Source organism: Drosophila bipectinata, chromosome 2L (assembly GCF_030179905.1).
Source record: "Drosophila bipectinata strain 14024-0381.07 chromosome 2L, DbipHiC1v2, whole genome shotgun sequence".
NCBI lineage: Eukaryota > Metazoa > Arthropoda > Insecta > Diptera > Drosophilidae > Drosophila > Drosophila bipectinata.
Window position 1 is genome coordinate 24,561,020 of NC_091736.1, and position 144,179 is coordinate 24,705,198.

General features: G+C 40.6%; 1 protein-coding gene across 2 annotated transcripts; it reads right to left on the reverse strand.

Moving 5' to 3' along the window:
• Positions 1-27,859: 27,859 nt before the first annotated feature.
• On the reverse strand, positions 27,860-108,031 carry dpr21 (defective proboscis extension response 21). 2 transcript variants are annotated; one of them, XM_070277505.1, is made up of 7 exons: positions 107,994-108,031; positions 106,622-106,721; positions 106,435-106,551; positions 90,190-90,283; positions 37,490-37,617; positions 28,712-28,880; positions 27,860-28,049 (listed from the first exon to the last, which is right to left on the reverse strand). In XM_070277505.1, the coding sequence occupies exons 1-7, from the start codon at positions 108,014-108,016 to the stop codon at positions 27,958-27,960; spliced, it is 723 nt and encodes a 240-aa protein (XP_070133606.1). In that variant the 5' UTR covers positions 108,017-108,031; the 3' UTR covers positions 27,860-27,957. The 2 variants fall into 2 exon arrangements, with proteins under 2 accessions (XP_070133606.1, XP_043069657.1); XM_043213722.2 differs by lacking the exon at positions 107,994-108,031 and adding an exon at positions 106,871-106,971 and having other exon boundaries at positions 106,622-106,821.
• Between the last annotated feature and the right edge of the window lie 36,148 nt (positions 108,032-144,179).

The following is a 144,179-nucleotide window of genomic DNA, read 5'->3' on the forward strand; positions in this document are numbered from 1 at the left end:
TACTGGCAAGCAATTAACTCTAGCTGCCGTATACTGCCCCCACGCTTCACCATAGCCGAAGATGAGTCTATGCAGTTTTTACAACTCACTCGGAGACCACTTCATAGCAGAAGGAGACTGCAATGCCAAGCACACACATTGGGGATCTCGTCTCGTGACCCCAAAAGGAAAGCAGCTCTATAATGCAATCAAAGCTAAAAACAAGCTAGACTATGCTTCTTCTGGCACACCAACATACTGGCCGGCAGACCCAAAGAAACTTCCCGATTTAATTGACTTTGCGATTACCAAAAACATTCCTAAAAATCTGATACGCGCCAAATGCCTTTCGGATCTTTCATCTGATCACTCGCCTGTCCTTTTTTACTCTACTCCAACACCCAGGAACATGGGATCAATCATCAAATCTGACCTCACATAAAACCAATTGGGTTAAGTACAGGAAGTACAACAGCTCGCACATTGAGCTGAGTCCTCATCTCAGCGACGAAGCCAACGTAGACAGTTTTGTTAATTCGCTGAGTTTCAATACCTCAAACTATAAACACACAACGCATTCAAAAGAAGACAAATCTACAAATCGAACAGCTCGTCCTCAAAAAGCGACGTTTACGTCGAGAATGGCAATGTCACAGATCGCCATTTGACCTCACCGAAAGAAACCGTGATGCCTATTAGAAATTCCACAGGCGGGTGGGCGCGCAGCGACGCAGACAGAGCCAGCACGTTTGCCAAACACCTTAAAAATGTCTTCCAACCAAATCCTGCCACCAATGCGTTTACTTTGCCGACTCTATCAGATGAGCCCCAGCCTCAACATGAGCCGATTGAGTTTCGCCCAAACGAAATCGTTAACATCATCAAACGACAATTGAATCCGAAAAAATCCCCGGGCTGCGACCTCATAACTCCCAAAATGATCATTGAGCTCCCATACTGCGCCGATTGCACTCTCACCCAGCTATTTAATGCCATCGCAAAACTTGGCCACTTTCCAGTGAGATGGAAAAAGTCTATTATAATAATAATAGCAAAGCCGGGAAAAGACCACACTATCCCCACGTCGTATAGACCTATAAGCCTACTCTCTTGCCTATCTAACCTCTTTGAAAAATGCCTAATGACTCGGATAAACACATACCTGAGAATCCAGGAAGGAATCCCGTCACACCAATTTGGGTTTCGTAAAAGCATGGAACAATTGAGCAGGCCAAACGGATAACATCCGAAATTCGGAACGCGTTCGAAAAACGAGAGTACTGTACTGCCATATTTTTAGATGTCTCTCAAGCATTCGATAGAGACTGGCTGGAAGGTCTAATGTACAAGATCAAGACAATGCTCCCCTACAGCACCCACAAGATTTTGGAGTCTTACCTTCACGACAGAAAATTTGTCGTGAGGTGCAACACCGCTATATCCGATGATTACACTGTTGGAGCTGGAGTTCCTCAAGGCAGCGTGCTAGGGCCAATATTATATGTCCTCTACACAGCAGATATCCCGACAAGCACACGTCTAACAACATCCACGTTTGCCGATAACACAGCTATTCTTAGCCGCTCAAAATGCCCGATTCAAGCAACTGCGCAGCTAGCTCATCATATGGTCGATGTCGAAAAATGGCTGTCAGATTGGCGAATTAAAGTGAACGAACTAAAATGCAAGCATGTTACGTTCACTCTGAACAGGCAAAACTGCCCGCCGATAACATTAAACAACACTCTACTCCCACAAGCAAACGAAGTAACATACCTAAGAGTACATCTCGACAGAAGACTCACTTGGCACCGGCACATTGCATCCAAAAGAACACACCTAAAGCTAAAAGCCAGCGGCCTTCATTGGCTTATCAACGCTCGGTCACCTCTTAGCCTTGAACATAAAGTCCTGATGTACAACTCGGTACTAAAACCTATATGGATGTACGGCTCCCAGTTATGGGGGAACGCCAGAAATAGCAACATTGACATAATTCAAAGAGTTCAGTCGAAGATCTTGAGAACAATCACCGGGGCACCGTGGTACGTTCGCAACGAAAACAAACACCGCGACTTAAACATTCTACCAGTCAAAGAAGCGATCGCAGAACAGAAGGTAAAGTACTTAACCAAGCTATCGGTGCACCCTAACCACCTGGCGAGAGGTCTAACAAGGTTGAGCAACCAATCACGCCTTCGTCGCAATGACTTACCCACCCAGCGACCGACCTGAGGGTCGCGCAACAAGAATGTAGTCTTAGTATACTGTTAGTTAAATTTTAATGTTAAGATTCGTCAACTTATTGTTAGTCTCAAAATTAAAAGTAGATTCAATAAATAAAAGCAAAGCTATAATAAAAAAAAAAAAAACTAAAACTTTTTAAAAATCGCCCAACAACCGCCCACTAATAAAATCGAACACAGGATACCAAGGATAAGGAGCGCGAACTTTTCATCTAGGCCACTCTCCAAGTTGATTCAACGACACTTAAAATTGATTCTAAAGTAAGCGCGAAAATCCATAGTATAATCCGAGCTGAAGAGTAAAGATAGTAGAAGATCTCTTTGCTCCCACACTTGTTCGATTTGAACGTTTCAAACTTTCATCGTTCCAAAAATGTTACTTTCTAAAAATATAACGAATAATAGAAATAGAAAAAAATTCTTCCTTTACCTCTCTCATTTGCCAGCCGTTTGTCGTGGAACCCGCTCTCAAATGTTTTTCTTTTTTACAGCGGGTTCCACGACGCGGCCTGCCAAAATGCCGTAGAACCCTCACTAAGAGAGATTTTTACAGCGGCTTCCACAACAAACTAAGGCAATTTTAAGGTGATTTTAAAATTTTGTATTTTTTTATTGGATTATACATTTTGAAAAACACTTTAAAACAATTAAAATATAATATCAATAATTTTAAAATAAAAAAAATGGTTGTCCCTAGCCTGATTTGAACTCGTTTCATTACTCTGCACATCAGCCAAGCACTCTACCCCTCGGCTATCCCTCATTCGTTGTAGCGCGAAAAATTTATCAAACTTAACTTGTCGCACTGTTGAACGTGCTCGTTCCAGCGGGTTCCAACGCTGGATCCCGCCATGGAATATTTTTCTTTGTATGTAATGTCTCATCTATGTATTTTATAATCCTTGATTAAATATATGTTTTTATAATTTTATAATTATAATTTTTCTTTTATATATAATATTTTAAATTGTCGTTTTTTATTATTCGTATTTTTTTTTATTTTTATGTACTTCACACGTAATAATCCAAACTAACGGATTAAAGGGTTATATACCTTTTTTATTTTCAAGAAATCGAAAATTTTTTTATTGCTTTATCTTAAAAAACAACTCCTTGAGAACATTTTCCCAAATTTTGAGATTCGAGCAGTAGAAACAAAGTTACAGCGCTCCTAACCGCGCGCCCCGTCGCGGCCTTGAACCGAACTTGAAACTTTAAACGCGAATATATCGAAATAGTGTTTCTTAAGAACAAACGTTCAAGCACAAGAAATTACACTAAACTAATTAAATTTTTTTACTTATAAGGTTTAAGTTGACCTGTTTGACCTGGGGAATTATCACCGCAAGGCTCTATAAAAAAAAGGCCTCTAAGGGAAACAGCCACCCCTTAAGGGGTTATATACAGTTGTGATATATGAAAAAATCGATTTTTTTTTTATTGCATATTCTTAAAGTATATTCTATTGGGAATACTTTCACAAAAATGCATAATGATCGGAGCATTAGAAACGAAGCTGTAGCTATTTATAGCGCACTATCTGCATATAAAACTTGAACAAACTTGAAACTTTAAACGCGATTATCTCAGAATCTTTTTTTTGGGAAATTACCTTTGCGGTGGACACGATTACTAAAAAAATACTAATCCGATCAACACCAAATTTTGACCACTTATTTATTATGATATTAGCTAGTCCGTGAACGAGGGATTTTCCATTTTTTTGAAAACTCCTTTTTTAAAGAACAAAAAACGAAAATCTTATACCCTGAAAAAGTACATTTTTTGTTAAAAACGTCGCCATTTTTTTTTTAATCAAAATTTTTAAAAATCCCTCGTTCACGGACTAGAAAATACAATATACTAACTAAACTTTTTTGAATTTTTGATTTCGGATGAACCGTTTTCGAGAAATCATGTCCACCGCAAGACACCATCGAAAAAAGACGATTCGGGAATTCGGCTATAACATTTTTGTTATGTAATATTTTTTTATGAAAAAATTTAATTAGGTACCCAGAAACATGTACTAAACAACGTCGGTAAAACATTTTTCATAAATATTTTTTATGGTGTCAAAAAAAAATCGATAAAATTCCATATTCTTGCGCGGTACAACTGTATATAACCCCTTAAAATTATTTAAAATTTTTCCACGAAATTTTGCACAAACATTGTCAATAAAGTGTACTATCAAAAAATTAAAACATTCGTTTTATTAAATACTTGCTACATACCTAAAAAAAAAAACGAACTTTCCTCTTTTTCTTCGACAAAGAAGGTATATAACCCCTTAATATAATATTTGTGGCCGGATAAGAAACCACGTCTTCTTCCTCTTAAGATATTATTTAAATTTAATAATACTTTAATAAAAAAATTTTAAACTGATATTTTTTATGGTAGCTTTAGGATGCACATAGTCGGGCTATATGTCCAATTAATTTTGCTATAAAATGGGAAAAATTTCATAACGATATAAAAACTTCAAGTATTTTTGGGCGCAGCTCCCATACAGGCCCAACGCAAGTCCACGAGTCCATGTTTCAAATCAGATAGTTGATCTTATAGATCTACCTCTTATAGTCTTCGAGATCCACGCGTAAAAAATTTTAACATCTGTATTGGTATATAGAGAATTGGTATACGAGGGTAGGCTGATAAAAAAGTCGGCCTTAAAAAGAAAATTTTTTTTTTAATTCGTAAATATTTTATTCGATTAGTGTTTTCTATCAGATGATTACTGTGAAAGTTTCATGCGGTTTTATCAACACTGGTAATTTTGGCGGGACTTTTAGCGCATTAACTTTTGCATTGTTGTCAACATGAATAAAATCGAATATCTTGCTGTCATAAGATTTCTGTTTTTAAAAGAGAAATCCAACGACGATAATAAAAAGGAGTTAGACAAAGTTTATAAGGATTTAGCTCCATCGTTTTCAACAATAAAATATTGGACTGCTGAATTTAAATGCGGGCGGATAAGCATTTTTGACGATGATCGCCCGGGTCGTCCCAGAGAGGTGACAACACCAGAAATTGTGGATAAAGTCATGGAATGATAATGGATGATCGCCGAATCAAGCTGCGAGGTGTAATTCATGTGGATTATCTGGAAAAATGCAGAACAATTACGGGAGAATACTATTCCAATCTCTATGGACGATTTGATGCGGAGCTGAGGAAAAAAAAGCCGTACATGGCGAAGAAAAAAGTTTTTTTTTCACCAGGACAATGCTCTCTTTCACAAGGATGTTGTCGCCATGTCGAAATTATGTGAATTTCACTACGAAATTCTACCCCATCCACCCTATTCTCCATATTTAGCACCCTGTGACTATTATTTCCAAACTTAAAAAAATGGCTTGGGGGTAAAAAATTTCAGTCAAATTAACAGGTAATCTGTGAAACAAACGCCTATTTTGAGGACCTGGACAAATCATATTTTATGGAAAGTATTAAAAAACTGAAGGATCGGTGGTCCAAGTGCATACGTCTAAAAGGAGATTGGAAAAAAGAAGGAAGGAAAAAAAATTCTTTAATACTTAGTACACAGATTTTGTATTTAGACTAGCTTAAGATATAAGACTAAATTACTTATTGATAATAGAACTCAAAAAATGAAGATTCAAAATAAGTTTTTTGTTTTTAGATGAATAATTTTACTACTCAAGATTAGTTCGGTTATGAGTAAAAAAAATTTCGGACAGCCTCGATTATATATTGCAGGCAGGTTGGAAATTTCGGCTCGATATTGTCAGCATAGCTTTTTCCTAAATTCGGTCCCAACAGGATCAAGAAACGTTTATAGGATTATATGGAGGAAATAGCACCGACTTAAGGTTGAACAAGCAAACGTTGCGGGGTTTTAAATTATCAAAGCATCCGATTGTTAACACCTTTGTGAATCATCCGAAGTACAGGAAGATTTGGAGGTATCCATATTCAAGGATCCTATTCACTTCCATTTCCGCCACATTGTTTTAGTTGTAAAAAGTCATCTTTAAATGATACGATTCTGGTTAGAAATCGCTGGTTAGAGAATCACAATCTCCCTTTTCATGAAGCTTCATGGCATACATACTATGATCTGCCTATCACAAGATAATTAACCAAATTAGAGAAATTATCACTTTTATCGAAAAGTTGTCTGTAGAAAACTACAAGCTAAAATATGGAACGAAATTAAAAAAAACAAGAAAGGAGAGCTAACTTCGGGCGGAGCCGAAGTTTATATACCCTTGCAGTTAAAACCGGATATATATCGCAAACATCGGATATAGTTGGCCGATCCTTATGGGAATAGGAAAATATAATCCAATTTATTACAATACAAAATCTAAAAAATGTCCCAAACTTCTATCTTCAAAAATACGAAAGTTGATATTTCTACCAAATACCATTTCCGATCGTTCAGTTATATGGCAGCTATGGGATATAGTCGGCCGATCCTAATGAAATTTGGTAGGTTGGGTCAACTGACCAAAAATAGAATCTGTATTAAATTCCAGCTTTCTATCTTCAAAAACACGAAAGTTGGGTCATTTCCGATCGTTCAGTTATATGGCAGCTATGGGATATAGTCGGCCGATCCTAATGAAATTTGGTAGGTTGGGTCAACTGACCAAAAATAGAATCTGTATTAAATTCCAGCTTTCTATCTTCAAAAACACGAAAGTTGGGTCATTTCCGATCGTTCAGTTATATGGCAGCTATAGGATATAGTCGGCCGATCCTTATGAAATTTGGCATGTCGTAATGTTTTGCCAAAAATAGCTCGTGTCAAATTTGAACTCTCTAACTCTAAAAACACCAAAGTTATACCATTTCCGATCAATCAGTTATATGGCAGCTATAGGATATAGTCGGCCGATCCCGGTCGTTCCGACTTATATACTGCGTGCAAAGGAAAGAAGGGTGTGTGCAAAGTTTCAAGACGATAGCTTCAAAACGGAGAGACTAGTTCGCGTAGAAACGGACAGACAGACGGACAAACGGACAGACGGACAGACGGACATGCTCATATCAACTCAGGAGGTGATCCTGATCAAGAATATATATACTTTATAGGGTCGGAGATGTCTCCTTCACTGCGTTGCACACTTTTGGACAAAATTATAATACCCTCTGCAAGGGTATAAAAATACAAAATTGTAAAATCACCTTAACATCGTCTCAGTTTGTAGTGAAACCCGCTGTAAAAATGTCTATAAGTGCGGCTTCTACGGCATTTTGGCAGGCCGCGTCGTGGAACCCGCTCTCAAATGTTTTCATTTTTTCTGTCGTGGAACTGTAAAAACGAAAACATTTGAGAACGGGTTCCACGACAAACGGCTGGCAGGTGAGAGAGGGAATAAGAGATAATTTCTATTTTTAGATCGTAACATCTTTGGAACAATGAAAGTTTGAGTTTTTCAAATCAAACCAGCGTGAGAGCAAAGAGATCAGAAATATCTTCTACTGTCCTTCCTCCTCAGCTCTGTTTTTGGTATGGACTCTCGCGCTTCCTTTAACACCAATTTTAAGTATCATTAAAATAACTTCGAGGGTAGCATAGATGGATAGTGCGCGCTCCTTATTCTTGGGATCGTGGGTTCAATTTCATTAGCGGGCGGTTGTTTTAATTCTTAGAAAATTTTAGTTTTATGATTCGTTTTATATTTACTTTTATTATACCCTTGCAGAGGGTATTATAATTTTTGACGAAAGTGTGCAACGCAGTGATGGAGATATCACCGACCCTATAAAGTATATATACTCTTGATCAGGATCACCTCCTGAATTTATATGAGCATCATGTCCGTCTGTCCGTCTGTCTGTTTCTACGCAAACTAGTCTCTCAGTTTTAAAGTTATCGATTTGAAACTTTTCACACACCCTTGTTTCATTTGCACGCAGTATATAAGTCGGAACTTTCGTATTTTTGATGATAGAAGCTTGGGACTTATTTTTAGATTTTTTATTTTAATTAATTGGTTTTATTATGATGTAATCATAAGGATCGGCCAACTATATCCGATGTTTGCGATATATATCCGGTTTTAGCTGCAAGGATATATCGGCTCCGCCCGAAGTTAGATTTCCTATTAGCGCAATTTGAACTCTCTAACTCTAAAAACACCAAAGTTATACCATTTCCGATCAATCAGTTATATGGCAGCTATAGGATATAGTCGGCCGATCCCAGTCGTTCCGACTTATATACTGCGTGCAAAGAAAAGAAGGGTGTGTGCAAAGTTTCAAGTCGATAGCTTTAAAACTGAGAGACTAGTTTGCGTAGAAACAGACAGACGGACAGACAGACGGACAGACGGACATGCTCATATCAACTCAGGAAGTGATCCTGATCAAGAATATATATACTTTATAGGGTCGGAGATGTCTCCTTCACTGCGTTGCACACTTTTGACCAAAATTATAATACCCTCTGCAAGGGTATAAAAAGATTGATGAAACAATAAATAATTTTGGCTCACGAATCAGGTCTTCTTATAGTCCTTAAATAGCCTCGTTCTGCATTGCCGACTCAGTTAAGTATATTCGTAAATCGCTGCTTGATAAGACAATAGTCGAGCATCTTGTTCTACTATGTTGGATACCCCGCTTATTTCGGTGACCTGTGTGAGTTGCTCGGCGAGAGGGGCTTGCCTTTCTGCCTCTTGTTCTGCTGTCGTAGCCTATCTCCTTTGTTTTGTCGTAGTAAGGACAAATATTTACCCATCAGCCAAATAATTAAACACATCACATAAAGAAACGAATATTTATTTCACAACCGCACGCTCTCGTTGTCTGTTTGCAAGTAAGTAACGCATGTGCTTCAAAGAAAAGATGAAAACCACAAACTCGGTGGCAGAGAAAGAGAAACAAGCTTTCTTTCTTCTAAGGATCTCCTTGTCTCCGTTTCCTTCTCACACACACACCATATCGTATGTTGGTATCATTGTGACTTTTGCATTGTCAACATAAACATATATATACTTTGCGAAATCGATTGCAATGATTCCTTCTCTTTGTTACTAATAGAGAAAGGCACACCTGCAATTTCTGCATGGGAACAAGCTTCATGGTCGCCTGAAAAGTTATATAATAACAACGACTTCTATAACTCATTTTGGAAGTTCGATCAGCATCTTTGGCGTCAGTGACCTACTGACCTAAGCCTTCTGACCACCGAAAGTCTTTTTTGGTTTTAAACCTCTTATGACTTTTTCGATTTCGTTCGGCCAAATAATGATTATTTTATGATCGAAAAATAAAAATCAGAAATTAATCAATATTTTTGATTTTTTTTTTTTTTCGTTCAAAATATCACTCAGACCATGATTTCGCGCTATGTGATAGATTTTATTGAGATTTGACTGAATATCTCCTTATACAACATATGCAGGTACCATTTAGTACCTAAAAAATTGAATATAAGGCTTGTAAGGGTATTATTTATCTTTTCGATTTCTCGCTCCATCTTCGCAAGGCTTTAGTTGTTTTTTTTCTCTCCCAAGCTGAACCATTCAAAAATAATTGTAACCTAACCAACATAAACAACATTAATTAATTAGCAAGTAAATAAATAAATTAAGTTCAATGCATAGTCGGCTAGTCGGGGGTTAAGATTTAAAACCCCCGAGCAGAACTGTGCTCAACTATGACATTCCGCCTATGAAAGGCATTTGTCACAGCATTTTTGGTAGCCCATGAGGGAAACAATCCACACACGACTCCACAATCCATGGTCATCTCCAACAGCTCCATCGAAGTCGTTAATGAAAACGTTATCTCAACACGGAACCATTATTGTTATATAAAAATTACTATTTCTTATTATTTGAATTTAAAAAGATGACAACGGGAAGAGACAGTGTTCAAAATACCTAACAATTAAGTTCCAAAATATTAACTAAAAAAACAAGAAAGCAAAGCTAACTTCGGGCGGAGCCGAAGTTGATATACCCTTGCAGCTAAAACCGGATATATATCGCAAACATCGGATATAGTTGGCCGATCCTTATGATTACATCATAATAAAACCAATTAATTACAATAAAAAATCTAAAAAAAAGTCCCAAGCTTCTATCTTCAAAAATACGAAAGTTGATATTTCTACCAAATACCATTTCCGATCGTTCAGTTATATGGGAGCTATAGGATATAGTCGGCCGATCCTAATGAAATTTTGTAGGTCGGATTATCTGAACAAAAATATAATCTGTACCAAGTTCCAGCTTTCTATCTTCAAAAACACGAAAGTTGGGTCATTTCCGATCGTTCAGTTATATGGCAGCTATAAGATATAGTCGGCCGATCCTTATGAAATTTGGCATGTCGTATTAGTTTGCCAAAGATAGCGCTCTTGTCGATTTTGAACTCTCTAACTCTAAAAACACCAAAGTTATACCATTTCCGATCAATCAGTTATAGGGCAGCTATAGGATATAGTCGGCCGATCCCGGCCGTTCCGACTTATATACTGCGTGCAAAAGAAAGAAGGGTGTGTGCAAAGTTTCAAGTCGATAGCTTTAAAACTGAGAGACTAGTTTGCGTAGAAACAGACAGACGGACAGACGGACATGCTCATATCAACTCAGGAGGTGATCCTGATCAAGAATATATATACTTTATAAGGTCGGAGATGTCTCCTTCACTGCGTTGCACACTTTTGGACAAAATTATAATACCCTCTGCAAGGGTATAATAAGAATGGTAAAAAAAAAATAAAGCGAAGCGTCAATAGCGGTATAGACAAAAATCCAAGTCAAAAGCCTGCGTATTATTTTCGGTCATTCGATCCGAATACTAATATATAACTACAGGTAAACCCCCAACAATGGTCATTCGATGTCAACTGAACAGCAAATGGATTGTGAAATAGATTTCGCTATTGGCCCAGACTACCTACACACTCACAAAAAGACGACTTAAGTTCCGTGTGTTAGTAAATTCGCGGAATAACTGCGCAACAACTGCGACGCCAAAAAAATAATTTCACCACGATCTCTGGGATGGTAGAATAAGACGCGGACGCATTATGGCACCAACAGGATAAAAAAAGAAATTACAAGGAAAAAACTAACAAAAGGATAAAAGCACAAAACAAAAAACTGAAGACGACAGGTTGACACACCCAGACCCGAACCATCGGAGAATGAAGTAACCATGAAAGATAGCGCTCTTGTCGATTTTGAACTCTCTAACTCTAAAAACACCAAAGTTATACCATTTCCGATCAATCAGTTATAGGGCAGCTATAGGATATAGTCGGCCGATCCCGGCCGTTCCGACTTATATACTGCGTGCAAAAGAAAGAAGGGTGTGTGCAAAGTTTCAAGTCGATAGCTTTAAAACTGAGAGACTAGTTTGCGTAGAAACAGACAGACGGACAGACGGACATGCTCATATCAACTCAGGAGGTGATCCTGATCAAGAATATATATACTTTATAAGGTCGGAGATGTCTCCTTCACTGCGTTGCACACTTTTGGACAAAATTATAATACCCTCTGCAAGGGTATAATAAGAATGGTAAAAAAAAAAAATAAAGCGAAGCGTCAATAGCGGTATAGACAAAAATCCAAGTCAAAAGCCTGCGTATTATTTTCGGTCATTCGATCCGAATACTAATATATAACTACAGGTAAACCCCCAACAATGGTCATTCGATGTCAACTGAACAGCAAATGGATTATGAAATAGATTTCGCTATTGGCCCAGACTACCTACACACTCACAAAAAGACGACTTAAGTTCCGTGTGTTAGTAAATTCGCGGAATAACTGCGCAACAACTGCGACGCCAAAAAAATAATTTCACCACGATCTCTGGGATGGTAGAATAAGACGCGGACGCATTATGGCACCAACAGGATAAAAAAAGAAATTACAAGGAAAAAACTAACAAAAGGATAAAAGCACAAAACAAAAAACTGAAGACGACAGGTTGACACACCCAGACCCGAACCATCGGAGAATGAAGTAACCATCATGGAAAATCGCAACAAAAAAATGGTTGCGTCTACACCGGCGATTCTAGGCACACCCAATCCATCCAGACAGTTCTGTGAAGGCCCCGCAAGGTCCCATATCTCCGAAGGAAGCCAATCCTCTCGCAGCTCAACCAAGGTTCAACGACTTCAGGTACAGCTTGAGTACTTGAAAAAGCAGCAGAAACTTCGAGATCATCTGGCACGACAGGAACAGAAGCGAGCTCGTCTTGAGTTTAAACAGGAACAATTGGAGCTCCACCAAAAATCACAACTGGCACAATTGGGATCAGACGCCGGTAGCAGAATTGGAGACAACATGAACGAAATTGATGACGACCACAACAATGATATCCGTACGCGTGTGTGGGTTGATGGTGCTCAACGTAGACTTAAGTTTGATAACGAAAATATGTCTGAGAACGAAATTACTAACCATTACCAAATCGGAACGTTCATGGCCAGACAGACTATTGAGACCCATTAGGGTGCCCCATAATCTATACTGAATTTGAAAATAGTAAAAAAAACTTGTAATTTTACTAATTATGAAAACCTAAGTAGACTTAGAAAGGCTATAGTAAGTCGTGTTGGTTTTATTGGTTTTGGTCATTGGTCACTATTGGTTGTGGCAGATAATGTCGACTCAATTATCGATATCCTACAAGAGCGCTATGGGGATCCATCTTAAATAATAAGATTGCTTCTTGACAAGATTAAATAACTATTAGTAGTTAGGGACTACAAATTCGAAAAGCTTTTTGCATTCTACGACATAATCAACAATCTTATTCATACTTTGTTCAATGTAGGAGATGTGGATCAATTAAGAAACCCATTAATTTTTGCAGAAATTTTAGACAAACTACCCGTACCTCAACGTATCGCCTCCATCAAACATTATCAAAAGCTAAAACCTTCTGAGCCAAAAATAATTGTATTTCAATCATGACTGGGCGAGACAATCAAAGCTGCCACAGTTTTAGGATTTGGCCAGAACAGGCCACTGACAGTTTCAGGTACTCGGGATGGCACAGAAAAAAGCAAAAACAAAAGATTTTGTAATTATTGCAAGCTGAGTGATTATTATGTTAGAACTTGTTTCAAATTGAAAGATTTACATATCGACAAGCTCTGGGAGCATGTTTCTAAAAATGGCTTATGTATCTCTTGCCTCGGTAAAAATCATTTTCTAAAAGAATGCAAACGTAAAAGGCAATGCAATATTAACAATTGTAGATACAATCATAACAGCCTTTTGCACAAAGGCAATTTTGAAAACATAAAAACAAACAAGTCTGACGATGGTGATCAATCAGTTTCCAACAACATAGAAACATAGAAAACTGTAAAGTAAACTTGAGTGCAAGCAAAGTTTTGTTAAAAGTGGTACATGTAACCAAATAATAGAACCAAATAATACTATTGACATATATGCTCTCCTTGGTGAGGCTTCAACCATATCATTGATTGACGAGAACTTGGCTAACAATTTAGGTCTTGAAGGTCCAACCAAACCATTGAAAATGCAATGGACTCACAATGAAGTTTATGAACAAAATAACTCTAAAGTAGTAAGCGTACGCATTAAAGGTATTGGCATGAATACTAAGACACACATGATGAGAAGAGTAGGAACTGTTTCCAATCTTAATTTGCCACAACAAACTTTAAGCATAGACCACATGACAGACAACTTTAAGTTTTTAAAGAATTTTACAAATTGCTTTTACAATCAGGCACAGCCAAGAATTCTAATAGGACAAGATAACTGGTCTCTTATAGTGTCCCGCAAACTAAAGTACGAATCCTTTAGCGGCCCAGTAGCTAGCAACACATTGTTAGGTTGGGTCGTACATGGCTTAACACAACCTGAAAGACTTCTTCCCGAGACCAACCATACCTTTCACGTAAATGAATATTTTTTTCCGAAAAGGACGATCTAGATGAACTACATAACCTGGTTAAGTCTTAGTGGTCAATTGAAAACAAATTTGCAACTCAAAAAGATTTTCCTATGTCTGTAGACGACAAAAGATGCATGAATATTGTTAACAACACCTTAAAACGAGTTGGCAATAGATTCGAATGCGGACTTATTTGGAAAAATGATAGCATTCAGCTTCCGGAAAGCTATAAGAACGCTTTCTCTAGGCTACTGTCATGTGAGAAGAAAATTGACAAAATTCCTGAGTATGGTCAAAAATATAATGAAGTCAGGCAGTCTTATATTTCGAAAGGGTATTTAAAAAAGTTAAATCCCACAGAAGCTAAATACGAAACAAAACTAACCTATTACCTGCCCCATTTCGGTGTGCAAAATATCAATAAACCCGAAAAATTGAGAATAGTATTCGATGCCGCTTCTAAAAGCCATAACTACTGCTTGAACGATTTCTTATTACCCGGACCCGATCTTTATACTCAACTATCTTCAGTTCTCATGAACTTTAGAAAAAATAAAATAGCCTTTGTAGGAGATATAAAAGAAATGTTTTTACAAATTCAAGTACCAGAAAAAGACAGACAAGCTCAAAGAATTTTATGGAGAGGGAATAAAAGACATGACCCTCCGGACGTTTATGAAATTCAAGGTTTATTTTTTGGAGCAAAATGCAGTCCGAGTATTGCACAACAAGTTAGAAATCACAACGCAAATGAGTTTAAGGAAAAGTATCCGAAAGCCTGCAAAGACATATTATTAAATCATATGGACGACTACTTAGGCGGAGCTGATGACATAGACACGGCCGTTCAACTGATTATCATTTGTTCACAAACGAGGCGGATTCCAGATGTGTAACTGGATATCAAATTCAGTAGAGGTTCTCAACCAAATAGATCCACTCAATTGTCACAACAAAGCTCAGACTTCGCCCAAAATGAAAACACTAAACACTAACAAAAGAACGTGTCTTGGGGTTAATTTGGAATTATGAAAACGACACATTTACCTATAATTCACAATTTACTAAATCACATAATGAAATAGTAAACACATCCCGACGACCAACTAAGCGTGAGGTCCTGAAGATTACAATGTCTATCTTCAACCCATTAGGTTATTTGTCAAACATTCTTATAACAAATAAGATACTTTTACAAGCCATATGGGATAGTGGTATTGGCTGGGACGACGAAATAATAGACGATTTTTGTGACGATCAAAAACTTTGCAATACCAACCTTATGACAAAATTACCTTTAAATGATTGTGACATTCAGCTACATATATTCTCTGAAGCCTCCAAATATGCATACGCGGCATATGCATACATTCGTTTTAAAAAGCGATCGGTCCATCGATTGTATGTTAATAACAGGCAAGTCAAGAGTTGCTTCCCTTAAGTCTATGTCAATCCCAAGGCTGGAATTACAGGGTGCCTTGCTAGGAGCTAGAATGAGCAAATCACTATTGGAATCGTTACAATTACCCATAAGTAAAGTTTATTTATGGACGGACTCTTAAATTGTTCTGTACTCGTTAAAGTCTAGCCGCAAACGATTTAAAACCTTTGTAGCTCAGCGTTTAGGGGAAATACAAGAAACAACTAATGTCGGCAACTGGAGATACGTTCCTTCTAAAACAAATCCTCCGGATGAAGCAACGAAGTTCACAAAGGTAGACTTTAATGCAAACAATTTATGGATAAAAGGGCCGGAATTCCTGTACAAAGATATTGTCGAGTGTCCAAAAAGTAAAATAACCTCAGAAGACGACTCCAACGAATAGTAAATGCTATACCTGAAGCAAAACATGAACCGATTCTACCTGATGTGAATAGATTTTCTAGTTGGACGAGGTATTTACGAACAACAGCTTGGTTACTACGATTTGTGAACAATGTCAAAGGTAATAAAGAACATCGAGCTTGAGGCGAAGTTACAGCAAAGAAATTGAATAATGTCGAAGTCGTAATTTATAAAAAGATACAATCTGATTCCTTTCAAGCTGAAATTCAAAGCGTACAAAAAGAAAATCCACAGGGAATTTTAGTCGTCTAAAATCATTGCCCCTGCAGTTATCCACTGATGGATTGTTTAGATTGAAAGGTAGATTGAATAATTTAAATGATGATGAGTATGACATGAACGCCAATAATCCGATTCTACTGAGATTATTTTAGATTATTTTGGTCCCATGTAAAAACGTTATGGGGTAATTTTTACTTGTATGGCCACCCGGGCCGTTCATCTAAAAATAGCAGAGGACTTGTCTTGCAACGCATTTATGCATGTCTTTAGTCAGTTCGGTTGCCGTCGTGGTTTTCCAATAGAATTATATTCAGATAATGGAACCAATTTTAAACGAGCAAGTAAGGATTTTAAATTGATTATAGATAATTGCTCAAAAAACGAAATGACTCAATTCTTGTCACAAAAAAATTGCACATGGACATTCAACCCCCCTTTGTCGCCTCATATGGGAGGAGCATGGGAAAGATTAATTCAATCAGTTAAAAAACGATTTCCAAAGTAACATACCCTTAAAACATTATTTTGCGAAATTGAATTCATGATGAATAGTCGTCTTATTTTGTTTGTGTCTTCTGATTTCCCGGATTCTGAATTATTTACGCCAAATGACTTGTTCATCGGACCGAACTATAGAGAATCTTTCCACTGTAATGTATCGGATGGAGACATGAAATTGTTAAACATGTGGAGGGCCTCTCAAAGACTGGCTGATATTTTTTGGGTTAAGTGGAGAAAAGAATATAGAAAATTTCTATTGTGCAGCCACAAGTGGGTTAAGAAATTTGATAATTTGAAAGAAGGTGATATTGTGCTGGTCATGGATCCAGATTTACCAAGAAATGTTTGGCCTAAAGGCATTATTGTTAAAACTTATCCATCAAAAGATAATTTTGTTCGAATCGTAGATGTTAAGATAAAAGACAACATTTATAAAAGACCTATCGTTAACTTAATTAAATTAGACGTTAAAAAAACTTTGTAAAGATAAGTAAGTATTATACCATTGGGTGATATATAACTACAGGTAAACCCCCAACAATTATTCTCTTTTCATCTCCTTCATTCTCTTCGACAAAGAGAATGCGAAAGTAACGGAATTAATCTTTGCATCAAACGCGCTCTCTCACTTTGGAAGACCATACATACAGTAGCGGACAATGAAATCCGGACACCTAAGTACTTGGACAAAATGTGAACTTTGCATTAGTGTGGTAGGAGCGCGTGTTATTAAATCGAGTTAAAATTTTTTCGTTATATCCGGAAGGTATTTAGCTTTCATGATCTTAAAGCTTTTTTAAATTATTCAATTTCTTGTCCGGTGTTGTTGTACTAAAGCTGATTCCAGCTGTTAAGAGGAGCCCCAAAATAAAGGTCGTACTCCAATGAGTTCCGTTTCAAAACTGATTTTATTCTGTACAGTTCTCTTTTAAGTAGGATACATGAGAATCTTAAATCTATTTAAAACTACGAAACTTGTGCTATGTGACCCTTTCTCAAGTGCGATAAGCGCACAACCTAAGTACATATTTGTGTAGGATGCAGGGGATCGGTTTTAGACCATGCTGTTTATCTCATATTTCCATGGGTCCGATCCCTTGAAACTCTATCTTTGGAATTTGTATATAAAATAGTGTTCAATGCTTGAACATTCTGGAAAGGGCCACAAAAGGTGTGTGTTGTTTTAGATTAACATTTTATTTATGTATGTATATGTGTATTTTTGTTTTCGTATTACATTCATTTATTCTATTTCTTTAGTATTAGAAAATTATTATAATTGTTCGATAACAAAGAGTAGTGGACTGTATATTATATTTTTTACAGATATATTTTCTTTTTGAATTTCAATATCTTAAATATTTTAAAATTGTTTAAGTTTTTATTTGTTATGTTCGACCTAATGTCTGAACATCCTGCAAGGGGCCACAGAAGAGCCTTAGTATATATTTTTCTTATCATTTCAGATGTACAAAAAACATTTTTTTTTTATAAAATTAATTCTAAACAAATTTTTATTATTATTTAAACATTTGACATTGGAGTTGGCAGTGCTATAGCCACCAATTGTCTTCTCGATTTTAATTTTTTATAATATGATATAATTAGTACAGCAATGATTATTATTACTAAAATTAAGGAGCTATGACCTGACACATGATGAAAATCGAGATTTTTTAACTCTACATTTTGTTTTTTCAAATCTTCAATTTGTTTGGCCAGGTGAGCTATTTCTGCTGTATGATTTATAACAGGAGGCTTTAGAGGGTCCCAAGCAATTCTAGGAATTTCTCCTATTTCCCCTATATAAGCCGAAGCTAATCCCTCTTGACTTTCCGTTTCAATAATGTGCTGAGCAATTAAAATTTTATCATCGGTCCGGGCTGTACATTCTGAACTGATAGTTAATATGCCTTGCTCTGGCAAATCAATAATTTGGATTTTGGATTGTCCACATTGGAGCCTCAACTTAGTGTTTTCCTCAACTTTAAACAACCAACTACTTCTTTTTTCTAGCTCTACCCAAAAAGAATTTGATGAAAGGACAGATTTGTAAAAGCAATTGGAAGGTCTATTAGGTTTAAGGGGTCCTAGCTGGCAACTATTATCGTTGCCATTGCTCCATGGCCAGCTGCCGTCACAAACTCTTTTGTTTGTTTGCCACTTTTGACATTTACTAATTGTAGACTCCGTCATTAAGTGGTATGAATCTATTTCAAAGTTGTATACTAAATATTCCGACTCAATTTGAGCTAGAATAGTGTGATTTTCCGCTCTGACTGGAACAGGAATAACCCTATACAGTTTAGATGCATGCCGCCCAAACAGAGGAATTTTCGCATTGATGATTAGTTTTTTATCAACGAACAACCCTCTTGCGGTAAATAAGGTGTATACATCCTTTAACTCCGTACCTGATCTTTTCCCTGGAAGAATTAAATTTTCGGATAGGACGTCCTTAATTTAAGCGATTTCAGTTTTAAGCTGACTTGGACGCAAAATGTTGGTGTTAAGCCTTCCATGGTTAATGTCAATAAACAGGCTTATGCCTGCTTGTATTTTTTCACATTCATCGATCAGACTACTTAATTCCTTCGTGACCATAAAGAATTTGATAGATTCTTTGTATACGTAATATGACTCTTGCAATATTAAAGTCATATTTTCTATCCTTTTGTTCATACTTAGGAAGTTTGCATTGACTTCTTCCGTTGTTTTCTTTAGAATATTAGTAGTGGATTCGACTAATGAAGTTTGTTTTTTGCTTAATTCTTTTAAATTTTGTTGGTTGCTCAATAAATTTTTCATGTTTTCTTCCATTTGAACCCGATCATCTTCATCCATTACTCCAAACAGAATATGGTATAAAGATCCTATAAATTCAAACGGTGCCCGCCTTTGCCTCGATTTATTATGAGTCATGAAGAGTTTATTATCCTCCTCCAACTCTAAAATCTGTTTAAGTGTATTGCCCAAAATAAGGTAGCACTGATCCTCAAACCCATGAAGTTTTTCACAAACTACTCTCATTTTGGTGATTATGCTCTTTCCTTTATGGATCATCTCAAAATATGCTTCCATATCGTAGAATATCACCAAATTCCATGATGATGAGACAACTTCTATGTCTCCCATCGGATCTAAATATATGGACGAGGCTTTAGAAATTTGTTCAATACGGTATTTTGGATCTTTTATTTCCGGTGCTGCGTTTGTCAACTGACAGCATAATGAGAGCATCATTAAGGCCATCATCATTCCTAACTTAGACAATCTAGCACTGCTTCTTGTTCTGGGCGAGTTTGATCTATTTTGATGTGCTTCTGCATCATCTTGATCATTTACACCAGCTAGGGGGCAAATTTTATTTAATGGTCTGGTTACCAAATTCTCTTGCACTTTGAGCTTAACGACTCTAACTTTTTCGTCTTTTCCTTTGTGGACTTCTTCAACCCTTCCTAGAGGCCACCTTGCCGGATGGCAACTATCATCTTTTAATATGACAATTTGACCTTCTTTTATATTTGAAGAATTTCTTTTCCATTTGTATCTTTGTTGCAAAGTATTTAAATAATCATCCTTCCATTTATTCCAAAAATCTCGTTTTATTTTCTGAATAAGTCTCCATCTATCTAAATTATTAATTTTCCCAGTTTCATCATTAGGTTCGATTATATCTAATGGGGGTCTTCCAGGAGGACCAGGAGTCAGCACTTCATTATCATCCATATCCTCGCTGGAAGTGTACAAAGGTCTTGAATTTAAAACGGCTTCTATTTGGCAAAGCAATGTAGACATTTCTTCGTATGTTAGTACATTATCTCCGATTACTCGTTTTAAATGGTATTTCATGGATTTTACTCCTGCTTCCCATAGTCCTCCAAAATGGGGGCTTGCCGGGGGAATAAAATGCCACTCTATCCTTTCCCTTTGTAACTCCGCTGCTATCTTACTATTTTCCATACCCAGCTCTTCATCCCAATTGATTCCTGTTGTCCACAATTTTTGCATAAAGATTTTTCCCACAATTGTTACCGGTGCCAACCAACCTAATGGATCGAATATTTTTGCTAATGTGGACAAGATGAATCTTTTAGTTTTTTAGGTTCAGTACAACATACTGTAAATTTAAACTCGTCTTTGCTAGGGTCCCATTGTAGCCCTAAGGTTTTTATAAACTCATCTTCCTTGATGCTAACTATTTTATTATCTCCTGAGTTTTCTACCATTTCTAATATTTTTGGGTCATTCGAAACCCACTTTCTCAAATTAAACCCAGAGCTCGATAGTTCCTTAGAAATTAATTGAACTATGGTTCTGGCATCCTCTATTAAATTTGCACCTGTCATAAGGTCGTCCATATAAAAATTATTTTTTATTATTTCCCCAATCATTTTGTTTTGGCAATTTTCACCTACATCTGCCAATACTCTGGTTGCTAAATATGGGGCGGAAACGGTACCATAAGTTACAGTCGTTAATTTGTAGGTTTTTATTTTTGATTTTGGGTCATCCCTCCACAAAATATATTGAAATTTTTGATCCCCATGTTTTATTTTGATTTGTCGGTACATTTTCTCAATGTCCGATGACACTACATATTCCCATTTACGTCAATTTATCATTATATCGAAAATATCTTTTTGAACTTTTGGTCCAACCCACATAATGTCGTTTAGGCTTTTGCTATTGCTGGGTTTGGCTGAAGCATCAAAAACTACACTTAATTTTGTTGTAAGACTCGATTCCCTTATAACAGCTTGGTGAGGAAGGTAGTATTTGCCTTCATCATTTACTTCTACCATATGTCCTAAGTCTAAATATTCTTTCATAAATTTTGAATATTCAATTCGAAGTTTTTCATTTTTTAGTAATTTTTTTTCTAAATTCATGAAACGAGCCATTGCTTGATTCTTTGAGTCTCCTAATGTTATATTTTCTTTAAAGGGAATAGCTACAATATATTTTCCATTGGAATCTTTTTTAGTATATTTTTTAAAATTATTTTCACAAATTTCTGTCTCTAAGTCATTGCTATCCTCTTCTTCTACCTCCCAATATCGATCCATATGTTTTAGTTCTATACTGGTTGCTACAATCGATTTACTTCCTCTGGATTTTGTGCACCCTGACACTGTCCATCTAAAGACCGTTTTTTGCCCAAGAAGCCTACCTTTTTTGGTTATCTCCGGCAGTAAGATTAGTGGATATAAATCCGCACCAATTACAAGGTCAATTCGACCAGGTTGGTCGAAATTGGGATCCGCTAAATAGAATTCTCCCCAATCCGACTTGTTTATAGAAATTTCATTAGTGGGTAGACATTTCTTTAATTTGGGTAAAATAATAGCATTTGTGTAAAATTCTTTAGAAAATTTACTGTTATTTTTAATGATTAATTTTAGCTTGTGGTTTGACACACGCACCTGTTGGTGATACTCCACTTATTTCAGTGTGCGCTTTTATTTTAGGCAACTTAAGTTTTTGTGCCGCTTCTTCAGAAATCAAAGTGCTTTGTGAGCCATTGTCAATCAATGCTCTGAACTTTCCGAATTCACCATCATGACCTTTAATCTGAACATACGCTGTGGCCAACAACGCTGGTTCAGAGGTCATGCATGTATTTACATTCTCCCTTTTACAATGCAACATGCTATGATGTGGTTTTTGACAATATGAGCATACTAGCTCGCTTGTGCATCTGATGTTTGGACTGTGCTTTAAACATCGGTAGCACAAATTCACTTTTTTAGCCACGTCCATTCTGGCCTGAGGACTTAAAGCTTTAAATTTGAAACAATAAACAATTGGATTGCCCGGGCAATTGGCACATCGGGCATCTTTGGTCATTTGTATTATTTTTTATAATTTTCTTTGTGGGTAACTCATTTCCCACTGATGTCAACGAACTAAGCCGTTGATCTAAAAAGTCTGTGACATCCTTTAAATTTTGGATTTCACTCGATTTTTTTACTTGGCCCTCATACTGCTGTAGAGCCTCAATACTTAATTTTTTTAAAATAATATGCGCAAAAATGCAATCTGATTCTTCGGTCAGATTTGCTTTTAGGCGCATCATATAAATTGATTAATTGATTGAATCAATTATATTTTTAAGGTGCCTATATGAGTCCAAATTTATTTTTGGAAGCTCAATGAGGCGATTAAGCTGTTCTGAGAATATTTTCCTATTATTCTCATATCGCTTAATCAGTAATTCCCAGGCAGCATCGTAATTGTTGCCTGAGCCAAGCAATAAATGGGAAACCACATTTCGTGCTTCCCCTTTTAGAGCACTTTTAAGGTAGCTTAGCTTCAAGGATGGACTTAAATCCATCCTTGAATGAACCAGCTCCTTAAACAACTCATAAAAATGGTCCCAATCTTTGGAATTTCCAGAAAAATTGGGAACCTCAATTTTTGGTAGGCTAGGTAGTTCGTCCATTCTAGGGCTACCACCTTCTACCTTGTTAGGAGTTTTTTCTTGGATTTTATTATCCATTAGCTCGATGTGTATTTCCACATCCTCTTTGAGCTCTATAATTTTGCTCATATATTTATTATTGAGCCCTTCAATATTTATTAAATCGGACACTGTATCGATTTTACTAAGAAACATTCTTAATTTTTTAATTCTTATAGGAAAGGTTTCATTTTTCCTTTCCTGAATCTCCACATAAGTTATCTCGAGGTAATCCTCGAGGTTCTTTATAGCCCCCTCAAGCCTCAAAAAAAGCTCATCCTGGCCAATATATTTTTTAATTTTGTTGCTGGCGGGCTTAATATTTGATAGCATGCTTTCGAAGTGATTTTTTCGGAAATAGTCATGCTCTACAGGACCGAGTTGAACCAAATGATTATGGTTGGTAAAGACTTTTTGCTCCAAATTTTTTAATGCCTCCCTATCCTCTTCTGTATATGAATTTTTTGCGAGAGGCGCACCTGGTCTTCGATAATTGGAATTTTATCCTTAGTCGACATTATATGTTATTTTAAATTAAATTAAGTTCAAAAACTAAATTCAAGTGTTTAATATAAAATATAAAAATAAAAACGAAACTTGCCGAGGACTACTTTCTAATTATTGTTGCTGATGTTGTTGCTATTGCCGCTGCTGCTTGTGATGTTGTTGCTGTTGCCGCTGCTGCTCGTGATGTTGTTGCTGTTGCCGCTGCTGCTCGTGATGTTGTTGCTGTTGCCGCTGTTGCTCCTGATGTTGGGTTGCCTTTCTCGATGTCGCCGTTACTATTGTTGTGTTACTATTGTTTTTGTATGTTTTTTGTGGACGTTTTTTAGTTTAATTTTTGTGGATGTTTTTTTTTTTTTTTTTTTTAACTTTTTAACTTTAACGGTTGTTGGTGTTGGTTTGTTTATTTTTGGTGTATGTTTGTTTTTATTATTTTGGCGGATGTTGCTTGGGGGTTTGTTTTTTGGGGTTTTATTTTATTTAATTATTTTTTGTCGCTGACAATCACTTTTTTTTTTTTATTTTTTAACTTTTAACTTTTCCGATGTAGGGCCTCGGATACGCCAACACATATATATATTTTTTAACTTTTCCGATGTAGAGCCTCGGTTACGCTAATACACAAATACTTATTCGGTTATTTGCATATGATTTTTTATTCCGGATTGGTTCCGGGATAAACACAGATTTTTTAAAAAAAATTTTTCTTTATGCTAATTGGCATTTATATTATTTTATACCCTGTGTTCCTTACCTCTTGGGGGGAAACAACAGGGGACTACGGCTTTTAAACTGGGTTCTTTTTTACCCAGGTCGCAGCCTTATTTTTTAGCTACCTTGGGCTGAGAATTTTTATTTTTCTTCAGCCACTTATAGGTGCCAGTCTTAAACCTGAGTCTCTTACCACAGGGGGGAAAACTACAGGCTGTCTCAAAGGACCAAATGTTAAGAGGAGCCCCAAAATAAAGGTCGTACTCCAATGAGTTCCGTTTCAAAACTGATTTTATTCTGTACAGTTCTCTTTTAAGTAGGATACATGAGAATCTTAAATCTATTTAAAACTACGAAACTGCACGTACTGCGCGCTTAACTGCTATGCGACCCTTTCTCAAGTCTTATCGCACAACCTAAGTACATATTTGTGTAGGCTGCAGGGGATCGGTTTTAGACCATGCTGCTTATCTCATATTTCCATGGGACCGATCCCTTGAAACTCTATCTTTGGAATTTGTATATAAAATAGTGTTCAATGCTTGAACACCAGCAAAATGGATCGAGTTGACTGCGCGGCAGTGGCCATCAGCACTGTTGTGGAATCGGAAGGTTGAGCAGGATCGGAGCGTTCCAATGCTGCGTTCTGAGAAATTGGTGATGAGCTGGTATACGTCGTGGGGAAGTGAAGCCGGGTATGGTAACGATGTCCGCATTGTAAACAGTTCTTGTTGCTGCCACACTGCTAAAAGGGATGATTGATAGGCAATAATTCGTTTGCGGGCAAAGCAATCTTTGGACAAAAAATCAGGACATCGCCGCAGAATGTGCTATAGTTTATGCAAGAGATGGGACTGCTGGATCCAGTCGTGGTGTGGAACGTGCTGTACAAGGGCAAGGAAGCCGGAACCCTTTTGCTTGGGATTCTGGCGTGTATAATTTGTCGAATGGTTGATCGTAGAGTTTTGCGTGGGTTAGGTTTCCGGTTCTCAATGATGTTCATGCTGATTGTGGAGGAAGGTGCTGAAGTCGAGGAAACTCGGAATGTCACTGGAGTTTCCCAAGCAATGTTCCCAGGCTTATACAGTTGTCGTAGGTAGTCTAGAGATCAAATGATGGACGATTGAACTCGTTGATGCATACGTTGGTTAGGTTCAGCATATGTTTGATCTTTGATGAGCTTTCCCTTGAGATAAAGGGTAAGTGCGTTCATGTGGTGAATGAATTGTAAACGTGAGTTGTCTTAGAGTTTGATGATTAGATCCCATGCGATGGTGTAGGCACCATCCAGTAGTTCCATTTGGTGTACTGTTAAGTGCCAGCAGCTTTTTGCTACATATGGCCAAACGAGGATGGCATATACGTGCCCCGGCTTTTTACCATAATTTTATTGTCTTACAGTTTAATATCTTGCGTTTGGAAACTCTTGCGGTTCGATCCAGTTGCATCGTCTTTTATCCCGCTCTTTTTTAATGCTTTTTGTTATTCAATGCTTTTTGTTGTTCAATGCTTTTTGTTGTTCCAAAGCGGTAATATTAATTCTTCCAATCCAACTCCTTCCATTTGGGCATAAGCATCGTAACAATACTGCTTTCGTATTCGGCAAAATAAAAGAAAACATTGTTCGATGGAAGTGATCCCGATTCCAGTTATTTTATTCAACACATCCTTCAATACAATAACTGCTTTCGCATGACTTCCTTTGGAGCTAATATTGTTCGAGAAGGCGGCTTCATGCCGACTTGCAAGGTAAAAGATATAGCACACAAAACCACCCTTCAGTACCAAAATTCCTTACCCCGACGTTTCCTGGCGACATGTTCGAAAAACAAAAACAAATTGCATGGGCTTCGTTTACTCAAGTCCGAAACGAAAGGGGAAACGAAAATTCTACCTGCTTTCGGTTTTCGACGATGATTCTCGAAGCTTCGACGTCATATATTCGATGATTCTCGAAGCTTCTACGTCATATTTTCGGAGCAGCGGCACGCGACAGAGAGACAATTAGAGAGATGTAGATGGAGGGAAGGGAGAGAAAAAAAACCTGCGTCGAAAACCAAATGAATGGAAGCGACGTCAGAATACCCTTTTTAAAATATGTTGAAATATTTTTATATATTTAAGATTATATTTAATAAATTTTTCTTATCTAATCATATGGTATATTGAAATGTATTAATAATTTGCTTTAGGCAAAGCCAATATGTTCATGTTTGATTATTAGCCTTGTACGATTCTAATTACAAGGCATTGCGTTGGTCGACTATACCCTGGCACGCGCCAGAATTATCGGTTGTCAATTTTCGGTTTCGTCTTGCCTCTCCCCTTCTCTTTGCATTTGATGTTAAATTTGCACCAAAAGCACACGCGTTTGTGAAATAAAGTTTAAGTGACCAATAAAATAATTCTGGTGAGTAAAATTAAGAATTAGCCGGGGTTGCTAATTCTGTATAAAGACACTTTTAGTTTTTAATGGTTGCTTTATTTTACTCACTAGTTCCAAGTTCCCAAGTTCCAAGTTCCAAACGCTCAGAAAATTAGGGGAATTCCTAAAAAATCTTTTTAAAATTGCAATGCATAGAAATGCTAGCATTTTCATAGCATAGCAAAGGATGCTGTAGAATAGTATTGCTTATCCCATTGCTCTCGCTGCTCATTTTTTTTTTGCAAATGCTCATGCATACGGAGTTGTGTGTGACTGCTCACGCCATAAGGTTCCGTTGCTCACGCCATAAGTTTCGTTGATCCCAGCAAAGGCAAAGGGAAATTACAATAACAATTTTTCGTGTTTTCCCTATTCTCCTTAATCGTGCTAATCCGAATGCGTTTTGTTGTTGGAGTGCCGAAAACTTTTCACTGCAAGAAATTCATTCTAGGTTTTGTTTCTACCAAAATGGTCAACCTAAAGCGATGAGCTTCTTAGCAGAACATTTTTTTGCTCACGCCATAAGGTTCCGTTGCTCACGCCATAAGTTTTGTTGATCCCAGCAAAGGCAAAGGGAAATTACAATAACAATTTTTCGTGTTTTCCCTATTCTCCTTAATCGTGCTAATCCGAATGCGTTTTGTTGTTGGAGTGCCGAAAACTTTTCACTGCAAGAAATTCATTCTAGTTTTTGTTTCTACCAAAATGGTCGACCTAAAGCGATGAGCTTCTTAGCAGAACATTTTTTTCGGTTCGGCAGAGTTTTCGGTTTTGGTACTTACATATACACTAACAGCAACGGAAAATGAATATGTGCAAGTCTGAAGTCAATAGATTTATAATGGAGTTTGCTTAGGAACAGACAGACATACATGGACGGATATGCTTGTATCGATTTAGATAGTGATTCTGATCAAGAATATATATACTTTATAGGGTCGGAGATGTATTCTTCACTGCTTCGCCACTTTTGACCAAAAATACCCATTGAAAAGGTAACTTAAATATATGTTTGTTCTGGCCACGCTAACTCGTCTTTCAACGACCCCGAAAATGTAACTAACATTCAGCAAAAAAATTAGTTTTTGTTCCTTAATTATTTTTGTTTATTTAGCAAATTGATTTTATACAAAACGATACACATATAAGATAAATAAATGTTTTTTGATTTACTCGTTATTTAAGAAATTGCTAAAAGGACAGCCAGATTTAGCAAAATGATTAATCCAGCCACTTTTTTGTCTGCTTTTTGCACAGCTGCTGGCTGATAACCTTTAGTAAAAGATGTACATAGTTATTAATAAAGTTAAAATAAGAAAGGAAAGTTATCTTCGGAGCCGCGCCGAGCCGAAGTTTATATACCCTTGCAGCTTAGATCGGATATACACCGCAACTAACGGATATAGTTATCCGATCGTTAGAAGATTTATTTTTTTAATGTAAATATTTATTTAATTTCTAGAAAAGTCAAAAGAGTACAGAATTCCAAAGTTTGTTAATTTTTGATCTTTCAGATTAAAACTTGGTTAAATTTTTATCTTTCATTTTTGAAAGGAAGTTCGATGGCCCTTATGAAATTTGACAGGTCATATCCGTTGACCCATCCCTCTGTTTTTAGAAACATAATAATTTTGGCATTTCCAACTAATTAGTTGGCTGTTAATCGGACGATCCGACTTATTTAAGGCGTACAAAGGAAAGAGTTATGTATGCCTCTTTCCCTTTCTCATGAGTGACTGTAAAATGAGTGACTAGTTCGGGTAGAAAAAGACAGACGGACCGACAGACAGACGGTTAAATGATGGTTACATGACATGGTTACATCGACTCAGGGGTGGTCCTGATCGAGAATATACATACTTTATAGGTTCGGAAAAGTCTTCACTGGGTTGCGCACTTTATACCTCTGCAAGGGTATGAAAGAAAGGTATTACCTTGCAATATATGCACATTAACCAATATTGGATTTGCATTTGACGGCAAACAAGAATATTTTCCTGAATCAGATGTTTTGGCTCTTTGTATCAAAAGATGCGATGTAGTTATGTCTCCTTTTTCAGTAATTACAGATACTCCTCCACGTGGCGAATCATAATTTATCTCCTGAAAAAGTAAGAAAAAGGATCAAAAATGTAAAAATGATAGTTGTTTTTAAAATTGCATCAAATGCTAGAAAAAAAAATGTAACTTTGGATTATCAGTTACAAACCGTTTTGTAAAAATCATAAAATTTCGATGATTGGAATATATAATTAGTTAATTATATAATTAGTCTCCCCACACGGCAAGGGCAAAGGCAAGAAAGGCGAGACAAGGGGGTGTGAAAGCAGTCAAAGGTGTCAAGAAGGTGTTTAGAAAGTATGTCGGGGTAAGCATCAGCAGAGGAGGTAGGAGGTGGCGACTCAAAGTGCAGTGGGCCCTGGAAGTCCGCCAGTGCACCGCATAGCAACAGCAGAGGTCCGTGGCAAGAGGCGAAAAGGCACGGACGGCAATCCGCCATCGGGAATGTGACGTATTTCTGGAAGCAGGATTAATGGCATGAGCAGAATCCAGGAGGATTAACTAATTAATTAGGAACTTTAAGCAGTATATAAGGAGACGAATTGGAGCGAATTGAGACGTCTTTTTACAAAGCTTGTAACGTTGAGTTGAAGGACCGCCTTTGGAGAGTCCGACATTCAAGTGTTAGAGCGTTTCAAAAAAACATTTGGTAGTTTGAGCTGAAGGACCGCCTTTGGGGAGTCCAACAGCCCAAAAAGAGGTAAGTGTAAAGGGCGTGCTGAGAAAGGATCCGTTGCAGGACGGTTCTTCTGAAGCCCAGGGTATCAGAGTCGAGTTGGGCCATTCCCGACCTCGGCAGGTAGCCTTGCCACGAAACGAGTAAGGGACAAGTCTGGCGTTCGACTGAGTCGCGACGAACAGGCGTGATCCTGCGAGCAAGGATAGGCCGGCTCGTGAATTCAAGCCCAATGAAGAAACCGATTCACACAGTTCTTTTCTTTGCACGCAGCGTACTAGAAAGTTTAAAATATTTCTTACCAGCAAAAAAGCGGAGGGGGATATCGCGATCAAGTTAAAATATATTAAAAACTAGCGACCCCGGCAAACGTTGTTTTGGCCTTTTTTGTTTTCTATAAGGGCTAGCTGTTTTTTCTTCATTTATTTTGGTTAATAAATGTTTTTCAGTATTTCAAGTACATCCAGTATTTTCACGTACAACAAAATTCCTCTCGCCAATATTTAACAGTTGTTTAGAGAAAGGATGGATCCTGAAGCATTTGATCGCGCATATTCTTGGTCAGTTCTTTTTCAACATTACGCCACAGTTGCGATGATTTTAAGCAAGCATTGAATTCATCAGCGTACGTTAACCGTGAACACCTGAAAGGAGTAACAAAGGGCCGTAAAATAGTTTATCATTGTTCATTATATCCCTAAATGACCAATCCAATTCCCCAAGCGAATTTTTACGTCCTATAGTGCATTCATCCAAAATATGGGCACTATGCCCATAGACGATTGTTTTTATGTTGCACACTGCATCTGGATTATTTTGAATGTTCAATGACAGCTTAAGTACTGAATGAGCTGCTATGTCTCCATCTAATAAGGTTGCTGCAACGCCAGAAGATGCAATGGCCAATGCGTTGCCATTTTTTTTCAATCGTAACTTGGCAGGAAGAAGCGAAATAAGGAATGTTCACTTTGGAACTTTCACTTTGAATGTTCACAATAATCACTTTGGAATAAGCAGAATTTTCAACATCAGGCTCTTACTGGAATGCTAGTCGAAGAAATTGCCCAGATGTGAATCCTCGATAAACTTGTTGCCGTTGTTAGTTAATTCTTCTTCTAACTATTAATCTGTGCGCTTCTCTTCTTTGAAAAGTGGTCTTTGTTGATTATGTTCATCTCGTGCATCTTTCGATTGTGATTCACGTAACTGCGCCATGCTTATGCTTTTCATTACCTTTATAAATTTGTTCTCCTGATCTCGTATTCTTCTATCTCGCGCAGCTCTAGAATTGACTGTTTGATGACTAACGCCCGATTGCGTTTTCTTGGCATTGGTGACTGTAGATAAGTAATCGGCGGACCCCTATTTCAGGGGCATATGACACACACATAAATGTACAATACGTTACGCTCACAGTCTACTTATTGTTATTCATTACTATCAAAGCAGCCATTTCGGAGGAGTATAATTCCCGTTGTCGAACGGGATAAAAAGTATCCTATGTCCGTCTGCTGGCTCTAAGCTACCTCCCTACCAATTTTCAGCCAAATCTGTTCTGCCGTTCTTGAGTTATAAGTGGTGTAACTAACACGACTTTCTTTTATATATATAAGAAGATGATAAAAAAAAACACCATTAGAAAAAAATTAAAAAATATTTAACAAAAAACTGCAACGACGCAATAAAATTTTTATAAAATAAAACTTACTCAATTTCTTTGTGAATAGCCTTGGTGCCACATGGAATGCAATGGACATTCCTAAACCTTTTTTTTATTACTATGACGACCCTTTTTTTATGAAAGGAAAGTTAACTTCTGGCGGAGACGAAGTTGATATACCTTTGCTGTTAAGATCGGATACATATCAGAAATATAGAAGGACATGCGGTGCGTCACCCGTGTAGTGCCACAGTGATATAGTTGTCCGATCGTTAGAGAATTCAGCCGTAGCAGTCTTGCAAGCTGTAACATGTCGGGTCTTGCCGCCGTCTATAATTTGTATAAGCTTGGAAAACCTAAACGAAGTACCATTTATGATGTCAAAATTTCATTGCTGCAATCTCGACTGTATCTCTCATTTCGTTCTTGGTTGCTTAGCTTATCTATGTAAAGCGTTGAGCGGCGCTCGCATTATTCTCACTGTCCCCATTGATTTTCGATTTTTTGAGACTAATTGTTTAAATAAGCTTAGATATAAAATCAAAAAATAACTAAAATATCGGGATTATTCTTGGTAGGTAATTTCGGAACATTATTTTGGAGTTTCTGAAAACGGTAAAAGTATAACAGTATGAACAGTAATTACATTGCAGCATCAATATCTAAGTTGTCGCTGAAGACATTCACTTAATGGGGTCAGGCACAGTGAAGCTGAATGGATATCAGATGCACAGTGGTACGCTGCCAATTAAGACTGAAAACAAAATTAAGTATGTAAAGTTTTGGTGTCGCTACTCCTGCGCAGGAAGTAATCCTGCGCTCCAATTTTCTGCCCGGCCACTCGAAGGTAGTTAATGGTAGCCCCGCTGTTTCCAGAAGTTGCCGCCGTTGGCGTTTCCCACATTCAACGGAGGCTTTTCCGAATGGCTTGAGTTCCGGTGATGTTCTCAGCTATTGTAGATTGCTATTGTCCTGCTTGCGTGATTCAGGGTTGAAAACAGTTCGCTCACTGGAATTGACAGAGTTTCCGTTCGCTCACGGAAACTATAATATGGCTTTGGAGCTTTTAAACAAGAGGTTTAGCAACCGCTGTCTTATTTTTTAAGCGCATGTGAAGGATATTTTGAATTTAAGATCAATAAAAGGGACATCGTTGAGAGGATATTTCGTAAGCTGTTCGTTAAAAACAACGCGTATATGGGAGCCCTATCTAGCATGGGCATTACTCAGCAAATTTCGGGAGGCGTCAATGCCCAGATGCTGCTACAGAAGCTGTACCCATCGACTTAAGATAAATGGAACGAGATGCAGGCGCAACAGGAGACGATGGACAGCATTCAGAGGAACAAAGGTGCCGCATTTTAGAAAACGTAAATTTCTCGATGGTCCCACGTGGACCATTCCAGTTGAAAAGTCGAAGGCCACAATTGATCGTCTGTTTTTTGTTACTAGAGCGCCCTCTTCCGTATGACTGTTAAGTGGCAAAGCCTTCAACCTGATCCAATCTTGCCCTGGCTTCATTAGAATACTCTTCGAGGGCAGCATAGACGAGATAGAACGTTTTGGTTTATGTCGCACATGTCTAAAGAGTTGTCATTTAACTTGAGTCTGCAACGTATCGAAGCATCCGAGGTTCCATTCTACGTCTCCTTCTTTAAAGTCCCTTGTTGGGAAGGATTGTATTAGAGATGTTTCTCATCTTCTATCCAGCGCCAACATTCTGGTGATTAACCGCTATGTGCTTTCAGCAAAACCTAATTACCCCGAGATAAGCAACTAAACTGCAGCTTCGCCAATTTAAATAACTATCTGGCATAGGCGATGCTGGAATAACATCAAATCGACTCTCAATAAGCTTTGGTAACAGATCTTCAGTTAGGCTGCTCATGCAGTAGCGAATGTGACCCCAATGCTCACCGGCCTTCAGCCCAGAGTGGATGTAGCCGGTTGGAACGTTCCAAGCTTACGGATCATAGTTTCTATCTACCTCAAAGGAAGGATCTATTGATCTCAGATGGATTGTTTGCGGCGGCAGTGATCATTTCAGGTGTCCCTCCGAACTTCTGTCATCGGAGGTGGAGAATTCGTCGTTAAGCTTGTCAGCTAATGAGCCGGGCCTGTTTCCCCTTTGAGAAGACGTTGAAAATTCGGTGTGTATTTCTAAGGAGGGGAGGATCTAGAATCCTGCAGCCGTCAATCACTCGGGAAACTCATTTGCATTTCTGTGCGATCGTTTGCGTCTGATAGTTTACTTTCAAACTTAAAATATTAAACTTTAAGACTCTCAAAACAATTACAAAACAAACTTTTTGGTTCAAAAATTTAAGGAAGCAGAATAAAAAGCGTTTTTATCCTCTAAAAATTATTCAATGTGTCTGAATTGCATTTTTAGTTATATATTAGCCATTGGAACAGTTTGGCATCAAATAAAGGATCCAAAAACTTTTTGAAAACTCAAAACTGTCCCATAGTGGTTTCTGTGGTTATTCTACCGCTGCGTTTCCCGGTCATTGTCTATGCATACAGTGACAGACAAAAGTCGTTCACAAGCGGGAAATTGAACGCGTAATGGACAAGAGCGCTGCACCGCTTTGGGACTTTCAACCTTAACTAAAATATAATACAAATTTTCAAGCTGCATTATTGTAACTGTTGTAGAAGCTTGACCTCCCTATCTAGGCCAAGTGGAAAGAGATTCAGGCGGACGTCATTGGTCAGCGTTCCAACGTGGGAGTGAATAGGTAGCTTTTTTAAGCAACGATGCAGGACAGTGGAGAGACTTGTGTTTTAGGATAAGGATGCAAAGCGCCGGAAAGCGCAGGTACTTCAACAATAAAAATCCGTTGTTGTCGAAAATTTTGAAATTTTTCTCGGGCGGAGCTGAAGTTGATATACCCTTGCAGTTAAAACCGGATATATATCGCAAAAAGCGGATATAGTTGGCCGATCCTTATAAACACATCATAATAGAACCAATTAACTAAAATAAAAAATCTAAAAAAAGTCCCAAACTTCTATCTTCAAAACTAAGAAAGTTGATATTTCTACCAAATACCATTTCCGATCGTTCAGTTATATGGCAGCTATAGGATATAGTCGGCCGATCCTAATAAAATTTGGTAGGTTCAACTGGCCAAAAATACAACATGTACTAAGTTTCAGCTTTCTATCTTCAAAAACACGACTCAGGAGGTGATCCTGATCAAGAATATATATACTTTATAGGGTCGGAGATGTCTCCTTCACTGCGTTGCACACTTTTGGACAAAATTCCTCTTCAAGGGTATAACAAGGATACTTAGGAATCCGATATGAGAAATTATAGCTTCTGAGGATCGTTTTGGAGGAAAAGTAACGGAGTTTCATGAAACCCCCCTGTTATATTAGTATTACTATTTGTTATTATTTGAATTTAAAACAAGAAAGGAAAGCTAACTTCGGGCGGAGCCGAAGTTCATATACCCTTGCAGTTAAAACCGGATATATATAGCAAACATCGGATATAGTTGGCCGATCCTTATGATTACATCATAATAAAACAAATTACAATAAAAAAATCTAAAAAAAAGTCCCAAGCTTCTATCTTCAAAAATACGAAAGTTGATATTTCTACCAAATACCATTTCCGATCGTTTAGTTATGTGGCAGCTATAGGATATAGTCGGCCGATCCTAATGAAATTTGGTAGGTTGGATCAACTGACCAAAAATAGAATCTGTACTAAGTTTCAGCTTTCTATCTTTAAAAACACGAAAGTTGGGTCATTTCCGATCGTTCAGTTATATGGCAGCTATAGGATATAGTCGGCCGATCCTAATAAAATTTGGTAGGTTCAACTGGCCAAAAATACAACATGTACTAAGTTTCAGCTTTCTATCTTCAAAAACACGACTCAGGAGGTGATCCTGATCAAGAATATATATACTTTATAGGGTCGGAGATGACTCCTTCACTGCGTTGCACACTTTTGGACAAAATTCCTCTTCAAGGGTATAACAAGGAAACGTAGGAATCCGATATGAGAAATTATAGCTTCTGAGGATCGTTTTGGAGGAAAAGTAACGGAGTTTCATGAAACCCCCCTGTTATATTAGTATTACTATTTGTTATTATTTGAATTTAAAACAAGAAAGAAAAGCTAACTTCGGGCGGAAACAAGGAAACGTAGGAATCCGATATGAGAAATTATAGCTTCTGAGGATCGTTTTGGAGGAAAAGTAACGGAGTTTCATGAAACCCCCCTGTTATATTAGTATTACTATTTGTTATTATTTGAATTTAAAACAAGAAAGGAAAGCTAACTTCGGGCGGAGCCGAAGTTCATATACCCTTGCAGTTAAAACCGGATATATATAGCAAACATCGGATATAGTTGGCCGATCCTTATGATTACATCATAATAAAACAAATTAATTACAATAAAAAATCTAAAAAAAAGTCCCAAGCTTCTATCTTCAAAAATACGAAAGTTGATATTTCTACCAAATACCATTTCCGATCGTTTAGTTATGTGGCAGCTATAGGATATAGTCGGCCGATCCTAATGAAATTTGGTAGGTTGGATCAACTGACCAAAAATAGAATCTGTACCAAGTTTCAGCTTTCTATCTTTAAAAACACGAAAGTTGGGTCATTTCCGATCGTTCAGTTATATGGCAGCTATAAGATATAGTCGGCCGATCCTTATGAAATTTGGCATGTCGTAATGTGTTGCCAAAAATAGCTCTCATGCAAATTTGAACTCTCTAACTCTAAAAACACCAAAGTTATACCATTTCCGATCAATCAGTTATATGGCAGCTATAGGATATAGTCGACCGATCCCGGTTTCTACGCAAACTAGTCTCTCAGTTTTAAAGCTATCGTCTTGAAACTTTGCACACACCCTTCTTTCCTTTGCACGCAGTATATAAGTCGGAACGGCCGGGATCGGCCGACTATATCCTATAGCTGCCATATAACTGATTGATCGGAAATGGTATAACTTTGGTGTTTTTAGAGTTAGAGAGTTCAAATTTGACATGAGAGCTATTTTTGGCAAAACATTACGTCATGCCAAATTTCATAAGGATCGGCCGACTATATTCTATAGCTGCTATATAACTGAACGATCGGAAATGACCCAACTTTCGTGTTTTTGAGTATAGAAAGCTGGAATTTAATACAGATTCTATTTTTGGTCAGTTGATCCAACCTACCAAATTTCATAAGGATCGGCCGACTATATCCTATAGCTGCCATATAACTGAACGATCGGAAATGACCCAACTTTCGTGTTTTTTAAGATAGAAAGCTGGAATTTAATACAGATTCTATTTTTGGTCAGTTAATCCAACCTACCAAATTTCATTAGGATCGGCCGACTATATCTCATAGCTGCCATATAACTGAACGATCGGAAATGGTATTTGGTAGAAATATCAACTTTCGTATTTTGGAAGATAGAAGTTTGGGACTTTTTTTTTAGATTTTGTTTTGTAATAAATTGGATTATATATTCCTATTCCCATAAGGATCGGCCAACTATATCCGATGTTTGCGATATATATCCGGTTTTAACTGCAAGGGTATATAAACTTCGGTTCCGCCCGAAGTTAGCTTTCCTTTCTTGTTTTTTTTTGAGACTGCGATTTGAAACAACTAATAAAAGTTATAAGTTATTTATAATAAAACAAAATGTATCTCCTGGATATCGAACGCATGACCTTCTTAATAGTTAGAAAACTGAACCATTAACACATGCGGTAAAAGTTTTTGCACTAAAAAAATTAAGTATGCCTAGAAAACTGTGTAGAGTGTAGGCCGGCCTGAATAGGTTCGCCTATTTTTTTAGGTATTGTTTTATGATTTGTTTTTTTTTCACAACCAAAATATGACGAAACGGCCCTGAGGAGGTGTTGAGTACTCCAGGAGTACTGCTGTGTGCTGCTGTACTGTTCTAAGTACTGCAGACATAATTTGAGTACTGCAGGAACCCATACCCATAATATCCGTATACATAATACTAAATGTATTTGATGGATGCTATCTGTTTGTCCAGCTCTGGTTTAATCTTTTAAGATTTGTTTGATTTGATATTTGCACTTTTGGAGCTTTTCGGATGAGTTTTTTTTTATCAGAAGTTAGCTTGGGTGTGGTGAAAAGTTTCAGCCTGAAACTTTCGAGGGACTCAGTGTTTCACATTTTTCAAAATTTACGAATGTTTCTCATGGACTGATGGACTCCATAGGAACTTGCCGATAGAACTGATCATGGGAAGAAAAAGCTCTACCGATAATAGTTTTTTTTTATATGTAGTGTTTATTTTAAAATTACCTGATTATTGTGAGTCCAATGCACTGTGGTAGGTGGATCAGGAAGGTGCTTAATTACGCAAGTCAAATTAACTGTTGATCCCAAATCAATGTATATGTCAGGCCCTCCTGGAATACTTGTGATAGGCTCTAAAAGAATTTTAAAGATATAACGAGAAATTTATAAAAACGCTTGTCGGGCAAGCATGTGCAAGCATAATAATATTCTAATTATCCATAATTAGTTCTCCAAGTTTAGCTAGCACAACGGTCCACTATTTGCTCGTTATTATTATAAAATATTTTTTTTAATAAGTTTTTAAATTTGGAGTTTAATTGAACCCCGCAATAAACATTTCAATGGAACTACACCTTTAATTAAATGAAGCTATCAAAAAAGTGGTAACGTTACAACGCTTTTTGACAAAGGCATGAGCTAGAAACCGAATTCGCAATATCATCAGCAAAATAACATTGGGAAATATTGCTTCATAAATGCTAAAAAAACTCTATAGACTAAAGACTACCTTACACAATAAAGAAAAATAGCTTAATGCTGGGTGGCGCCCAAATTTGAAAATTTTATTTTTTAGTATTTACGTTTTAATTTTTTTATAGTTATCTTCAAGTCGAAAACGCTCACAATTATTCGATCCTCTTCTTGGTGCCTCAATAAATATATTTTAATAAACCTCGCAAATTAATGGTGCTAAAAACTCAGCACAGAAACAACGCAGAAATACGTTGTGGTTAATATAACATAAGTCACGTTGAAAACAAAGTAAGATATATATAGGACAGGAAAAATATGTTATAAAGTAGAGACCATTGTAATTCGAACATAAGACCCTAAATGGGTCTTGCTGTGCATATGTCGAACTACAATGGCTAAGTAATAGAGGACTAAAGTTTCTAGTCCTTCTATTAGGAAAGTTAAAATTTAAGCGTGTTAGTAAATTCTGGCTATCTACATCCCCATTAATTAGGTTATGCAAAAAAACTACACCGAGTATTGTCCTCCGATTTGTTAAGCTAGGTACGTTTATTGGTAAGAGTCTAATATTATATGATGGAAGGTGAAGATTTGGATCCCAGTTAAGACATCTAAGTATTAAATCATTAGCTACAAACCATTTTTGAAAGTTTTCAAGATCAGACCGAAGACTGCATTGGGCAGAGATGGATTTTTACTGAAGACAAAGCTTTACATCATCTGCCTACTGCAGTCCTTTATAAAAAGTTTAAATAATAAGGGGACAAGATGACTTCTTCCATCTATGACATAGGATGTCAACTCCAGTAAATTTGTGGTGGTGGTGCAACGCTTAATAAAGCCATGCTGACATGGAGATATAATCGATGAGCAAAAGTGTTGCAAGTGAGGAGTAATTAATTTTTCAAATAACTTTGGAATTGCCGACAATTTAAAGATAACTCTGTAGTTGGCAGCATCGGATTTTTTCCCTTTTTTTATGTAGGGGAATTATGAAAGTTTTCTTCTACATAAGGGAAAAATCGAGGTTTCCAAAGATAAGTTGAAAATTCTAAGAAGAGGTTTGCACAGCGCCCTGGCACATTATTTTAGCACACAGCCTGGTATTCCAACGGGGCCTGGCGGTTAAGTGGGTTTGACCTTTAGAAGATCAGATAACAATCTATTCTCGGAGGAAAACGGACAGAAAATAAGATTAGCTGATTAAATGTTGTATGCGTAAGGCTGATCTGTCAATTTAGGCGGAGAAAAGTTGTTTGCATGTTTTTTATATTTAAGTAAGAGCCTTTTTTGTATTTTTTAGGTTAGTGATGCACCTTGTAAACCAAGAAGGATTTGTTGAAGCCGACGGATATTTCTATGGCACACAGAATTCTATGGCACATATTTCTATGGCACATAGCGGACGGATATTTCTATGAGTCAAAAAACAAAGTATGGTAAAATTTTTCTAGGGTGACATTAAGATCATCAATCATATGTATCGATAAGGCTCGATACATATTGTCCGAATTTGTTCGGAGCTTGTGAAAATCAGTTTTACGGAAACGGACATCTGCTCGAACAAGAAATTAAAAGGGGAAAAAGCCTTGAAAGGGGGAAAACACGGGAGAGAGTGGTGTCATCAGGATCAGATACAAAACATAAGTCTAAAAACCGACCGAACGAATTTCTAACATGGTTAATTTGACCTGGGGTCATGTCATACATCCCCGCGGTGAAGTCATGGTGCGTGATAAGTGATAAAGTTGAGTTATCGACATTGGATCACTTTAATTCTAGGATATTTCTAGGATCCATCTCTCTATACAAGATGGTTACGATCAGTCACAAGATTAAAAAAAGGAATGAAAAGCGGAAAAATGATCACAATATGTGGCCAAAATGATTTTAATGCAAATAAATTCTAAGTCACCAAACTCTTGTGATTTCACCTCTTCAGAAGCAAAAACTTTTTCCTTTACTGTACTAGGCTGATATTCTTGGACAAAAACTGGGTGAACAAATCGTCTTAAATATTAGAGCGGGCACACGAATCTTGAAAGAAAATGTGCGCCTTGTATAATTATTATGTATATATTTAGCTATGTCCTCCACCTTTATATCAGCTTTTGTTTTGGCTTTGATATAAGATATTATAAGATATTATATATAAGATATTAATCTCTGAAGTATCAGGGGTAAGCCGAGAAACAAATATATGTTTCGATGAAGGAATCACCTGCAAGGGTTTTGGTGGCACAGGTACGAGAACTGCAGAATCAGTCGGTGCCGGTGGTCCGGACTGTGGAATTCCCTTTTGGGTGACTCTAACGGGGGTTTCATTCACTAGGACCTGTGGTATCACTTGAAGGGATGTCACGGAGGACATCTCCGACAATTGCTCATTTGTACAGCGAAAGACGTCGAATTTTTCTCAGTTCTAGCCCTTGGGGTGGCCAGAGATATGAGCGTTAATGTCGGCTGAGCAGGCTGAAGCAGTTCACACACAAATGATTTCTTACGCTTAGGGGACTCATTTAGCAGCTGAAAGCCGCTAAACTGAGTGTCAAGCGCAAAGAGGTGGTAATTTATTTTACGAAAACCAATGATCAACTATTTTTTTTTTTTTTTTTATTTTAACGTTGCTTTTATTTCTTGAATCTTCTCTTTGCGAGACTAACAAGAGGTGTATCAAATCTTATATTTTTAACTTAACTAACAGTCATATTGACTGATACGGAGTTAGACGGCCCTAAAAATCGATTGCTGGGTTGGGAGGTCGTTGCGTCTAAGGCGGGATACGCTAGAAACCCGAGTCAATCCCCGAGCGAGAAAATTTGGGTGCGAAGACAGTTTTTCTTTGTATGACTCTTTTTGCTTCTGGATTTCGTCTTTCACTGCGAGGATGCCCAGATCCCGGTGGATGTTTTCGTTGCGAACATACCAAGGTGCCCCTGTGATAGTTCTCAGGATTTTTGATTGTGCGCGCTGTATGATGTCTATGTTGCTGCTGCTCGCGTTCCCCCACAGCTGGGAGCCATACGTCCAGATTGGCTTTAGGACTGAATTGTACAGTAGTAACTTGTAGTCTAGGCACAGTGGCGATCGTGAGTTTATGATCCAGTGGAGGCTGCTGGCTTTCAGTTTTAGATGCATCTTTTTGCATTCGATGTGCTTACGCCAGGTAAGTCGTCTATCAAGGTGAACGCCAAGGTACGTTACGTCGTTAGCTTGAGGGATCTGCATACCGTTTAGTAAAAGCGGAGGGCATGTTTGTCTATTAAGAGTAAACGTTATATGTTTACACTTTTGTTCGTTTATTTTAATGCGCCAGTCGGACAGCCACCTTTCCACTATTGTGAGATGATTAGCCAGTTGGGTTGTTGCCTGCGTTGGGCATCTGGAGCGACTAAGAATAGCGGTATCATCGGCGAACGTTGACGTTGTTAGTTGTGCGCTCGTAGGAATATCCGCAGTATACAAAACATATAGACACGGCCCGAGTGCGCTTCCCTGTGGAACTCCAGCTTCGATGGTGTAGTCGCCCGAAGTAGCTGCGTTGCATCTTACTGAGAATACCCTATTGAAGAGGTATGATTCCAGTAGCTTGTGGGTGTTTGTTGGCAAATACGTTTTAATTTTGTGCATGAGTCCGATGAGCCAAACTCGGTCGAAAGCTTGAGATACGTCGAGGAAAATAGCGCTGCAGTATTCTCGTTGTTCGAAGGCTGAGCGTATTTCGGATGTTAATCTGTTCACTTGTTCGATGGTTCCATGGTTTCTTCGAAAGCCAAATTGGTGTGCCGGGATGATATTGCAAGCTTCCAGATGTGGTGTTATGCGAGTTAACAAGCATTTTTCAAACAGTTTAGACAAACAAGATAGAAGGCTTATTGGTCTGTATGATGACGGAATTGTGTGGTCTTTTCCAGGCTTCGGTATCATTATAATAATGGATTTCTTCCACTTTTTTGGGAAATAGCCAAGATTAATGATTCCATTAAATAGTTTGCAGACGACCTCTATAGCGCATTTTGGAAGTTCGATCAGCATCTTTGGGGTCAATAGGTCACCACCGGGAGCCTTTTTTGGTTTTAGCCCTCTTATGACTTTTTCGATTTCGTTCGGCCGGAATGGAGGTGCGGCTGGCTGAGGGGAGGACTCTGGCTGAATTACTGGCAGGAGGAATGAATTTGAGGCTGGGTTTGGCTGGAAGACACTTTGGAGATGTGTGGCGAATGTTTCAGCTCGGTCTTCGTTGCTGCGAGCCCAGCATCCCGAAGAGTTTCTTATCGGGGTGGTCGTTTCAATTGGGGCACTAAGATTTGGGTGGGCCCTCCACAGGGGGTACTTTGTGCTTGTTGGCGAGAGATTCTGGATGTACCTCAGCTGTGCATTTTCTTCCTGTTGGTGAAGAGCCTGGTCGAGTGATCGGGTTGCTTCCTTAAGGCGTTGTTTTGAAGCTGGTGATCTGCTGTTTTGCCAATCACGACGCGTGCGCCTCTTTTCTCGCACGAGCTGTTCGATTTGCTGATTAGATTTGAAGTGTTTGTTTCGGTCTACTTCTTTCCTATGAGGAGTAGAGATTTTAGCTGCCGCAACGAGTACTTCTTCCAGGGCGCTCGTAGTGTAGTCGATGTCCGATTCCATGTTAAAATCCGGGGCGAGTTCTATGTGGGCACTCACGTACTTTTTGTATTTTAGCCAGTTTGTTTTTGTCGTCGTCAGACTGAAGGGGTGTTCGGTTATTTCTGGGCTTTGAAGAAGCGTTAGAAGCACAGGCGAGTGGTCTGATGATAAGTCCGAGACTGCTTTGGCACTTATTAGATTGCGAGGTATGTTTTTTGTCACTGCAAAATCAATAAGGTCTGGGAGCTTTCGTGAGTCTGTTGGCCAGTATGTGGGACTTCCAGGGGAAACGTAGTCCAGTTTATTTTTCACATTTATAATTGCATTGTACAATTGTCTTCCTTTGGGAGTCACTAGACGTGATCCCCAGTGCGTATGTTTGGCGTTGTAGTCTCCTGCGGCTATAAATCGATCCCCAAGTGAATTGTAGAAGTCCATAAATTGTCCTTCCGAGATTGAGAAGCGAGGAGGGCAGTAAACGGCAGCAATTGAAAGGATTCCGTTGCTTGACTGAATTTGTATCGATGTGGCCTGCAAGAAGTTTGTTGCAAACCTTTTGTGAAAATGGTGTTTAATTCGTTCTCTGATTAGAACTCCAGTTCCGCCGTGGGCTTTCCCATCTGGATGATCTGTGCGGTAGATTGTGTAGCCTCTTATATGAAAGTTGTATTTGCTTGTAAGATGCGTTTCCACCAGTAGCATAACGTCAATATGGTTTTCGGTCAAGAATTGTGACAATTCTAGTTTATGCCGTGAGACACCATTGGCGTTCCACATTGATATTCGTAGCGCCTGCATAGATTATTTGGACTGTTGTGCTACGAGCAGCTGTATCACCATGTTCTGGTTTTGAACAAGCGTTTGCATGGTCGTTTTCATGAATGACATAAGCTCCATCATACTTTGTTGGAGGGTAAGCATCATAGTTTCCGTTTTGCTGTGTGGCTGTTCTGGGGCCTGTTGAGAGCTTTGAGAGATAGGCTGAATTGGAATTTCCCTTCCAGATCGTAGAGCATCGGCATAGGAGAAGCCGTTGGTGGTGTTTAGTGGACCGAATGAGGATCTCGCAGCTTTGGCGAAGAAGACGTCTGGCGTGGTTTTTGACGAAACGTACGCATTCTGTGGATTTTGGTTGCGCAATACATCCTCTATAGTTTGCCGTATGGCTGCCTCCGCAGTTTCCGCATTTCTTCACGGTACTGTCCTTGTTTGTAGTGCAGCAAGCGGACTTGTGGGCGTCCCCGTAGACTACACAGACAGCCCGAAGTGTGCAGTAAGACCTTGTGTGTCCATACTCTTGACAATTAGTGCATTGCACTGGACCGTTACGTTTATGTGGCTCTTCAACAGTGATTTTCCGATGCAAAAGATATTGCAGGTTGTAGATTGGGTGGACTTCGTTCTTCTTCAGCGACCTGCTTTCAGGCTCGAGCTCGACCTTGAAGAGGGGTTGTGGCTTTTTATCTTTATTTAGAATGTTAATAACATTCTTGGCGGCGAAGCCCTTTTCTTTAAGGGCGGTTTTTATTTCCTCGGCGGTAACATCAGGTTCTATTCCCTTTACTACCACTTGTAGGCCCTTACTGCTTTTCAGCTGGTACGTGTAATAGTTTTTCTGTACAGTGTCCAGATATTTTGACACTATTCGGAAGTGCTCTTCAGTCTTGGTTTGCACCTTTGTTTCATGGATGTTCCCTTTGATAAGCGGAACAACATGAAAGTTTTCACCGTTCCCGATCAACGACGCAATTTTGTTGACCAGGGCACTCGAGCTTTTTTCCCTAATATAGATTGGAGGGGGCTTGGGTTTTTTTGCGGTGTCTTGGGCTGGTTGGTTTTCCTCAGCCTCCGCCAGTAGGGCAAATCTGTTAGTAGTGGATCTGTCTGGTTCATTATCGTTATTCAGGACACGGTTAATTTTTGTTTTGTTGCCTGCCGGATTACTCTGCGGGCTAAGCTTGCGCTTAATTTGGATGTAGCGATCCATTCCAGTCTGTGTGGCCGTGGCCGCTTTGGCACTTTCCCTCGCGGTACTTTGAGTTGCAGTGGTTATTGCTGTGATTGCAGAAATTGTAGCACTACTAGTTGTTGTTGCGAAATTTGTTTCCGATATTGGAGGGGGGGTTTTACACTGCGAACTCCATGACGCGGGAGTCGTAGTGAGCAGAGCGGGTGAGCAAGACCGTGCCCTTTGGGTTTCAGCGGACAGTAAAGCCGGGTTGCTTTTAAGCGCCGATTTTTCCACTTCGGTATCGCGGGTTGAAAAGTAAGAGTAGAAGCCGTTTCTTTGGTTCACTGAACTTCTACGCTCGTTCTTTTGGTCGTTGCTCAATGAGCTCATTGCGTGGTACGTATTTTTTTTTTCAACAATGCACTAGTTTTGGTTTAGCACATTACAACTGTTATAAAAAAAAAAAAAGCTTGTCTGTCGCTTTTAATAAATTGTATTTCAGTGTCTTTTCGCTTATATTGGCGAAAATATAAGCGAAGTGAAGTTTTCCCGGAGCTCGGACAAAGCACGTCCGCTCAGTTCGGTAGTTCGATTAGTATTTGATCAACTATTTAAATCCATTTTTAGTGTGTCTAAAAAAAAAGGGCACGACATATATAAAAACAATAATGTAAGCCAGAACTACGGGAAATGGCATCTTAAACTGAGGCAGTGAACCTGGCACACTTGGCGCGTACGACGTTTTCACATAGCCAGCAATGGATGGTAAGCTGGGATGAGGAGATTGTTTTGTTGCAAGACTTCGTTGAGCAGAGTTAAATTCCAGTTTAAATTCCATATTAATAATTAACAATAAAAAAAATAATGTATAAAAAGATATAAAACACTATACATTAAACAAATGTGACAAATAGGAAGCCGAAGCGGGAGCTTTGGAGAGGGCGAAGAGAAATTGAAGAAGTAAAGATAAGACCTTTATCGCACACAAAAGAAAAAAACAAAAGAAGAGGAAGAAGCAGAGCTGAGCTATGCTTGGAATTGAAATTAAAAAAATTCTTGATTGGCCTCTAAATATACCACAGCACACGCGAAGCGATACGGTTTAGGATAAACTGAAATTTCTCAAAGTTCTATTCTCAAGTAAGTAAACACCGGGTTCCGGCAATGTTTATGATAAACGCAGTGTGCACAAAAAAAAACACGACCGTTCGCTTAAGAGGAAGAGAGAAATGAACATATATACTGGAAAGAAAATAAGTGTTTGTGCAACGTTTAGAGTAGATACCTTGAGACAAAATTGAGAGCCTAGTTCGCGTAAAAACAGGAAAACAGACAGACGAAAGACGAACCTCTTTCACGACTATATTATACCCGGTAATCATTTCTTCCATGCACACTTTAACTAAACTTTAAAAGGGTTAAACACAATGTTAAAAGGTTAAATAACAACGGAAGCAATCTAGCACAAAAAAATTCGATTTGGCTGAGTTAAGATTTGTAGGTACAGATTAGAGGTCTTCAGGAATACATTCTTATTGTCTCACCCATAGAATACATCCGAATGGAATAGAATGAATGAGTGCAAGAGACACAACGAATTGAGTGAGAGGGAGTGGGGGAGTAAGAGAGTATTCTAACTCATGGGCGTTTCTTGCTTTAAAACCAAGTGAGTTGGGGTGGGAAGTAAAAAGAGTGCTTTTGGAATAAGGAATGCAGCCGAATGTCTCGAATGGTTTTTAACACACTCTATGCATTCATTTATTTTCTTTTGTTGAGCAAAACGCTTCTTTAATACTTCTTTAATAATGAGGGAATTGACCAAAAGGTAAATTATAATGAACGTTTTTTTTTACTTATGGTTTTTAACTGTTATTATTATTTTCTTAGTGTTTTTTGTTTAGTTTTCTTAAGTTTCACCAAATACCATTGAAAAAAAAAACAATGACTTTTTTCCACTTTTGAGTTATTTTATTGTCAGCGTCTAAAAATACAGGCAAATATGCATAGTTGTATCGTAAATTCTACAATGCATTCGAAACAATTCAAATGCGAACTGTAACTCTAACTCATTCAATTCGGTTTTCATCCCCCGAATGTTGTGCGACTGAGACCTACACAGTCGCACTCACTCATTCATTAATTTTCCTCTAAGCATTCTATCTCACTCAATTCATTTTCAAGGCTGTGCATTTGAATGTCGTTTTTTAGATATTTATGCAGACCTCTAGTACAGATCAGTGGTGCCCAAAGCCTTATCACGCCAGGTTGGAAATTTCTTTGCCCGACCTTTGCCTTCACACCAACTGTAAATTTTAGTGTTTTTACGGGAGTATTCTACGTTTTCGAATAAAAAGGCAAGTCTAACATGTTAATGCAACACTGCACTATGGGGAATTTGACCATTTTTTTGGTATAAGTAATATTATCAGAACTATTGATATAAGTGATTTTTATGCAAACATGTTAAAAACATATGGCTTCGTAAAACCCGATACAAACAATTATTATTATCAGCCCACAGTAAGTACTATCTATTGAAAAAGTGAGCTGTTGCAAGCAAACAGCACGTACAAGAGAATATCAAACATTAATTGGGTAACTTTAAAAGTGCGAAAATCATATCAATTTTTTTTTTTTTTTTTTGATACAACTTGCGATGGACACTAATACTACTCCAGTACTCGTAGAGTACAAGGGCATGAAAGTCTGGTGTGCTTAACGTGAGAACCTGTCGAGATAGCTTAATCTCACGGCTCCCTTGAATATGGGATCTGAAACCATGTGTCAATCAGCGCCCCTTTGGTACCATATTCCGAAGAATACTGGCACTCAAGCCAATCTGTTCTAGCCATGGCTTATATGCGCAGTTAAGGATAGAGGTCTATCTTAACCTCTTCCGGTCTGTAAGATCCCTGCAAAAAAAGTTAGCTGTTGAAATTAAGTATAATTTTAATATTATGATACGCGGTAGTCGGTAGTGGTATACATACATTCGTAACGTAGAGAAGGAATCGTCTTCGACCCCATAAAGTATATATGTTCTTGATTTGGCTATAGGCTATATTTATTCTTGAGCTATAAGATTTGGCATGGGAACTTCTAAAACACCCACGCCGTTCAAGCTTGTTTCAAAATTTACCCACGCTCCCACAAATCGCGAATTTCCGTAGCACCATTACATAAGGTTTGTTGAAAAACTATTCCTATAATTAACATATATCTGAAAAACAAAATTCTTCGAAATCGGCTGATTTTTGGAGAAGACATACCTATATACTTTTTTACATACAAAGGGGCTGAATTTTCAACGCGTGGATCCCGAAGACGATAAGATATAGAACTATACGATTTGGAACTTGGGCTCGTATGATATCCGCGTAGATCAAGTTTGTGTCAACCTTTTTTCACGCCCACTCCCTCCTCAAAAACAGAAATATATGGTGCTACCACCAATGTTTTTGGAAAATGTGTTGATGCCAAACTGGTCAAATGGCTAATTTACATCTATGAATCAAGAAGCAGCCGAATCGGATAACTTTTAGAGGAGGTATAAACTTTTTAGTCTCCTTCCCTACTGAACCGGTAGTACTTATCTCCGTAGGTTTGATATTGTTTTTTGACCAAGTGCAAAAGTATGCCACATAAATTTGTTTCTGAGAATCTGCATCTGTTTCTGAGACAAATGCATTTTTCCTATGGAACAAGGAGGTTCTCAGAGTAGAAAAATGTCTGCTACAGTCGCCTCTATTAGCGCCCAGAAAAACTCTTTCTGGTATAACTTTAAAGATTTTCCATCCAATCGGGACAAAACTAACAAGACAGATATAAAATATAGTAAAAATTATGTAAAAAAAAATCTTTTCATTAAGATCTTTTCAAAAAAATCTTTTCAAAGAAATGAAAAATCTTTTCATTTCATTGTTAATATTATAAAGTCTTTTTATTTAATTTTTTTTAAGGAGCGTGGAAAAAAGCAAACGTTAAATTTATTTGAAACAAGAAAGGAAACAGGAAAGCTAACTTCGGGCGGAGCCGAAGTTAATATACTCTTGCAGTTAAAACCGGATATATATCGCAAACATTGGATATAGTTGGCCGATGCTTATAAGAATATTATAATAAAACTAATTAATTACAATAAAAAATCTAAAACAAAGTCCCAAACTTCTATCTTAAAAAATACACAAGTTGGTATTTCTACCAAAAACCATTTTCGATCGTTCAGTTATATGACAGATATAAGATATAGTCGGCCGATCAGTACGTAATTGGGTAGGGCGGATTAACTGACAAAAAGAATCACAGAATCTGTACTAAAATCCAGCTTTCTATCTTAAAAATTACGAAAGTGGGTCATTTCCGATCGTTCAATTATGTGGTAGCTATAGGATATAGTCGGCAGATCCTAATGAAATTTAGTGATTCGGATTATTTTGCCAAAAATAGCATTTGTACAAAATCTGAACTCTCAGTCGCACACTTTTGAACAAAATTATAATACCCTCTGCAAGGGTATAAAAACGTGTACTTATTATCTTGGGAGGTCTAGTATAAAAAATGGCTTAAATATTTAAATTTTCCCATTTTTTGGGGGCGGTGAAGGAGTTGGCATGCCCAATTATGATTATACAATTATACAATGTAAAAAAACCCAATTAAATATTTCCATTGGTTTTTTTTAAATATTAACTAATAAAAAAAATTTTTTTCCCCATAGTGCTCTGGTATAGACTAACAAGTGGTATAGTTTAGCATCCAAATATTTGAATAGCAGAAAGTAGGCTACGAGCAAGACGTTTTATACATTTATACTGTGTGTGTGCGGCCATGATACAATTTTAATTCCCCTGAAATAGCACCCTGCCGACCCCTGCTGTATAATAACAACATACAGCTGATGCTGAATTTTATAAAGCATAATATTGTATTATTTTAAATACAAAATTTTATTGTTTTTTTTTTTCAAATTTTGAATATTATATAATATTAAGTAAACTTTACTTGAATTGCATTATATCCTAAAATGGGTTGGTTTGGCTCTGATGATAGTCAAACTAAGTACAATAAGGCCAATAGCGTAAAGATTGTAGGCCACAAAGATGGAATACAATCTTTAAGAATTATATTCCTTTTATGAACATTCCCAACATGAACATCGTAGCAGTCCTCCGTTTCGTCTTTATATTACAGCTATGATTTTTTCTCTCTCTTCCTCTTAAGCGAACGCTCGTCTTTTTTTTATGCGTTTTATAATAAATATATCCGTAAACCGGTATTTACTAACTTGAGAATAGAACTTTGAGAAACTTCAGTTTATCCTAAACCGTATCGCTTCGCGTGTGCTGTGGTATAGTTGGAGGCGAATTAAAAATGTATTTAATTTCACTTCTAAGCATAACTCAGCTTCCTCCTCTTCTTTTGTTTTTTTCTTTCGTGTGCTTATCTCTATTTCTGCAATTTTTCTTCGTACTCTCCAGAGCTCTCGCTTCCGCTTCATATTTGGCTCAGTGCCCAGTGATCCGGCTTGTATGGGGAGAGCAGCCAAAAATACTTCTAGTTGAGGTAGGGACTTGAAACTTGGCACAAAATATATTATATAATTTATATTATATTTATCCTAAAATAATATGTTAAAATAAGCCAGATTGGACAACTATATCATATAGCTGCTGATTCATCGAAAATGCTATAATTTTGGTGTTTTTTACATTTCGAGAGTTCGGATTTAAATGCTAACTGCTAATGCTATAAATAACTGAACGATCGGAAATGGTATTTGGTGTTTAGTAAAAATTCCAACTTTGGTGTTCTTGAAGATAGAAGTTTGGGCCTTTTTTTTAAATTTTGTATTGTAATAAATTGGTTATATTATGATTTTGTCAAAATGATATCTGATTCTTGCGATATATGTATATTCGGTTTCGACGGACGTATACGACGAAACATAAAATTTACTCGAATGCAAAAAAAGGACTAAGTCGGAAAGGTGCTAAAAGTTGCAGCTTAAATTTAAAACATAGTCTTTAAAAACATTCACTAGTGTAAATAAAAAAATTCGTTCAGTTATATGGCAGCTATAGGATATAGTTAGCCGATCCTTACGAAATTCGGCATGTCGTATTAGTTTGCCAAAGATAGCGCTCTTGTCGATTTTGACTCTCTAACTCTAAAAACACCAAAGTTATACCATTTCCGATCAATCAGTTATATGGCAGCTATAGGATATAGTCGGCCGATCCCGGCCGTTCCGACTTATATACTGCGTGCAAAAGAAAGAAGGGTGTGTGCAAAGTTTCAAGTCGATAGCTTTAAAACTGAGAGACTAGTTTGCGTAGAAACAGACAGACGGACAGACGGACATGCTCATATCAACTCAGGAGGTGATCCTGATCAAGAATATATATACTTTATAAGGTCGGAGATGTCTCCTTGACTGCGTTGCACACTTTTGGACAAATTTATAATACCCTCTGCAAGGGTATAATAAGAATGGTAAAAAAAAAATAAAGCGAAGCGTCAATAGCGGTATAGACAAAAATCCAAGTCAAACGCCTGCGTATTATTTTCGGTCATTCGATCCGAATACTAATATATAACTACAGGTAAACCCCCAACAATGGTCATTCGATGTCAACTGAACAGCAAATGGATTGTGAAATAGATTTCGCTATTGGCCCAGACTACCTACACACTCACAAAAAGACGACTTAAGTTCCGTGTGTTAGTAAATTCGCGGAATAACTGCGCAACAACTGCGACGCCAAAAAAATAATTTCACCACGATCTCTGGGATGGTAGAATAAGACGCGGACGCATTATGGCACCAACAGGATAAAAAAATAAATTACAAGGAAAAAACTAACAAAAGGATAAAAGCACAAAACAAAAAACTGAAGACGACAGGGTTATTGACACACCCAGACCCGAACCATCGGAGAATGAAAAATCATGGAAAATCGCAACAAAAAAATGGTTGCGTCTACACCGACGATTCTAGGCACACCCAATCCATCCAGACAGTTCTGTGAAGGCCCCGCAAGGTCCCATATCTCCGAAGGAAGCCAATCCTCTCGCAGCTCAACCAAGGTTCAACGACTTCAGGTACAGCTTGAGTACTTGAAAAAGCAGCAGAAACTTCGAGATCATCTGGCACGACAGGAACAGAAGCGAGCTCGTCTTGAGTTTAAACAGGAACAATTGGAGCTCCACCAAAAATCACAACTGGCACAATTGGGATCAGACGCCGGTAGCAGAATTGGAGACAACATAAACGAAATTGATGACGACCACAACAATAATATCCGTACGCGTGTGTGGGTTGATGGTGCTCAACGTAGACTTAAGTTTGATAACGAAAATATGTCTGAGAACGAAATTACTAACCATTACCAAATCGGAACGTTCATGGCCAGACAGACTATTGAGACCCATTAGGGTGCCCCATATTCTATACTGAATTTGAAAATAGTAAAAAAAACTTGTAATTTTACTAATTATGAAAACCTAAGTAGACTTAGAAAGGCTATAGTAAGTCGTGTTGGTTTTATTGGTTTTGGTCATTGGTCACTATTGGTTGTGGCAGATAATGTCGACTCAATTATCGATATCCTACAAGAGCGCTATGGGGATCCATCTTAAATAATAAGATTGCTTCTTGACAAGATTAAATAACTATTAGTAGTTAGGGACTACAAATTCGAAAAGCTTTTTGCATTCTACGACATAATCAACAATCTTATTCATACTTTGTTCAATGTAGGAGATGTGGATCAATTAAGAAACCCATTAATTTTTGCAGAAATTTTAGACAAACTACCCGTACCTCAACGTATCGCCTCCATCAAACATTATCAAAAGCTAAAACCTTCTGAGCCAAAAATAATTGTATTTCAATCATGACTGGGCGAGACAATCAAAGCTGCCACAGTTTTAGGATTTGGCCAGAATCTCAACAAGTCGAAAGACTGCACACAAAGACTGCACACTACACACAAAAAGCAAAAAAAAAAGATTTTGTAATTATTGCAAGCTGAGTGATTATTATGTTAGAACTTGTTTCAAATTGAAAGATTTACATATCGACAAGCTCTGGGAGCATGTTTCTAAAAATGGCTTATGTATCTCTTGCCTCGGTAAAAATCATTTTCTAAAAGAATGCAAACGTAAAAGGCAATGCAATATTAACAATTGTAGATACAATCATAACAGCCTTTTGCACAAAGGCAATTTTGAAAACATAAAAACAAACAAGTCTGACGATGGTGATCAATCAGTTTCCAACAACATAGAAACATAGAAAACTGTAAAGTAAACTTGAGTGCAAGCAAAGTTTTGTTAAAAGTGGTACATGTAACCAAATAATAGAACCAAATAATACTATTGACATATATGCTCTCCTTGATGAGGCTTCAACCATATCATTGATTGACGAGAACTTGGCTAACAATTTAGGTCTTGAAGGTCCAACCAAACCATTGAAAATGCAATGGACTCACAATGAAGTTTATGAACAAAATAACTCTAAAGTAGTAAGCGTACGCATTAAAGGTATTGGCATGAATACTAAGACACACATGATGAGAAGAGTAGGAACTGTTTCCAATCTTAATTTGCCACAACAAACTTTAAGCATAGACCACATGACAGACAACTTTAAGTTTTTAAAGAATTTTACAAATTGCTTTTACAATCAGGCACAGCCAAGAATTCTAATAGGACAAGATAACTGGTCTCTTATAGTGTCCCGCAAACTAAAGTACGAATCCTTTAGCGGCCCAGTAGCTAGCAACACATTGTTAGGTTGGGTCGTACATGGCTTAACACAACCTGAAAGACTTCTTCCCGAGACCAACCATACCTTTCACGTAAATGAATATTTTTTTCCGAAAAGGACGATCTAGATGAACTACATAACCTGGTTAAGTCTTAGTGGTCAATTGAAAACAAATTTGCAACTCAAAAAGATTTTCCTATGTCTGTAGACGACAAAAGATGCATGAATATTGTTAACAACACCTTAAAACGAGTTGGCAATAGATTCGAATGCGGACTTATTTGGAAAAATGATAGCATTCAGCTTCCGGAAAGCTATAAGAACGCTTTCTCTAGGCTACTGTCATGTGAGAAGAAAATTGACAAAATTCCTGAGTATGGTCAAAAATATAATGAAGTCAGGCAGTCTTATATTTCGAAAGGGTATTTAAAAAAGTTAAATCCCACAGAAGCTAAATACGAAACAAAACTAACCTATTACCTGCCCCATTTCGGTGTGCAAAATATCAATAAACCCGAAAAATTGAGAATAGTATTCGATGCCGCTTCTAAAAGCCATAACTACTGCTTGAACGATTTCTTATTACCCGGACCCGATCTTTATACTCAACTATCTTCAGTTCTCATGAACTTTAGAAAAAATAAAATAGCCTTTGTAGGAGATATAAAAGAAATGTTTTTACAAATTCAAGTACCAGAAAAAGACAGACAAGCTCAAAGAATTTTATGGAGAGGGAATAAAAGACATGACCCTCCGGACGTTTATGAAATTCAAGGTTTATTTTTTGGAGCAAAATGCAGTCCGAGTATTGCATAACAAGTTAGAAATTACAACGCAAATGATTTTAAGGAAAAGTATCCGAAAGCCTGCAAAGACATATTATTAAATCATATGGACGACTACTTAGGCGGAGCTGATGACATAGACACGGCCGTTCAACTGATTATCATTTGTTCACAAACGAGGCGGATTCCAGATGTGTAACTGGATATCAAATTCAGTAGAGGTTCTCAACCAAATAGATCCACTCAATTGTCACAACAAAGCTCAGACTTCGCCCAAAATGAAAACACTAACAAAAGAACGTGTCTTGGGGTTAATTTGGAATTATGAAAACGACACATTTACCTATAATTCACAATTTACTAAATCACATAATGAAATAGTAAACACATCCCGACGACCAACTAAGCGTGAGGTCCTGAAGATTACAATGTCTATCTTCAACCCATTAGGTTATTTGTCAAACATTCTTATAACAAATAAGATACTTTTACAAGCCATATGGGATAGTGGTATTGGCTGGGACGACGAAATAATAGACGATTTTTGTGACGATCAAAAACTTTGCAATACCAACCTTATGACAAAATTACCTTTAAATGATTGTGACATTCAGCTACATATATTCTCTGAAGCCTCCAAATATGCATACGCGGCATATGCATACATTTGTTTTAAAAAGAGATCGGTCAATCGATTGTATGTTAATAACAGGCAAGTCAAGAGTTGCTTCCCTTAAGTCTATGTCAATCCCAAGGCTGGAATTACAGGGTGCCTTGCTAGGAGCTAGAATGAGCAAATCACTATTGGAATCGTTACAATTACCCATAAGTAAAGTTTATTTATGGACGGACTCTTAAATTGTTCTGTACTCGTTAAAGTCTAGCCGCAAACGATTTAAAACCTTTGTAGCTCAGCGTTTAGGGGAAATACAAGAAACAACTAATGTCGGCAACTGGAGATACGTTCCTTCTAAAACAAATCCTGCGGATGAAGCAACGAAGTTCACAAAGGTAGACTTTAATGCAAACAATTAATGGATAAAAGGGCCGGAATTCCTGTACAAAGATATTGTCGAGTGTCCAAAAAGTAAAATAACCTCAGAAGACGACTCCAACGAATAGTAAATGCTATACCTGAAGCAAAACATGAACCGATTCTACCTGATGTGAATAGATTTTCTAGTTGGACGAGGTATTTACGAACAACAGCTTGGTTACTACGATTTGTGAACAATGTCAAAGGTAATAAAGAACATCGAGCTTGAGGCGAAGTTACAGCAAAGAAATTGAATAATGTCGAAGTCGTAATTTATAAAAAGATACAATCTGATTCCTTTCAAGCTGAAATTCAAAGCGTACAAAAAGAAAATCCACAGGGAATTTTAGTCGTCTAAAATCATTGCCCCTGCAGTTATCCACTGATGGATTGTTTAGATTGAAAGGTAGATTGAATAATTTAAATGATGATGAGTATGACATGAACGCCAATAATCCGATTCTACTGAGATTATTTTAGATTATTTTGGTCCCATGTAAAAACGATATGGGGTAATTTTTACTTGTATGGCCACCCGGGCCGTTCATCTAAAAATAGCAGAGGACTTGTCTTGCAACGCATTTATGCATGTCTTTCGTCAGTTCGGTTGCCGTCGTTGTTTTCCAATAGAATTATATTCAGATAATGGAACCAATTTTAAACGAGCAAGTAAGGATTTTAAATTGATTATAGATAATTGCTCAAAAAACGAAATGACTCAATTCTTGTCACAAAAAAATTGCACATGGACATTCAACCCCCCTTTGTCGCCTCATATGGGAGGAGCATGGGAAAGATTAATTCAATCAGTTAAAAAACGATTTCCAAAGTAACATACCCTTAAAACATTATTTTGCGAAATTGAATTCATGATGAATAGTCGTCTTATTTTGTTTGTGTCTTCTGATTTACCGGATTCTGAATTATTTACGTCAAATGACTTGTTCATCGGACCGAACTATAGAGAATCTTTCCACTGTAATGTATCGGATGGAGACATGAAATTGTTAAACATGTGGAGGGCCTCTCAAAGACTGGCTGATATTTTTTGGGTTAAGTGGAGAAAAGAATATAGAACATTTCTATTGTGCAGCCACAAGTGGGTTAAGAAATTTGATAATTTTAAAGAAGGTGATATTGTGCTAAGGTAATATTTGTGTGTTAAGATAAAAGACAACATTTATAAAAGACCTATCGTTAAGTCGATAAATTAGACGTTAAGAAAACTTTGTAAAACTAAGTAAATATTGCCAATTTGAATTATCTCACCAAGCAATACTTGGGAGGAGAATGTTATATTCATACAACTATTTCTTATTATTTGAATTTAAAAAGATGACAACGGGAAAAGACAGTGCTTAAAAAATACCTAACAATTAAGTTCCAAAAGATTAATTATAAAATAAAAATGCTAATACTAAAAATAAGTTATACATAAGTACATGTAAAAATAAAGAGAAGCATAAACAGCGTAATGGATAAAAATCCAAAGTAAGAAACCTGCGTGGTATGGATCCGGATTTTAATATATAACTAGGTAAACCCCCAACACCCCCCTTCCCCGCCACAACTTTGGCCACTCTCTTTTCTTTAGCACGGTCAATGATTTCTTTTATTAGGCAACCCTGATTTGGGGTTGCACATATTGACATAAAAGTTATTCAGTTTTATGGTATATGCCTTTATTTTTCAAAATTCATTTTATTTAAAAATAATTGGACTCGATTAAATATTTTTACATTAATTATTTACATTAAATTATTTTGTTTCTTTTGTCTTGTCTCGCTGTTCGTACAGCGAGGGAAAGAGAGAGAACTAAAATGAAAATACTGTTCGTTTTATTAATCTGTCAGGAAATATTTTTAGGACAAAAAATTAACCGTTTCGGAATTAGTTTTTTTATTTTTAGCCTATGGAATTAACGACCTCAAAGGCTAGAATTGAGAAAACTTCGACGTCTTTCGCTGTACAAATGAGGAATTGTCGGAGATGTCCTCCGTGGCATCCCTTCAAGTGATACCACAGGTCCCAGTGAATGAAACCCCCGTTAGAGTCACCCAAAAGGGTATTCCACAGTCCGAACCACCGGCACCGACTGATGCTGCAGTTCTTGTACCTGTGCCACCAAAACCCTTACAGGTGGTTCCTTCATCGAAACATATATTTGTTTCTCGGCTTGCCCCTTGTGAGGAGATTTAGTCTCCCCACACGCTAAGCCAGATAGCCGGGGGCAAAGGGGGGGCCGAGGAGACGGAAAAAGGGGGTCAACCACCGGTCATCAACCCGGGCAGCCCAAGGGAACGTCGCCAGGATCAGTACGGGGGGTTGGGGGGAAAGGTGAAAGCCAGTTACCGTGGGGTCCGGCGAAGGGCTACCCGTGGGAGGACGGAATCTACGTGGAACGTAACGGTGGCAGGTGAAAGAGTAAACGGCGCCACCCGGGGGAAGAAGGAATCGAGGTGGAACGTAACGGGTCCCGGGGCAACGTTGGGAAAGTCCAGTGGGGGAGTCAGCACGATGCGCAGGCGTGTCTTAGAAAGTGTGGCGGGGTGAGCGGCAAGGAGCAGAGGGGGGGGGGGGTTTCGACGAAGAGTGGAACGGGCCCTCGAAGCCCACCGGTGCACCACGCACCAGCAGCAGAGATCCGTGGCCGGGGGAGACGAGGGGCCACGGACAGCGACCCGCCAACGGGAAAGTGGCGGGATTCTGGAAGCAGGATTAACGGCAGGAGCAGAATCCAGGAGGATTAACGGGCGCTCCAGTCAGTATAAAAGGAGGCCCATTGGAGCGGCTCGGGACGAGTCTTTTTAGGAAGCTTGTAGCGTTGAGTTGGAGGACCGCCTGTGGAGAGTCCGCCATTCAAGTGTTAGAGCGTTTCTAAAAAGGATTCGGGTTTTGTTTGAGTTGAAGGACCGCCTTTGGAGAGTCCGACAGCCAAGCGCAAGGAGAGCGAATAAGAAAGTAAAGAAAGGATCCATTGCTGGACCTTCCTCCGGAAACCCAGGGTCTGGCGTATGCCTTACCGACTCCTGAAATCATAACCAACAGGCGTGGTCCTGCGAGACAAGGATAGACCGACTCGAGATCGCACGCCCGGTGTACACGAGACGTAAAGGACGAGACACAAGACAGAACCAGGGTGGGGAGACCGAGTTGAGCCACTCCCGAACACGGCAGATAGCCTTGCAAGGAAGTGAGGAAAGGATAAAGTCTGGCGTATGCCTTACCGACTCCTGAAATCATAACCAACAGGCGTGGTCCTGCGAAACAAGGAGGCCTACTTGGGATCACACGCCCGGTAACCACGAGACGTACAGAACTAGGGAGACAAGGATCCGTTGCTGGACGGTTTCCTCTACAAGCCCGAGGCGTCAGAGTCGAGTTGAGCCATTCCCGAACACGGCAGGTAGCCTTGCAAGGAAGTGAAGAAAGGATAAGTCTGGCGTACGCCTTACCGACTCCTGGAATCGCAACCAACAGGCGTGGTCCTGCGAAACACGGATCGGCCGACTCAAGAACTCGCGTCCAAGTCACAGACCAAGTGAGAACACCCTGGTCACCAGCCCCGCCACTACCAACTCGGGTCCGCCGGAGCGTATGCACGGTGTCCCGGTGTAGCGGGAGCGCGACAATACGATCAGGCACACGGCGGCGTCCAAACCTGGCACCGGAGCGTATGCACGGTGTCCCGGTGTAGCGGAGACGTCACACGGCAACTTCCAAACCTGGCGCCGGAGCGTATGCACGGTGTCCCGGTGTAGCGAAGGCGGCAGTCAGCAAACAAACTCCCAAACCTGGCACCGGAGCGTATGCACGGTGTCCCGGTGTAGCGGAGGCGACCGACCGCAGCCAACCGTCAGATCAGTCGTAGTCGACCCAAGGGGGTGTTTTCTCAAGGCCAAAGGGCAGAAGGTAGCGGAATCGCTGGCAGCGCGGCGACAGGAGTACCATCGGCGACGGAGTAACGGCGGCGACGGAACAGCGGCGGCGTATCCCGGACCACCCGCATAGGACGCCGACGACGGAGCCAACAGGAACGGAAGGAGCAACGAGTAAAAGAGAAAGAAAGCCTTTTGTAGTATAAAGAGGTCTCAAAATAAAGAGTGTGGAAACTTCAAGCTATTTGTATTACTTTCTGAGCTTGGGCAATCACGTCGAATCTATAGATTCGGTGGAACGGATCCGCGAAACTCTGTGAGCTAGCCGCGGCAAATTGTGGCGATCGGCAGCAGAAAGACAGTTCGTTACACCTGGCGCCCAAACTTCGTGATTGCATTTAGCCTAGAAACTAACGTAGCAGAAAGATGGGAAGAAAGAATTGGATCTACACATTGAGAAAGGAGGAGCTGAGCGAAGTGTGTAGAGAGCTCGGTCTACCAGCAGACGAACTGTGGAAGCAATGAGATCCTCAGTGGCGAAGTGGGTCGACGAATCCAAGGAAGAGGAGGTACTGGCGCTAACGCACGGCCTAGAGGAAAGGTTTGGACAAAGATCAACCCCCAGGCAGAGAGTAGCCAGCGAAACTGAGAAGTTTATAGTAGCCAGACAGGTGCGAGACTGGTCGTTTCGTTTCGACGGCACAAGGGACCCGTTAGAGTTCTTGGACCGAGTAACGTGGTCCGCAAAGACATACGGATTAGACATAAACACGATCCCCAGAGCCATGCCAGAACTACTGCAGGGCAGGGCCCAAAGATGGTTCATCATGAACGACGAAGAATGGCCAACATGGGCGAGGTTCAAGGCAAGCTTCGAAAATTTTTTCCTGCCGAAAGGATACTTCGAGAAGTTGGCGGACCAAGTTCGCCAACGAAAGCAGCGTCGCGGAGAGCCTTTCAAAGAGTACATGGTGGACCTTCAGTCACTAATGAAACCTTTAGGAAAAACAACGAAAGAAGTAATCGAGAGGCTCGTCGAAAACTGCATGCCAAGGATGAAGATGTTCATAAGGCCATACGCCTGCGCGTCTTTAGAGGAGGTGATGGGCCTAGCAGAGGAGTTTGAGGAATTAGCGCAGGAGGAAGAGGCCTTTAACAGGCAAGTGGCCACAGAACAAAGGTGGAGCCACAGTCAGCCGGCCGTAAACGAGAGGTGGCAGAGAGAAGAACCGCAGCATAGTGAAGCGGCAAGGTACCAGAGGGACCAATGGACCCAGAAAGGGCAACGGGACGAGTTCCACCACCAGGCCGTTCAAAACACACAATGGACACCAAGGTGGCAAAGAGAGGAACCGCGCCAAGGCCCATCGGAGCGACAGAACCGCACGAACCAAAGTTGGATGCCGAGATGGCAGCCTGAGACCCAGCATAGGTCGGCTCCGCAACAGCCTAATCAGCAGTGGGCAGCAGGGCCAAGGCAGGGTCCGGTCGAGAACCCAGCCCAGGCATGCAACAGATGCGGTGGCATGGGCCATTGGGCCAGCGGGTGCAGGAACCCAAGGCTGCTTTTCTGCAAGATGTGCGGCGCGACAGAAGTTAGAAGCACAGAATGCTGCCAGAGGGCGGGAAATGCGCAGCGGTCCCAGCAACAGGAAGGAGAGCAGGGATCGCACGGTGCTGCCTCTCAAAACTAATAGGAGGACTAGCCGGAGAAGAGCAACAGTTGATGGCAACCATCGAGGTCGAGGGCACGGAGGTGAAAGCCATGCTGGATACAGGAGCGACGGCGAGTTTTATATCAGAGGACCTAGCAGAGAGCCAGGAAATAGCCGGGAAACGAGTCGCGATAAAGAGGCGGGTAAAGTTAGCCAATGGAAGCCATACAGAAACACGCGCCGCATTACAGGCTCGGATAAGCTTCGGCAACAGGACAAAGACCCTGAACCTGCTGGTGATGCCAGGCATGGAGGACAGTCTGGTGCTGGGATGGGATTTCCTCAGCGAGTTTGGCGCAACGGTGACATGCGCAGGCCACCGCGTTACCATACCCAAAAGGGAGAGATGGGGCGGATGTCTGGAGGATAGACTGTCCGTAGCAGTGTCCGGATGTCCAGAGGTATGGGAAGACGAACAGGATGCTCGAACATAACTCAGCACAGGATCACCATGAAGGACGACATTCCCATAAAGCAGCGATATTACCCCAAAAACCCGAAAATACAGGAGGAAATAAACGCAAAAGTGGAGGAGCTGTTGGAAAAGGGATGCATTGAGCCCTCGAATAGCGCATACAGCTCACCCATTGTAATCGTGAAGAAAAAGACGGGTCAGTGGAGAATATGCGTGGACTTCCGGCAAATCAACGCAAAATCAGTAAAAGATGCGTACCCAATGCCACGAATAAATTTCATATTGGAGCAACTAAGGGAGGCCAGATTCTTCAGCAGCCTCGACTTGAAGGACGGGTATTGGCAGATCCCTCTGGAGGAAGGAAGCAGAAAGTACACCGCCTTTACCGTTCCAGGGAAGGGTCTGTACCAATGGAAGGTGATGCCGTTCGGGTTGCACTCAGCATCGGCAACATTTCAAAGGGCCCTTGACCAGGTCATAGGGCCGGACATGGCCCCACATGCCTTTGCGCATCAGGACGATATCATCGTGATCGGACGCACCAAGGAAGAACACATGGTGAACCTAAGAGAAGTGTTCAGAAGGTTGAAAACAGCAAACCTGCGGATAAACACGGAGAAATGTCATTTTTTCAAGGGAGCCAAGGGATCGGCATGGATCCGGGGAAGGTCGCTGCCATTACAGATCTGCAACCTCCGACAAACGTCAAGGGAGTACGACAGTTCATAGGGATGGCGTCATGGTATCGGCGGTTCGTCCCAGATTTCGCAGGAATCGCGAAGCCCTTGAACGATCTGCTACGAAAGGGGACGAAATGGGAATGGACCCCCAAGCACCAGGAGGCGTTCGAGACCCTAAAAGCACGGCTGGCGGAAGACCCAGTACTGGCGTGTCCAGACTTTGAGAAAAGGTTCGTGCTACAAACGGACGCAAGCGACTATGGCGTCGGAGCGGTCCTGACCCAGGACACCGAGGAGGGCGAACGAGTGATCGCATACGCCAGTCGAACGCTGATTGGAGCTGAAAAAAATTACTCGGCAACGGAGAAGGAGTGCCTAGCCATAGTATGGGCGATCAGGCAAATGAGGCCCTACCTGGAAGGATATCAGTTCGACGTAATCACGGACCATATGGCACTGAAGTGGCTCAACAACCTCGAGAGCCCGCTTGGAAGAATAGCGAGGTGGGTGTTCGAGTTGCAGCAGTATGACTACGTCATCAGCTACAGGGAGGGTAAGCTGAACGTGGTCGCCGACGCGCTATCTCTCCAGCCGGTGTTGAAGCAGTTAAGAAGAACCGTGGATCTGGAAGTCCAAAAGTGCGTGTGGATAAACGCGTTAAAGGAGAAAATGAAGGCAAGCCCGCAAAAATTTCCGGACTACGTCGAAGAGGGCGGCTTGATGTACCGCCACGTTCCGCATAGAGCACGAAGTTGTGCGTGCCCACGGAGTCGAGGCAGCAGGTCCTCAAAGAGAACCATGACGCACCGGCGGCAGGACACCTAGGCGTGAGGAAGACGATAGCCAGAGTGGCCGCCAGGTACTTCTGGCCAGGGATGCAAAGAGACATCCGGAAATATGTCAGGAGATGCGAAACTTGCCTAAAATACAAATCATGCCAGATGCAAGCAGCAGGACAAATGCTGACACAGGTCCCGGAAGAGCCATGGGCAACGGTGTGTGCGGACTTCGTGGGTCCATTGCCAAGATCCAAACACGGGAATACAATGGTTTTGGTAATGATGGACCGGTTTTCGAAGTGGACGGAGATAGTGCCACTGCGGAAAGCAACTACCGAGGCACTGCAAAGGCAATCAGAGAAAGGATTGTCGCTCGGTATGGAGTTCCGAAGGTGATGGTAACGGATAACGGCGTACAATTCACCAGCCGCAGCTTTAAGAAGTTCCTCGGGGAGCTTGGCGTGCGCCACCAGTTCACTGCACCATATACGCCCCAAGAAAACCCAACAGAAAGGGCGAATAAAACGATCAAAACGATGATCGCCCAGTTCGCTGGGGAGGACCAGAGGACTTGGGACGAGCACTGGCCAGAGCTCATGCTGGCAGTGAACTCGGCAGTGTCAGAGTCGACAGGATATTCGCCTTGCTTTGTAACGCAGGGCAGGGAGCCCAGGATGCCAAGAGCGTTGTTCGACGAAAACGCGTTGGGCACCGGAGTTGGGCAAGGAACGCCCACGGAGAACGCGACGAAGTTGAAGGAAGTCTTCGAAATATTGCGGAGGAACATAGAGCGGGCGGCCCAGAACCAGGCGAGGCATTACAATTTACGGAGACGGAAGTGGAGCCCAAAGGTCGGCGAAACAGTGTGGGCAAAAGAGCACCATTTGTCGAAGGCGGCAGAGGGATTCGCAGCAAAACTAGCGCCGCGGTACGATGGGCCCTACACGGTCGTCAACTTCGTTTCGCCGGTAATTGTCATCATACGGCACGGAAGAACCAACAAAGAGAAGAGGGCACACGTGAGTGAGCTGAAGTGCCAAGACATGGGATCACCGGCGAAGGAGGAATAGAACGGCAACACTAAACCTGCACAAGTGCACAAGAGGACTGCACAGTGGAAAACGGGACATGTCCAGTAACGGGAGCTTTAACAGGTCCAGTCACGGAACAGTAACGGGGCATATCCAGTAGCGGGAGTTGGATGTGCTATAAAAGGCGGCGGCTGGGAGGAGCACGGTCTATTCAAAAAAATCTAATCAACGAAGCAACATGAGCAACAGGTCAGAAGCAACGATGATCGTCTCGTCTGACGAGAGCGATTTGGAAATAGTCGGCGATCCCACATGGAGCGGAAGAAGGATGAGGACGGAGTGGGCGATCCAACGGGCAGCAGGAGGACGGAAACACATACCGGTCGGTCGCGCCACTGTGGAGGAGCGGCGCCGGAGCGAGGCGCTGGAGCACAGGAGGAGATCGGAGAGGTGCCGCCAGCGGAAGGAGGCGATAGTCACCATCTCGGACATGGCGAGGAAGAGGGCCCAAAGAGCCCAGGAGATGTGCGAGGAGATCGACAGTCGACAGATCGAGTGGAGAGACGTCAGGAGAGATGGACGGGAGAGAGCAATGAGGAGGGCGATGTCAAGTAGGATGCGGCTGCGACGGGCGAGGCGGCTGGTGGAGGCCGCGAAAAGGAGGGAAGCCACGAAGAGGACCCGGCCAGCAACGCGGTGGCCCGCGGTGCCACCAACACCACGCCCACGAGCGGAACGACCGGAGGAAAGGGAGGTGGCAACGGCCGCCAGAAGGAGGCAGCAGGAGTCAACGTGGCCTGCGGCACCACCTACGCCACGCCCAAGGAAGGAGGACAAGGAGGAGGAGCCGTGGACGAAGGGACCGTGGGTGTGGCCAACCCCACGGAAGACGGAGCTGGGCCGGCAGCACTCGTGCCCGGAGCAACGGCCAACGAGGCCGGTGCTGATGAGGTCAGCGTCGGATGGAGGCGACAAGGAGGTCCCAGAAGCAGACTGGCCGCCGGAGCTCTGTGTGAGGGTGGCGGCGGAGGTGGAGAGGAGGCGCGGACGCACCGGAAGGTGGTGTGTCATGGCGCAAGTTGGAGCCATATGCTTCCGAGTGCGAGGAGGAGCCAACGGCGTGAAGGTACTGAGGAAAGTTTAAAAAGTAAAAGTCAAAGAAAGGTTTAAAAAAAAAAAAAAAAAAAAAAAAAAAAAAATAACCCAATTAATTTACAAAAAAAGAGAAAAGAAAGCTTAGGGTAGAAATGAAAGGGGTATATATAAAAAACAAAAATATTAAAAAAAAAAAAATAATAATAATAAACAAAACAAAATTTTAAAATAGATAAGAATAAAGATAGTGACATATATGTACACAAAAAAAAAAAAATAAATATAGGAAAAAAAAGGAAAAAAAAGCATATCAAAAAAAAAAAATTTAATAATAAAATAAAATAAAATAAAAATCTAACTGGAAACAAAGATAAAGAAAAAATAATTATAAGGAAAGAAAAAAAAAAAAAAAAAAAAAAAAAAAAAAAAAATTAAAAATTAAAGATTATTAAAGAAAAAGAATATAAAATTAAGAATTAAAATTAAGAAAATAAATTAATTTAAAATAAAACAAGAAAGGAAAGCTAACTTCGGGCGGAGCCGAAGTTGATATACCCTTGCAGTTAAAACCAATTAACTAAAATAAAAAATCTAAAAATATGTCCCAAGCTTCTATCTTCAAAAATATGAATTGATATTTCTACCAAATACCATTTCCGATCGTTCAGGTATATGGCTGCTATAGGATATAGTCGGCCGATCCTAATGAAATTTGGTAGGTTTGATCAACTAACCAAAAATAGAATTTGTATCAAGTTCCAGCTTTCTATCTTCAAAAACACGAAAGTTGGGTCATTTCCGATCGTTCAGTTATATGGCAGCTATAGGATATAGTCAGCCGATCCTTACGAAATTTGGCATGTCGTATTAGTTTGCCAAAAATAGCGCTCGTGTAAAATTTGAACTCTCTAACTTTAAAAACACCAAAGTTATACCATTTCCGATCAATCAGTTATATGGCAGCTATAGGATATAGTCGGCCGATCCGGGCCGTTCCGACTTATATACTGCGTGCAAAGGAAAGAAGGGTGTGTGCAAAGTTTCAAGACGATAGCTTCAAAACTGAGAGACTAGTTCGCGTAGAAACAGACAGACAGACGGACAGACAGACGGACAGACAGACGGACAGACGGACATGCTCATATCAACTCAGGAGGTGATCCTGATCAAGAATATATATACTTTATAGGGTCGATGATGTCTCCTTCACTGCGTTGCACACTTTTGGACAAAATTATAATACCCTCTGCAAGGGTATAAAAAAAAGAGAGAAAAAAAACATGGAATAGGGTACATAGGCTAGGTGCTCTAAAAGGGTCCCAGGGGAACGCACAGTCGTTTTCCGAAGGAGGGGGGAAGTGGATGGGTATCCACACCAAAATAGGGTAACCGAGAATGTCATTTTTTTTGGGCCTATGTTCAGCACAGTACATCAACACCGATGTCTAAACGGCTCTGTCGTTTCCCGAAGAAGGGGGGAAGTGTGAGGAGATTTAGTCTCCCCACACGCTAAGACAGATAGCCAGGGGCAAAGGGGGGGCCGAGGAGACGGAAAAAGGGGGTCAACCACCGGTCATCAACCCGGGCAGCCCAAGGGAACGTCGCCAGGATCAGTACGGGGGGTTGGGGGGAAAGGTGAAAGCCAGTTACCGTGGGGTCCGGCGAAGGGCTACCCGTGGGAGGACGGAATCTACGTGGAACGTAACGGTGGCAGGTGAAAGAGTAAACGGCGCCACCCGGGGGAAGAAGGAATCGAGGTGGAACGTAACGGGTCCCGGGGCAACGTTGGGAAAGTCCAGTGGGGGAATCAGCACGATGCGCAGGCGTGTCTTAGAAAGTGTGGCGGGGTGAGCGGCAAGGAGCAGAGGGGGGGGGGGGGTTTCGACGAAGAGTGGAACGGGCCCTCGAAGCCCACCGGTGCACCACGCACCAGCAGCAGAGATCCGTGGCCGGGGGAGACGAGGGGCCACGGACAGCGACCCGCCAACGGGAAAGTGGCGGGATTCTGGAAGCAGGATTAACGGCAGGAGCAGAATCCAGGAGGATTAACGGGCGCTCCAGTCAGTATAAAAGGAGGCCCATTGGAGCGGCTCGGGACGAGTCTTTTTAGGAAGCTTGTAGCGTTGAGTTGGAGGACCGCCTGTGGAGAGTCCGCCATTCAAGTGTTAGAGCGTTTCTAAAAAGGATTCGGGTTTTGTTTGAGTTGAAGGACCGCCTTTGGAGAGTCCGACAGCCAAGCGCAAGGAGAGCGAATAAGAAAGTAAGGAAAGGATCCATTGCTGGACCTTCCTCCGGAAACCCAGGGTCGTGTAGTCGAGTTGGTTCATTCCCGAACACGGCAGGTAGCCTTGCAAGGAAGTGAGGAAAGGATAAAGTCTGGCGTATGCCTTACCGACTCCTGAAATCATAACCAACAGGCGTGGTCCAGCGAGACAAGGAGAGACCGACTCGAGATCGCACGCCCGGTGTACACGAGACGTAAAGGACGAGACACAAGACAGAACCAGGGTGGGGAGACCGAGTTGAGCCACTCCCGAACACGGCAGATAGCCTTGCAAGGAAGTGAGGAAAGGATAAAGTCTGGCGTATGCCTTACCGACTCCTGAAATCATAACCAACAGGCGTGGTCCTGCGAAACAAGGAGGCCTACTTGGGATCACACGCCCGGTAACCACGAGACGTACAGAACTAGGGAGACAAGGATCCGTTGCTGGACGGTTTCCTCTACAAGCCCGAGGCGTCAGAGTCGAGTTGAGCCATTCCCGAACACGGCAGGTAGCCTTGCAAGGAAGTGAAGAAAGGATAAGTCTGGCGTACGCCTTACCGACTCCTGGAATCGCAACCAACAGGCGTGGTGCTGCGAAACACGGATCGGCCGACTCAAGAACCAAGTCACGTCCAAGTCACAGACCAAGTGAGAACACCCTGGTCACCAGCCCCACCACTACCAACTCGGGTCCGCCGAAGCGTATGCACGGTGTCCCGGTGTAGCGGGAGCGCGACAATACGATCAGGCACACGGCGGCGTCCAAACCTGGCACCGGAGCGTATGCACGGTGTCCCGGTGTAGCGGAGACGTCACACGGCAACTTCCAAACCTGGCGCCGGAGCGTATGCACGGTGTCCCGGTGTAGCGAAGGCGGCAGTCAGCAAACAAACTCCCAAACCTGGCACCGGAGCGTATGCACGGTGTCCCGGTGTAGCGGAGGCGACCGACCGCAGCCAACCGTCAGATCAGTCGTAGTCGACCCAAGGGGGTGTTTTCTCAAGGCCAAAGGGCAGAAGGTAGCGGAATAGCTGGCAGCGCGGCGACAGGAGTACCATCGGCGACGGAGTAACGGCGGCGACGGAACAGCGGCGGCGTATCCCGGACCACCCGCATAGGACGCCGACGATGGAGCCAACAGGAACGGAAGGAGCAACGAGTAAAAGTGGAACGGTGGAACGGAATAAATTCGGTGGAACGGATCCGCGAAACTCTGTGAGCTAGCCGCGGCAAATTGTGGCGATCGGCAGCAGAAAGACAGTTCGTTACACCCTGATACTTCAGAGATTGATATCTCGGCTTATATCAAAGCTAAAACAAAAGCCGATATAAAGGTGGAGGGCATAGCTAAATATATACATAATAATTATACAAGGCGCACATTTTCTTTCAAGATTCGTGTGCCCGCTCTAATATTTAAGACGATTTGTTCACCCAATTTTTGTCCAAGAATATCAGCCTAGTACAGTAAAGGAAAAAGTTTTTGCTTCTGAAGAGGTGAAATCACAAGAGTTTGGTGACTTAGAATTTATTTGCATTAAAATCATTTTGGCCACATATTGTGATCATTTTTCCGCTTTTCATTCCTTTTTTTAATCTTGTGACTGATCGTGACCATCTTGTATAGAGAGATGGATCCTAGAAATATCCTAGAATTAAAGTGATCCAATGGCGATAACTCAACTTTATCACTTATCACGCACCATGACTTCACCGCGGGGATGTATGACATGACCCCAGGTCAAATTAACCATGTTAGAAATTCGTTCGGTCGGTTTTTAGACTTATGTTTTGTATCTGATCCTGATGACACCACTCTCTCCAGTGTTTTCCCCCTTTCAAGGCTTTTCCCCTTTTCATTTCTTGTTCGAGCAGATGTCCGTTTCCGTAAAACTGATTTTCACAAGCTCCGAACAAATTCGGACAGTATGTATCGAGCCTTATCGATACATATGATTGATGATCTTAATGTCACCCTAGAAAAATTTTACCATACTTTGTTTTTTGACTCATAGAAATATCCGTCCGCTATGTGCCATAGAAATATGTGCCATAGAATTCTGTGTGCCATAGAAATATCCGTCGGCTTCAACAAATCCTTCTTGGTTTACAAGGTGCATCACTAACCTAAAAAATACAAAAAAGGCTCTTACTTAAATATAAAAAACATGCAAACAACTTTTCTCCGCCTAAATTGACAGATCAGCCTTACGCATACAACATTTAATCAGCTAATCTTATTTTCTGTCCGTTTTCCTCCGAGAATAGATTGGTATCTCGAGGTCGTCGAGGTATGTAAAATTAGTTATTAGCACTAAATGGTTATTTCAAAATTTTGACTTTAAATGTACCAATTCTTAATTAAAATTGGGGTAGCTATTTGAATCTGTTCATCTTTATACCCTTTCCGGAGTATAATAATTTTGGTCAAAAGTGTGCAACGCAGTGAATAAGACATCTCCGACCCTATATTTATTCCTATAAATATATATATTCTCAGTCTTAAAGCTATCCTTCTTTCCTTTGCACGCTGTATATAAGTCGGAACGGCCGCGATCGTCCGACTATATCCTATAGCTTCCATATAACTGATTGATCGGAAATGCTCTAACTTTGTTGTTTTTTTAGTTAGAGAGTTCTGATTTTGCATGAGAGCTATTTATGTTGTAAAATAATACTACATGCCAAATTTCATAAGGTTTGGCCGACTATATCCTATAGCTGCCATATAACTGAACGATTGATAATGGTTTTTGGTAGAAATACCAACTTTGGTATTTTTGAAGATAGCAGCTTGGGATTTTTTTTTTAGTTTTTTTATTGTAATTAATTGATTATATTATAATATTCTCATGAGGATCGACCAACTATATCTGATGTTTCCGGTTTTAACTGCAAGGGTATGTCAACTTCGGCTCCGCCGAAGTTACCTTTCCTTTCTTGTTATTTTATAATCTTGTGTAAAAGAAATGAATCTTTCGGTCCACTTTTTATAATTTATTTCCGGGTATTTAAATGGATTATTACATTAATTGATTTCCATTTAAATTTTGGGATCACTTTTACAATGTATCGTCGATTGGTGATGGATTTTTTAAAATTTTTCCACCAAACATTTTTTGGGTTTTTGGCGGCGCGAGTTTTTTTATGTTTTAATTAACTTGTTTTTATTAATTTTGTAAAGAACTTTTTATGACACAGCCCCACGTTGGGCACCAGTTAATAATCTTCGGAAAACTTTTTTGAAAAACAAATTTTTTTATTTTTAATATCTCCTGGTATACCTTTATACCGTTTAATTCCGTTACTGATTTCTGCTCGGGTCAAAATAGATGAAAATAAAAAAGAAATAGAAAATAGAAATAGAAGAAGTTTCTATTTGATTAAAATGAAATAAAGTTCAATTATACTGACCAATGCAGTTTATTTGTGGCTTAAAATGGGGCAGGCGCAATTGCTGAGGAACGCGCAATTGATTGGGATTCCAACGGAAGCTGATGTTTACTTTAAGTTTAATTTTTTTATTTCGGTTGGGGATCCAAGAGCTCAAAGACAAAGGAATAGGCAATGGCAAAGGCGAATGCGAAGATGCGCTGAGATTGAATTTGAAAAATTGTTTATAAATTCCATAAGAGGCCTGGTTTCATGGGTTGGATAACTTGCACGCTAATGAAGTTAAGATTTTCTATCACAAAGTCCCAATTTCCGGCATTTTTACCATTTTTATACCCTTGCAGAGGGTATTATAATTTTGGTCAAAAGTGTGCAACGCAGTGAAGGAGACATCTCCGACCCTATAAAGTATATACATTCTTGATCAGGATCACCTCCTGAGTTGATATGAGCATGTTCGTCTGTCCGTCTGTCCGTCTGTCTGTCTGTTTATACGCGAACTAGTCTCTCAGTTTTAAAGCTATCGACATGAAACTTTGCACACACTCTTCTTTCCTTTGCACGCAGTATATAAGTCGGAACGGCCCGGATCGGCCGACTATATCCTATAGCTGCCATATAACTGATTGATCGGAAATGGTATAACTTCGGTGTTTTTAGAGTTAGAGAGTGTTTTTAGAGATTTTACACTAGCGCTATTTTTGGCAAAATAATACGACATGCCAAATTTCATAAGGATCGGCCGACTATATCCTATAGCTGCCATATAACTGAACGATCGGAAATGACCCAACTTTTGTGTTTTTGAAGATAGAAAGCTGGAACTTGGTACAGATTATATTTTTGGTCAGTTGATCCAACCTACCAAATTTCAGGGGGAATTAAGGATCGGCCAACTATATCCGATGTTTGCGATATATATCCGGTTTGAGCTGCAAGGGTATATAAACTTCGGCTCCGCCCGAAGTTAGCTTTCCTTTCTTGTTGAATATAAAAACACGAAACTTTGTACATATATCTAAAAAACAAAAAAAGAGTTTCGTATTATTTTTTTTTTTAATTGGACCCCGCCTTTCTTCCCGCCCATCTTACCATCAAGTTAAAATTTTCGTTTTTTTTTTAAGTTTGTTTTAAATTATTCTGACGTAATATATTCAAAAAATGTGCACTAAATTTATTTAATTAATATATTTTTTGAAAATTTGCATTATAAAGTTGATTTGGTTACCTGAAAAATTAAATTAAAAATTAGTTACAGTCCAATAATACATTTTGTGACTCCATACCTTGATGCCTAGTTATTAACACAGCCACACAAAAAAAAAATATTTTTTCGGGTCTGGAGGTCAGACCATATTTATGTCAGACCTATATGTTTTCGGGGTCGCTGAATCCAAATCCGAGGTCCAAAAAACCCTAGCACGTCAGAGTTCTGACATAACCTGACATAACGTGTAATTTATTCTTCCCAAAGCTCTTCCTCCAACTCCGGAAATCCAGCCAGAGTATTTCGAATTCAATAAAATGTGAGGAATCATATGAAATAAAAAAATTCGTAGCAGTGGGACCGCAGAAGAACATCAACAGAGAAGCCGTCTATCGCAAAACCGGTATCGCCATACCAGACACCGCCATTAATGATTTGCACCTCCGAAGCTGCAGCTGACTAGCCAGCCGATAAGTGATCACGTGCACCTTCGATACAGAATCCAACAGAGCTCAGCATGGAACAAGGGCTCCAGCGCCACTAAGAACAAAAAAATCGCTGCTCTAAAAATTCGACCATCGACTCCCAAGTAGGGATGGGGTCTGAACTTGAGGAGTTTTGATTCTTCTCCCACTTAGCCTGGCTAGCTGGGTCCAAACTTGAAAAAAGAACCTGGACGATGATGAAGCTGACGATCTTATTTGACGTACCCAAATTGTTCCAGGCTCGCATTAAATTTGTCCGAAAGACCTCGAAGAGCTGCTATTGAGCAATTTCCCAACACTGCACTGAGGCCCAAAATCTCGATCAAATGCGCCTGAAATATTGAGAGAGGGCAGCAATTCGAAAAGAGCGTCTTGGGCTCGATCTAGGCATGCATCGTCGCTACGACCTCCGTAACAGTCCATCGGAGTTCACTTGTGATCTGCGAAATGTCCATATCCTCAAGCTACCCGTGGATGGCCTTGAAGTCGCCTTGACCCGATGTAAATAATTCCGACGCCAAAATTGTATCACTCAAAATTTATTTCCATGCGGCGAACACGATCTGTCCCACTGTGCATAGCGGAATTGTTAGGAAAAAAAATGGAAACAATGATGGAAAAAAAAAACAAATAGAAAAACAAATAGAAACAATACTCTCTTCTGCCCACTTAACCCGACGGTTAGGTATTAAAATAGGAAAGGGACTAAAACCACAATTACACAGATAACTGATACCAGAACTTCATTCTGCTTTCCTTTTTGAGTTGTTTTTTCCTTTATATATGCGTTTTTTAGCTGGAAAAAAAATTCATGAACAAAATCGTCTTTTATATCCACAATGGGTTGCGGATTGCAATGCACTGCTGAAGAAAAAGATATTATAAAAAAACTGGAGAATGAGGGGAAAATATTAAGGGACATTTATCAGACAATGCAGTGCTCACTAAAAACAAAATGGTTTTCGGCCCTTTATTTTACCGATAGAAAGGAGAACGGCGTTAGAAAGCGATCCACAACTAAAAGATTTAATTTACTGTTATATACTTTATAGAGTCGGAGATGTCTCCTTCACTGCGTTGCACACTTTTGACCAAAACTATAATACCCTCTGCAAGGGTATCAAAAGGCGATTTTTTGTTTATCGTCAAAAGGACCGCCAAAATTGGAAAAATGTCCTGTGGTCTGATGCAAACAAAATTAATTTGTTTCGATCTGATGGTAGATCATATGTGAGACGCCTAAAAAATACAGAATTCAAATCGAACCATACGAAAAAAAAAAAAGAAAAATCATGGTGGAGGAAATATCATGCTATGGGGATGCTTCTCCTCTGGAGTTGGTCCGATATTCCGTATTAATGATAGAATGTGTGCTCGACAATACCTTAATATACTCAAGAATGTTATGCTGCCATTTGCCGAAGAAGAAATGTCGTTAAAGTGGGAGTTCATGCAGTATAACAAACCAAAACACTCCTCCAAATTAGACAAAAAATGGGTCCAGGACACAAAAATAAATTTAATGGAGTGGCCACCGAAATCACCGGACTTGAATCCGATTCAGACCTTGTGGGATGTACTAAAAAACCGAATTGGAGGCTTTAAGACCAAAAGTACGGAAGAATTGTTACAGAAAGTGCAATCCGAGTGGTATGCTCGATTTGCGCCAATCTGGGAAATTCTATGCATATTCGGTGCATTGCAGTTATAAAATCTAATCTAAATCCAAAATATTAACAAAAACCATTTTTCGATTGCAAAATTTAGGAAAATACCTTTGATTGATGTTATCCATTTTTATACCCTTGCAGAGGGTATTATAATTTTGTCCAAAAATAAGCATCGCAGTGAAGGAGACATCTCCGACCCTATAAAGTATATGTATATATTCTTGATCAGGTTCACCTCCTGAGTTGATATGAGCATGTCTGTCTGTTTCTACGCAAACTAGTCTCTCAGTTTTAAAGCTATCGACTTGAAACTTTGCACAGGTATAGTATAGTTACATGAGCTTCCACGTTAAAAAATTTCAATCGATTGAAATGAAGTTTACAAACGCAGAAATACACACTCGAGTTTGTGCACTTGTATCGTACGGTCGTGTTAAGCTCCTAATTAGCAACCACAGAGTGATCCTCAACTTCTTCTGTTGTGCTTATCTGCGCGTAATCTATTTTTAGACTTCGTACCGCCGGGGTCTTTACCGAGTCCGACCTATTTACCACTCGAGCATAGTGCAAGCGCTGTGTACGAATTTGCCCATTGGGCTCGGTCTTGTCTCTCGCTTGCGCTTCCACTGCCCAGCGAGAGATAAGAAGCAAAGACTTTTGAAGATTTTGAATTTGATTTCTATAATTTTCGTAATCGAAAACTATAGTAAATTAATAAATGGATGACAACACACCTTCTTATCCGCCTCTTCAGAAAGAACTGCCCGGATTTGAGAAGATGAAGAAAATCGCTGGCCAATCTCCAGCGGAACTTAGAGCCAGTCTTGCAAGAGACTTGGCTCAACGGCAATTGGACTCCCTCGGTCAACGAATCTCAGACGCAGTTAAAACTAGCTCTGCAACACCTGTAACCAACACCGTTACAGCTACGAGTGCCAGTTCTGGTACCACCACGCCCAGTCTCTTCAGCAGTTTCTTCAGGAGGGCCTCTGCCTATAGAAACCAACAATGTCCCGATATTACCCGCTATGGGGTGCTCGTTTCAAGCAACAAGTACCTCTCGCAGCAGGAAACGAAACCCTCCAAGCTGCGGTAAAGAAAGAGATGACGTAAAGAAGCCTAAGGGAAATGTAAATAATGCCAAAATGGGCAATTTAAATCTTCCTTCGACGTCCAATGGACTGCGCAACAATCGATTCGCATCTCTGGCTGAAGAAACGAACCCAATTGAGGAGATGGAGACAAATGAGGAGACGAATGATCCTATTGGCCAAGCGCAAATTTCAAGCCAAAAACCTCCACCCATATGTGTTCCAAAGGTCACTGACATCCTCACTCTGGAACGAACTCTTAATGAAATCATTACAGAAAGTAGTTATGAGATTCGTACATCGAAATTCGGAATTACTCGCATATACACTGACGGTGCAGAGTCCTTCCGCAAGGTGGTTCGTAACCTGACTGCTTTAAATTGCGAGTTTTGGCATCATCAACTCCGTGAGGACAAGCCATTTAAGCTGGTGTTAAGGAACATACATTCCACGGTTCCAAAGGAGGAAATCGAGCGTTGCTTCACGGACAAAGGTTTCGAGGTTGTAAATATCAACTGTCCAAGAAAGCCTGGCAGTCGCGGCCCTACGGCCGACGTTAATGTTGATGATAGACAAAATCTATTTTTTGTCAATCTCAAGAAAACTACGAATGTCGCCGAGTCGCTTAAAATTAAGCAAATCGGGAGGCATAGAGTAACAGTGGAAAAGGCTACCCGAAACAAGGACCTTGTCCAATGTTTTAAATGCCAAAATTTTGGGCACACTCAAAATTGCTGCTTCATAAAGCCTGTGTGCGGGAATTGTGCCGGAGATCATCATACTAACTCCAAATCGTGTGAGGCAATCACGAACAATCAATGTTTGTGTGCAAACTGCGGTGAAAATCACCCTGCAGGTTTTAAAGGCTGCAAAGTTAGGATGGAACTAAGCAGGAAACTTAAATCTGGAGTAAGACCAAGCAACCCAACAAACACCAGGACCAACGAAACCCGACACGGACAACTATTCTCCATGTCAGCTACTAGAGACGGAGTTTCTTATGCAGACATGGCAAGGAATAACTTCCCGAGCAGTACCAGCGCCGCAGCTCCGCAGTCTGCCGCACATATACCAGGAGGCGACCGCAACCCCAACAGGAGCTTGTCTACTCTGGAAAAGGCAATCGTCGACATAAACACTAGGCTGGAGCAACTCTTCAAATTGGTCATGGAAACGATAGAGTCGAACAAGGCTTTTCGCGACCTAGTTCAGGTTTTAATTTCTAGGAAATGACATTGGCAAAAATAAAAATCGGATTATGGAATGCAAGAGGTATAGTACAGAAAATTGAAGAACTTCGTCTTTTCCTTATTGATACCTCAATAGATATAATGCTCATTACCGAGACGCACATGCGTCCCGGTCTTAACTTTTACATTCCTGGTTATGACCAATATTTTGCCAATCACCCTAGCAACACTGCTAAAGGCGGCTCTGCTATCCTTATCAAGACCGGCATTATCCATACGCAGAGTGAGCCCACGACGAGAACAGACTTACAGCTAGCTTGCATTGAAATTCAAACAAATGGAGGTCTACTTAAAATAGCTTCCTTGTATCTTCCGCCCAGCGAGCCATGGACAAAACAAGATTTTGACCAGCTACTAGCCTCTCTAGGTCCAAAATTTTTAGCTGGAGGTGACTTTAATGCCAAGCATCAATGGTGGGGAAATTTAAGGTCCTGTTGCCGGGGAAAGCGTCTCCAAGAGGCCATAGTTTCAAGCTCAAGCCAAGTTCTAGCTACTGGGGAACCTACTTTCTATTCTTCAAATACCAGGCTCACACCAACCGCCCTGGACTTCTTCATCGTAAATGGGGTACCACTCCACAAACTTGCAATCGAAACCAAATACGAGCTGTCCTCGGATCATTTGGCCATCGTCGCAACGCTAAGCCAAAGACCGCAATGCAAGCCAAAAAAGAAATCAATACTCCCGCCCGGCTCCTCTGTTGAAAAGTTTAAGGAGTCCCTGGACAGAAGCATTAACCTCAACACGGTCATCAACCATCCAGACGATCTTGAAGCTGCGGTGGCAGCTTTCATGGAAAATATACACACTGCTGCGACAGCTGCTACCCCGAACCAAAGTCACCGTTCGAATCACAATAGCAACAATCTGCTCCCACAAAATGCTCTACTTCTCATACGGCTTAGAAGAAAAGTCCGTCGACAATACACAAGCACAGGAGATATTCGCTTCCACAGGATTTATAAAAGACTGTCAAACCGGCTAAGCAAAGTCCTGACCAAGAACAAGCAGGACCATATAGACCAGATGTTGGGAAATGCGAGTCCAGATGCATCTACCAATTACTCCTTATGGAAACTCACAAGTCGGTTTAAGAGACAGGTCATCCCAAAGGCTCCACTCAGAAATCCCGCTGGCGGTTGGTGTAGGTCAAGTCAGCAGAAGGCGGATATCTTTGCTGATAATCTGGAAAATAGATTTAAGCCGCTAGATCTAGCTCCACTGGAAAACCGAATGTTTGTAGAAACACAACTGGACAGACCATTTCAAATGGCTCTTCCCTGTAAGCCTGTAACCTTGGAAGAAGTCAAGGCACAGATCGGAAACCTCAAAAACAAAAAAGCACCAGGAGAGGACCTTCTGGACAATAAAACGCTGAAGATTCTTCCCATCAAGGCACTACTATTTATAGTCCTATTGTTTAACAGCGTCCTAAGGCTGAGTCATTACCCGAGAGCATGGAAGAATGCTATCATCACGATGATACCCAAGCCTGGAAAGCAACCCACTGAGGTAGATGCATACAGGCCAATTAGTCTCTTACCTGCATTGGGTAAAATGATGGAAAGAGTCATTCTGAATCGCATCCTTGCACTAGAAAGGGTAAGCAGAGCTATTCCAAAGTGGCAATTTGGCTTTCGAAAGAGTCATGGCACACCTGAACAGCTACATCGCGTGGTCAATTTCGCTCTTGAAGCCATGGAAAACAAAATGTATGCAGTTGCTGTGTTCATGGACATTCAACAAGCCTTTGACAGGGTATGGCACGATGGTCTTCTAAGCAAGCTGAAAAACCTCCTAACGCCTCAGCTTTTTCTCCTAGTTCAGAGCTTCTTATCGGAGAGAAAATTCAGTGTGGTTTTCGATGGAGAAAAGTCGTCAAAACGCCCAATCTCAGCCGGTGTACCACAAGGTAGTGTACTAGGTCCGACGCTTTACTCTCTGTACACATCAGATATGCCAGACTCCTGGGCCTGTACCCAAGTCGACGATGGTAACATGCTGATCGCAACGTACGCTGACGACACTGCTGTTATGGTCAGAAGTCCAAGCATAGAAATCGCAACCTTGGGTCTGCAAAAGTACGTGACACGTTTTGAAAAGTGGACTACAGATTGGAGCATAGGCATCAACTGCAGCAAATGTGCTTGTGTCACATTCTCCACAAGGCCAAAAATCTGCCCAGGCATCTCCATGCTTGGCTCTGTGCTTCGTCACGAAGCCTACTACAAGTACCTTGGTGTGATTTTGGATAGAGGACTTAACTTCCAGAGGCACACAACGATGATAGAGCAGGCGGTACTTTCAAAGGCAGCAAGTATGTCCTGGTTATTATCACCAAGAAATAAGCTTTCACTTTCCAACAAAGTTAGGATCTACAAATCTATTCTCAGCCCAATCTGGAAGTATGCATTACAAGTCTACGGCATAGCGTCTAAGTCAAACCTGAAAAAAATACGAGTAGCGCAAAGTAAGATAGTCAGAGCGATTTGTAATGCCCCCTGGTTCATGAGAACTAGGGATATAGAAAGAGATCCTAAAATCCCAAAGATAGGCGATGTAATACGTATACATTCAGAAAAATATCATGAACGCCTTGGCTTTCATCCTAACTCCCTAGCGAAGAGGCTAACATGGAGACCTAGAAAAAGAAGATTAAAAAGATACCATCCACATGACCTTCCTTTAAGATTCATATAGCCGTTGTAGTTAAAAATGTAAAATTAAAATAATTTAGAATTATATATAGAAAATAGAATTAATTAGATATAGAATTAATGTATAATCATTGATACGAACTTATTGATATTCCCCTGTAAATTACAACCTGTTCAAGCTGCCACAAAGGTAGCAGTATACCCGTTAATGTTAAATAAATATACACATTTAAAAAAAAAAAAAAAAAAAAACAAACGCAGAAATTCGGAAATTTTGAAATTTTGTTTCGCACAGGAAAAAACTGTTGCGGAATCTCGCAGACATATTATTGCTGTCTTAGGAGATAACAAACTTTCGATTCAAACCGCCGAACAGTGGTTTAGGCGGTTCCGAAGTGGCAATTTTGATACCGAAACACCCAAGCCTTCCGGACGACCGTTGATACGGATAAAATCATGGAAATAGTGAATCGAGACCGTCATGTGACTATTAGAACTATCGCAGAGGAGCTGCAACTAAGCACGGAAACCGTTCATAGGCATTTAAAGTCGAAAAATTTCACAAAAAGCTCGATGTATGGGTGCCTGATGAGTTATCCAAAATAAACCTTTTCGACCGCGTATCAATCTGCGAATCTTTGTTGCACCGTAATAAACTCGACTCATTTGTGAATCGGTTAGTCACCGGTGATGAAAAAAGGATCACATATGACAACATAAAGCGTAAAAGATCCTGGTCGAAGCACGGTGAGTCGTCTCAAATGGTGGCAAAGCCAGGACTGACGGCTCAGAAGGTGTTTCTGAGTGTATGGTGGGATATCAGAGGAATTATCCATTAAGAAGTATTGCACTATGGGCAAAGCATCAATTCTGACCTCTAATGTGAACAACTGGAGCGATTGAAGATTGCATTTGAACAGAAGCGGCCAGCCATGGTAAATCGTAAGAGCGTTGTATTACATCATGACAACGCCAGGCCCCATACATCTTTGGTGACGCGTCATAAGCTACGGGATCTTGGTTGGGAGTTAAATCATCCACCTTATAGTCCGGACATTGCACCAAGCGATTACCATCTGTTTTTAGCCATGCCCATTGAGTTCAAGGGAGGATTGTGAAAATCTAATGGTTGAGTTCTTTGCCAGTAGGGACAAGGACTTCTTTAGGAGAGGACTTCTTTTAATTGTTCACAAAAAATTGTTTATGAAAAGTTTGTTTAACACTACATATGGTTTCGCGGGTTTAACTTTACTTTAGTTATTTGTTAAATATATTAACTATCACGTCGGGGGTCCCCAAAGTTTGGTCATTGATATTTTTCATTGACTATAAATAAAAAGTCAGAATGTATATAAATTTGTAACGTTATAAAAATCTTTATATGGCCGTATATAAAATTGGGAATATAAAAAAGAACGCCAATGACCCAACTTTCGTTTTTTTGAAGATAGAAAGCTGGAACTTGGTTCCTGGATAGCTGGGTATTTTTGGTCAGATAATCCAACCTACCAAATTTCATAACGATTGGCCAATTATATCTTATAGCTGCCATACAACTGAACGATCGGAAATAGTTTTTGGTAAAAATACCAACTTTGGTATTTTTAAAGATAGAAGTTTGGGACTTTTTTTAGATTTTGTATTATAATAAATTGGGTTATATTATTATATTCTCATAAGGATCGGCCATCTATATCCGATGTTTGAGATGTATATCCGGTTTTAACTGCAAGGGTATGTCAACTTCGGCTCCGCCCGATGTTAGCTTTCCTTTTTTGTTTTTTTATACCCTTGCAGAGGGAAGAAGGAGACATCTCCGACCCTATAAAGTATATATATTCTTGATCAGGATCACCTCCTGAGTTGATATGAGCATGTCCGTCTGTCCGTCTGTCCGTCTGTCTGTTTCTACGCAAACTAGTCTCTCAGTTTTGAAGCTATCGACTTGAAACTTTGCACACACCCTTCTTTCCTTTGCACGCAGTATATAAGTCGGAACGGCCCGGATCGGCCGACTATATCCTATAGCTGCCATATAACTGATTGATCGGAAATGGTATAACTTTGGTGTTTTTAGAGTTAGAGAGTTCAAATTTGATATGAAAGCTATTTTTGGCAAAATAATATGACATGCCAAATTTCATAAGGATTGGCCGACTATATTCTATAGCTGCCATATAACTGAACGATCGGAAATGACCCAACTTTCGTGTTTTTGAATATAGAAAGCTGGCACTTGGTACACATTCTATTTTTGGTCAGTTAATCCGATCTACCAAATTTCATAACGATCGGTTGACTATATCTTATAGCTGACATATTACTGAACGATCGGAAATGGTATTTGGTAGAAATATTAAATTTCGTATTTTTGAAGATAGAAGCTTGGGACTTTTTTTTTAGATTTTTTATTGTAATTAATTGGTTTTAGTATGATGTAATCATAAGGATCGGCCAACTAAATCCGATGTTTGCGATATATATCCGGTTTTAGCTGCAAGGGTATATCAACTTCGGCTCCGCCCGAAGTTAGCTTTGCTTTCTTGTTTTTTTTTATTTTTTGTCGAATTTCTCTTGAAAGGAATAAATGGTTTGGTTGATGATGACTAGGAGCATGATTCGTATTTCTGTAGCTCGCTTTATGAATTGTATTCGCGAAAAACTCCACAGCATAGTAAATTTCCTTTCCTGTTTTTAAAGAAATGTCCAGGCTTATAACTGAGTCGAAATACTTTTTAAATGCGTTAATATCTGTAGAGGCCGTAATGACTTTGAAAGTCTTTTCTAACATATGGGCTACAGTGCTGTAAGTTACTATTATTGGAGAATGATCTGAGTTAAAGTCAAAGCTTTCCATTTTTCGCTTGTGGGATTCCAGAGAATACTACGAAATCAATCAAGTCTGGAATTATCCGACAATCGGATGGCCAGTAGGTAGGCTTACCAATTGACAAAGTTGTTATGTTATTGTTTCGTATACATTTGTAAAACGCTGACCCCTTCGGATTAGTCAATCTGGATCCCCACCATGGATGTTTGGCGTAGAAGTCGCATCCCACAATTTACTTTGTTGCTAGTTCTTGGAAAAAGTGTTTAAAATCGAGTTCATTTAGTGAGAATCTTGGTGGGAGAAATGTAAATGCGTAATGCGTGCATACATTTTATCTCAATTTTGGAAGCATAAATAGCGTTTTCTCTATGGTTGGAAAACCCATTGGCATTTCATATTGATAAGATTTATCTATTTTAGTTCACAGACTTGTTTTGCACAGACTTGTTTTGCACAGACTTGTTTTTGGGAAAAGCGTTATAACTTTTTGAGGGTGTTAGAAATAATTTAAAGGTTTTTTACTAAATTTTACCTAATAAATAATTCCTACTAGGTCTCTTCAAAAGTTCCTCCATTTTTTTTTGTCGCTTTGCTCATAGAATAATGATTATTTTGTGATTTTATTCTCGATTAATAATGATTATAATAATAATAATTCGCTCAGAGAAAAATTATTTTTTTTTGACGAATTTGTCGGATTAGAGATCGCAGATGAATTTTTAAACGTAATGAGAGGAGATAAAGATACAGGCATACGCTTGGTGTTTACAGAGTTATAAAACTGCTTTGGATCCTTATTACTTATAATCCTATATCATTTAACGTTATGCACGATGAAATTTGACGGAGCTACTAAATATACGAAAAATCTATATTGCGGCAAGTTTTTTTATATATATGTAAAATCCTGTTATAAATATTTTTTACTTTGTGGAACACCTTGTAAATTAAAGAGAATTAGTTAAAGCGGACGGATATTTCCACGGCACATATGGGGGCACAAAAGTGTATCACAAGTTGGTTCAAATGGACATAATTACATAGGTGTATGTCAGAATAACGGTCCAATACGGGCGAATACACATGCAACATTTTCACTAGTCTGTCATAAGTAATGCACCGGAAAACAACTGTTGCAGTTTATGTATATATATTTATTTATGTATAACAAAAAACGAGCTATAATTAAGAAATCAGTCTTCGATAAGCTCTTGTCGTTTGGGGTCGCCTTTAACGAGCTCGGAAATTGTTTACTATCTATCCATACGCATAGAAATTTCGCCGCGAACTTCTTTTCAGCTATTATAGTTACCTCATTCATTATTTAGCGCCGTAAATTTTTGACTGGCAATTCTTTAGCAAAAAAAAAATATCAAAACCCCGAAATAATCAACATACGAATTATTATCGCCCTCTTCAAACAATAGAAGATGAAAACTTTAATGCTATTGAAACTGATACAACAGATCAAGTGAATATTAAACCTCCACCTATTATCGTAATTAAACAAAAACAAAATCAGAAGGTTAGAACAACGAAAATCACGCGTCAGGAAAAGTGCAAATACCAGAAATTTAAACACCACCATTGAACGGCTTACTTATCGGCACGGACCCAGATTCAAACGTGTTCCTAAAGTCGATTCGAACCTTCAATTCATGCTTTCAAATGACATCGTTCGGAGCAACAGAAATATTTTGAAATACTAATGCAAAAAGTCAACATTACAATTTTACATTCAAAATAAGAGGCCAAGTTTATCATAAAATGGGCTCACTGCTGCCAATGCCAAACGAACCACATAAATTCTTACAAATCTATTTTAAGGGCGGCGAGGATTCCGGAAGCGCACTTGCCAATCGCGTGAATGCACGTTGTGATTATTATAACCTTTATTCATTTTATGCCAGTCGTAACGTCAGCGAGCGCTCCAGATGACTTTATGTTGAGTATAAGTCTAGAACTGACTAAATTTTGTAGAAAAATTATAAAGTCATCTGGTGCAAAACAACGTTTGCCGGGTCAGCTAGTATTACATAAAAATATATCTATTGGTTATTGTCTATTGGATCATTTCGAGCTGACCATAGCAAAACATGGAACATACTGGGAGTTATATACTTACGACACTAAAACAACTAAACCATATAAAGATTTTCTGTCTGAAATGGATAGATTCCCAGCAAAAACCGTTATGTCCATGCTTATTGAACTAGGCTTGAACCAACATAGAAGCTTACAATCCAATACGAGTTATCGTAATTTTCTCTTAAATACAGAACATTAAAGCCACCTCTCTTCAACAAAAAAAAAATATTGAAGTCTCTCAACACACTAAGAATGCACAAACGTTAAAATTGTTGAAAAAAAAGACTAAATCCGACTATGATCTTCTACTTGACGATGCTTATTTTTTAAAACATAAGCATCCCGGTAAAAAAACGAATTATTTGGTCACGGTTCAAACAAATGTTGAATTAACAAGAAAGCAAAGCTAACTTCGGGCGGAGCCGAAGTTGATATACCCTTGCAGTTAAAACCGGATAAATATCGCAAACATCGGATATAGTTTGCCGATCCTTATGATTACATCATAATAAAACCAATTTATTACAATAAAAAATCTAAAAAAAAGTTCCAAGCTTCTATCTTCAAAAATACGAAAGTTGATATTTCTACCAAGTACCATTTATGATCGTTCAATTATATGGCAGCTTTAGGATATAGTTGGCCGATCCTAATGAAATTTGGTAGGTTGGATCAACTGGCCAAAAATAGAATCTGTATTAAGTTTCAGCTTTCTATCTTCAAAAACACGAAAGTTGGGTCTTTTCCGATCGTTCAGTTATATGGCAGCTATAAGATATAGTCGGCCGATCCTTTTGAAATTTGGCATGTCGTAATGTTTTGCCAAAAATAGCTAGTGTCAAATTTAAACTCTCTAACTCTAAAAACACCAAAGTTATACCTTTTCCGATCAATCAGTTATATGGCAGCTATAGGATATAGTCGACCGATCCGGACCGTTCCGACTTATATACTGCGTGCAAAGGGAAGAAGGGTGTGTGCAAAGTTTCAAGTCGATAGCTTCAAAACTGAGAGACTAGTTTGCGTAGAAACAGACAAACGGACAGACGGACAGACGGTCAGACGGACAGACGGACATGCTCATATCAACTCAGGAGGTGATCCTGATCAAGAATATATATACTTTATAGGGTCGGAGATGTCTCCTTCACTGCGTTGCACACTTTTGGACAAAATTATAATACCCTCTGCAAGGGTATAAAAACTTGTTCCCACTGTGCCGGACCTCACCCTACATTTGCTTGTGAGGACCCAATCAACAATAAATGTGCCAACTGTAAAGGCAATCATTCATCCACTGATAAGACCTCCCCATGCCGACACTCTTATCTCAATTCGATCTCAAAGCGTGTGGCGCAGCGCATAAAAAAACCAACATAAAAGCTTACAATCCAATACAGAGTTATCGTAATTTTCTCTTAAATACAGAACATTAAAGCCACCTCTCTTCAAAAAAAAAAAAAAAAATTGAAGTCTCTCAACACACCTTTGGCAGTTATAGAGACGCGCTCAAAGGCAAGGAAACCTTCCCAAACACTCCATCAACTGAAACTGGCCTCTTTACTCCAGAAGAAGTAAACTCTTTATTAATAGACTTAATAAATATCTCTAACACATGCTCCAATAAAGGAGAACAATTCCAAGTTTTGTTCAACTTAGCAATCAAATATGTAGGTGAACCTAACGTATTGTTTTTATTGTGTTAAAAAATCAAAAATGTTATCAAAAACAAACAAATATAAAAACCACGTTTATAAACACGTTATTAAACACACATAAACGCGGCCAATCGCGGACAAAATCAACAATATGGACTGAAAGATGCCCGAAAGTCGATAGAGCCGACGGCAGTTGGTGCAGGTCAGAGACAGAGCGAGCCAATGAGTTCTCCGAACACCTGAAAAGCGTATTCACCCCTTTCTACCGCTGCTCGCCAGAAGAGGCAATAGAAACTGTACGACTCTTGGCAGAGCCCACACGATGCGACGACAGAATACCATCTGTGACGGAAGAGGAGACAGCCGCTCAGATTTCAGTCTTGTCGCTCAGAGCAACAACAAGGCCCCGGGCGTTGACGGCATCCATGCAACCGCATTAAAACTGCTGCCATCTCCAAGCATTAACATACTGACGAAAATTTACAATATATGCCCGAAAAGCTACAATAATTGAAACATGGCTTACTCAATCTGACAGATTTAACATACCAAGCTATACTGTTTATAGACGAGACAAAAGAAAATAAAGGTGGCGACGTTGCCATTGTCGTTGGCAATAAAATAGAACACGATTAAAAACGCGATTAAAGAACAAATTAAAAACGCACCTAATTGAAAATGTGGGAATTAAAATCATAACAAGCCCAAATAATAACAACCTAAAACTTTTTGCCATAAAAAACTTTTTTACCGGGTTACACAGCAAAATGTCTGACTGCTTCATGTAATGTAACTAAAGATCGAAAATATTTAAAGACACAATAAGACTAACTAAAAATTTCCAGATTGCAGAAGAATTTTATCGCCTGTGGCGATTACAACTCACGTCATACGGACATGCAACATATATTTCCATCCAACATATATTTCTAGATATCATAGAGCTAAGGCTTCCACAATTACCAAATCATCAAATCAAGTTTCAAATACAACAGTCTACAGAATCCCCTGATCACTTGCCTATAAATATATAATATATATTTAATAAATTTCTTACAAACTGAAAAACAGCAATCGATTATTAGTAATGACATTACTAGATATAGGAATCTTTAATTCCTATATAAAATATAAATCTTTTTGTTCGATCTTAGACACTCCAGGTCAACTCGTTCACAAAAATAGTCAACGATGGCTTTTCCCTTTACTTGAAGCAGTTCCGCATTAAAGACAAAAAATTCACAAGTTACAACATACCTCAACATATATGCGAGTTATTGAAAATTAGAAACACAATTCAAAGGTAATGGATTAGGTCAAGACATAAAGATAAATTTTTTTTTTTGTACACCTGCCTAAATGAGCCTATAATCTGACCTTGCGTCTCCACATCTAACCCTAAATGACCTTTCATTCAGGTATGAATTGAGGAAGGTGTAATGCTCATGGGGTACGCTCCTTTTTATTTTCATTAGTAGTCCTGGATGCCAGGATGCCTGATGCCTGGATGCCTGAAACCAAATTAATGGTCTGGAATCAAGCCAGCCTCGTCTAATACGGTCTGAAATCTGCGCAGAAATACTCTCTCAAGTAACTTGGATAGTACTGATAATAAGCTTATCGGCCTGTATGAGGCAAGATCAGCTTCAGGCTTTCCTGGCTTCGGAATGAGTATGACCTCCGCCTTTTTCCAGTCAGAGCGAAAGTGGCCGATCTCCAAGCACGCGTTGAATATGCTCATAAGCCTTTGGATACCTAATGGGGGGAGAAGTTTAATGGCAAGTGCTTCAAGGCCATCCGCACCCGGGGATTTCCGTGCAGGGTAGAGACAGAAACCTCTCAGTCTCAGCTTGGTCCACCTCCGAGTATCTATTGAATGGAGTGAAGGCGTCTTCCAAATGAGCAGCAAGTGCGTCCGCCCTCTCCTGATCGGAGCGGCACCACTCACCGTTTCCACTCACAGGGTTTCCTAACCTGAGCAACCCTTGTCTTTGAACGCTTGATGTGACTTGTCAGTTGCCACAAGTTGTGCTCGGGGTCGCCGGGCTCAACCTGACGTAGGTATTCTTCAAAAGCACAAGTCCGCAACCTCTGGAGCAGCTTCGTAAGTCTTTTGGTCGCACGATTGAGAGCTGTTTTGTCGCTGGGATACCTAGTTCGGAACCAGATCCTTCTAAGCCGTCGCTTTTCATTGAGCAGTAGAGCTACTTCTGGAGACCACAAATTTAGGTGCCTTTGAAGGATTTTGTTATTGCATGGAGCCCTTGGTGTTGCGACTAAGGCAGCATTGTGCATCTCCTGAGTGAGGTTGACCACCATTGTCAATATCAAATCCTGTGTTGAGGTCCGGCTGAGTATTGCCTAGGGCGTTATTTAGCCACCCTGTGTAGGTTTCGATGTTGGTACGTGATTTTATCATCCGGGAACTGATGACCTTCTTTTCAACAGGGGTATTAATGTGGAGTTCCACCGTGCTGTGATCCGAAAGGAGATCTGCATTTGACGAGCAGGCAATGAAGTCCGGATGAATTCCGTGGGATATAGCAAAGTCCAGTAGGTCCGGCCGTTTTTGGGGGTCAGTGGGCCAGTACGTAGGATCTCCGGTTGAATGACAATTGAAGGCTCTACGCTGAATACACCTGAATAGCGTAGATCCTTTAGGGTTAGTCACCCTCGAGCCCCACCATGGGTGCTTGGCATTGAAATCACCTGCAAGTATGAATTTGTCGCCCATGTCATTCAGCAGTAAATCAAATTGGTTATCGGACACTCTCTGTCCAGGAGGAATATAAGCGGAACCGATCATAATTTTCCCCCCAAGGGTGGAGACACTGATTTTGGCGTACTGGATCCATTCTTCTTTGATTCTTGCGATCTCGCTGTAGTCAATGCTAGATTTGATTATAATTGCCGCTCCTCCGTGCACTCTGCCACTGGGATGATTAGCATGAATGATATCGTAGCCGTGTAAAGTCAGGAATGATTTGTGTGTAAAGTGGGTTTCTGAAATTAGCAAAGTGTCAATGCAGCGGGTGTGGATGAAATGCTCCACTTCTAGCCTTTTATTAACTAGGCCGTTAGCGTTCCTGAAGGCTACGTGCAGTCCTACTTGTTGCATATCTGAGTAAGGATGGCGCTCATCATTGTTGTCATACGTTCTAACATCTTATCCAAAACTCTCTCCAGGAGGCTTTCCACTCTCGACGTAAAGGCTGCCAACTGGTCGGTTTGTGGCATCTCGGGTGCTGCCGCTTGTTGCTGTTGTGAACGGGCTCCTCCCCTGGCTATATCAGCATAGCTCCTTGATAAGGTGTCCACTGTTGGATAGTGTTGAACGGGTTGGAAAGCTAAACGACGTGGTTGAGCTGGACGTGGATCTTTAGGGGCCATGCTGGCCTTGGCTTTCTTATATGCTGGGCAGCCTTGTAGGAGGCAGGATGGGGTCCATGGCAGTGCACGCATTTTGCCGCCTCTTTTCGATTTTTCCTGCACTCGCTTGTGCTGTGTTGTTCACCACATTTGACACAACGATGCTGCAATTTACAGTATCGCTGACTATGACCAAATCCTTGGCAGCGATAGCACTGCGGCACGTCATGGAATTTGCGTGGGGGTTCCACTTTAACCACAGAGTGGCAAATTCTATTCACGTTAAAGACCTCTTTGTTGTTGCTAGACGGCTCTAGATTAAGAAAAAATATAGCTAATGGATTCTTGGTGATTTGCCCTATGGCATTGTGCACATCACGGACTGCATGTCCTTGACGCCAAAAGTCTTCCTTAATCTCGTCTATATCGGTGGTGTGGTGGAGTCCCTTTACTACAATTCTGTAGGCTCTGTCTTCCCTGGGCCGGCGCTATCAAGCTGGGATTTGAGGGCACAGTACGACTCCTTATCCGGCATCATAATCCTCACCTGATTGTCTCTGGCGGCTTTGTAGGAGAAGTCCTTCTTTTTGCCAACGATGTCCTCGATGCAGGAAATTAGAGCAGCAATGTTAGAGACTTCTGGGATAAAAATCGGTGGTGGCTTGATTTCCTTCTTCTTGGGGGACTTAGAAGACATAAGTACCTCTTCATCATCTTCAAGATCAGATAGAATAGCATAATAATAATTTCTTTCAATATAAGCCTTCAATGCCGCTCTTGCTGCTTTGCTGGTGGTTGGTTCGTCTTCCCTAACGGGATTTTTAGCCGACTTCCGTTTCATTTCTCCAAGCTCGGAACCGCTGGAGTCGACATCTTGAAAGTTAGAATACGGCTTCTTTTTAGAAGGCGGCTTGATTTTGATGAAGTGGGGGCGTCTTGCCAGTCCATCGTGTTGATTTTGTCCACGATTGGCCGCGAGATTGTGTATATAAACGTGGTTTTTAATTTTTTGTTTTTGATGAAATTTTTGATTTTTTAACACACACTAAAAACTATACGTTAGGTTCAAGGCAATCTTCCTAAACACGTATAAAGCTAGATGTGACCATCTTATGTATGTTATTCGAGAATAAATATTTACATTCTTATTTTTTCACCTCTTACTTAATTTACACATAAGCCAAGTTTTCTGTCACAATATTTAATGGTTGTCCCTGTTGGACAGTTTTAAATAACACCTGTCATAATAAAAAAAATAAAATAAAAAAACCATTGGCACCTAATAATGTGAATGTTTTGGGCTAAATTCTAACTAATGGATATCGGCTATCAGAAATCGGATTTCGTAAAATCACTTGTCGCTATGTAGATCCTGAACTCTCCAGTCCCAGCGCTGAACCCGAAAAAGACACTCTATTCTAAAATTTCTAAAATCTACTCTAAAATTTACCACCTATTTTTTGTATAATCTTTTATATAAAGTAAAGTATATAAAGGTAAGTAACGAAATACTTACCTACAACAGAAAATATCATTGTGTAGCCAACTGGGGGAGTTGTAGATACTTGACATTCATAAACTCCAGAATCACGCAGTTGAGGAAATTTAATCTTAAAATAAAATAAGTTTTGTTTTATTTTTATTTAGTAAATTTTACCTTACCTTACATTTTTAGTTATAAAGAATAAAAAGAAAGGAAAGCTCTCTTCGGGCGGAGCCGAAGTTTATATACCCTTGCCTTTTAATAGAATCTCTACAAAGTTCCAAGTTTATATCTTAAAAAAATACGAAAGTTGCGTCATTTTCTATTGTTCATATGGCAGCTATAGGATATAGTCGGCCGATCCTTAAAAAATTCGGCATGTATTATTTTGCTAAAAGTAGCATTCATACAAAATTTTAACTCTCTAACTTTAAAAACACCAAAGTTATACCATTTTCGATCAATCAGTTATATGGCAGCTATAGGGTATAGTTGGCCCATCCCGGCCGTTCCGACTTATATACTGCGTGCAAAGTTCAAGTCGATAGCATTAAAACTGAGAGACTACCGAGAGCATGACAGAAGTCATGCTCATATCAACTCAGGAGGTGATCCTGATCAAGAATATATAATATGTATATACTTATAGGATCGGAGATCCTTCACTTTGTTGCACACTCTTGGACAAAATTATAATACTCTCTGTAAGGGTATAAAAAACAATTTATTAGAATACATCATTTAAAAACAAGAATGGAAAGCTAACTTCGGGCGGAGCTAAGGTTGATATACCCTTGCAGCTAAGACCAAATATATATCGCAAACATCGGATGTAGTTGCCCGATCCATATGAGAATATCATAATATAACCAATTTATTAAAATAAAATATCTAAAAAAAGTCCCAAGCTTTTATCTTCAAAAATACCAAAGTTGATATTTCTACCAAATACCATTTCCGATCGTTGAGTTATATGGCAGCTATAAGATATAGTCGGCTGATCGTAATGAAATTTGGTAGGATCAACTGACTAAAATAGAATCTCTACTATGTTCCAGCTTTCTATCTTCAAAAACACGAAAGTTGGGTCATTTCCGATAGTACAGTTATATGGCATCTTTAGCCGATCCGTGTGAAATTTGATGGAAATTATAATTATTTTGCCAAATGAATATCGCGAACTCTCCTCTAACTCTAAAGCAGTGGGGGGCAAAACGCACACATGTTTAAAATTTGAGTGTATGCGTAGCAGAGAAAAAAATTGAGAGCGAAGCATTCACTGAGCGAAAAAAACCTAGTTTTTATACCCTTGCAGAGGGTATTATAATTTTGGTCAAAAGTGTGCAACGCAGTGAAGGAGACATCTCCGACCCTATAAAGTATATATATTCTTGATCAGGATCACCTCCTGAGTTGATATGAGCATGTCCGTCTGTCCGTCTGTCCGTCTGTCTGTCTGTCTGTTTCTACGCGAACTAGTCTCTCAGTTTTAAAGCTATCGTCTTGAAACTTTGCACACACCCTTCTTTCCTTTGCACGCAGTATATAAGTCGGAACGGCCGGGATCGGCCGACTATATCCTATAGCTGCCATATAACTGATTGATCGGAAATGGTATAACTTTGGTGTTTTTAAAGTTAAAGAGTTCAAATTTTAGGTGAGAGCTATTTTTGGCAAAATAATACGACATGCTAAATTTCGTAAGGATCGGCCGACTATATCCTATATCTGCCATATAACTGAACGATCGGAAATGACCCAACTTTCGTGTTTTTGAAGATAGAAAGCTGGAATTTAGTACAGATTCTATTTTTGGTTAGTTGATCCAACCTACCAAATTTCATTAGGATCGGCCGACTATATCCTATAGCTGCCATATAACTGAACGATCGGAAATGACCCAACTTTTGTGTTTTTGAAGATAGAAGTTTGGGACATTTTTAGGTTTTGTATTATAATAAATTGGGTTATATTATCATATTCTTATAAGGATCGGCCAACTATATCCGATGTTTGCGATATATATCCGGTTTTAACTGCAAGGGTATATAAACTTCGGCTCCGCCCGAAGTTAGCTTTCCTTTCTTGTTTATTTTATTTTTAGTTAAATCAAAAGTTGGAATGGGCACTAAAATAGTGTATTTTGTTTTAAAAAAGATTTGCTAGCAAGAGTTCTTAAAAAAATTAAAAGCAACGCTTTTCTATCTATATTTTCTATGGAGAAAACTTTTTCCAACCCAATTTCTGAGAAAGTTTTTCTCAGTGGAAACATTTTAATTTTTAGTTTGGGCTGTCAAATGAATCAAAGTGAGAGCAAATGAGAGAGCTTCTAAAAAAAATTGGAGAGTGCTCACACTGTCGCAGAGTGTTCGCACTGCCGCAGCGATGCAGTGTGCCGGCAGCGCTGCGGCAGAATTTCCTACCCTATACACGCGTGCTATATAAAATGAGTGTTTGCCCACCACTGCTCTAAAGAAACCATATAACAGCTCCGATCAATCAGTTATATGGCAGCAATAAGATATAGAAAAGCCGTTTATAATCGGCCGAGTTTATAAGAGTGTGTGGAAAGAAAACAAACAGACAGACGGACAATCTTATATCATGGTATCTTATATCATATCAATGGTATAAATATTATGAGCGGTGTTGCGATTGGGGCGAGGATGATACACAATTTTTAAGCATACATAGATTTGGTTTATCTCTCCTTTATTTGAGCTCAAATCAATGCTGCGTGGCGCGCTAAAAAGTTTCGTCCGTTTCCCTCGCCTTGCTAGCTTCGCCAAGCGATGGCAGACGCCTCGTTCTTGGGCCCTTTTTCAAATATCTTATAAGCTTATTGCAAAACTAATTATAAACATTTTCGAATACTAATTCTAACGTTTTCATAATTGAAATATAACGTTAAATCTGTGATGGCGGTAACATTGCCTCCCCCGTACGTGGTCAGTTACCATTCTCCAAGCTGACGTCCAGAACTGCTACCTTTGTTGCTAGTCTTTCGATAACGCCATGCTACGTCTTTATAATCACTCGTCGAACTTGTCTATTTTTGGCCATCATTGCGTCAGTCACGCTTCCTTTTAGCTACATTTTCCAAGGATGAAGCTTATCTACGACTACGACGATGCTTCCTATGGTTATTGGTGGTACCTTTTCAAGCCATTTGGAGCGCCTGGTTATTACGGGCGCATTCTCCTTAACCCATCGTCACCAAAAGCGGTCTCCGAAGCGCTGAGTCTCGGCTTTTAACCGTTTGCTGATGCTAGCAGCAGATGGTTTGGAGTCAGAGCGGCGTCATCCTTGGAATCCAGACTTACAAACGTGAGAGGTCGCGAGTTGATTATAAATTGTGCCTTCATCAATGCGTTTCGCAACTCCTCGTCGTTCAAGGAGTAACTTGGGAAAATTTTCTTCAAGATTCCTTTCCTTGTCCGGATCTCTTCTCTTTGCGCCGGCCGACATTCACTAATAACGGGCCAAAATAATCAACCATGTATAGGTGAAGAGACTCTCGAAGCTTCCAAGACTTCCCTCGGGAGCGGTGCCATCTGTGGTGGTCTGGGAACTGCTCTGTCAATCTTGCATTGTTGGCATGTGTTTCGTACAAATTTATGCAGTACTCGCAGCCGGCTGACATAAAAATAATTTTTGATGTCGTTTATTACAGTCTCATGAGTGAGATGGTGGTACATTTCGTGGAAGATCCTTACTATGAGGTGGGTTTTTCGGCATTCTGGGGCTAGTATAATGGCGTCCTCAGCTATGTCGACTGCGTTCGGTGTGCCTCAAGTTCGTAGTACTCCATCGTTATCCAGATATGCGTTCAATCCGGCCAATCTGCTTTCCTTTAGGAGCGCAGGTCCCGCGGATAACGTTTTTAGTTTTTCTGCGAAGGCGTTTGCTTGAGATTGCTTGTATATCAGCATCTTTGCCTTGAGCCATTGTCGTGGTTGCTGGCATGTCTTGCCCGGCACATTTTGCTTGGAACCGATCGATGAAAAGGAGTACTAGCGCTACTGCTCTGTATAATCGCCACCAATTTGAGAAATGGTGAGCGTTAAGCGTAACTGCTGATCTCGTAAGCGTCGTCATCATATGCTTCGAAGTATCGATGATGCTCTTCTGCTTCTTGGGTGTGGGCTAGTTTCTTGCATCGGGGTTCAGGAACTCCGGGCGCGTTATCCACGTCTCTTGCTGGGTTTCCCCGGTGACCTTGGTAGCTCCATCTGCGACGTTTAGCTTTGAAGGAATCCACCACCATTGCTTGACCAGTGCACTATGTGGAATTTGACGCGTTTTCGTGGCCAAAACTCATTTTTTGCGAGTATGCCAATTTCCGTTAGAATGTGATCATGTTAAGAAATAATCGAACTGCTGTGTTACATACCTAAAATGTTACCTTAACAGTTTATTGTTAAAATAACAGCTGTTAAAGGCATCTGTTGCAAGCGAACACCACGTGCTATCTTAAAGGTTAACTTTGCGGGGCAGTTTAAAATTTGCAAAAAATTGGCAATCTCTGACAAAAAATAATAAAATAATCAAATCAAAAATGAATATTTATTCTTCAGGTTAGTCCCATGTGTTGATACTAATCGTTAGTATAGTATTTTTCGTTTCGTTAGTATTTTTCTAACAATTTGCATATTTAGCAAGTTGTGTCCTTGATTCTTTTGGAAAGAAAGTGGAACTTTCCAATGGGTTTTAAAAAAAGATTAAAATTGTATCAGTGAGTGTCCATATACATGTTTTAGATTTGTCGATTCTAAATTTAGAATAGGTTAGCTCATAGTGCGTTTAATGCGGTTTTTTGGGTAATTTGAATTTTTAGGAAGCAACATCTTGATCAGCAATGCAGAACTGCTAGAAGTTTGGCGTATGAAAGGGAGCTGAAACTTTTATAACTAAAAATATTGATGACAGCGTTAAAGCCAAAACTCTTCAAATTTTTGGCAAAATTGGCAAAAATGCTTTAGAAAATTAGACATGGTACAGCTTTTGCGATCCTCCGCAGCGTTGGCAGCGGTTTTGGATCAAGGTTGCACAACAGACGAATATTGCGCAATTCGAGAGGATGCAAAATGGAGGAAAGCCAATATATAATATATCCCAATTACCATGATGTAGGTGAAAAGAAAAATCATTCCTTTTGTATATTGTAATGGACACCGTAGCAAAAGTTTCTTTAAATCACACAATTTCTTAAATCACACTTTTTAAATCACACAACAAGTAGAATAGTGGAATATCAGAATCAGGATTTAACCAACGGCCAGTCACAAAATGCAGACTCTTCACTTTTTGCCACGACAGTTATGACTCTTAAATGAAATGTTATGACTTTTAAAGTAAATCTCAATGAAAGGCAATGTTTATATGTAAGATTTTGGTTGTTTTTGACTGTAATTAATGGCAAGGCAATTAATACCCTAACAAATACGAAATCTTACATAGCTTGGCAAATCTGCACTGCGACACCTAAAGATTTTCTTGCTAGCAAAAATTTTAATCGTCAAAAATCTTTTTCCATTGTCCACAATCTAAAACACGGTTTAAGTATATAACATTGTTGAATTAGGTTGTAGTTAAAAAAAAAATAACTATTCAGCGAATGTTTTGGGACCTGCTGACCCTGAAAGTTGACCAACCAAAACAAGGAGGACTGGAAAGCAAAAATGTTGCCCGCCGTGCATTCAGCAAATATGAAGCTTTCGCAGAAATAACTGGCGTCGATACACACATTATTTCAAACGTGAGGATTATTATAATATCATTATCTTGTCAGCTGCCAAAAAAATGCCGAAAATTTGAAGAACTTTTCCATCAAAATGGTCATCTTATAGTTGACAAATATCCATGGCTACCAATGACAGCGATGGTCCACAAAATTCTTATCAACTCGAGAGTTATATTGGAAAACTCTGTTCTTCCAGTCGGTTATTTTGGTGTAGAAGCAGCTGAATCCAGAAACAAAATATATAAATCCGACAGACTCTACCATGCAATAAAAAACAGCCGAATTAACAACCTTGAAGACGTTTTCCACAGAGCAATGGATAGTTCAAGCCTCATAATCTCATCCTTAAATTCAAAGAGCCGGATCCAAAAATACAAGAGACTTGCTTTGCCAGCAGAAGTCATCCAGTTGTTGGCTTGTGAAATTGGATCTGCAGATAAGTCTGCAAATGATATCGTCGCAAGGGAAGACAACAATGCATATTTTTGGTGCGACGACCAGGATTACCAGTTTTATTCGCCCCTGCAATGTACCTCTATAACCTATCTGGTGATCTGGATGGCCTCCTGTTCGTTCCTCATGCTATCGATGCAGTCGTCGACGTAGTGCGCTCTTTTGATGGCGTTTAAGACCTGGTTGGAAATCTTCTTGGTGGGTTTCCGCATTCTTGTCTCGAACAAAGAGCGCTATGAACGGCGCACCACTGATGCCAAATGGTGTCTACTTTATTTCTGCCTTTTTCATGCCAGAAAAATAGCTGCGCATGCATATCCTCCTCACGAATGTTGATTCTGTGAAACATTTCCGCAATGTCACCGATGATCGCTCTCTTGTTGACCCGGAAGGCTAGTGAGACGCCTATAAGTGGGTTCAGGCAATCTGAGTAAGTAGTCATTTAGCGCGAAAACGTGTACCTTTGCGGCTGCATCCCAAATGAGCCTTATCTTTTTCGGCTTTTTTGGATTCAACGCTATAAATATTGGCAGATACCATGTATGGATGTTCTCGAATAGCTTAATCGCGTATCCTTTGTCTAGGAAGTTCTTGATTTGGGCGTCAATCTTCTCGTTCCTGAGATAGATCAGGTTCCTGAGAGACCTTTTTCCTCATGCGTGTAAGGCGTTTCAGAGGGTTACCCCCGGCTCTCGACCGCCTCAAGGTTGAAATGATCCTTGATGTCGTCATGAACGTCTTGCCAATCGCAGTCACAGTGGTGCAAGAAAATGAATCGTTGTGGGTTCGCCGATCCTCGGATGCTGCATCCTAGTACTACTGCTGCATCCTCGGATGCTGCACTTCGATGCTATCGGTACGTTCCATTTCCTTTCGCGGATCTTGCGAGAGACTGCTAGCATTCAGTTATTCGTTCCGATTAGAAATGTCGACTCGGCAGAATAGGACTGTCGCGGTAAGTCTCTTAAATGCTGGAATTAATTGCATAACTCTTTCATATTGACTGTCTGTCTCGGTAATCCTAGGTTCTGAACGGTCTGGACGTTGTTCAACCAGTAAACCCGATTGTGATAGATTGTGATAGGAACACATTCTGTATGAAGTAACTTATGGGGTCTCTTTGTACAGCCATTAATTCTACAGTTCCCGGTTCGGCATCTTTTCCGGTATAATTTGAGGTAGCAGAAACAGGCTTTACTGTGCTCCGCGTCGAGGTTCAAGAATATCTGGCATTGTGAGGGCGCGTGTCGCCGCACGCTACGCACCTCAATTGAGCTGCTGAGCTGCTTCAGTATGGATCGCGTTCGATCGTTTTTGTCTTCGTGATAGTTCAGGCTCATCTACCTCTCCCTTGTCCGGGCGGAAACTGTTGTGGGAGTTAACTTCGCCCGTTTTGTAAAACGATGGCGCCACCACTAATGATGCTGCCTCTGCGATGTTGTATATCCAATCACTAAACGCTTTGACTGCGGCCAACCTATCGTCACAGGGTTTCATTGCACAGTTAAGCTTGTGTTGATTAGGAAGCTTATCTACTAGCTCCTTGTCCAGCATTGGATTGTTGAAATGTGCCTTCAGATCGCATGCCTCAATAGTCGCACAGACGTTGCGACTTTGACGTTGTCTTTGGGTGGTGCTAGTCTTCGCACATTTTCCACCATTCTCTCTAGGATGTGCTTTGGTCTGCCGAAAAACATCTACAAGGCACTGGGACTAGGTTCGGAAGTAGGAGCTTATCTCTAACCAGGTCATGAGATTTCCCTTTAAGCGACTTTTGCAGACTTTAAATATTTTCAACATATGTATATCCGGCTGCTGTAGTGCTATGTTCGAATGAGCTGTTAAACAACGGCCAGTCCTCTGGATCCCCGCTGAATATTGGATATCCTTAGGTATAGCTTGCCACGCCACTATTTGAGTACTCGTTGGTAATCTGTGGCTCGACCGCTGCGGCAATATCGACCATCGTATCGACGCCTAGAGCTTGCCGTGAGGTTGAGGGGTAGCCATCGCGTCTTCATGTGTTTGAGGCTGTACTAGTGATCTTTGCATACTACTATGCGGTGCTATGTGGCTGCCATCTTTGTCATCTACGCCGGCACTTTCGAAATGGTACCACCTTCCGCAAACGTCACACTGTGCCCAATTTTCTGACGTTGTCTCGTGTTTGTTCTTGCAAATTCTGCACACTTCTATGTTCATATGGCGTATATATGGCAATATATATGGTGTTTTTCTCTTTAACTGCGGGCTTACTCGACCTAGCCTGTGGCTGCTACGGACGCGACGCCATTTCCTCTGCCTTTGTCCGCAAGAGTTTTTTCATCCTCTTAGGTCCGCAGGAGTTATGGTTTCCCCCAAAAATCGACGGGCTCAACTCAACCTATGGTTGAAATATTTACGCGGGATTGACCACATTTTCAGCACCAAGATCGAATCTTGGAGAATCTTCTTTAGCCCAACGTAGCAAGATTGGAAAAAACCACTTTAGCTCATCTTAGGAAATGAAGAATATTGCCAACCTAACGCCAGCAGAACTGCGTGCCAAACTAAGCATTCCCAATGAAGTAAAGGGAATGGGAACTAATCATTCCCAATAAAGTTAGCAACTGGCTTTATGCGCAACTGTCGAATGTAGTACTTATGCAGTCACCAAAATTTGAGGAGTATCAAACACTAAAAGCATATTGACCTTTACCAGAACATCGGGAAAGGCACCCAGGTGTGTAAAGGAACAAACTCTTCAAACAACACCAAAATTTGAGACTGCCATTTTGAAATGGAAGCCAATTCATTTCCAAAAGAATTCCGGTTAAAACATTCCGTTACAAGAAATACCAACACCAACGATTTTCTTTGGGGCAACCCTCATCAGCTTTCGTTAGCACGACCGAACTCTATATTGCGGAAGCCCATCTCCAGCACAGATACACATTCGCCTAACGACATTGACAGCTACGTCCGCCGCTACTTTTACATCTTTGCCACATTAGCTTCTTGATCACTTTCCAGTTTTGATATATATATATAGTAATAAATAAATAGTTTATATTTCGTGACATTATTAAAATTGGTGCCCCCTGCCGGCACGGCCTGGCTCACTCACTTTGCTCACTCCGACTCCTGCGTCATCGAGTTTGCAGTGTATAACCGGTAGTGTATAATGATCGGTACATTTTATGGCTTTTTATTTTGATCGGTACGGTGACAACTTTCTTGTTGTCCCGCTTCCCAAAGGGAACATCCATGAAACAAAGGTGCAAAAGAAGACTGAAGAAAACTTCCATTTAGTGTAAAAATATCTGGACAATGCACGGTGGTAGAAATAACTGATTTCGCAGCGATAGCCGCCAAAAATGTTTTGTAACCAAAACTAGCATATTCAATAGGACAAAACCACTTTTCATTTTGCTTTCCTCTCAATATTAACACAGCTGGAATGCTTCAAACACATCATATGTGTTTTGTTCAAATAATATTATTAGCCAAGTGATAGCCGAGTGGTAGAGTGCTTGGCTGATGTGAAAGTAAAACGAGTTCAAACCAGGATCGGAACATCCATTTTTTTTGAATTTTAAATCTATTTATATTATATTTTTATTCTTTTAATGTGTTTTCCGAAATTTATAATCCAATAAAACAAAATACAAAATTTTAAAATCACCTTAACGTTGTCTACGTTCGTAGTGGAACCCGCCGTAAAAATGTCTATAAGTGCGGGTTCTACGGCATTTTGGCAGGCCACGTCGTGGAACCCGCTCTTAAATTTTTTTATTTTTCCCGTCGTGGCACCCGCTGTAAAAATGAAAACATTTGAGAGCGGGTTCCACGACAAACGGCTGGCAGATGAGAGAGGAAAAGAAAGAATTCTATTTTTAGATCGTAACATGTTTGGAACGATGAAAGTTTGAAACGTTCAAATTGAACCAGTGTGAGAGCAAAGAGATCAGAAATATCTCCAACTATCCTTACTCTTCAGCTCTGTTTTTGGTATGGATTCTAACGCTTACTTTAAAACCAATATTAAGTATCATCAGATCTCGAGGGTAGCCTAGATAGATAGTGAGCGCTCCTTATTCTTGGGGTCCTGGGTTCGATTTCATTAGTGGGCGGTAGTTTCAAGTTTTAGTCTTATGATTATTTTTATATTTTACATTTATTTTTTTATTAATATTTTTTTTTTTTTCATATTTACTTTATTATTATTATTTTTAAATGCATTCTATTAAAACTGTTGTAAAAATAAGTGACTGACGTTTCGGATGACAAAATGCCGGACGGACTCCTTTGAAATTTTATTAGTAGGACATAATGAAAAATTAAACAATTTTACAATTGTAAAATTTAAAAAAAATATTACAATTAAAGAAAATTTAAAAAAAAATAATTATAAAAGAAAGAAAAAGTTCAAAGTTCTTACGAGGATTTGAACACAGAAAAATTATACATAGAGAAACTACTCTATGCATTACGCTACCACCCTATCTCGATCTGCGGCGATTAAAAATACTATTCCTTCTACTAACTACCACATTGGCTCATTGAAAACAGAAACGAGAAATTGAAATTTGAGAGCCAAATAAATTAGAACAGTCACACATACATACAAAGGCTCACATTTTTGTTGACGGATACATGTGAAGAGTTCTAAATATAGAATCGTATGCATGTGCGTTCCCCCCTCACCAACAAGCTCGGTGAAAAAAATTTACCGTTTTGGGCCGTATATATCGCAAACATCGGATATAGTTGGCCGATCCTAATGAGAATATGATAATATACCCAATTTATTATAATGCAAAATCTAAAAAAAAGTCCCAAACTTCTATCTTCAAAAATACCAAAGTTGGTATTTCTACCAAAAACCATTTTCGATCGTTCAGTTATATGACAGCTATAGAATATAGTCGGCTGATCCCGGTCGTTCCGACTTATATACTGCGTGCAAAGGAAAGAAGGGTGTGTGCAAAGTTTCAAGTCGATAGCTTCAAAACTGAGAGACTAGTTTGCGTAGAAACAGACAGACGGACAGGCGGACATGCTCATATCAACTCAGGAGGTGATCCTGATCAAGAATATATATACTTTATAGGGTCGGAAATGTCTCCTTCACTGCGTTGCACACTTTTGACCAAAATTATAATACCCTCTGCAAGGGTATAACAAGAAAGGAAAGCTGTTGCGGGCGGAGCCTTGCAGTTAAAACCGTATATATGTCGTAAACATCGGATATGGTTGACCGATCCTTATGATAATATCATTATTAAACCAATTACACAGTAACAATAAAAAATCTAAAACAAGTCCCAAGCTTCTATCTTCAAAAATACGAAAGTTGATATTTCTACCAAATGCCATTTCCGATCGTTCAGTTATATGGCAGCTATAATACGGAGACTGTACGGGGAAACACCACCATCGGCTTTTCCTATGCCGATGCTTTACGATCAGGAATGGAAAATCCAATTCATTTTAACTCACAAAGCGCTCAAAAGGCCCAAGAACACCAACATAGCAAAACGGAAACTATGATGCTTACCCACCAACTAAAACAAGTCCCAAGCTTCTATCTTCAAAAATACGAAAGTTGATATTTCTACCAAATGCCATTTCCGATCGTTCAGTTATATGGCAGCTATAAGATACAGTTAGCCGATCTTTATAAAATTTGGTAGGTTGGATCAACTGACCAAAAATAGAATCTGTACTTAGTTCTATCTTCAAAAACACGAAAGTTGGGTCATTTGCGATCGTTCAGTTATAAGGCAGCTATAAGATAGAGTCTTTTATAGTCGTATTTTTATATATATATAGTCGTATTATTTTGCCAAAAGTAGCTCCCATGTAAAATTAGGGAAACTCTCTAACTCTATAAACACCAAAGTTACACCATTTCCGATCAATCAGTTATATGGCAGCTATAAGCTATAGTCGGCCGATCCCGGTCGTTCCGACTTATATACTGCGTGCAAAGGATAGAAGGGTGTGTGCAAAGTTTCAAGACGATAGCTTTAAAACTGAGGGACTAGTTCGCGTAGAAACAGACAGACAGACGGACAGACGGACATGCTCGTATCAACTCAGAAGGTGATCCTGATCAAGAATATATATACTTTATAGGGTTGGAGATGTCTCCTTCACTGCGTTGCACACTTTTGGACAAAATTATAATACCCTCTGCAAATTTTTTTTAACATAGAAAATTCTATGATTTTTCTCTGATTAGTGAAAAAAAACCGACTGAAGACATATATTTTAGTTTAGAAGTTATTAATAAAATGCCGCTAGCGAGATCCAATCGCCCACTATGCAATGCTAAGAAAAACTATTACACGTACCAGCGTAAAAGCAAAAATGGCCTACAAGAGGTAGTAAAGGGAATCAAAACCGATGTTACCGCCACGGAAATAAAAACCGCCCTTAAAGAGAAGGGCTTGACATTCTTGACAAGAATGTTATTAACATTCTATATAAAGACAAAAAGCCACAACCCCTATTCAAGGTCGAGATCGAGCTAGAAAACAAATCGCTAAAGAAGAATGAAGTGCACCCAATTTACCAGGTGCAATATCTTTTGCATCGAAGAATAACTGTGGAAGAGCCACATAAACGCAACATTTCATACAATGCAATAATTGCCAAGAGTATGGACACACTATGTCATACTGCACACTTCGGGCTGTATGTGTAGTCAAACAAGGACAGTACCGTGAAAAAATGTGGAAACTACGGCGAACTATAAAGGATGTGTGATGTACAAAGATTTGAAGAGTAACATGCGACAAGCGACCGCAACGCGCAATCAAAATCCACAGAACATGCGTCAAAAGCTACGCCAGACGTCTTCTTCGCTAAAGCTGCGAGGTCCTCATACGGAGACTGTACGGGGAAACACCACCATCGGCTTTTCCTATGCCGATGCTTTACGATCAGGAATGGAAAATCCAATTCATTAACTCACAAAGCGCTCAAAAGGCCCAAGAACACCAACATGGCAAAACGGAAACTATGATGCTTACCCACCAACAAAATATGATGGAGCTTATTTCATTAATGAAAAAGCCTATGCAAACAACACTTGTTCAAAACCAGACTTGTATTACCATGTACAGCTGCTCGTAGCACAACAGTCTAAATAATCTATGCAGGCTCTACGAATATCAATGTGGAACGCTAATGGTGTCTCACGGCATAAACTAGAATTGTCACAATTCTTGACCGAAAACTATATTGACGTTATGCTACTGGTGAAAACGCAAGAGGCTACACAATCTTCCGCACAGATCATGCGGATGGGAAAGCCCACGGCGGAACTGGAGTTCTAATCAGAGTTCTAATCAAAAAAAGGTTTGCAACAAACTTCTTGCTGGCCACATCAATAAAAATTCAGTCAGGCAACGGAATCCTTTCAATCGCTGCCGTTTACTGCCCTCCTCGTTTCTCAATCTCGGAAGGACAATTTGTGGACTTCTACAATTCACTCGGGGATCGTTTTATAGTCGCTGGAGACTACAATCCCAAAAATACGCACTCGAAATCACGTCTAATGACTCCCAAAGGAAGGCAATTGTACAATGCAATTATAAATGTAAGAAATAAACTGGTCTATGTTTTCCCTGGAAGTCCTACATACTGTCCAAAAGACCCACGCAACCTTCCAGACCTTATTGACTTTGCGTCAATAATCTAATAATCTAGTAAGGGGTAGATTCTAGGATTCAAAGCAGTCTCGGACCTATCATCAGACCTCTCCCCTATGCTCTTTGCCCTGAAAGCCTTGAAATAATAAAAACCCTTTCAGCTTGACGTCGCTAAAAACAAACTGGTTTAAATACAAAAAGTACGTGAGTGCCCACATAGAACATGGACTCAACATGGAATCGGCTCAACACTACTCTACGAGCGCCCTGGAAAAAGTACTCGTTGCGGCATCTAGAGATTTCAGCGAGAGATTGAGAGAACCTAAGGGAAGGAAGTAGACCGAAACAAATACCACAAATCCAATCAGCAAATGAACAGCTCGTGCGATAAAAGAGGCGCACGCGTCGCGATTGGTAAAACAGCATATCACCAGCATCCAAGCAACACCTTTAGAAGCAACCCGATCATTCGACCAGGTTCTTTGGCTTTATGGACTCATGCACAAAATTAAAACGTATTTGCCAACATCCAACCACAAGCTACCTCTACAATAGTGTGTTCTACATCGGGCGACTACATCATCAAAGCTGGAGTTCTACAAGCAAGCGCACTAGGCCCTTGTCGTTATGTTTTGTATACTGCGGATATTCCGACGAACAAACAACTAACAACGTCAACGTTCGCCGACGCTATCCTTAGTTGCTCCATATGCCCAACCCAAGCAACAAATCAACTCGCTAATAATCTTATTGTAGTGGAAAGGTGGCTGTTCGACTGGCGCATAAAAATAAACGAATAAAAGTTTAAAAATGTAACGTTTACTCTTAATAGACAAACATGTCTTCCGCTTTCACTAAACGGTATGCCCTCAAGCCAACGAAGTAACGTACCTTGGTATCCACCTTAAACTCACGATCGGCACTGTGCCTGGACTACAAGTTACTACTCTACAATTCAGTCCTAAATCCAATCTGGACGTATGGCTCTCAGCTGTGGGGGAACGCGAACAACAGCAACATAGACATCATACAGCACGGCTTGAAACCATCTAAAGCCAAATTGGAAGCCATCCGCTACTTTAAAAAGTGCTTATTGCTAAAAACCAAAAAAATTTTCTGGGTTTGATCAACTTCTTGGCTATTTATCCCACGAACAGCCGAGAACCAACACATACTCCAGACGCTCATTCAAGGCAATAAAAAGAACGACAAAATCCCGATACTCTGGTCATCAGAAGCCGATCACGCATTCACCGCCTGCAAGAACGAGCTTGCAAACGCTTCGGGGCAGCCAACTCGCATTTAACGCTGGCCACCGATTCATCTGACGTCATGGGTGCCGTAGTGCATCAGATCTTCAACGGGCAGACACATCCACTTGGTTTCTTCTCCAGCACCTATGAAAGAGAGCCTATGAAAAAAAATCGTTGAATAATTTTCTACCTTAACGTTACAATTAACTTTTCTGCGGGTATAATTGGGGATTTATTAAAATTAGTCTAATTTTTAATAATTAGCAGTTAAATTTTTAACAGAATGTAATCAAATGTGCTGATTTTCATTCTGGGATACTCCACAAATTGTATTTTATTGTGCCGCAGCTCATCAAGTAAATGATGAAATTCGTCGAATGCTTTTCTTCCCAAATTATTTGGATACATTTTTTCATTCACTTTTTTGATTCGTTTTAATTTAAAAAATAAACTTTCCTCTAACAGCAGCTCACCATCTGATAAGAAATCCATTGCGACAATCAACAAATAATCGCAAATATTTGGGTTTTTAGGCTGATTTTCATTCTGGTATACTCCACAAATTTTATTTCATTGTGCCGCAGCTCATCAAATAAATGATAAAATTCGTCGAATGCTTTTCATCCCAAATTATTTGGTTAAATTCTTTCATTCACTTTTTTGATTCGTTTTAATTTAAAAAATAAACTTTCCTCTAACAGCAGCTTACCATCTGATAAGAAATCCATTGCGACAATCAACACAATAATCGCAAATATTTGGGTTTTTAAATAACTTTCAAAGACCTTATCAATTGGGTGCTCATAGACTGAGTTTTTAAAAGACTGAAAAAATAAAATAATAAGCAGTTAAAACAGTCTTTTTTTCTTTGACTCAAAAACAACTAACTTTGCGTCAACGAATGTTTCAAATATATTCCGAAACAAAAATCTTGAGGATAGACGAGAGGTTATTTTTTCGCCTAGCAAAGTTAAGATCTAAGTCGGCAACCAACTAAAAAATTTTTCATTTCTACAAATTTTCTTTTTAGTTGGGTTGATTTTAAAAATATGAAACAAATAAAACAGATTATATTTATTTCTAAGTTTAACCACTAATCGCATATATACTAAGGTTTTAGTTAGGGTTTTGACTTTTAGAGCACTTTAAAGTAGAAAAAAAATGTTCTTCCTCCGAAAATCTTAAATACCTGTAAAGACCAATCTCCTGTTTGTTTATTGTAAATTGAGGAAAATCGTTGGTCTGAAGTGTAAGTGCTTTCAGATACGGTTAATAGGTGCAAGTCTCGATGACGTATCCACGATACCTTAGGGAGAAATATAATCATCAATATAATAATAGGCATATGTATATGTTCACATTTTCATATAGCATACCGTTTTATTTCCAAGGTTCCTTATTCTACAATTAAGATTTCCAGTTCTTCCAACTAAGGAAGTCACATTTTTTGTTGCAGAAGTATCAAAATAGGGACCCCTATCGAGTGCACGAATATTATGATTTTCGCTTATTTGGGAAAACTCTGTTATTTTCAAAGTTTCTTCCACTCTCCTAGGACAAGCAACCCTTAAAATAACTTAAACAAAACTAATTTTTTGTGCAGTTACTCGGATGAAATCTCTTACAAATATAAATAAGTGTCCGAATCGTCAAGTTACTTTTCATTATTAATATTGTCCGGACTCAATGTCAACATTATAAAACATTATTTAAAAGTGAACATTCTTTTATGGCCTTAAGCATGCGCAGAACTTACATATGTACTTGTAAAAACCTGTTTGTATGTATGTTCAGATGTATGCTTATGTATGTGTATATACAAATGTAAATCAGTTTTTAGACTATTTTTACCAATGGCGTCAATCATCCTCCATCACATAAAATACTAAAATATTGAATTCTGTTCTTATTTCTATGATTCTATGATCTTATTTCTATGATTATTTTGTAGAAATAAAATATAAAAAAAAAAAACAAGAAAAGAAAGCTAATTTCGGGCGGAGCCGAAGTGATATACCCTTGCAGTCAAGGTCGGATATAAATCCAAATAACCGGTCGTTATGAGAATTTAATAATAAAACCAATTTATAGGAATTCAAACTTAAAAAAAAAATCAATTTTAAAAAACCTTTAATATTTAAAAATACCAAAGTTACTATTTTTAACCAGTGTTTAAAAAACTGCAGTCGCAGTACAAAAGTAATATATGTATTTGCTGCCAGCTGCTTCAATTGGGAGCGACTTTTCAAAATGAGTATTTGCCTCTGCTTCCAAAAAAACACGAAGCAAAAGCATAAATTTTAAAGCAGTCAATATGAAAGAAACAGCAGCGGCAGTCGCCGATTTAAATTGTTCTGCTTACTGGTTTGCTGCGGCTTTCGATCATGAGCGTAAGTCAAAGCTACAGCAGCCGGCAACTTTCGGTGGTCGTTAAAAGTCGCGGTCGTGAAAATGAAATGCTGCGCTGTGGCTTGTTTCTGCTGCAGCATGAGTCGACTATTGATATTCGGTTGCTTTTGATTTTCAGAATTGTGGCTTTCGATTAGCAGCGAAAATTCAAGAAGTAGAAAAGGACCAATTTTATGGCTACTTCTTGGGATTAAAAATGATTTTTTCTTAATAAGTTGGTTTGGAATAATTTTAGCTTTTTCAATTCTATATTTGATCGCTTAACGATATTTCTTCATCATTTTCAAAAATATCCAAGGAAGAAATGGTTAAGTCCAAAAAGCTGGGATAAAGTTTTACCTGAAAGACGTCCTCCAGAACATCCTGGCTTAATCGATTTAGTTATTAGTCAGGATCAGTATTAGTAAAGAACTCTCGTTCAATCGACACCTGTTAAGAATAAATTAATAATAATTAAAAAAAAGGAATTTTAAATTATTTTATTTATTTATTTATTAACAATTATTTTTTATTTTAGATTATTATAACTAAAAATAAGGATAATTAAGCTAAAAGAGATTCCATAATTTTTTATTTAATTACATCTAGGGATAGTTTCGGTATCCCCGGGACAATGAGCTGTAATTTTTACAAATAACGCGAAATGGATTGTGTTCAGCAAAATTAGACCTAGAAATTGGTAACCAAGAGGTCGGAAGGATCTAGTTATTCTACAAATCGCCAAAATATCTAACCTGAGTTGGCACAGCATAACAAACATTTCTTAAAGCATATAACTCGTTGTCGGAGTATTGATTTCTCTTCCAAAAATCGGTGTTAATTCTTAGGTAGGGATGTGTAAGTTTTACATATTAGAATGAACGTCAAATTCACTATTTATTTCCGTATCTACACCTTGCGCCAGGTATACATTGTACAACAATTTGTCTTCTTTATTTAAGAAATTGTTTTCTTTTTGATTGGAGCTGGAAATTGTTTATCTTTTTGATAGCCGGCCTGTGATCACCGATGATATAGTGAATGTGAAATACACTCAAATGATGTGTATGCTAATATGTCAAAAATATGTCCAAAAAATTAAAAATAAGTAAATAAATAAAATAACATAAAGCTTCAGAGGCAGTCGTTGCTTGCACCTACGTTGGATAGAAATCTTAAATGAGCAACGCCGGATTTGGGGAGACATCTTCTGTTGAGCAAAGGATTGCACCACGCCTACAAGATGCTTTAGCGGTGTGTCCATCCCATGGACCACGCCCACTCACGATAGCTGAGTACAATGCACGTAAGGAAACGATAGCGCAAGAAGAAGAAGGAAAGTGTACGAAAGGGAAGCTCCTCCAACAATAATAATAACGAGGATTCATCAAGGACTTCATAAAGATAGTTGATCTCCCTAGGAGAAAGAACATTACGAGAAGAATCTCGCTGTCCTGGAGCAGCAACTTTGCAAGTGAGCAAAGTAACGCAATAAAGGCTGCATAATATGCCGGTCAATGCGGAAAAGCGCTGCTATTTTCTCAAAATATATATCTGATGTTGATTTTTATAAAACACAATATTATTAACCAGTAATATGTAAACTAACACATTTTTTTCTCTTCTATGTGATAAGCAAACCCATGCGCAATAGCATTCGGGTATACAAAGCTTAGATTAGAGATACTTTTGTATTCCAACCCTCTTTTTTTATGAATAATGGTATAGACAAAGAAAACCTTACTAGTAATCATACGCCACACATAAAAGGGTTGAAATATAGAATTTTAGACAATACCCCAATATGCGATTAATAAGGACAAAAACAGCCGATTCTTGGCAAATGTAATTGTTTGGTCATTGAGATTTTTCATGACCTTAATCCGCACAAAATACAAAGACGAATTAATTTATTTAAACGTTATAAGAATGTTTATTCTGCATGCAGATGAAACCGTATGATCATCATTACCAGTTTATGGTGCATGCAGGGACTTTTTTGTCCGATTAGACATTGCGAAGCTAAAGTTCTCGATAACGGAAAGGGCGGACAGGCCTAGACATTGCGACGACAAAACTGTCTAAAGAAAGGCCCGTTTAAGTCGAGCAGCCGAGAGAGAGTCGGCTTCTGCCAGCGGCTGCTCTCGACAGTAAACATTAAAATAGAGTCAGAAAAAATTGGCATACCCGTTTACTATATTATTGATAAAAATCGTTGTGTTAGCAAACGCTTTTATAAATTGTACACGCTACAAAATAAATGCTTGCGATTTTCGATTTTCAAAATTAAACAAATCATCAAAATACAATACCATCAACAAATATGGAGTAATATTAGTAGCTAGTTTGAACAAAGCCCGTATTATAATAAATGACCAGAGAGATCGACTAGGTAAAAATCATAGGTCTCATTGGTTGTTGTCGTATATCAGGAATAACACGACGAATGTGGTATTCCAAATGGTCAATCTAGGTCTATCCGAATAGACCAATGACTTTACATTGCCCCACAGAAAGAAGTCGAACGGTGTTAAATCACAAGATCTTGGAGCCCTATTCACAGGTCCAAAAACGAAATTAGGCGGCAACCGGAAGTGTCTTTCAATAAATCGAGTGTGTCACGAGTTCTGTGACATGTTAATATGTTCAATTCTTCCACGAGGGGCATTTTGTAAGCATGAAAACCAAGACCCTACCGCTAAATCTTCCATAAATGGGATGGACACAGATTTAATTCCTGTGCTCGATGGCGGATGGACTCATTTGGTTCTTCCTCAATGCTACGCTCTACAGTAGCAATACCTTCTTTTGTACACACCGTACTGCGTCTCTGGGGATGCAAGTTATCAATAAGAGTAAACGTGGTGCAAAAACGTTCCATGGTGAATCGAATTAGCTGATTTGATGGACGATGTTGTAGACGATTAAATGGACCTAGTGCGTGATACGTATTCCGCACAATACTATATTTTCGAAATAAAATTGGACTATTGCTCAGACGCGTTCAAGCGTTGTTCAGACGTAAGTCTATTCATGATGAATCGCCAAACTTCAACTTCCCTCTCTTTCTTTCAAGCGAACGGTCGTGTTTTTTTTGTGCGCACTGCGTTTATGACAAATATTGGTAAACCGGTGTTTACATACTTTGTGAATTAAATCTTGTGAATCTTAACAATCTTAAAGCCTAAACCGTATCGCTTCGCGAGTGCTGTGGTATATTTGGAGTCGAATAAATAATTTGTCTAAATTATATTCCAAGCATAGCTCAGCTCTGCTTCTTCCCCGGCTTATCTATATTTCTGCATTTCTCTTTTGCACTCTTTCAAAGCTCCCGCTTCGGCTTCTTGTTTGGCACAGTGGTTCAAGGTATTGTGTTTTTTAACTTTTTAAATATTAATTTTTGTTTTATTAAATAAAAAAAAAAAATAAATAAATAAAATGGAATTTAAACTGGTCTGTGCCATTAAGTCTTGTAACAAGACAATTTCCACATCCCAGCCTAGCATCCATTGCTGGTTATGTGAAAACGTCGTGCACGGCAAGTGTGCCGGTTTCACTGCATCAGTTTCGGATGCCATTTCCCGTAGGTCTGGGATACATTATTGTTGTGGAAATTGTCGTGCTGTGCAAGGCGAAATGAGGTCGTTCATGAGACAGACCAAAAATGGATTTAAAGAGCTGATCACTGGTTTTCGTAAAATTAATGAACAGCTCTGTGCGCTGGACACTCAGTTTAGTGGCCTTCAGCTGCTAAATAAGTCCCCTAAGCATAAGAAATCCGCTGTTTCTGATCCGCCTCAGCCTGCTCAACCGACATAAATGCAGCCGCTTATATCTCTGGCCACCCCAAGGGCTACAACTGAGAAAAATTCCTCCGAATTTCTCAGGGATAATGAGCAATTGTCCGATATGTCCGCCATGGCATACCTTCAAGTGATGCCACAGGTCCTAGGGAACGAAACACCCATTAGAGTCACCCAAAAGGGTATTCCACAGTCCGGACCACCGGCACCGACTGATGCTGCAGTTCTCGTACCTGCGACACCAAAACCCTTACAGGTGATTCCTCCATCGAAACATATATTTGTTTCTCGGCTTGCCCCTGATACTTCAGAGATTGATTGATTGGAGGACATACAAAAATTTAAATATAATTATACACGGCGCACGTCTTCTTTCAAGATTCGTGTGCCCGCGCTGATGTTCAAGACGATTTGTTCTCCCAGTTTTTGGCCAGAGAATCTTTTCGTCCAAGAACATCAGCCTAGTTCCGTGAAAAAAAAAGACTTCCCAATATCGGAACCACTGACCAACCCTCCACCTCTTCTTTGGCCACTAACCCAAAAAACTAGTTTCCTCACTAACTCTTACCTATCAGAATACTAGGGGGCTACGTAGCAAACTCCCCAAGCTATATTCTGATAGTTCTTTCTTTGCATCCCATATAATAGCATTTACAGAAACTTGGTTAAATCCGGAGATCTTTAGCTCCGAAGTTTTTCCAAGTAAGTACACCACTTTTAGACGGGATCGATCTCAGCGAAGAGGAGGTGGAGTCCTCATTTCGGTAGACTCTACTTTTGCTTCTGAAGAGGTGAAATCCCAAGAGTTTGGTGACATAGAATGTATTTGCGTTAAAATCACTATGTCCGTGAAAGCTTTTTACATTACATGTTCATATATACCTCCTATGTCTGAACCGCCCACATATTGGCAGCATTTGTCCGCTATTCGATACGTCTCTAATCTTATGACGGATCGTGACCAACTTGTAGCGGTGGGCGACTTTAATATCCCAGAATTAAAGTGGTCCAACGTTGATAACTCATCATCTTTGTCACTTACAACTTACCATGACTTCACCGCGGGCATGTTTGACATGTCCCTAGGTCAGATCAATCATGTTAGAAATTCGCTAGGTCGGCTCTTAGACTTATGTTTTGTATCTGATCCTGATGGTACCGCTCTCTCCAGAGCTTTTCCCCTTTCAACCCCAGAGGATCCATATCACCCCACGCTGGAGGTCTCAATCGAAACCACTCCTGGTATCGATCAGATGTCTCCGAGCGTGGTAAATAAGATTCGCTGTTTCCGTAAAGCTGATTTTCAGTATCTCCGTCTGCTTCAACAAATCCTCCTTGGTATACAAGGTGCCTCACTAACCTAAAAAATAAAAAAAAATAAGCTTTTACCTAAATATAAAAAAACCTCGGTCGAATTTTACCGTGCATAACGCTGAATGTTATAAGAATTATATTGACCGCTGCCGGATTCAATTTACTCAGGATCCAAAGCAGTTTTATAATTTTTTATTCGCAGAATTTTTTCAAACAACTTATTCTCCTCCTAAATTGACTGATCAGCCTTACGCATAAAACATTCAAGCAGCAAATCTTATTTTCTGTCCGTTTTTTTCTGAGAACAACTTATTATATGGTCTGTTAAGGGTAAAACCCATTTATTCGCCAGGCCCCGACGAAGTACCAGGGTGTGTGCTAAAATACTGCGTCAGGGCTCTGTGCAAACCTCTTCTAAGACTTTTCAACTTATCTTTGGAAACCTCGATTTTTCCCCTTAAGTGGAAGGAATCATTTATAATTTCCTTACATAAAAAAGGGAAAAAGTCCGAGGCTGCCAACTACAGAGGAATCTCTAAGTTGTCGGCAATTCCAAAGTTATTTGAAAAATTAATTACCCCTCATTTGCAACACCATTGCTCTTCGATCATCACTCCTTGTCAGCATGGCTTTATTTAGCGTCGCTCCACCACCACAAACTTATTGGAGTTGACATCCTTTGTCATAGACGGCTTTTGTAAGGGACATCAAACCGATGTAATTTACACAGACTTCAGCAAAGCATTTGATTCAGTTAATCACTCACTCTTGTTGAGTAAACTGAATATGCTGGGTTTTCCTATAGACCTCTTAACGTGGATCTCCAGCTACCTAGATGGAAGGACACAAAGAGTCTTATTTAAAAACATACAGTCCCGTCTGGTCCGTGCTACATCCGGCGTCCCTCAAGGAAGTCATCTTGGCCCGTTATTATTTACGCTTTTTATAAACGACTTGCCCCCTGCTTTAACGAACTCTCTAGTTCTTATGTATGCAGATGATGTAAAGTTTTGTCTTCAGTACAAATCCATCTCTGCCCAATGCAGTCTTCAGTCTGACCTTAATAACTTTCAAAAATGGTGTTTAGCTAATGATCTAATACTTAATGAATCAAAATGCAAACATATGGCTTTTTATCGTTCTTGCCCTCTGCAAGCTACTTATTCTATTAATGGGATTGCCTTAGAAAAATTAACCCAGGTTAATGATCTCGGCAGACATCAAACTTAAATTTGCCGACCATATTTCCTTAATGGTTAATAAGGCTAAAGGAGTCCTTGGTTTTATCAAAAGGTGGTCAAAAGAATTTAATGACCCCTATATAACCAAAACATTATTTATTTCCTTGGTCCGTCCCATACTAGAGTACGGTTCATGTGTCTGGAGTCCCCAATATGGAGTACATAAGGACCGCATAGAATCCGTACAAAATAACTTTTTAATATTTGCACTTAGAGGTCTATACTGGGATGCAAATCTTCAGCTTCCATCCTACAGTAGCAGACTTTTACTTATAAACTTAACTAGCTTAACAAATCGTAGGACAATGCTCGGTGTAGTTTTTCTGCATAACCTTATTAACGGGGATGTAGATAGCCAGCATTTACTAACACGCTTAAATCTCAACATTCCTAATAGAAGGACTCGAAACTTTAGTCCTCTGTTCCTTAGCCGTTGTAGTTCGACATATGCACTGCATGACCCTTTTAGGGTATTATGTTCGAACTAAAATGGTCTCTACTCTATTACATCTCTTTCCTGTCCCTCTAATTTAAAATATAGAATTTTAAATTTCCTTACTAACTCCTCTTAGCTTAACAAATTTCAAATAGCTTAATATGTACTAACAAATCGTTTCTCGAGCGCCCCTCGGTCGTCTGGGCCTCTAAGCTTTATGATGAATACAGGAATGCTAGCTTATGCTCTTATTGATGCACAAGCCATTTCCAAATTCTAAAAGACCGCAAAAAAAAAAAAAAAAAAAAAATCGCTGTTAAATCGGTCGGCATCTTGATCAGTAATGCCAACTTAAAGTTCTATGCCTCTTAGAAGAAACACTTTATAAAAGATAAATAAAATTTGACTATTACTGTGTTTATGCAATGCCGAATTTCATTTCACGATTGCAGATGATTCGTCTACGCATAAAAGCCATTTCGTGAATTCAGCAACACACGCAAATTGACTATGATTTCAGCCTCAAAGCATGAATTGGTGATGGGCAAAAAATTTCACGCTATACAAATCAGGTGGCAACGCCGTGCGTAGAAATAAAAAAAAATTCAAGCTGCCTCCACTTAGCGACTTTGGAAATGAATTTTCCGGTTCTTATTTGCCGAATAAGAAATGAAGAATTTAAGTTTATCAATCGCGTTAGGTATGGCAAACGAAACGATATATCACTGCCTTAAATTTAGTTGAGGTAATTAAATAAATAATTATAGGATCAAACTTATACAAGGTTTAAAATGAAACTACAATAAACGGAATTATTAAAAATCTCAAAGATACTATTATCGGTAAAACTGAAACGGTGAGCAAAAACCACCAAAAAGAGCAAGACGGCAGAAAAACTCACCACAGAAATCAAAAATTTGCGAAAGCTGGTCGTGAAAATTATAGAGGTAAAAACCGTGGAGGAAGAAATGCCTACAACAACAAACGTAACACCGGAAACACTAATACCTACGTGAGAACTGTTGAATCTCAGTCGGAAAACTTAACAAAACACCCTTAACGCTCATAATAGATAATATTAAAAAAATACTTCAGATAATTATGAAATAGATACAACAAAAAAATAACAATACCTGGGATAGAAAAAGGCACTCTAGAATCTCAAGGTCTAATGTTCGTAAAAATAAAAAGAGGAAAATTCATAATCCCATTTTATTTCCATACAGTTAGCAGTGACTTCCCAATAACATGTAAAGGTATATTGGGAATGGACTTCATAAAATAACTAATTGCTAATTTGACTTCCAAACAGATCATATTCCTCAATAGCTTGAATATTAGATTTTGATCAAGACAAAAAAATCTCAATTATACATACATTCAATTAATAACAACCATAGCTCGAATACAATTAATAGCTCGTTTTTGTACCGAAAAAACAAACAAGAAAATTATGCACAATTACTCTCTTTCACAGCAAGAAAGTAATTCTTTTGCGTTGAGAGGTTCGTAAGATGCTCTGATAATCGCTCACTAAGGCTGCAAACATAGTGCGCGCTGAGACGAAGACAAAGCTGAAGATGAAACTGAAGACGAATTGCTTGCGTTGCGAGTAAGCTAATAAGCTGCATAGTGCAAGACGAACTTGTTGCGATTTTATGCTGTTAGTCGCAATGGATTTATCACCAGATGATGAGGTACTGTTAGAGGAAAGTTTATTTTTTAAGCATAGTACTGAGTTGACGAAAATCCGCTGTCCAACGAGTGACAGCTGTCAAACTCCATATAAAAAAAAGGTGTAAAAAAGGAAAGAAGAAGAAATTTTTGCATTCTAGATTTTGCGGGTACTGAGTTGACGAAAATTTTTGTTATCGATTTTAATCGTATTGCCGGATCAAAAAAAATAAACAGCTGCTCTCGGGGAGTTACAATAAATATTTTCATTTATTTCTATAGGTGTGACATGGAGGGTCAATTGACCAAACAATAAAACAGTCGGCCCGAAAAATTTTCAACGCGCCAGGACAAATTAAAATTAATTTCTGCGGTCAAGACGAAGCCCAAAATATGGGATTTGACCCACAAGGGGCATTTTAATTCCATAAAATGGCATTGAAATGATTTGTGATTGATTTTGATTTTGGCCCAGTTTTCTATTTCTTAATCAGCTCCTTAGCGGCAAAATACATAAACAAAACACCCATATCCAATTGATTTGAATTCATTTTTGATTATTGGTTTTTTGTTTTCAAACAACAACTGTTCAGTATTACCGTATTTCTTCATTTTTTTGGTCACACTATCTCGGTAGTTGAATAAAGTGCAAAATCGCTATCGGAATTTCAACAGCGGATTTTCGTCGTCAGAGTACTAGGTTTCAAAGTATAACATAATCAAAATATATTTATTTTCATTAATTTCAATCTATTCATTTAAAAACATGTTTTTTTAATTTTTCTTTATTTGGAAATGTAATAATGTTTCCTGATGAAACGTACTGGCTCGGCTCCTGTGGGGATAAAGCATATCAGAATATTGAGTTGGCAAAGATTCAATCACAGTCGGTGATGGTGAAGATATGTTAGAAGCCTGGTTTTGGATATTTTGAAATGGAAAAAAGCGCCCGCGTTGTACGCATAGTTAAGAACGGATTTTTGCATGTCGATTCTGCATAAAAGTTTCGTTTGCGGAACGATTTTCTTACGTGTGGCAATAAGCTACTAAAAAGTCATATCCTCACCGCAATAAGCTAAACAATTTTTTGCTAATTTGCTTTCTTGTTTTAGATATCTCGCTACTGGCCCTTAATTTAGATCTATATCTTTTAACTTTCGAATGGGTGCTTCAACGGTTCGTTCTATTGTGATAGAAACATGCGAAGCTTTGTGGACAGTTTTGCAACCTCTGCATATGACTGTTCCCACAGAACAAAATTTAAAAAAAGTTGCGGATCAGAATTGGAATCTTTGGCAATTTCCAAATTGTGTGGGATCTATTGATGGAAAGCACATTTGTTTAAAATATCCAGCGCATTCAGGATCAATGTTTTATAGTTATAAGAAATTTTTGGGCTGCAGGCAGTAGCAGACGCAACCAGGGCCGTAGCTAGAGCCTCGGGGGCCCTGGGGCAACAAGTAAATTTGGGGCCCCTATACGAAAGTCTTTTGCCCCGCGGGGCCCCTTCCCTTCGGGGGCCCTGGGGCACCGCCCCACCTGCCCCATGCCAGCTACGGCCCTGGACGCAACGTGTAAATTTGTTACTATAGAAGTTGGTGGTTATGGACGAAAAAGTGATGGTGAAACTTTTGCTTCCTCAGCGATTTACACAAATAAAAATTCTGGAGAGATTCCTATTTGCCATATGTGCTGCTTGCAGATGAAGCTTAATCTCTTTTGGACTGAGTTTTTCGACCTTATGCCAGAAGAAATCTAACATTGGAAAATGAATACTTTAATCGTCGTTTGTCTAGATCGCGAAGGTGTGTGGAATGTTCATTTGGCATAATTACCTCCAAATGGAGAATATTATGGAAGCCAATTGAAACGACACCACCTAACGCAGAAATTATTGCTAATTTGTGCGATTTATGTACTGCATAATGCAATGTTGGATTTAGAAGATCTGGACACTCACATGCAAGAGCTAGAAAAATTTATAAGCAACAATCAAAACAAAATATTGGAAAGTTTAAAGAAAAGAGGTCGAATAATTAGAGACACGTTTCGATGTTGTGTTGGCCATAGAAATGCCCTAGAAATGCTGATAGTATTTAAGAATTTGATTTTAGAAAAAAGGTATCTCAATTTTTATTAATATTTTATTAAATAAATAACTTACCATCAGCATTTAATTCCTTTGAGATTTCGTTCCAATTTTGGTCGACAATGTCCCATAAGCAACGTTTTTCGAAAACGGCTGCAATTAGTTCTTCATTTATTATAGACATTTTAAAAACACGTTCGTCCGGCAAATCACAAATCAAAAGTAAATTGTAACATGCGCTGCGCCAAAGCATGGGTAGAAAGAGAGAGAAATAATAACAAAAGCAAAATAGCAAGCGATTCGTCTTCAAAAACAGTACTGCACCGTTTGAAGCTGATTGCATGCGTTTCGTCTTTATCTTCGTCTTCATCTCAGCGCGCACTATGATTTCGGGCGATCGAATTTATATGAATTGTTCTGCACTGTTTTTCGCCTTCAGCTTGATCTTCAGCTTTGTCTTCGTCTCAGCGCGCACTAATGTTGCAGCCTGAGAGATATGATTGTCGCTCACACAGAGAGACTCATTTAAGGACCGATTGACCGAAAAAGTCAATTCAAAAAGGCTTTTCAACACTTTAAACCAGGAGTGCTCAGGAGTGCAATATATCGGTGCGAGGGTTTTTTTGTTCCCACAAAAATTTTACACGTATATCATTTGCTTTAGTAGAGTTCTGCTAACTTCTTTGAATTTGTATGTAGCTTCCTTCTAACGTCAGATCGTTACGCCAAATACCTGGTACCACTTCTGCATCAACTTCATTGTCGAATCTCATCTCATCAACTCTTTTTTGGTCATCAACCAGTTATGTAATGCGCAAATTGAAGAGAAAACATCTATTGTCTTTTCTGACATCTATAAGTTCCAATGGCTTTCTTAAAACCCGACATCTATTTGCCATTATGCCAAAAACATTTTCTACCACTCTTCTTGATCTGGAAAGACGGTAGTTAAAAACATGGTTTGGAGCTGGTTGATTTCTAAATGGATATGATTTCATTATGTATTTTTTCAAAAGCGAATGCATCATCCGCTACAAGTACATAGGGCACCTTTAGATCTCGATCTGGAAGTGGCTGCTCCTCAAGAACATTGAGTTGTTCATATTGTAACGTATATGATAGGCATGCATTAAAAATTCCACCATCAGAAATTCTTTCTTTGCCTCCTACATCAAAGAAAATTGAAGTCAAAATTTAAGTAGGTACCACCACTGTTAGACGGAGCTTTCATAACTACGTGTTTTCCGTCTAATGCACCGATAAAATGAGGAAAGTTCCAAATACTTTCAAAATTTGATACAATTTTAAGACACTCGTGTGTAGAATTGGGAACGTAAAAAAACTCAAATAACTTATTAATATTTTGTTAACATTTTTATTTCATACTTTTTCATATATATAATATTTAGGATCTAACTGAAAGCGCAGGTAACAATATATTTTTAGAAGAGGCACCATGTCAAATTAATTCGTCAATAACAAAATTTTGACGTACCAAGTACATCGAAAGCAAAAAAAAGAAAACGTGACGACAAGGGATTTAAGGGCGAAGATCAGCTTATTAAAAAGGAAAGTGTTTTACTCGACAAGCCAGCGGATGACCATTAGGTGTTCGGTGATTTCGTTGCATTTGATCTCAGATTGTGTAAATCACACCAAAATAGACTTGCTTTTGGAAATCCACTCTTTCACCCAACACTTTATTTTTTTTGCAGATTCTAATCTTCTCTCTATTTTAAGCCTAGTAGATTTTAAGCCCTCCTAGATTTTGCCTGTACTGAGATGACGAAAATTTTTGTTATCGAATTGAATGGCGTTAGGTTAGGTTAGGTTGAGGCGGCGATGAGGGCCGGTTCTGACCCCCATCCACTTGAGACGCTGGGGCTCCTTGTGATACCGCACAGGCATGGATCCTACAAGAGGACCTCTCCCTTCCCACTACTTATGTGCCCAAGGGTGCTCTATCCTTCCTGAAGCGGCTCGCGGTCCCATCCATATTTACGGATGAAAGCTACGAGTCTGTGTGGAGCGACCTCCGCGAGGTCTGTAAGGTCTGTAAGTATAGCTGCGCCAAGAATTTGAGTCGGATGCGCCTCAGCGCAGGGCATTGACACAGGAGGTGTGCGACTGTCTCTTCCTCTTTCTCGTCCCCACAGCTCCTGCAGTAGTCATAATGTGGCACCGCTAGTCTAGCCGCGTGTGCTCCTATTAACCAATGTCCCGTAATGGCCTTGATCGCCAGACTACAGTCCTGCCTATTCAGGGCGATAAGCATCATTGACCTCTTCCTAGATCGGATGGGCCATATCATGCGGGAGTTCCTGCAGTTTTGGAGATTTCTCCATTTCCTCAGTGATGCGCGGTCAAAGTGATCCCTGCATTTTAGCCTACATGTAGCTAAGGGGATACCTACTGGTTCCTTCTCCGGTAGGAGAGGATTGGTAGTACCTGCTCTTGCTAGTTCGTCGGCGGCGCAATTACCCTCGTGGTCCCTATGCCCGGGTACCCATATAAGGTGTATGTCATGCTGCTCTGCCATCTCATTAAGATATCTGCGGCAGTCATTTACTGTCCTGGAGTTGGATGAAAAACCGCCAAGGGCTTTGAGTGCCGCCTGACTGTCTGAAAAGATACAGATTGTGTCCTGATTTCCCATAAGTGCTGGGGATCTGAGTGCTTCTCCGATAGCTGGAAAACACTACAGTGGTCGGGGAGTTTGAAGGACTCATTTAAACCCAGCCGTTCGCAATGGAAACCGCCTCCCACATGGCCATTCAATTTTGAACCGTCTGTGTATATATGGAGGGAACCGGCTGGTCCCGGAATTTGTGTGGCCCATTCTTCTCTTGTTGGAATGTAGATCTTGTATTTTAAGGTGAGATGATCGACAGGTACGCAGTAGTCTGTAGACCCCGTTGGCGTGCAGTGGTGTAGATCTAACTTGGTGTGTCCGTAGTAAGTCCATTTCCACGTGCCCGTCTCTCGTAGCCTGATAGCTGATAGCGTGGCCATCTTGACCCCCATTATCTCTACCGGTAATAGGTCGAGTATGAAGTCCAGTGCGTCCGTCGGTGTGGTACGTAGGCTGCCTGTGATACAGACCTCCGCCATCCTTTGCGTTTTCCTAAGCTTCTCCCTGATTGTGGAGTTGGTGAGAGCAGGCCACCAGACCACCACCCCGTAGAAAAGGATGGGTCTTATGACCGCTGTATAAAGCCATCTTACTATTTTTGGGGACATTCCCCATTTAAGGCCAATGGCTTTCCTGCAAGTATAGCGCGATTGTAGCCTTGTTAGCTCTATCCATAGTGTTTGACTTCCAGTCCAGTTTCCTGTCTAGCGTAATCCCTACGTACTTGGCGCTATCGCTAAGAGATAGTGCTTCTCCCAATAGTTTTGGAAGCCTTAAGTTTGGTATTATGTACTTCCTGGTGAAGAGGACGAGCTCTGTTTTGGACGGATTTACACCTAGTCCATTACTAACTGCCCATGTTGAGAGGACCCTAAGTTTATCCGTCATGCGGTCACATAGAGTCTGGGGAAATTTTCCTGAGAAGGCAATTGCGACATCATCCGCATAAGCGATAACTTTGCGACCTAACCGCCACGTTCCAGAGTAGGGGTGAGAGTACGCCTCCTTGCGGGGTGCCTCTTCTGACGTATCTATGAATAGATTCTCCTCCTAGTGACGCCTCGACAGTCCTGTTTACCAGGATCTGCTCTATAAGGCGTATGGATTGATTGTCTATTCCTAGTCCTTTCAGTGCATTGATTATCGAGCTTGGTAGGATGTTGTTGAACGCATCTTCTATGTCTAGAAAGGCAATGAGTGCGTATTCCTTATCACTAAGTGCCTTTTCGACAAAAGTTGTGATTTCGTGGACAGCCGTTTCCGTGGATCGGCCCTTCCTATACGCGTGCTGTGATCCCGAGATATCATCTGGGCTTAAAGTAAGATTAATATGGAGGCTGATAAGTCTCTCCATTGTCTTGAGAAGGAAGGACGACAGGCTTATTGGTCTGAAGTCCTTGGGGGTGCAGTGAGATGGTTTTCCCGCCTTGGGTATAAATACGACTAAATACGAATAAATACGAAGGGCTTGAAGCTATTTATTGCCCAGCTGAGATACCTGTCACTCAATAGGTATTCGAGTTGGTTAGCGGGGGAGGGGCTATTCTCCTGTGTCTGCATTTCCAGGGTTATATCTTCTCGAGAGCATCCCGGAAAATGTGTTCCTATGAGAGCCTCTAGGGTTTCTCTGCTGGACGATGTCCAGTTACCTTCTGAGGTTTTAATGTAACCTACATTTGGTGCAGTAGTTGCGAGGACCTTCCTGAGTCTGGAGGCCTCTGATGTTTGCTGAATGTTCGTGCAGAACCTGGCCCAGGCATTTCTTTTTGCCTTGCGAAGTTCTTTGTTATACAGCCTAAGGTCCGCTTTATACGACTCCCAGGCTGTTTCCGAGTTTGTTTTCCTGACGAAATTAAAGGCATTCCGGCCTTGGTTTTAAAGGGCGCAAGTGTTTGCGACCACCATGGTGGTTTCTTTGACTTGCTATTGCCCGATCTGCTTTTGGGGCAAGCTTTGTTGAATGCCCTGGCGCACGCTGCCGCGAGCGTGTGCCGTGGGCGAAATTAAAGGCATTGCGGGCCTTGGTTTTAAAGGGCGCAAGTGTTTGCGACCACCATGGTGGTTTCTTTGACTTGCTATTGCCCGATCTGCTTTTGGGGCAAGCTTTGTTGAATGCCCTGGCGCACGCTGCCGTGAGCGTGTCCACCATGGCATCCAGGGCTGCCCTACTGTCAACGTCCCCTGTTGGAGGTTTCCCCAGGGAAATATCTAGTTTCTTTCTATATAACTCCCAGTTCGCTTTCCTCGGGTTGCTTACCGTTAGTCGTTTAAAGTTCTCGAAATTGACCACTAATTCTATGTATCGGTGGTCTGAGAAAGAGTGTTTCTCTAGGACTCCCCATCTAACAATCCTGTCTGCTAGGGAATCAGAGTAGAGAGTGACGTCAATTACTTCCCTTCTGTTCTTGACTATGAAAGTGGGTTCTGTACCCCTGTTACCCACCAAAAGATTGGACCTTAGGATAAAATCGAAGATTGACTCACCCCTCTCGTTCGTTTCAGTGCTACCCCACTGATGATGATGGGCGTTAGCATCGCAACCTATGATCAGGTCGATTCTGTGCTTCCTGCTGTCTTCCACCAGCTGTTTGATTAGCGGGTGCGGGGGAAGGGCCTCCTGGTCGTGGCCCATATACGCCGAACATATCCTTAGAGGGCCATTTGGGCTCTCTACGGCTGCGGCTACATGGTCTTCATTGCTGAAATTGGGTAGCAAAAAGAGGTTAAGGTTCTTTTTTGCGAGGATGCAGGCTCGCCTTTTACCTGTAGTATCGGCTTTGCAGAGCCTATACTCCGACGCCCCCAACCCAAGAATCCTGTCTCCTAGGATCCAGGGTTCCTGGATGAGGGCCATATCAGCTCCACTCTTGGCGAGGTGGAGTAGGAGGGCAGCTGACGCCGCTTTACTGTGGTGGAGGTTTATTTGTAAGATCGTCAGGGACATTCTTACAAGTCTCCACCACAGTTATTTCTGCCTCCGTCTCGGAGCTCAGCAGAGAGTCCTCCTCCATACCGACTCCACGAAGTGCCCTTGCAAAGTCGCTTTCCTTCGAGGTGTACCCTTCCAAGATCGTCAGGGACATTCTTACAAGTCTCCACCACAGTTATTTCTGCCTCCGTCTCGGAGCTCAGCAGAGAGTCCTCCTCCATACCGACTCCACGAAGTGCCCTTGTAAAGTCGCTTTCCTCCGAGGTGTACCCTTCCAGGATGTCCTCCTCCTCATCCGACATACCTTCCGGGTGCCCCTCTTCGGTCGGCTCCTCCAAGTCTGGCTCTTGTGAGTCTGCCTCCAGCCCGATACCTCCTGGCTTGGCCTTTGCATCGGATTTATAGATACGGACCGAAACGTGTTCGAATCCGTACTTCAGCCGGTGCTCCGTCCTCTCCAGGGCTTTGACGGTCTCCTCGTTTAGTGTGAGGACGACCTGCCTTCGCAGTCCCACCGCCTCCTCGACCTTGGCGAATCTCCAGTCCGCCGTGGGGAGCGTCGGGTTGCACATCCTAAGCGTTGTTAGAATGGTTTTCGGGTCGGCTGGCTTTTCAGTGAGCCACACTCGCGCCCTCGGTTTGCTGGGGATCTCGTCCCAGTCAACCGCCACTAGCTTAGCTGAAAAATAATCGGCACGAAAAATTTTCGGCGCGCGAGGAGAAATGGAAATTAATAAGTGCGGCCAGGGCGAAGCCCATAATATGGGATTTGACCCACAAGGGGCATTTTAATGTCATAAAATGGCATTGAAATGATTTGTGATTGATTTTGATTTTGACCCAGTTTTCTTTTTCCTAATCTGATTAGTCCGAGACTACTTTGGCACTTATTAGATTGCGAGGTATGTTTTTTGTCACTGCAAAATCAATAAGGTCTGGGACCTTTCGTGAGTCTGTTGGCCAGTATGTGGGACTTCCAGGGGAAACGTAGTCCAGTTTATTTTTCACATTTATAACTGCAGTGTACAATTGTCTTCCTTTGGGAGTCACTAGACGTGATCCCCAGTGCGTATGTTTGGCGTTTTAATCTCCTGCGGCTATAAAACGATCCCCAAGTCAATTGTAGAAGTCCATAAATTTATTGAGAAACAAGGAGTGCAGTAAACGGCAGCGATTGAAGGATTCCGTTGCTTGACTGAATTTGTATCGATGTGGCCTGCAAGAAGTTTGTTGAAAACCTATTGTGAAAATGGCGTTTAATGCTTTCTCTGATTAGAACTCCAGTTCCTCCGTGGGATTTCCCATCTGGATGATCTGTGCGGTAGATTGTATGGCCTCTTATTTGAAAGTTTTATTTGCATGTAAGATGCGTTTCCACCAATAGCTATATGGTTTTCGGTCAAGAATTGTGACAATTCTAGTTTATGTCGTGAGAAACCATTGGCGTTTCATATTGATATTCATATGATAGAGCCTGCATAGATTATTTAGATTGTTGTGCTAAGAGCAGCTGTATCACCATGTTCTAGTTTTGAACAAGCGTTTGCATGGTCGTTTTCATGAATAACATAAGCTCCATCATACTTTGTTGGAGGGTAAGCATCATAGTTTCCATTTTGCTGTGTGGCTGTTCTGGGGCCTGTTGAGCGCTTTGAGAGTTAGGCTGAATTGGAATTTCCCTTCCAGATCGTAAACCATCGGCATAGGAGAAGCCGTTGGTGGTGTTTAGTGGACCGAATGAGGATCTCGCAGCTTTGGCGAAGAAGACGTCTGGCGTAGTTTTTGACGCAATGTACGCATTCTGTGGATTTTGGTTGCGCGATGCGGTCGCTTGACGCATGCGACTCTTGAACTCCTTGTACATCATACAAACTCTATAATTTGCCGTATGGCTGCCTCCACAGTTTCCACATTTCTTCAAAGTACTGTCCTTGTTTGTAGTGCAGCAAGCGGACTTGTGGACGTCCCCGCAGACTACACAGACAGCCCGAAGTGTGCAGTAAGACCTTGTGTGTCCATACCCTTGGCAGTTAGTGCATTGCACTGGACCGTTGCGTTTATGTGGCTCTTCAACAGTGATTTACCGATGCAAAAGATATTGCAGGTTGTAAATTGGGTGGACTTCGTTCTTCTTCAGCGACCTGCTTCCTGGCTCGAGCTCGACCTTGAAAAGGGGTTGTGGCTTTTTATCTTTATTTAGAATGTTAATAACATTCTTGGCGGCGAAGCCCTTTTCTTTAAGGGCGGTTTTTATTTCCTCGGCGGTAACATCAGGTTCTATTCCCTTTACTACCACTTGTAGGCCCTTACTGCTTTTCAACTGGTACATGTAATAGTTTTTCTGTGCAGTGTCCAGATATTTGGACACGATTCGGAAGTACTCTTCAGTCTTGGTTTGCAACTTTGTTTCATGGATGTTCCCTTTGATAAGCGGAACAACATGAAAGTTGTCACCGTTCCCGATCAACGACGCAATTTTGTTGACCAGAGCACTCGAGCTTTTCTCCCTAATATAGATTGGAGGGGGCTTGGGTTTTTTTGCGGTGTCTTGGGCTGGTTGGTTCTCCTCAGCCTCCGCCAGTAGGGAAAATCTGTTAGTAGTGGATCTGTCTGGTTCTTTATCGATATTCAGGACACGGTTAATTTTTGTTTTGTTGCCTGCCGGATTACTCTGCGGGCTAAGCTTGCGCTTAATTTGGATGTAGCGATCCATTCCAGTCTGTGTGGCCGTTACCGCTTTGGCACTTTCCGAGGTTGTTGTTTTTGTACTCGCTGTAGTCGTTGACGCCGCGGTACTTTGAGTGGCAGAGGTTTTCGCTGTTGTTGCAGAAGTTGTAGCTTTACTAGTTGTTGTTGCGAAATTTGTTTCCAATATTGGAGGGGGGGTTTTACACTGTGAACTCCATGACGCGGGAGTCGGAGTGAGCAGTGCGGGTGAGCAAGACACTATATTTAGTCTATATTAAAAATTATAGATCACCCCATAACCAAAAAGAAGAAATAAATTAACAAGTACAAAAATTAATAAAAGACGATTTAGTAAAACCCTAAGTATCAATTTTACCCTAACAATTTTTTTGGTGAACGACCGATAAGTCTGACACCATAAGTTATCGCCTAAGCTGCCATACTTTTGATAGAATAAAAAAGCAAGTTAAAAATACTTGTATAATCTAATGGATGGCGATAAATTTGTTGAAATTGGGTAAAATATGTTTTTTAAAAATTAATTAATTTAATTTAATTAGTTATAATCTAAAAGTGTATAAAAAAAATTGTTGAAAAAAAACCGGAATGAAATGAAAATGAAACCCATTGAAAAGGTGGCATCCCCTTAACTTGGCTTTTCTGGCTTTTTCCCTTAATTCTTTTGGCTACGAAAGATGTAATTGAATATAAAAAAGGCATTTTTTCGTGTTGTTTTCTGCTGACCAAACATCAAATCACCTGTTTCGGCAGCAAGAAGTTATGAGAAATGAAACGTTTCGATAGCAAAACGATAACTAAAAACTTGTGAAAACCGGAGCACCTAAAAACGAAAATCTAGGTTTTGGTCCCAAAACGAAAACGAAAACCGAAAGTGAAAACCGGAGCATGCCTGAGTTTTATAATCTCGGGATAAGATCAAAATTGTCTACTTAAATTATATACGCAAAAAACTTTAACAAGAAAGTCGCATTACTTTGCTTTAGATTTACTGGGGACGACGAGGGAAGTTACATTATTTGGCAGGGTTTTAGATCTTTAGTTCGAATTTTGTTTACTTGAATTTATTCTTTGTATAGGTGAGTTTTGGAGAATGTAAAAATGTAAAATGTAAAAAGCATGCAAAAAAATAACTTACGTTGTTCACTCCAGATCCAGCGTAGAAAGATTGATCTTCCGAGAGCTGACAGCTGTAATTGACCTTAAAGCAGCCTTATTACCATATTAAGTTCTGAATTATGTTCTGTGCGAAAATGTAGAGATTCCTTATCGTTGATTGTGCGGGAGACTTGCTTTTGCACATAAAAACGCTTGAAGCTTGAAAAATATATACTAAATTCCAAACTTCAAAATCATATTACAAATTGTTGTGACTCAAAGCTAAATAAATCTTAAATAACTAAAAGAAATAAATTGTTTTTTCACTGGACTTAGAAAAATTTATGTTAGGTTAGAACCCGTGGTTTCATGTAATTCCATTTTCTTTGATTTTTCAAATTATAAAATAATAGGAAAAATGTTCAAGCTGGTGAAAATGACCAGGGAGCGTAAGGTGTGCGACGGTTGTAGCAAGGCGTTTACTCTGGAGGGTTTTATATCCATTTCAATAAATTTAATGTTTTTCCCGCGACATGGCCAAAGCTCGTGAAGGGGAAATGGCTCGTCTCGGGAAAATGGCAACTTAGCTCATCCTTTGAAATTTGTCGATCCCTCTCTGATCCCTGTTTTATTTAACTCGGGAGTAAGGGCAAGAACTATGGGTTCTGTTTCCCCTTTAAAAGTATAGATGTTATGGACCGGTTGGTCGACCAGGGGATGGCCAAAAACATATACAGCAGTGTGGATCGCTTGCTGGTGGAGATTTTATTTTATTGATCTTTAGTTCTTTAACACTCATTACCCATTACCCATCCAACTACCGAACTGAGCGGACGTTCTTTGTCCGAGCTCCGGGAAAACTGCACCATAATATAGCTGTATCAAAAAACTGGAGTAACCCGATATAAGCGAAAAGACGCTGAACTACAATTTATTAAAAGCAATAGACAAGCTTTTTATAACAGTTGTGATGTGCTAAACCAAAACTAGTGAATTGTTTAAAAAAGTAAGTGCTACGCAATGAGCTCATTGTGCAACGATCCAAAGAACGAGCGTAGAAGTTCAGTGAACCAAAGAAACAGCTTCTACTCTTAATTTTCAACCCGCGATACCGAAGTGGAAAAATCGGCGATTAAGAGCAACTCGGCTTTACTGAACGCTGAAACCCAAAGGGCACGGTCTTGCTCACCCGCACTGCTCACTCCGACTCCCGCGTCATGCAGTTCGCAGTGTAAAACCCCCCCTCCAATATCGGAAACAAATTTCGCAACAACAACTAGTAGTGCTACAATTTCTGCAATCACAGCAATAACCACTGCAACTCAAAGTACCGCGACGGAAAGTGCCAAAGCGGCCACGGCCACACAGACTGGAATGGATCGCTACATCCAAATTAAGCGCAAGCTTAGCCCGCAGAGTAATCCGGCAGGCAACAAAACAAAAATTAACCGTGTCCTGAATATCGATAAAGAACCAGACAGATCCACTACTAACAGATTTTCCCTACTGGCGGAGGCTGAGGAAAACCAACCAGCCCAAGACACCGCAAAAAAACCCAAGCCCCCTCCAATCTATATTAGGGAGAAAAGCTCAAGTGCCCTGGTCAACAAAATTGCGTCGTTGATCGGGAACGGTGACAACTTTCATGTTGTTCCGCTTATCAAAGGGAACATCCATGAAACAAAGTTGCAAACCAAGACTGAAGAGTACTTCCGAATCGTGTCCAAATATCTGAACAGACATTGAACAGAAAAACTATTACACGTACCAGTTGAAAAGCAGTAAGGGCCTACAAGTGGTAGTAAAGGGAATCGAACCCGATGTTACCGCCGCAGAAATTAAAACCGCCCTTAAAGAAAAGGGCTTCACCGCCAAGAATGTTATTAAAATTTTAGATAAAGATAAAAAGCCACAACCCCTCTTCAAGGTCGAGCTCGAGCCAGAAAGCAGGTCGCTGAAGAAGAACGAAGTCCACCCAATCTACAACCTGCAATATCTTTTGCATCGGAAAATCACTGTTGATGAGCCACATAGAGTATGTCAAGAGTATGGACACACAAGGTCTTACTGCACAATTCGGGCTGTTTGTGTAGTCTGCGGGGACGCCCACAACTCCGCTTGCTGCACTACAAACAAGGACAGTACTTTGAAGAAATGTGGAAACTGTGGAGGCAACCATATGGCAAACTATAGAGGATGTATGGTGTATAAGGAGTTAAAGAGTCGCATGCGTCAAGCGACCGCAAAGCGCAACCAAAATCCACAGAATGCGTACATTGCGTCAAAAACTACGCCAGACGTCTTCTTCGCCAAAGCTGCGAGATCCTCATTCGGTCCACTAAACACCACCAACGGCTTCTCCTACGCCGATGCTCTACGATCTGGAAGGGAAATTCCAATTCAGCCTAACTCTCAAAGCGCTCAACAGGCCCCAGAACAGCCACACAGCAAAACGGAAACTATGATGCTTACCCTCCAACAAAGTATGATGGAGCTTATGTCATTCATGAAAACGACCATGCAAACGCTTGATCAAAACCAGAACATGGTGATACAGCTGCTCGTAGCACAACAGTCTAAATAATCTATGCAGACTCTACGAATATCAATGTGGAACGTCAATTGTGTATCACGGCATAAACTAGAATTGTCACAATTCTTGACCGAAACCCATATTGACGTTATGCTACTGGTGGAAACGCATCTTACAAGCAAATACAACTTTCATATAAGAGGCTACACAATCTACAGCACAGATCATCCAGATGGGAAAGCCCACGGCGGAGCTGGAGTTCTAATCAGAGAACGCATTAAACACCACTTTCACAAAAGGTTTGCAACAAACTTCTTGCAGGCCACATCGATACAAATTCAGTCAAGCAACGGAATCCTTTCAATCACTGCCGTTTACTGCCCTCCCCGTTTCTCAATCTCGGAAGGACAATTTATAGCCTTCTAAAATTCACTTGGGGATCGTTTTATAGCCGCAGGAGACTACAATGCCAACATACGCACTGGGGACCACGTCTAGTGACTCCCAAAGGAAGGCAATTGTACAATGCAAATATATATGTGAAAAATAAACTGGTCTACGTTTCCCCTGGAAGTCCCACATACTGTCCAACAGACTCACGAAAGCTCCCAGACCTTATTGATTCTGCAGTGACAAAAAAAATACCTCGCAATCTAATAAGTGCCAAAGCAGTCTCGGACTTATCATGAGACCACTCGCCTGTGCTTCTAACGCTTCTTCAAAGCCCAGAAATAACCGAACACCCCTTCAGCCTGACGACGCCAAAAACGAACTGGCTAAAATACAAAAAGTACGTGAGTGCCCACATAGAACTCGCCCCGGAATTTAACATGGAATCGGACATCGACTTCACTACGAGCGCTCTGGAAACGAACTGGCTAAAATACAAAAAGTACGTGAGTGCCCACATAGAACTCGCCCCGGAATTTAACATGGAATCGGACATCGACTTCACTACGAGCGCTCTGGAAGAAGTACTCGTTGCGGCAGCTAAAATCTCTACTCCTCATGGGAAAGAAGTAGACCGAAACAAACATTTCAAATCTAATCAGCTAATCGAAAAGCTCGTGCAAGATAAGAGGCGCACGCGTCGTGATTGGCAAAACAGCAGATCACCAGCTTCAAAACAACGCCTTAAGGAAGCAACCCGATCACTCGACCAGGCTCTTCACCAACAGGAAGAAAATGCACAGCTGAGGTACATCCAGAATCTCTCGCCAACAAGCACAAAGTACCCCCTGTGGAGGGCCCACCCAAATCTTAGCGCCCCAATTGAAACGACCACCCCGATAAGAAATTCTTCGGGATGCTGGGCTCGTAGCGACGAAGACCGAGCTGAAACCTTCGCCACACATCTCCAAAGTGTATTCCAGCCAAACCCAGCCTCAAATTCATTCCTCCTGCCAGAAATTCAGCCAGAGTCCTCCCCTCAGCCAGCCGCACCTTCATTTCGGCCGAACGAAATCGAAAAAGTCATAAGGCTAAAACCAAAAAAGGCTCCCGGTGGTGACCTATTGACCCTATTGTTAATCTACCTATTGTTAAAGTTCTTTAACACTGGAAAAATGCTTCTCTATTCTAAAAAATTTTTAGAGGAACTTAATTGAAAGCCGCTAAATATAATTTCAGTTATTTTTTTAGTGACTGCGCACACGACAAAGAGACCGAACCGGCACGGATCAAAGCTACAGCGGAAATGCCCCCAATCTAAATCTTCCCTGATTAATACTCTAATTAGGGCAGTCTAATCTTAGCTTAATCGGTAACACCCAGTTTTGCTAGCACCACCTTGTAACGAACTATTATTCTGCTTCCGCTCGCCACAATTTGCCGCGGCTAGCTCACAGAGTTTCGCGGATCCGTTCCACCGAATTTATAGATTCGACGTGATTGCCGAAGCCCAGAAAATAATACAAGTAGCTTTACGTTGCGTAGTCTCTTTATTTTCCGCTCTCTCTGTTTACAACTGTGATTCATGCGGGTTCCCGGGAATGACCCTTGGTGTGTCCTTGGTGACCCTTGGTGTGTCCTTGGTGACCCTTGGTGTGTCCGTCCTGGATATCTCCTCCGTTTCTGGTGTTTCCGCTGCTGCTCTTGTTGCCGGGGCTCCTCCTCGTTGATCCGTCGTCACCTTCCACCTCTTCGGTTCGGTCTGGCCTTCGGCTATGAACTGAAAAGCCTCCACTACGCCGTCGGGGATACGCGCATACGCGCCGTACCGCCGGGGCTCGGGAGTTGGCGGGCTGTAGCCTCCGCTACACCAGGATGAACGCCGTGCTCTGCGCACCGGCGACGCTGGTTCGGGAGATAGCTACTGGCTGTCGCCTCTGCACCACCAGGGAGATGCGCCGTGCATGCGCACCGGCGGACCTGGTTCGGGGTGTGCGGCCTGTAGGCTCCGCTACGCCAGGAGCACGCCGTGCTTTTCGCACCGGCGAGTCTGGTTTGGGAGATGGCTACTGGTGGTCGTCCCCGCAACCCGCTGTGCATGCGCACCAGCGGCCCTGGTTCAGAGATTGCTGTCTACAGCCGGCTCCGCTACGCCAGGAGACGCCGTGCCTTTCCGCACCGGCGGGCCTGGATTGGGAGTTGCCGAAGTCTTGTCAGTCGCCTGTCCAGGACCGTACGTCACTCTTTCGGCCGGGTGACCACCGCGCGTACGCGCCAATGGGCCCGGGTCAAGAGCTGCTTGGTGGGTGATCGGGGAGGCCCCGGGGAGGCCCCCGTTGTACATTTCTAAACGCCAAAGTACAAAAAGGTGATCTGTCCACTCTAAAGAACGGCTTCCTAAATATTTCATAATTAACGGCCAATCGAACCAGATAATGCAGTCATAATTTTCTTATCTGTGTTTTCTTTTCTAAATCCATCCAGAGGATTTCCAGAGGCCTCCATCCAGGCCGGGAGTATCCTGTGGGCAAGGTGCTCCCTTGAGTAGATCGTTTGGCGTAAGATGTGCTTCGTGATCCTCACTCACTGGCAAATGGGTGAGCGGACGAGAATTAACAATATTCTCCGCCTCTATCAGGAAACTCTAAAGTTCGTGCTTCTTCGGCGCCACTTCCTTCACTGTGTGACGCAGCACCCTCTTCACGCACTGCACCATTCGCTTCCAGATTCCACCCTCTGACGGGTTCGCTGGGCAATTCAAATTCCATTCAATGCCCTTACTAGACAGATCCGACTGGATCCTCTCGGGTTCGAAGATCTCAGCAAATCTCTTGGTCTCCCCGTTTGCTCCAACGAAGTTCTTGCCGTTGTCGCTGCGCAGTCTATGTACAGGCCCTTGACGGCAGAAGAAAATCCTGACTACAACTATGCAGAAATTCGTGGACAGGTCATGTGCCAGTTCCAAATGAATCGCCCTGGTCGACAGGCATGTAAACAAAGCCACCCACCGTCTCTCTTGGTGCCGAGAAACGGTCACTAGCAGTGGTCTAAAGTTAATGCTTCATCCTCAGATGGGCATCGCGCACAATCATCTCAGGATCACAGGATCACTGGCCTCCTGGCGCTGTACGGTATACATAGCGCCGCATCAATGCTGCCGTACGCTCGCAGGACTCCATTGCCATCTTGGTACGGCGCCAGTCCACATATAACACTTCCTTTAGCAATATCCAGGCCATTCTCTGAGGCCTGCATCTCGTCGGGGAACGCTTCACGTTGTGCTATACGGACTAATAAGTCCTCAGCTGCTTCACACTCAGCTACAGTGATGCCGTAGTTTTCAAGCTCATCTCGTCCACGATCTCGTAATCGTTGTCCACGGCATCGACATGTGAACCTTTGGACCCAGGCCGTAGTCCTCAACAATCGCCTGTAGCTTGAGAATCTCTTTAACGATATAAACGAGTCACTCGTGCCAACGAGCACAAACTCACTCGGCATCTCCTCTTCATCTTCTGCATCCGCTTCGTCGGTAGGTGCAGTTCCCGGCCAGCTGCCCGCTGATCTCCTCACGAATACCGGTCCTTTTAACCAGAGTGACTCCTCGCTCAGGTATACGCTGCGTTGCGGCCGAGTCGCATAATCCGCCACGTTGTCGGCGGACGGTAGCCATCTCCATTGGGCCACCTTCGTTGACTCCAGAATCTCGGCTACTCTGTTCCCTACGAACTGCTTGTAGCGCCTGTGCGTGCTCTTCGAGTCCGTCCATAGCACAATCTCTGCAATAGGCACACTATGGTTTTGCCTGACTGTGTCCATCAATCTCGTTCCTAGAACTGCTGCCTGCAGCTCCAACCGTGGAATCGTCATCGTTCGCATAGGTGCACATTTCGTCTTTGCGCACACGAACGTCGCCGTCCTCATACGTGATCCTCCAGTAGACCACTGCCGCGAATGCCGACTGACTCGCATCCACAAACACGTGCATCTGGATAGTCTTCACCAGCCCAGATCCAAAATAGTCACGTGGGCTTCAAAAATGTTCCACTTTATCCATTTCCAATCCATAAAGGCGTTGTACATCTTAGCCGGTAGTGGCTCGACCTCTCGCAACAATAACTTCGCCGTTACCATCAGGCAACACAGAAATCCCAAGGGGTCAAACGTTGACATGACCTTACTCAAGAATTCCCTTTTTGTGGCAATTCTCTTCCCATCGGACACGATGGGGGTAACTTTGTGGTACTTCACTCGAAACTTAAAGTCGTCCGTGGCTGGCTGCCACCGCATTCCCAAAATCTTTTGCTCGGCCTCACCCCATCCAATATTCTGGGCGTGATCACTGGGTCCGAGCATCCTCTCTACTGTAGGCGAACTGAACGAAAACTTGCAAAGCTCAAAACCGTCTTCTGCATGTATCTCCTTCACTCTAGTAGAGACTTCGATAGCTTCCCTCTCTGTGGCGAAGCTGTCCACGAAGTGGTACTCCACGATGGCCTTGACTGCTCTGGGATCTTCACATGACGCGCCGCACTCGGTGAGCATGCAGCTTCAAACGTCATCACGCACATCTCATAAACGTCGGGGTCCCGTTGGTCATCCGCATCTCTCCACTCGTTGCGCACATCTATCTTCGGGTCGGATCAGCACCTGGTGAAACATTTCCTTAATGCCACTGCAGACTCCGACAGCACCTTCTCTAAAATGGAAGAGGATTGTAAAGGGTCGCCAAAGGAAATCACCCAGATCGCCCAGAAAATGGGACAATTAAATTCGCACGTCTGTGCTCTTTGATTACTGTTTTATTTCTGACTTTTATTCGAAAGATAAAGAATTCTCTAAGTCTAAATACATAAGTTTGGCGCGCGTGCCAGTTCAGCCGGCAGCGGAGCGGCTACATTACATATTTCTTATATACATATAATTAGGTGGTATGTTGTTGGGCGAGCTGTAGTACTCTTATTGCTTTCACCTTTTGTGAATGCTCTCGATGCGTAAGCAATGGGGTGTTGGAGTCCGTTATAGTTTTGGGTTAAAACTGCTTGCTTGCTTACTTGCATCAGTGATTATGCAAAATTCTTTGCTAAAATCGGGATATTGCAACAGGGTTGGTTCCATAAGTTTCTTTTTTAAATACAGGAATGCTTTTTTGGCATTCGTCTGTCCATAAGAATGGGACATTCTTTTTACTTAATCGTGTTAAGTGCCGTGAATAGTCGGCGAAGTTTTTTATAAAACGTCGATAAAAGTTGCAGAATGCAACGATCGTCTAGCACTGTCCCCATCGTGTGGTACGGGATAATTCATAATGACATCATACTTTTTGTCATCTGGAAGTATTCCTTTATCTGTGCACTTGTGACCAAGAAATGTCACTTCATGCATAAAGAATGAACATTTTTGTGGATGTAATTGGGGGTTTTTTTTCTACAGAGTTTGATTAACTCTAAAACCTAAACATTGATTAGGTTTTTGATCATATGTTTTTCTGAACATCCAATGACGATAAGATCGTCCATATAAAGGAATGCTTGGAATGCTTGGATTCTAGACCCGAGAATGCTATTGTCATCATTCTCTGAAATGAATTTGGTGCTATTTTTAAACCAAATGGCAATCGCGTGAAACGATATGAGCCGTTTTTGGTTGAGAATGACGTTATATTTCTTGATTTTTCTTCAAGCTCTATTTGGTGAAAACCTAACATAAGGTCAAGGCATGAAAAGTATTAAGCTCTACCTAATTGATCAAGTATGTCATCAATTCTAGGTAGAGGAAATTTATCGGACAGAAGTTTTTTATTAATTTCGCGATAGTCTATTACTAATCTCCATTTTTTATCATTAGAACCTGGGAGTAATTTCTTAGGTACTAACAGAAGTGGGCTATTGTATTCAGATACAGACTCTTCAACTATATTGTCTTTAAAAAGTTTATCTACTTGGTTCTTTATTTCGTCTTGATGACTGTGTGGTATTCTGGAGTTTTTTGTGTACAATATTTGTGATTGATTCAATTTCGAGTCCGAATATATCACTATATTTAGAACATATGTCGGTGAGCTCTGATTCGAATTGCTTAGGAACGTTTTTCTTTAATTTGGATATGACTTCATCTGTTCTATAACCTTTGCTTGGTTGAATTATCTCGTAATTCGAAAGCGGTTCATACTGTATGTTATTTATATCTATTAATTGGTCGGTACTGGTTGTATTCAGTAAACGGACAAATGTATCATTGGATGTTGCTACTGTATTCGCAACATAAATACCGGATACTACTTCTTGATTTGGAATTAAGATATTATCTTCTGGTAAGTTTATATCTAATTTACGGACAACTTCAGATCTTGCTGGTAACACATAGTATTAAATTATTACCAGAACTAAACTTTATTGGAACGTTTATTGGGTATTTTAAGTTGTTTGGTCTTATTATGAACCAATAATTTGCTGGAGCACAATCTAATTTGCAATTAAAAGTTTTGATAAAGTCAACTCCTTTAATTCCGTCGCATGGTATTGCGCAATTTTTTGAAACTAAATGGAAATTGTGCGGAATCGTATACTTGTCAGTCTGCAATTCAATTCGAACTAAACCAGGGGTGGGCAAGCCCATGGCTCCTCGGGCTGTCAAGGCTCCCCCCGTTATTCGTAATATTTGGCGCCAGCAAATCGGGCCAGACGATCGAGTCGCGCGGTCAGTGAGCCGTGAAGATTTACAAAAACAATGCTACACAAATTCCGAGGCAGGTAGCGGGCCCGACCCCGCGGTCCCGAGTTTGCAACAACAATTATTAAGGGTCCGTTGCGCACAACGCGACGACAACCATCGCGAGGGTGGTGGTTGTTGTTGTAATTTGTTGTTTGACCGAGCTGCGGCTCCGACCGTTAAATTTCGTGCCCACCACTGAACTAAACCATTGGACTTAATTACTCCTTGTCCAATGCCTTGTATATCTATTGTGTTCTATCATGCTTGATGTTTTCAAAACCATCTGAATTATCTTTTAGTAATGAAATGTCTGCTCCTGTATCTAGGAGAAATGTGAGATTATTATTTGTGGCGGAGTTTTTGAATACTACAAACATATTAAGACTTAAGTTTACTGTGTGTACTTTTTTATTTAATTTTGCGTACCTAAAGGTGCCTGGTAGTTTTCCGAACTACCCTGAGTGACACGTACATTAGAGGAGTTATTATATTGGCCGCGGCTTTGATTACCGCTACCTCTATAATTTCCTCTATACTGGCCTCTGCATCCAATGTTATTATTATAACGACGATTACTGTTGTTTTGGGTATTTATTCTACCTCGGTAGTTTCCTCGACTACCTCTATTTTAGGGTCGTTGACCACTGAAGTATAGAACAGTATTAGATTGTCCTGTTGCATCTGTGCAACTATTGACAAACTTAGTCGTTGCTTGGTCTAGAGTGCTGAATGTTCCAGCCTCCATTATGTATTTAACTTTTTCTATAGAGCAATTTTTAATAATTGCACTGACAGCATGCTCTGTGCTGTATTTAGAGGCTGTTTCGGAGGATAGTCCATCGTCGATTTAGGCTTCTTCTAGGGCCTTTGCCAACTTCTCTACCTCTTGTACATATTGACTGGCCGTTTTTTGCTTTTGCTGAAGGTTCATTAGTTTTGCAGTTATCCCTGATACTGAATCACCTTTTATTTTACTTTGCAATTTACCAATTATGTCAACAATAGTTGATTGTGTAGTAATGAGCTTTCTTGTATGGCCTTTCAATTTTGACTTGATTAAGTTGTTTCATGAGGGCCTTTTAGTGAATCTATTAGATTCAATGCGTCTATGAAACTTGTCAGATTTTCTGCCTTTCCATCAAACTCTGGCAGCAGAGATGGGGCAATCTTTAGGTATTCTACCTGTGACATAGCCATGTTTTCGACTTTTTCAGATATTGATTCTGACTCAGATTCGGATACCTCGGGAAAATGTATTACCGATGGTATCGTGATATCCTGTAATCTGATATTCAGAATCGCTTGCGATTTCTGAATCGCTTACAGCTTCTGTATCTGTATTTGTTTCTTCTTCGATTACCGCTGGTGTGTTCAGTATCGAAGGTATTGTTATTTCTAGTAAGTATTTTGTCTTTATATTCTGAAGGTTATTTTTCAACCTCTGTAAGAATCTAGATACATACGACCAATGGTGAGAGTTTAACTTTTTTCTATTGTCGTGTATCAATGAACGTGCTTGGTTGAAACAAACAACTAGCGTTGTTGCGTGTTTATTCACTGTTAGGCTTGATACACTTCTTTTTTGCGTTAAGCATTTATACGATTTATCGAACAGTGTTTTAATATCAACTAATTTGGCGTTCAAATTATTCCAATCCATTGCAATTCATAATGGAAAATAATGAAATAGTTCTTCGCCGTGTCTTTAGTTATATATATAGTTTCGAATGGCTTTTCGGGCCAAACGGCTTACCGGTCGACTCAATTGTCGTCGGGTATTACAATGATTTTTATATTTATGTATTAGTATTATTATTAGTTTAGCTATCTAGGCGTTGGGCGCACTTAGTTGCGCTGTCGGGTTGTCCTGCACTCTATGTAGTGCCTAGGGATGTAGCGTCTAGGCGGTAGGCACACTTACTTGCGCTGTCGGGTTGTCCTGCACTCTATGTAGTGCCGCCGGCATCTGCACCCTTTGTGGTGCTGTCGACTTCTGAAGGCGCAGCTTGATTTGCTGGCGGTGCCGGTGCTGGGTTCACTGGCTTTTGTTGCTGTTCCTGGTGCATGTCTCCATGCAGTACGGGCTGTATAATGGGGCTTCACAGTGAGCTGGACATCTGGCTTTGTAAGGCTGTATACTTTTCCGATCTGGACGATGAATTTTTGGATGAATTATTTTATTCTGAATTGTTTGTGAGTTACAGGTTGAGTCAGTGGCTTTTTTCTTTAACAATGTCGCGATGTGTTCGAGTTCATTGAAAAGTTTTTGAGCAATATCCCACTTCGGGGGATTTTTGCTTTTGTAGATGGTCTTTACGATCTCAGATTTGCCGTCGTTCTTCGACCCCAGAATTATTTCCGTTTTGTTCAGTTGTTGACTGTATCGTTGGGAGGCATCTCTGAAACGCTGCTTCTTCTGCTTCTTCTTATTCTCGGTCTTGTTCTTCTTAAGTTGCTGACTGCTGCTGTTGCAAGTCCTAAGTCCTCCAGGACTTGTGTCACGGTCCCCATGTAAAGGGTCGCCAAAGGAAATCACCCAGATCGCCCAGAAAATGGGGCAATTAAATTCGCACGTCTGTGCTCTTTGATTACTGTTTTATTTCTGACTTTTATTCGAAAGATAAAGAATTCTCTAAGTCTAAATACATAAGTTTGGCGCGCGTGCCAGTTCAGCCGGCAGCGGAGCGGCTACATTACATATTTCTTATATACATATAATTAGGTGGTATGTTGTTGGGCGAGCATGTCACATGGGCATGCACGCTTAGTTTATGTAAATGTATAGAGAGTGAGTCTTATGCACACATGTCTTTGGCATATGCGGTCAGCGTGGGAACGCTGACTTAGCCTAACTCATTATTGTGCGGTCATATTTCGCGCACTTGAATTGGTTTATTTGTTTGTTATATGCATGTAGGGTACAGTGTTACCTCGCTACATGTTTCTACATATGTGCATATTACAGGATAGATGCCAAGTCCTTATGGTGTTGCGGCCCCTTGCTCAGCGCAGAATTCAGCGATACTTCTCCAACTCGTACCGCTGCATCGAATACCAATCGTATCTTCACTGGCTTGTTGGGATTCTTCACTCCAAAATGTGTCAAGTACCATGCTTTCCATAGTGATCTCCTGTCGTTCCAGACGCCGAGCGTATCTTTTGACGACATAATCCTTCATAATCCGTGAATATTCCTGGGCGAATTGCCCGTCTCGCTTTATTTTTACAGGCTCTGCATCGGCAAACTCAATTTCGGAATGGCATACGTAATCTGCAGACGTACCACGTTAGTAGGCTCTCTTGTGGCCATGCCTCCGAACCATTGAATATTCAGCTGACGACGTACTCCGTGTATGCCTAGCTCTGCAACCAGCTCGTTGTCGATCATCGTCACCGAAGAACCTTCATCCAGGAGAGCGTTCGTGTCCACCTACTTCCCACTTCCGTATAGCGTCACCGGCAATACACGGAACAGTAGTCGTTCTCGGCGACACAGCTCAAATTCTCTTCCGACGTCGCAGGAGCATCCAGGGATGACGCTGCTCCTTCATTTAATCGGACGGCTTCCCTCGGTACGACTACCTGTCGGGCGCGGTTGTAGCTTCTCCAAGCACATAAAACATAAGCGATGTCTTCTTGCGAGCCTCCTCCTCTCTGTAGGCGTGGCTCCAATAAATCGCTGGCAGTCCCAAACTGCATGTTGTCCAAGACCTCCACATATTGGACAATTCCTGAGGCAGCTTTCCTGTTGCTCGTCCAGCTCATGGTCGATGCTAGCATGAACCAATCGACGCCTTGGCTCCTTCCCATCAATGTCCGCCACCATGCAGACCACATTCGCTAGTTCCGTCAACCACGAACTAAAGTCCACAATAGTCGGAAAGGGCTGAATAGTTCCAGCGTGCCTTGCTACTCCCCTCGTTTACTTATCGGAAGCTTTGCCACAAGCTCTTCCATCAGGGTAGGGTTACCCAGATGCTGCTCTGCCTTCGCTGACTGCAAGAAGTCCTTGAGGTTACTCACATGTGTAGCGAATGCGACGAGCTTTCCTAGATTGTGTTCCGTAATTGCAGGCACATCTCGAATGCTGTTTAGCTGGCTGCGTATTAGTTGCTCTGGTCGGCCATATCTGAAACACAGTTCCTCTATCACTGCATTCGCATTGCTGGGGTGAATCAACAACGACTTCACCGTCTCACGCGCGTCATCCTTTAACGCCTTTAGTAGCCTTTGGTTTTTCTCCAAGTCCGTACAACCATACGCTTGCGTCGTTTCCGTAAACGCGCAATAGAAGATGGGCCAATCCTCTGGCTTCCCCCCGAACGTAGGCAGCTCAGGAAGCTTTCGTGGCGCCCAGCTTGTATTTCCTCCAATACTCGTTTCCCAAGCACCGTCTCCAGGAGAAGGCGCTCGTACCGACGTTTCGCCGGCCACTTCATTGTGTAGCCCGAAACCATGCGCTGGAACCGTAGTGCCGAAAGCGCAAAATGGCGATGCGTGAGTATTCCTTGTGGTACAGTTCAGTGAACCTGTACAAGGTACCGCATGAAAAACACTTGTTGGGTTAAGTACGATTGCAAATGGCGGCTTACCTACCCCAACCTCACTCGACATAACAGGGTCAGTGCGCTCCATGTTAGCACTGCGAGCGCGTTCCAACTCCTTCTCCAGCTCGGCGATCCTTTCCAAGAGGTCGGAAACCTTCGGTTTCATTATTATTGAAATATAATGATTTATATCGCAAACATCGGAACAAGTTTAAAATATAGAAAATCAAAAAAAAAAACCACTAGAAAAACACTAGATTTTAAATTTTAAGGTTATGTAGAAAAACTAGACCGAGCATTGTCCTACGATTTGTTAAGCTAGGTTAGTTTATTAGTAGGAGTCTGCTTTTATAAGATGGAAGATAAAGATTTGCTTCCCAGTTAAGACCTCTAAGTGAAAAAGTTAAGAAATTCTTTTGTACGGATGCTATGCGGTCCTGATGTACTTCTTGATGTATTGGGGACTCCAGACTCGGAGCTCAACAGGAAATCCACCTCCATCCCAACGCCTCTAAGTGCCCTTGCCAAGTCGCTCTCTTCTGAGGTGTACCCTTTTAGGATGTCCTCTTCTTCATCCGACATTCCTTCCAGGTGCCCCTCTTCGGTCGGCTCTTCTAAGTCTGGCTCTTGGGCGTCTGCCTCCAGCTCCGTGCCTACTGCTTTGCTTTTGGCATCGGACTTGTAAATACAGATCGTTACGTGCTCGAATCCGAATTTGATCCGGTGTTCAGATTCTACCAGGATCTTCGCGGTCTCTTTGTTCAGCGTGAGGACAATCTGCCTCCACAGTCCTACCACCTCGTCTTCCTGGATAACTCTCCAGTACGCCGTGGGAGGCGTCGGGTTGCACATTTTCAGCATCGCCAGGATGGTGTAAGGGTCAGTTTACTTGGGAACGTAGCCGAGTCAACCGCCACTAGCATTGCCCCAAAATAGACTTCTCCTAACGAGGATATCAGTCTCTTGTACATATCTACCGAACGCGCTTCTTGGCATGCTATCACCTTGACGTTATCCTGACACCATCCTGCGTCTTTGCATTCTGGTGGAGGTCCTTCGCTCCTCAGCATCTCCTCCATGAAGCGCCCATGCAAGTCGCTTACCACCTTTCGCCAAAGGTCCTAAAGGATAAAACCAATCTTGGATCCCCTGTTCAAGACTTCAATGAGCTTTCTTTCCTTCGTGACCTCGTGAACGAGCGGTACCTTCTCTTCTTCGCTTGGTGGGATCCTCTTTCTATAGATCTCTGCCTTTTTGCACTCTGCGCGATCTCCCTGGTAGCGTGTACTCCAGAATGCTTCTTCGGCTCCAGCCTCACTCCCGCCTTTGCCGGTTAAAGTCGAGCCGGATCTCCCTTGCCCGCCTTATGATCTCGGCCAGGTCCAGGTTGGCCTCTCCCAATGGGTCCGCTCTTTTGAGAATGAAGGCTGCTCTTTTCCTGTCTTTGTAGGAGCCATTTTTCCGCGTCGAGTGAGACGCTTCCGGACCAAGGGCAAACGCCTTAGGGGCGCGGCCGATCGGATTAGAGGTTGAACCTGCGGTCTTCTTCTCCACGCCGTTCGGTAGTCCCATGGCTAGCCCCACTTTAGACGATGCCTTGGTACCCTCCTCCGCACTGACGCGTCCCGCCTCCGGATGTTGCCCCTCTGTAGAAAGCTTCTCCATCCCAGCAATCCTTGGCTTTTGAGGGCCTTGGAATTCCGGCCCCCCCCAGAGTTCGCAAATTAGCGTCCGAGCCCCCTCTCGGACACTCATCCTTTGGCATATGCTGTTCTACCTTGGATTGGGGTGATTCAAGGAGAGTGTTCTTCTCCCTGCCCGACTAAAATTAGCCAGCATCTTTGGCAGAGACATTATCTTACGGGGATCTGTTACCAGCCGCCCTCACGTGGATAGTATAGTCGCACTACGAGCGGTGTACACAATTACGGCAATCACACAATTAATTGCTTGCGTGTAGGTCCCACTGTTGAACCCGTTGCTTGACGTCCTGGGTCGGCTATCGGTTTACAATGTGCCTCACGAGCCTAAAAAATACTAAAAACATTACTTAAAAATAAAAAAAAACCTCCAGTCAAAATATCTACTTGCTCTAATTTCTAATAATATCTAATTAAGGGAAATTATTGTTCCTGTTTTCACGGAATTACCGGACTGAGCGGAAGTGCCTTGCCCGAGCTTCGGGGAAACTGCAAAACAAGACAGCTAATCAAAAAAAAAAAAAAAAAATTGGGGCAACGAAGCGAAAAGACGATGAACTACAATTTATTAAAAGCAATAGACAAGATTTTTATAACATTTGTGATGTGCTAAACCAAAACTAGTGCATTGTTTAAAAAAAAATAAGTGCTACGCAATGAGCTCATTGCGCAACGATCAAAAGAACGAGCGTAGAAGTTCAGTGAACCAAAGAAGCGATACCGAAGTGGAAAAATCGGCG

Coding starts and splice junctions, on each gene's coding strand:
- dpr21 (XM_043213722.2), bottom strand. CDS start 106,910: ATGAAAAGTAACTTGACGATTCGGACACTTATTTATATTT. Junction 106,822..106,870: donor TCGGACACTTATTTATATTT/GTAAGAGATTTC, acceptor GTTTTGTTTAAG/TTATTTTAAGGGTTGCTTGT. Junction 37,618..90,189: donor AATGATATTTTCTGTTGTAG/GTAAGTATTTCG, acceptor AAATTCTTTTAG/AGCCTATCACAAGTATTCCA.